This window comes from Nyctereutes procyonoides, unplaced genomic scaffold (genome assembly GCF_905146905.1).
Source record: "Nyctereutes procyonoides isolate TBG_1078 unplaced genomic scaffold, NYPRO_anot_genome, whole genome shotgun sequence".
NCBI lineage: Eukaryota > Metazoa > Chordata > Mammalia > Carnivora > Canidae > Nyctereutes > Nyctereutes procyonoides.
Window position 1 is genome coordinate 1,233,343 of NW_026575036.1, and position 135,442 is coordinate 1,368,784.

Sequence of the window (135,442 nt, forward strand, 5' to 3'; positions counted from 1 at the left end):
CCTGGGTGGTGCAGCGGTTTGGCGCCTGCCTTTGGCCCGGGGCGCGATCCTGGAGACCCGGGATCGAATCCCACGTCGGGCTCCCGGTGCATGGAGCCTGCTTCTCCCTCTGCCTGTGTCTCTGCCTCTCTCTCTCTCTGACTATCATAAATAAATAAAAAATTAAAAAAAAAGATCCTTGTATTTTTGTTTTTTGTTTTTTTTTGTTAAGCAGGGTCTCTAACCCTGCCATAATCTTTCCTCTCATTCTAGTTTCCTTTTAGATGGTGTAGAGAGCATTTCGTCTAAGCAGTTGGGGATGAGCCAGTGTTGATGACATTGTGAGTGCTGTTTGTAGAAGTTGCTAGCACCTTAGAGACAGAAAGACCAAGGTTCAAGTTCTGTCTGTGACATCTACTATTTCTGTAAATCTTGATAAATCACTTAACGTCTGAGAGCTGTAATTCCTCATTTACCAAATGGCCATGCCAAAATGTGCCTACCTCCCAGAGGGGTGGTGCTAATCAAATGTGATGATATGTGTGACAGCAACCTGTAAACTGTAAAGGGTGACATAGATGTAAGTTGTTATTATTCGTGGTTCCTTTCATTTCCCGGTTCTCTACAAGCAGACCTGCATTTTAGCAGCACCTGTGTGCTGTCATCACTTGGCTGTTGATTTTATTTGAGGGCTTTACTCATAAGCCTATACTGGTAATTGTACACTGGCTTCTCTTGCAGTGGAGGTGGTATATGCTCAGCACTGCACTGGTTCAGGAAACTAATTTTGAAGGTTTATGTCCATAAAACAAGGAATCCTGACAGTGTTTGGGAAGGATGATTCTCCCCTCAATTTGTGAATCACATGGTATTAATAGGAAACTTTTTGGAATCATGAGCTGTTTTTTGGTGATACTGTTACTCTGATGGTTGATAAAACAATTTCAGAAACCAAGAGAATTAGAGGTTGGCCAGGGTGAAATGAATGCTGTAAATCAAGATTACCTGAGGGGATACGAGAGATAAGGGATTAAGTTGAGTAAAGATATAACGAGGGGAAAATAATCCAAGGAGCTTGGAAAAATTTACTAAGTTGCAAGAGTAGATTTTGGAGTACTATTAAAAAAATCATTCTGATGGAAACATTTTCATGAGCAAATTCATGTACTAAGATTATGGTTTGCTTAATTTTGTATACAGGCTCAATGTAGTGACATTTGGCTGCATTGGCTTGAAGTGTTACAAGAAAAAAAGGAAGAGGCAAGAGATGTCACTGTCAGTTGTGGACAGAATCAGATGGGGTCAGATCTGTGCTCTGTGGGTCACAGAAAACATTTTCAAATACCTTGCCTTTCAGGTCTCAATCATGGACAAAAATAGAGCACAGAAGGCGCTTCTTCGGGAAGACTTCATTTTCCCAATCTTTCACAACTGAAAAAATGGAGCAAATGAGTGTGGGTACAGACCCTTGGCACCGAGTGACTGGGAGGAATTGGAACAGTGCAGGGACACAGAACTTTGCCCACCACTGAGCATATTACCCGAGAAATACAGTAGAGACCCAGCAGGCTTCTGCAAACAACACATCCCTTTAAGTTAATTGGTGTTATATAGAAGCTGAAATGCTCCGCTTATTTACAAAGCTACAGATTTATGTAAAGCAAAACCAATTACACTTAATGCCTAAACTATTCCAGGTGCTCAATGATAATGTTGCTAGGCTCTAGAGAAGAAACTGCAGTGTGAATGCATCCTGTTCCGAATGGAGGCATGTGTAGTTACTGCAATTTAGCTAATCACAAGTGTCAACCCCAATGTGAGAATTCTAAGCTCTTTTGGTGTTTGCTTTGGGTCAACTTTATAATTCTGTAGATCTCTTTTCATCTCTAAGGACGAGTGAAAGCATAATGAGCACTTTTTTCTATTCTGATGTAGAAATTAGGGAGATGAAGGCAAATTTAAAACACACACACACAACAACAAAATAAAACAGACCCTTTTTCTAGTGGTGAGAGAGACTGCCAGGGCTTCTCACTTGTACTAAGGTGAGGTGTTTAAAGGTTTCTTGATATTTTGGGTGTTTATTAAGCCCAAATTACAAACGTGGCATTTAACCTTTTGCAGCAAAGAAAACCTCCGAGACATATCCAGGGGTTGGCCTTGCTATTTTGTCAGAGAACAAATACAAAAAAGAGAAAGATTTGGAAAAGTTACAGGGTAAGAATTCATGTGTGCAAGAGCTAGTCTTTTGTCCTCAAAACAGATAAGAAAACAAAAAATCGTTTGAGTAAGAGAAACACCTGGTGCTTTACAGCTGCTCTTTTGCAATTAAAAATGCATATCATATCTAATCAAGAATAAATCTTTTATTCTATAGTTCTAAAATATTTTAGGCCTACACAGGGGAGGGGCTTAATTGCAGAACCATTTGCAATTGCTGATAAACCCACCTATCCTATCCACTGTGATTTGTCCTAGAAAGCAGTGGTGCTTATACTGTAGGGAGCACGGGAATGATTCAGGTGTATTTGTTAAAACCACTGTTCCTGGAAAAAGAGTTGGGTTAAAGTAATCTTTGATAGGGACCAGAAAGATTCTCCTAAAGTAGGTGACCCTCAACCAAACTTTAACAAGCACTACTACAAAGGCACGGGGCATTAATTTTATTTTACGTTAGTTTATTATTATTATTTATTTTATTTTATTCTTTTACAGTGGGAGGGACAGGGAGTTGGGGAGGGACTGAGGGAGAGAGAGAGAATCTTAAGCAGACTCTACACTCAATGCGGAGTCTGATGTGGGACTTGATCTTGTGACCTTGAGACCATGATCTGAGCCAAAACCAAGAGTCAGATGCCCTAGGTGCCCCAGTTCATTATTTTTTATATGAGTTTCCACATTGCTTTGTTTATACAGGAAGAATATCTTTTGGAAGATGATTTTGTAGATGTGTCTAAATTGGTAGCACTGGACACCAAAAGATGTCATTGGGGTTAGGGAATTGCTTTAAGCTTCTCTATTTGATTTATCACTTACCCTCTCAACACTCATTTTACCTTCTCCAATTTTCCTTTTTCCTTTAAATCATTCCATCATTTACCTTTATTTTATACTTCCTTCAGTATGTGAATATTCTTTCTTTGTTAAGGACCTCTATTTTAGTTAACATTGCTTTTCAATTCAGAGAAAATTTCCTTACTTCATATCTTGATAGTGTAACATCAAGATTAGATACATACATATGGATTTATATGAAATAACATATAGATTTATTATTTAGTCAGACATAGACAGTACATGATTACTTATTACACAAGTACATGTAATAAGTGCTCAATAGACATGAAGAAAGGAATAATGTTAACATATGATTATTTTGATTCTATTAGTATATTAAAGCTAACAAATATAATTTATATTGCTTTTAGTGGCTGAACCATTATTGTAAAAAGTTGCAAAATATTGTAATGTATACGGAATTGTCATTTTGTTGGAGTACTGACAGACTTTGAAATTACTTTATTGTAATGTATAATGTGTTAATGTAAAAGGCATAATAGTTCACTAAAGGAGTTATGATTGGTCTTTATAAATAAAGTACGCAGATCATATTCATAAAGTCACTCCCATACATATTAGTTCTTAAACTAAAATGCATAAGATGTTCAGCTGTAGAAAACAATGAATACTTTGCTCATAAGACAGGTTGAGTCAAATATAGTTTCATAGGGCTGTCTCCCAAAGATCAATACTCGAAGAAACTTCCTGTGTACTGCCATAAAATTTCAGAGACTTTTCATGGAGGAGAAGTGTTTCTTCAAGATTACATTCACTGATGTTCTGGGCATTAAAATGATTTAGATTACAATACCTAAAAAGAAAGAAAGAAAGCTTTTTTTTAGGACCAGATGTAGGTGACTTGATAAATCATTTGCTTTCTTCCTGTGCTTGTCTACTTTTTATTATGGCCCATAGATACTGGCACAACAGTGATGATTATTTAAGAGCCCTGCTCACCAAAACAGTCTTTATAAAGCGACAAGATAAAAGAGTTTTAGGTAATATTAAGGTTTCTCATAAGGGCCTTTAGATGGCGCTCTTTTACAATCTGCAATGGTCTAACAGCAAGAAACTTGGAAAGTCTGAAACCCTATCAACTCAACAATGTTCCTGGAGGCCAGGACTCATGAAAGCTTCATCAGATGCATGGGGGATTTGTAAATTCGGTCTTGAACCTATGTGAAAAGCACCACTGTCACAGAAGAAATCCATGAATACATTTCTAGAATGTGTACCCTTCACTCCTGACCCGAGGAATGCCTGGTTTTCCTCAGTGTCTTTGAAGTGCCAGCCACCATGCTAAGGCACTATACCCATTCGACCTTATTGAATTCTCATTATAAGCCCGGAAGGATGATATTACTATCCCCATTTCACAGATAGGGAAACTGAAGTTCTAAAAGTTTAAATAAGTTCCTTGGGGCTCATGTGAGCCTTGGTTTGGAATCAAGTTCTTATTCAGAATCTTGGCCTTTTGGTTCTATGGTATACTATGTCTAAAGACACATTATTTTCTTAAACACCTTTGAGTAAGCTTCAGGAGGACTTGACCTTCAGACTGCTTTATTCACTGCTATGTCCCCAGGACCTTGTACACAGCAGATGTTCACAAATACTGGTTGAACAAATGAGTATGGGCGATAAGTCCAATCTTATCAAATACATGTAGGCCTCTGAGGACAGACATCTACTTCTGATCTGTGAAGTTTTCCAAAGTTCATTAGGCCTTCTTTTCCCTCTCAATATATTGTTAAAAGAAACTGCAAGAGAAGAATGTACTTGAATAACTAGTCTTTTGTCTCTGATTTATGTCTCTTTCAATAATTGTTATGAGTCATGCACAAAAGATTACTGGTATCATTGGCAAAATTAGTGTGGTGGTATCAGCTCTAAGATGTATTTACAACATTGGGGGAACAGCGGTGATGTTATAAAAACAAATACCCTTCGCTCTCCCTCCCTAAAACATCTGTGGTATCTTTATTTTAGCAGTTAATATGGGATACATATTTATATTCAGCACTATAGTGATGTTTATGTCATGCTTTTCAGCTAGGGAGAGACACTTTATCTATCTACTTTTTTCATCCCCAACCTGGACACCCTCAGGTATGACATGTTACCTTTAGCCTATTTCAGATTTGATGGAGGAGGACTCTAATACAGACAGTGGCGGAGGGCTGTGTCATGTTTTAGGGTGGTTTTTTCATTTGTTTTTGTTTTGTACAAATGAAAAGTAAGTCTGGCCTAATATTCATAGATAATTCCTAACTGTACTGAGTTAGGTGATATCCCAATGACCCTGACAAGATTTATTTGTTTCTAGGACTTATGCAAGGATTGTATCACACTAACATAAAACTCCGTGATGGGGGCACCCTTGGGTGCCAACACAGGTCTAGGGCCAAGATGCTGTTTCATAATTAATATACTGTTCTCAAAATCTTAGGGACAAGAATGACTTGGGATCGTCCTGTTCTTGATAGATTTGCTGCCGTTATCTGGCTCTGAACATGGCTGGGTTTGGTAAAAATTGGATTGTGACTCCATGTTTATTGCAATCAAGTACTTTCTGATTCCTAAATATGTTTCAATAATACTTTCCCTAGAGTATCTATATTTTCTCCTGTTTCTTTACATACTTATTGTTTGTTAAGTGTTTGATAGTCAACAATCCTGATTGTTCAGGATAGAAATAAATCAGAATCATTCACTCCTCACCAGAGACATGATGTCCTACTACTGTAAGTTCCATATGATTTCTTGCCTGACTTCTGGCTTGGCCCGTCCCACCCCAATGGACAATAGACACCCAAAGTAATGTGTGCCTCTGCACTAATGTCATTAGTTTTAGATGCTTGATCTTTACTGGCACGTTTTCCAGACTCTTTTTTCTTCTGATATGTGACATCCATTCTTTCCCTATGCAGTGGCTGATCAACAGGTGATGGTGGTATGGTTACTTTAACTGAAGGGACTGGTTTCTTTCCTACCCACCAGAGTCAAAGGATTGCCACAGAGTAGATAGAGGTTTCTACTATGACACTTAGAAATAGCACACTATGGGAGAAAGTGTTTATAAACAAATGTACTTGGGTTTTAATCCTAGGTGTGTTAAACTAGTCAATTTACTTACACAGGTTTTCACTTTAGTTTTCTTATTTATAAAGTGGTAAGATTTAGGTAACAGGAGGGGCTGCAGAGTAAATGTTATTTGTCTCACATGCGGCACAAGATATAGGCGTGCGCAACACTTGGAAAATTAATTTCCTTCCTCCCTGAAAGGTTTTAACCTTTCTCTCTTTTTCCCCCCCTTTCCTCAAAAAGTATATAGAAAAAGGAGGAAAAAGATATAGGGAAATAGAGAAGATATGCTAAGAATCAGATTTATTTCTAAATAAATCTTCCGTTATCACTTAGTCCCTTCTTACCTTGGTTCCTCTAATATTTGGTGCTCTGTACAAGTTTAGCCTTGCCTGCCTCCTTCTCTGTACCTCACTCCACCATATTTCACTACTTTATACTAATTTACATGTCCTACAATCACAGAGAAAGAATCACAAATAATTTGGGATCCCTGGGTGGCGCAGCGGTTTGGCGCCTGCCTTTGGCCCAGGGCGCGATCCTGGAGACCCGGGATCGAATCCCACATCGGGCTCCCAGTGCATGGAGCCTGCTTCTCCCTCTGCCTGTGTCTCTGCCTCTCTCTCTGTCTCTCTCTCTCTCTGTGACTATCATTAAAAAAAATCACAAATAATTCAATTTGAGCACTAGATATTAGCTCCATGTAGACTGGTACTTTGCCTTCTTCAGTTCTGTTTTTTCTAGTGCCTGGAACAATGCTTAGTATATTTGTTGAATGAATGAATGAATGAATGAATGAATGAGTAAATCCCTGAGCTAATAGATTCTGGTTCCAGTGCTAGTTCTTCTATGAATTCAGCCCATAATTTTGGTCATCTTGGCCACACCTCTGCATGAGTCTAGAAGCAGAATTAAAAAGGAGGAAGCAGGGGGCATGAGACAAAGTCTGAGGGCATTGTTATTACTGTAGCTAACATTTTTGAACATTTTCTCACTCCCACAACTTTATGGCACAATTATTATTCTTATTATTTCATTTTACAAATGAAGAAATGGGCTTAGCAAGGTTAAATACCTTGCTGACGTTTGTACAGCTAAGTCGTGGAACTGGATTTACCTGGGCTAATTTGAAAGATCGCCTTTTAAACTGCTTTATGAAAAGACAAAGGTCAGATCTTACAGGGGGAGGAAAAGTAAAAGTTGAGAAACTGAAGGTTTATGAGCATTGGCATATGGGCACCACTTAGGTGTCAGGAAGGGAAAGCAGCTTTGCCTTCACCTTCAGTTTTCATTGATGACTTTATTTTGCTACAAAGCTGAGGACGTTTCTGTTGGATTCTTTTTTTTTTTTTAAAGATATTTATTTATTTATTTATTTATTTATTTATTTATTTATTTATTCATGAGAGACACAGAGAGAGAGAGAGAGAGAGAGGCAGAGACATAGGCAGAGAGAGAAGCAGGCTCCCCACAGGGAGCTTGATGCAGGACTCCACCCCAGGACCCCAGGATCATTACCTGAGCCAAAGACAGATGCTCAACCACTGAGCCACCCGGGTGCCCCTCTGTTGGATTCTTCTGTAAGACTCTCTGATATTCTAATTGTTTTTAATCCAAGACTGAGATAGGTATTTTAGAGAAACTATACATTGTGAAGGGTTAATTTAATAACATACATTTTGGAAGGTAAGAAATTTAAAGATTCAGGGAACCATTAGGACTTCTGATTTTTATCATAATTCTGCCTTGTATGGGATTTAAGTGCCTCTCTCCTATACTGGACCATAAGCTCTATGAGAATAGAAGCACAGGAGCACTAAACATCTATTGACTTACTAACTTTGTGTCCTTCTAATTTGCTTCAGTACCCACCACATAACTGGTGTTCCAACAGAGATTTATTTAATGAGTAAACGAATGATTTAGGCAAGGGATAAGGGACAATGATGGGATAAAATATGACTAAAAAGACAAGTGAATGGAGGGAAATGAGACTAATAAAGATCTCTGTAGTGTCGACAATGCGACAGACATTATGCTCGGTCCTCTACCAAAATTCATATCCCTAAAGCCCTAAAGCCAACAAGATGTTGGCATTCTTGATTTTATTTTAGAAGTATAAAAACAGAGGCTCAGAGAGGTTACACAATTTACTCAAAAGTACACAGCTATCCAAGAATATGTCAGTGAGAGAGAGAGAGGTGGTATGGCGATAGATGGATGGTAGATGATACATATTAAGCCACTGAATGGTCTCAGGTGACTGACTAAATGATTTTGCAGTTTGTTATTGACCTTGAAATGGTCACTGCTGATTTAAAGGCCTGAATGGAATCCAAATCTTAAGCATCATGAGATTTCTAGCTATTTGTTTAATGATATTTGCTTTTAATGATAATGACTCATTCATTCTTATTATCAATATGGTTATTTCTAATTCTAAAATGGTACTATACAGTGGAGAAAAAATATCTTCCTTCGGAACATGTTTTAGATTAGAGTAAAGCACAACTTTATTATAAGGATCAATGGAAAAAGTGAAGTGTAAATTGAAATTTCTTGCTCTGAGTAATCTGTTAAATTTCTCTAATATGCTAATTTGTCCAGTCATGGCATACAGGATTCCCGTTGGCTCAGTGATGGTTCCCAGATCAATATTTCATGGACTCAGAAATTGCTCATCTTACCACACACTTACCTTTGTGAAACACTCCAGAATCCCAGGACGTTCAACAACGTTAATGATGCCAAAAAGAAGAAGAAGCTTTCTAAATTGCCTTTGTTTAATGTGTTTGGAAACCAATTGCCTGTTTGGAACAAATGTAATTGTTATTCAACTGCAGAGTTATAAGTTTCTGTGAATGTTTTATCGTTCCACTATTCACAGAGATTTATTTGCTTCAATAATATCTACAAAGCAAAAAAGCTCATTTGAAACTCATTGTCAAAATTCATTTAATTCTGTAGTTAATGATAAAGTGACAAAACATCCCAAATATTTTGAAAGTCAAAACGGCTGATTTTGCATAACATAATATAGGTTCAGAAGAACTGGGCTATAAGAGTAACCCTGATTATGCTGATTTACCAGGACCATGTATATATCTCATTCATACCTTATATACCTAGTATCTAGAACAGTGCCTGTCATGTAGGAATTGTTCAGTAAATATGTATTGAATGAATGAAAACTATTTACCACAATAGAAAGTCTGTTGCATATTCTAATTGTAACGTTAATGTCATAATACACATAGATACCAGATGTTAATTATTTTGACAACTTAAATCCAGTGTCCGTCCCCTCATTATAATATCACAGACCCCAATTGTCAAATTACTGGCAATCTCTGGTTGACATGAAAATATTTTTTGACCTGATAAGTAATGCCTTCAAATTAATACTTCTAAATAACATACCCCCACTTCCATATCATGTCAAACTGCTATATACAAAACTATTACATGAGTAATAGTGAGTATACATGGAACTACTTAGGATTCCAGGTAATTGGCTTTATTTTGCTGCTAAATTTTAACTTTTGCTTTGAATCTTTGCTATGATTCTCTTTTTCCATATCCAAATCTGTATCTATGCATATCATCTATATTTCTACACACATTCAACTTTCCTACAGTGAGTTTGAGATATTATTATTTAATACATTATATGAAATAATGTATTATATATACAACACTCATTTTTATGCAGTAATCTTTATTAAAATATTTTATTTATTTATTCATGAGAGACACACACACACACACACAGAGAAAGAGAGAGAGAGAGAGAGAGAGAGAGAGAGGCAGAGACACAGGCAGAGGGAGAAGCAGGCTCCATGTAGGGAGCCTGACGTGGGACTTGATCCCGGGTCTCTAGGATCACACCCTGGGCCGAAGGCAGGCGCTAAACCACTGAGCCACACAGGATCCCCTTTGTGCAATAATCTTAGAACAGCAATGGGATCTTAGCATTAACAAATATATTATAGATACTGAGTATAACTGAATGTTAAAAAGATTGCTCAAAAGGCAAACTCTATCTTCACGGAGAAAACTTAAATTCAGTTGCAATTCTGAATGGGTAGAATATTGCCCCCAAAAATTATGCATTTTGAGAAAAAGAATTGATCTTATTTAAGCAGTCAGATGCCAAGGGTTTGGCATTTTCTTGCTTTGTTACAGGAGAAGCTCCTAGAGTGGTTGTGAAGGGGGGTGTGGTACCAGAGTAATCAGGCTATGTGCCCATTGACTTGATCTTCAGGGCTACCTTTGGTACATGGGTTGTGAGTTACTTCCTGAACTAGGCAATGGTTCTTGGCCTCTTCCTTGACAGTGCACACTTTTAAATGAGATTTGAATTAAATGCTCTGTTCAGGGTTAGTAGTCAGCAAGTACATAAGTATGACAGCTGTGATTCATTGTGCCACTTCTCGTCTAAAGCTGTTTCTCTTCTGTCACTTAACAACGACTATTATTATGGACCAACCATAAAGATTAGCTTGTGTCTTGGACCCATAATTAAAATCTAGTATTGAGTTTAAAGCTATGTGGTAGCTTCCCCCATTTTATTAATTTGTGTTCCATTACAATAGAAATGAATGGCGTGATTGCTGTATTGACATAATGCATTCATCTGATAGGAGTACTTTCACAGAACGTTTCCCTTTGTGTTTGTCTGTTGGGTCTAGGTAGCTCTGTGTGTGCGTGTGTGTGTATGGTAAGTGGGTGTGTGTATGTGTGTAGAAACTAAACATTTGATTGTATTTGAATGAAAGGAGTTGGGGTGGAAGTTAAGGCGAGATAACATCACACATATTTTCAGGAAGAGCTAACTCACCTTGCTAAGCTTATTCAAACAGTCTTATTTTTTTTTTTTTTATAAATTAATTTTTATTGGTGTTCAATTTACCAACATACAGAATAACACCCAGTGCTCATCCCGTCAAGTGTCCCCCTCAGTGCCCGTCACCCATTCACTCCCACCCCCCGCCCTCCTCCCCCTCCACCACCCCTAGTTCATTTCCCAGAGTTAGAAGTCTTTATGTTCTGTCTCCCTTTCTGATATTTCTCACACATTTCTTCTCCCTTCCCTTATATTCCCTTTCACTATTATTCATATTCCCCAAATGAATGAGAACATACACTGTCCTTCTCCGGTTACTGTGGCCAAGTTCAAAAAGGGTGTTGCCTGAGTTCTCCTCTGGGATTTTGATGGAACCTTGTCTCACATTTAGATCTTTCATCTATTTTGAGTTTATCTTTGTGTATGGTGCAAGAGAGTGGTCCAGTTTCATTCTTCTGCATGTGGATGTCCAATTTTCCCAGCACCATTTATTGAAGAGACTGTCTTTCTTCCAGTGGATCGTCTTTCCTCCTTTATCGTATATTAGTTGACCATAAAGTTCAGGGTCCACTTCTGGGTTCTCTATTCTGTTCCATTGATCTATGTGTCTGTTTCTGTGCCAGTACCACACTGTCTTGATGAACACAGCTTTGTAGTACAACCTGAAATCTGGCATTGTGATGCCCCCAGATACGGTTTTCTTTTTTAAAATTCCCCTGGCTGTTTGGGGTTTTTTCTGATTCCACACAAATCTTAAAATAATTTGTTCTAAGTCTCTGAAGAAAGTCCATGGTATTTTGATAGGGATTGCATTATACGTGTAAATTGCCCTGGGTAACATTGACATTTTCACAATATTAATTCTGCCAATCCATGAGCATGGAATATTTTTCCATCTCTTTGTGTCTTCCTCAATTTCTTTCAGAAGTGTTCTATAGTTTTTAGGGTATTTTTTGAGAACCATTTGAATGGTAAATGGTTCTCTAACCTTTTATTTTCAGGTTGTAGGTGTCCTTCTGTCTAAAATGAGTCTCTTGTAGACAGCAAATAGATGGGTCCTGCTTTTTTATCCAGTCTGAAACCCTGCGCCTTTTGATGGGGTCATTAAGCCCATTCACGTTCAGAGTTACTATTGACAGATATGAGTTTAGTGTCATCATGATATCTATTTAGTCCTTGTTTTTGTGGATTGTTCCACTGAACTTCTTCTTAAAGGGGAGTTTTAAGAGTCCCCCTTAAAATTTCTTGCAGAGCTGGTTTGGAGGTCACATATTCTTTCAGTTCCTGCCTGTCTTGGAAGCTCTTTATCTCTCCTTCCATTTTGAATGAGAGCCTTGCTGGATAAAGTATTCTTGGCTGCATGTTCTTCTCATTTAGGACCCTGAATATATCCTGCCAGCCCTTTCTGGCCTGCCAGGTCTCTGTGGAGAGGTCTGCTGTTACCCTAATATTCCTCCCCATGAAAGTCAGGGACTTCTTGTCTCTTGCTGCTTTAAGGATCTTCTCTTTATCTTTGGAATTTGCAAGCTTCACTATTAGATGTCGAGGTGTTGAACGGTTTTTATTGATTTTAGGGGGGGATCTCTCTATTTCCTGGATCTGAATGCCTGTTTCCCTTCCCAGATTGGGAAAGTTTTCAGCTAGGATTTGTTCAAATACATATTCTGGCCCTCTGTCCCTTTCGGCGCCCTCGGGAACCCCAATTAAACGTAGGTTTTTCCTCCTTAGAGTGTCATTTATTTGCCTTAATCTGTCTTCATGGTTCTTTAATTGTTTATCTCTTTTTTCCTCAGTTTCCCTCCTTGCCATCAACTTGTCTTCTATGTCACTCACTCGTTCTTCCACCTCGTTAACCCTTGTCGTTAGGACTTCTAGTTTGGATTGCATCTCATTCAGTTGATTTTTAATTTCTGCCTGATTGGATCTAAATTCTGCAGTCATGAAGTCTCGTGAGTCCTTAATGCTTTTTTCTAGAGCCACCAGTAGCTGTAGAATAGTGCTTCTGAATTGGCTTTCTGACATTGAAGTGTAATCCAGATTTTGTAACTCTGTGGGAGAGAGGGCTGTTTCTGATTCTTTCTTTTGAGGTGAGGTTTTCCTTCTAGTCATTTTGCTCAGTGCAGAGTGGCCAAAAACAAGTTGTATTGGAACACGGGGGAGTATCACTGGTCCGTCCAGCAGGTCTTCTGGGGGAGGGGCCTGCTGTGCTGATTCTCAGGTGTTAGCACTTGGGGGAGCTGCTCTGCCCCTGCCTGCTGCAGGGCTCAGCGGGGGTTGTTCACCCCGTGGGGCCCCGGGAGGATCAGCCGCAGTTGCTATGGCAACTCTGGAAGCCTGGATTCAGCCTCCGCAGGAACTACGGGGCTCGGGGCTCTCGGCTCTCCGTCCGCAGGGCCTGGAGGCTCCGGGGCGGGGCCGCTGATCTGCTCAGCTCCGGGCAGGAGCGTCCGTGCTGTCCTGGGCCCTCCCGGCCTCTGCCTGTCCCAGGGGGAGGCGGGATCCTGGGCTGTGTCCCGGCGCCCTGAGCTCCGGGGCCTGCGCTGTGGGATTCGCGCTCCCGCCCCGCAGCTCCCTCCCTGGAGCCGCTCCCGAGCCCCTCCGAGCTGCTCCGGTCGGTCCCGCCGTGCGCGCTGCAGCCCTTAGGGAGCTCGGCGCACTCACCTGCGCTCGCAGGTGTCTGTTAGTGTCCCCGGGAGCCCGAGGGCATCCCCGCCCTCCTGGGTCCTGCTCCAACTCCCTGCGAGCCCCTTTCCGCCCGCCCGGGAAGGTTGGTGCAGCTCCTGCTCCTCCGGGACGGGACGGGGCTCTCCTGTCCTGGGGACACTCGCCCCGGCCTCAGCCCGGCTCCTCGCGGGGCCCCTCCCCCTCGGAGGCCTTTTGTTTCTTTATTTCTTTTTCCCCGTCTTCCTACCTGGATAGAAGCGCGAACTCTTCTCACTGTAGCGTTCCAGCTGGTCTCTCTTTACATCTCAGGCCGAATTCGTAGATTTTCAGGATGATTTGAAGGTTATCTAGGTAATTTGGTGGGGACAGGTGATTTGGGGACCCTGCTCTTCCGCCATCTTGCCCCTCCCTCCCAAACAGTCTTATTACCTTATGTCTCTTGAATTAATATCCCAATCATATTTCTGTCCTTTTCATTTCACATCAGCACCTTGCATGTGATGCGATTAGACCATTTTATCACCGTGTTTCTCTGGCTGGAGTAAGAGGAGTTTGTACAGAGTACACGAAGCCTCAGAATTACCATGACATTAATTTTTCTCGGAGCATGAGTTTTGGTCCATAATAAGTAATTGAAAGGCTATCTTTATATTATAACAAAGTCAGATGAGCAAGAAGAATGTAAACTTTGTAAGATCTTTAAAGGTAAAACATAGTATTTCTAAAAACATTGTGCAATTACAGCAAATACCAGCCCATTGGGATATGGCACCAGCTCCCCCTGTGCAGGCTAGTGTTTTTGTATCTATTTGCCACTGGAGAACGTGTGAGGGGGCACAGGCGAAAAGTGCCATGACTTGGAATTATGGGCATGAGGGGTGACTGGAGGATGTTGTGCCAGGAAGGTTAGGGAAAGGCAGCTGGAATTTATGAGCAACACAAAACATATTGTGAGGGGTGTTATTTAAAAAATAAAATGAAAGATTGCCATACCACTTATCCAAACTCCTGAGAACATTTCTATAGTCCTGCCTGAATATCATTTTTAGTGTTCAGCTTCCTTCATAAGGCCAATCTTCATGCTAGTCCCATATTTTTGCTTTTGCTTAGCTACAATTTTACGTTCCCTATGTAGCTAATTTCCGTGGTAAGCTCCATGGTAAGAATGATCACCTGAATTGATAGCATGGAGTATACCCCAGCATTGAGTTGGACAGAGAGATACTTCATGAAACCTAAAATTTGTTTGATTTCTACAGAGATGATCAGTCTATGTAAAGAGATAGCTTTGAGTATGAAAAGACAGAGAAAGCATCAACTGTGGAGGCAGAGAGGCTTTTTTTTTAAAAGATTTATTTATTCATGATAGACAGAGAGAGAGAGAGAGAGAGAGAGAGAGAGGCAGAGACAGAAGGAGGGAGAAGCAGGCTCCATGCTGGGAGCCTGACGCGGGACTCGATCCTGGGACTCCAGGATCAAACCCCAAGCTGAAGGTGACACTAAACCACTGAGCCACCCAGGGATCCCCAGCAGAGAGACTTTTGAAGTCAAATATTGTCTCTATTAGTTACTAGTTTTGTTTAGGGGCATTTGCACAATTGGACCACTTTAGCCTTGATTTCTCCTCTCTAAAATGACACCACCTTTCTCACTGAGCTGTTATGAGAAGTAAAGGAGATAATAGACGTCAGGGTTGGATACAGAGGTGGCGCTCCATAAACTTTAGATTATCAATCTCCACACACACTTTAGAAGTAGCTCATACAAAATCATGTAGCTTGAGCTTGATCTTGGGCCCATTTCCTGCCAGATATTTCTTCATGTTCTTCATGTACCTTTTTTTTTTTTATCATTATCCCAGGACTGGTTGTAAAATGTTCCATTTAACATTGTCAGTTGACTCAGCTCTTAGGTACTATAACTTTATTTTAGTAGCTTATAAACTTTTATTGTCGTAATTCACATTTGTGCCATTTTTCATCTGACATTTCCAGTAGCTGATTGAAATCTGGGGTATCCTTGCAAAAGGAGACAAAGAGAAGACTTTAGGTCTAGAATGGGATGAACTAAACTTCTCCAGATCTTAGCTTGGGTAGGTAGGAAGGTTAGCAACAGGAGAAGAAGTGTACCACATAAACAGTCAGGGACAGTGAGTGCCATATGTTAATGCTCACAGTGGACCCTAGTTAAGTATTCTAATAGTATAACCAGTGTAGTTAGTAACGAGCCATAGAACATTCACAAAATATTTTGAAAGCCTCAGAAGTCCTCCAAATATTTCTTGTTCAGTTAGATTTATTTGTTCATTTGAAAACCATTAGTTAAGAAGTTTTCATGTACCAGCAAATGGGCATTCCAAGTTGCTTAAGAAAAAGAGCTCATAGATTAGTAGGGGAGACATGCAAACCGATAATTACTCTGGAATATTAGGCCTTATAAATACTAAGTAAAATGTTTCTGTTTATTTTAAATTATCATGGCCATTTTAGAGACAAAAGGACTATGGAATTACCTATACTAATTCTTGTATTTTACAGATTAAGAGCGAAAGCACAGAGAGGTAAATTGAGGCATTGCTCAGTAGAACCCTCATCTTCTTACAATTGCACTACTAAAGCCCCCATTGATGCTAATAGACTTATGTTACTATGAACAGCACAAAGTTGCTAATATGAAAGAGGAATAGGCTTTCTTCTTGTCCTATCTTATGCTTTGCATTGTAAGGCTCGAAATGTCATGTGCTGGCCTTATGTCTTGGAGTCTCACAGGGCCCCAAAAGACTAATCACATATTTCTCTGCTCTTTCAGATACACTCCTCACCCAGTGGGAAGTCCTCCCCACCTGGCTAGCTTCCCTATTAGTCAGACAAGCTGCCTGCTACTGGTCTTCACCCTAAAGCTTTTGCATACTTACTAGTCTTCAATATTATTCAAATAGGCAATCCCATCATCCTGCAGGACCCAACAGTTGCCTCACTGTGTTGTTACTACCAAACCTGCTTCCACAGACCCTTGTTTACTTCCAAGTGCAGACCCCATATAGCCTTGCATGTCACCTTCTCCTCCCCTGGGCCGTAAGTGTATGTGACTAATAACCTGCAGTCAGTCTATCATTCCAGTGCCAGGTGCCATATTTTCAACCATCATATCCTACTTAGGTTGAGGATCCCTCCCACACCAAACAGGTGAATAGGAGGTAGATCAGAACATGCCCCCACACAGAAGTCAAGGTCAGTTCTAAACAGAATACTGGTAGCTGCTGTTGCTGCAATGTATAATTACTGTTTTGAGGAGAAGTAGTAATTCTGTATTCCATTCTAGTCAGTAGCCAGCACCAAGTACCTCTGCTTCTAGACTATATTAGGGAGTATGACTCCTTAAACCTTAAGACAGGAAGTAGTGGGAGCATGACAGTCAAGGGGCACTGAAGTCAGATAGCATAGCTCCCAATGAGAAGAATATAGATGAATGTAATTTTTCGGGAGCACTCCATGTATGCTTGAGACCAGTTGACAATCACATCATTTGATCAGATTGTTGGACAATCAGAAAATGGTGTAAAATTCTCACTCTGGCCCAGCAGTCTGCCTCACAGTAACATGGGTTTTAATGGGTGCACTTTTGCAGAGCACTTTACTAAAAATTTGGAAAGTGACAGACGCTAAGGGAATCTACACACATTCTTAGTTGGCAAATACTGCCTCTCAGCAAATCTCTTATTTTGAGGATGACTAAATGCAAAAAAAGGCCAATATAAAAAAGAAAAAGCAACTATAATATACATCATAACTGTCGCTTACAAAAAACACTCCTAACACAAATTGACAAAAGTTAAAATAATAATAATAATTTAGGAAATTATAAGGCAGAGGAAAAGGAAAAATCATGACAAAGGGACACTAAGGATCTTTTTATATTTATAAAAGGCACAGTTCAAATTAAAGATATGTCAGTGTACATCCCTTAAGTAATAAAAACATAACAAGTCTGTTGGAAATAGGATAAAAACAGGTAGATCAACAATTCTTGTGAATGATTATATCACATTTTGGTCAATTTTTGATAGACTAGGCAAAAAAAGAAATAATATAAAGAATTAGAATAATGCCATTGATAAGAATTTAGTAAATATTACAATACTGTTTAGTAAAAAAAAAATTCCTCTCTTGTAGAAGTTTTAATAACACCAATAGCAAACCAAATCTCCTAGAAATTAAAGATACTGCTCTTAAAAAGATACTGCTCCTAAATAATTAGTTGGTCAAAATGAAAATGGAACCTGCAACCACAAAGTATTTGAAAATGAAGAAATCACATTTACAAATTTAAGGATAGAGATGTAAATTCTATTCAGAGGTACATTTAAAGGCACATGTGTTTTCGTTTAAGGAAAAAGTAAATGAACTAAACATTCAGCACAAAAAAGCGTTAAAAAACAAAACAAATATAAGGAAAGTTGAAAAAAAATAAAGTGTCAAAAATCTTACGGAATAAAGACAATGTGGTGTATACAAATATATATATATATATATATATATATATATATACATATGTATATATATAATGTAATGTTACTCAGCCATTAAAAAGAATGAAATGTTACCATCTGTAACAACATGGGTGCATCTAGGGGATCTAATGCTAAGTGAAATGTCAGTCCAAGAAATATAAATAGTATAATATTTCACTCATATGTGGAATTTAAGAAACAAAACAAATGAATAAGGAAAAAAGAGACAAACTAAAAAACAGACTCTTAACTATAAAGAACAAACTGTGATGAGCAGAGGGGAGTTGGGGGATTGGGTAAGATAGGTAAAGAGGATGAGTAATCTAGAGAATTGTTGAATCACTATATTGAACACCTGAAATAATATATTCGTTATAATATATGTTATGACACTGTATGTTAATTATACTTCAGTAGAAAAAAATAATACTTAAGAAATCTTATGGAAATGGGATGATTATCTAGGAAAACCCTAATTGTCCAAATCGAGCCAAAAAGAGAAAAAATCTTACTGGCAAGAAACAGTGGGGAAAAGTTACAATTATCTTCAAAAGAGACATTACATCCTGAATGCATCTTTTAATTTTCATGGAAGAAATGAATCTTTCCTCTGGATCTTTCCAGAGCATTAGCAAAAGGATCATCAACTACTGCTTCTGATAAGTATTGTTTATTTAATATTGAAAATCCATTGATTAAATGTACTATATTATCAGGAACAGTAAGAAAATCAAGAGGTGATCTCAAGAACTACTTAAGGAGAATTCAATAAAATCTAATCTGATTTGTTTAAATCTTAGAAAATGAGAAATAGAGATTTTCTTATGATAAATAATATCCTTTAATATTATCTTCATAAACCTAAAAATATGCTTAATAAAAAATAAGAGAGATCCATATTAAGATTATGAACAGGATAAAATGTGACTATCTTCTGGTATTAACATTGCTCTATAGGGCTGCATCCTGATAAAGATGCAAAACAGAGGAGTTAATATGGGAAAAAAGGATTTTTAGAAAAATTGTATTTAAGATTAGATAATTTTGCTATGAACTTAAAAAGATAAACTAGAATACTCTCATAAATTTACTAAGAAAGTTTAAGAAGTTGAATGCAAGACACAGACATAAATTTTAATAATCCCCCTATATAATAATAATTATCTCAGCGAGTTATAATGAGGGAAGATGCTTCAGTTCACAAAAACAAAAAAGAAAAAGAGCATAAAATGCCAACAATAAGTTCAACAAGAAATGTCCAGGATATTAATGAAGAAAAGAGTATCTTACTGAACTGAATTTTTTTACATTGAATAAATAAAAAAGTTATATACTTACATGGAACACTACGTATTATCAAAGCTTTATTTTTTTTAATTAACTAGCAAGTTTTACTTTTTTAATTAAAATAAAAATGAGATTTGGGGAAAACTGATAAGATGATTCTAAAATCCATCTGAAAATACACACCATAGGAAATAAGATTTTTACAAATGAAGAATAACCGTAAGGACAAGTATGATTAGCAATAGTTGATATGTAATATATATCATAAAGGTGTAATAATTAAAAAGAGGGTGACAGTAAGCTAAAACCAAGAGGTAGCTGAAAGGTAGCCCCCAAAGAGCCCGAGAATCTCCTAAGAACTAAGAATATAAGAAAGTATATATTATTAACTGATTAGTTCTGTTCCATTTATCCTATGGCTACGGAGTATTTATGGTTTAACTTTTCACAACAGATATCAAATTACACTGTGAAATTTGGTTATTTGAAGGAAATAAGTGTTTACTTAACACATAAATAAAGTCCACATGGATGAGAATCTTATATTCAAGATATGGAACTACTGAAATTTCCACAACCATAGATAAATGCAGTGATATTAGTCACAATGAAAAAGGTTGATAGATCTGATTACATGTATCAGCAAAACCTGTGCAAAATAAACTTATCTATGAAATTAAAATGTTAACTAGGAAAATATTAGCAATAAATTTGACTAAATGATAATATCCCTAAAGTCTAAAAAAAAAAAAACAGCTAAGTCAAAAAGAAAAAAAAAGACAAATAGACAAAAAGAAAAATGAGCAAAAAATATGATCAAGTTCATCACATTAAAAATTTCAATTTTCTGTTCTGAAAAATACAAATTAAAGTAATAACACAATATAATTTTTGTCAATCGTATTAACAAAGATCAAATATTATGTTCAGGGCTGCAATAACACATTAAGACAAGTTGTATTCTACTGCAATGGTGGCATAATTGATGCAGCCTTTTAGAAAACAATTTGCCTTTACTTCTTAATAGATTTTAAAATGTTTATCCTTATTGAATGAATAATCCCATTTCCAGGATTCTAGAAAAAAAAAAGTGAGTTTTTTTCTGAATTTCAAATGACATGGAAATCTGCTCCTGATACTTCTAAGAGGAAGAGAAGTAGGAACTTGATATAATTTTTAAATTGAGCATTCAGCAGGGTATATTCAGACCCTAATTTTGTTTAGAACCTCTCTCTATATATAAAATCTCATACCCACACACACATGCACACAAATAAAAAAATATTAGGAAAAGCTTTACCCAAATAATAATTGCCATCATCTTGTTGGTCTTTCCCCACCCCTCCTTTTAGAATTTGGATTTCATCATATATTACCTTTACAGCAAAAAATAATATTTTAAAACCACTTCATCAAGCATACATTTGGAAAACTCTTACTTCTAAAAATCATTTCTGGTTTATTACAAAACCATGGAAACGGTTGGTGTTCTGTTGTAACCTACTCTTCCTCAGCAGTTGAAGCATTGAATAGTGGCCTGGATGCTGTAACTTAAAAGTTATGTGCTATGTATAAAATTGTCTTAAGATATTATTTGGGAAATCATAACATCCCAAGTAACAATAACCAATCTATTCTGAAACCTAATTTTCATTCACTTCAGTGATATGTCCCTCTACTCCCTGCTGAAACCCTAGATTTACCAAATTTCTCAAATATACACAGCATTATTTTAAATGCTACAGCATAACGCTTTTGATTAGAAGCAGATTTCTGCTTTTTGGAGGGAGATTGAGTAGTTCCCCTTTTTGCTAACACTGTTTTATTTTGAATGTAATGGAACTCTGAAAATATTAAAATATGCCTTTTGGAATCTCTTCAAATGATAGTTGGGCACAGCGAACCATTACTTCCCCTCAGACTTTGTGAGATGTGTTTTTAAAGTTATTTTTTGTAATGCTAGTGAGCTAGTAAATGTCCAAAATTGTTGAGACAGAGCCGAAATGGGTTTTATACCTTACTTTATCTCTCGACTCACTACCTGCTGAAGAAGTAAGTAATTAAAAATGCGTAGCAGCCATTCTCCAGGACAGACGTGCGTCTGTGCCGTGGGAAATAAACCCTGGTGTAGCAAAAGGAATTTGGGAATCAGGAATCCATCGATGCTGTAAGATTTGGGCAACTTATATAGCTTTCTCAGATCATTTTCCTCTTACCTGTGATGGGGCTACAAACATTTACCCCCAAAGAATTGTTGTGAAGATTTAATGAAATAATAAATTTGTGAAGTACATACAGCAAAGTCTGCATATAATTGACACTTAATAAATGTTAATTTCTTTCCTTCCTTCTTTCAGTAACCTGATTTAAATGCTTCATTTGAGATTCATAGTTCTCCTACCTGAGTTAATTTTTAAAACACATTAATTTTCATGATATCTGAAGGAAATAATATCTAACAACTATCTGCTAACTTTGGCTTTTCTACCACTTTTTCATGTTTGTCTAAGTACTCGTATTATTACCCTCAATTTACAGACAAGGAAACAGAGGCACAGAGAAGCTGAACTGTTTACCTAAAGTCATGCAAAGGAGACAGAATAATTATTTGTTGATTCGATGGGTGAACTGAGGTTGGGCCCCAAATTCGCACCTGCTTGATACCTTGCTCTCATAACAATGTCTGCTTTGAGACTCTAATTTGCATTTTTACTTTGGGAATTGTGGATAAAATGAAGTTAGGTTGCTGTTTTCAGGAAGGGACACCGTGTCTTTCAAAACTGTAGAGAAATCACTATGCATTGTTCACCTGAACTGCAGAAAGAATGAGCATGGGTGATACTTGGGATAACAGGCTTTTTTATAAGGGTGAGTTCATTCTCTTGAAGAGCATTGGGAGGTAAAAACCCATCAAGATAGTGTGTTCTCATGATGATTTCAATGAATTATCATGGAAATGAGTTTTAGAAGAGAGGTAATGCTTTGTGATAATAGCCCGATAATGCCATTAGCTATGAACTGTAATTGTAATAGCATTAGTCAAATGAATATATCTGATATTAATTTGAGTGTCAAATATTTCTATAAGATTCTTCTTGTTAATTAAACATCAGCCCCGGTATTATTAATTCACTATCTGGCCAGTGCTTGCACATAGTAGGAACCCAATATGTATTTGTGAACTGAATTTATGTCAACCTTAAAGTGGAGCTATTTAAAATGGTAAAATACTGAGTTTAAATAATATCATGGATGTAACAGGAACTGATTTTGCCCAATATCTCCTTATTTGTACAGTCTGTTCTCTAATTTGTAACTTCAGTTAGCTAATGATGGAGATTTATTTCAGAATTTGAAAAGATATCCACCCTCCCTTGCATATTTGGAGGGAAATTGCATGTAAGATTTACTTCACATTACTTTCATTCAAGAGTAGAATTTGTGCCTTTTTCCCCATCTTGTGGTCTTTAGATTGTTTTCAAGTCTACCAGACAGCTTCATAACTGCATTGGACACCTGAATAGCACTGGACAAAATCACGCTTTAGGTCATTCGGTATCACTCTTCATGATTACCAGCATCAACTGGCCTTCAACACTGTTGGCAATCTTAATGCTTTTCTTCTAAACCATCTTTTCTTTCTCTTGCGATAATACGTTCTTAGCTCCCTGCCCTTCCTTTTCATCCAAACCCCCTTTTGCTCTCATGAATGGCTCACTGCATCCTTCATAAGAAAACTGAAAGTCTTGAAAAGTAGCTGCCAGCATCTTTCTAAAGCAGAACCACAGCTCTGTTTGACCCTGCACCCATACCTCCCATTCTTTCTTCTGTATGAATGCAAGTAAGAAGCATCTACCCTCCAGGGAGAAGTCAATCTCTTTTCTTTCTCTTGAATTTTTAGCTTCTCCATGTACACCAGATGTTTTCATCAGTTGAATATGTCCAAGTATCTCTTGAAATAAATACAAAAGTATCTTGAACTCACACCTAACCTCCTAGATAAAATACAGGACTCACAGTTACTTTTGAATTTCAGAACAACAACAAATTATTTTTTAGGATAATTATGTCTTAAACAGTGCACAAATAAGTTTTTGGTGTAAAGTATGTTCACAATATTGCATGGGACATGTTTGTACCAAGAAAAATAATCATTGTTAACCTGAAATTCAAATGTAACTGGGTGTTCTGTATTTTTATTTGCTAACTCTGGCAAATCTACCCACTTCCCCATCTAGCCACCACTTTATCTCTTAAGTCTTCTTCATTGACAAGTTCCTTTAAAAACTTGTTTGAATGTGATACTTCATTGCCTCACCACCTACATGTTCTTTACCCCTTCTCCAATCTGGTTTTCATTCCCTTCACCACTGAAATGACTCTTGATAAAGTTTTTGGTGATCATAATGTTGCTAAATCTACAGATATTTTCCATTCTTCATTTTACTTGACCTCACAGTAGGATTTTACCCAGTAGGATTTTATCCAGTTTACCATTTCCTATTTGAAACAATCTTCTCTTTTATCTTCACTAAATATAGTATGCATATACATACACTCACACTCACATATATACACATGTATGTTTGTGTGTGTGTGTGTAAGTATATTTTTCCCAACTTCTCTGGCTGCTACTTTTCTTTCTTTGGCAGGCCATTCTTCCACCATCTGAACTCTAACATCGGCCTTTTCAGGTTTAAGTTTAAGTACTGTGCTCCTTTTTTTTTTTTTTTTTTTGCCCTCATTCTCAATATTCACACTAGATAATTTAATTCACTTCTGTGGGTGCCAATGCTATTTTCATGCCAAGGATTCTCATAATTATATATCTAACCCAGATCTTTTTACTGAGCTCTAGATATTTCTATTTGGATGTCTCACAGGTATGTCAAAATTAATGTGTTAAAAAGTGAACAGGTGATACGTTTTCCAATCTGTTTGTCTTCTAGTGTTCTCCACTTAGTAATTTGGGTGGATTTTTGTCCACCCAGTTGCTCTTGGCAGAATCTGGATGCTTCCTTGATACCACTTCTCTTTCCTGCATCCTACCACCTCCTGACTCCACTAGGCACTCTTGATTCTACCTCTAAAATCACGCTTATTCATTTCTCTCCATCTGCCTACTTCCTCCCTAGTTCATCACTATCCTAGACTTGCCTGGGTTAGTTCAGTTGTAAACTTCTCCCAAAGCATTCTTTTTGCCTTCTAATTTATACTGCATCCATAGTAATTTTAAAACAAATAGATCGTGTTACTTTTTTGGTGCCTTTATGATTTCATATTGCATTCAAATTAAAAAAAAATTCCCATAAGCCAAAGGTCCTGCATGATTTTGCTTTTAATTCCTCAGCCTGACTTTATGCGATTTCCTCCCATTTGCTGATTATTTTCATGTTACTATTTTTTTTTCTTTTTTTTTTTTTTTCATGTTACCAGTTTTTGAGTTCTTCTGATGCACCTATTAATTCTTACTTCCAGGGCTTGGTATATATACTTGGTATATATACTCTCTGCCAGAAATATTTTACTCCTATATTCATTGAGCCAAATACCACTCATCCTTCTAGTGTTAAATTCAATGTCTAGTTTCAGTTTCCAGCATGAACATGAATGCATATCCAATTCCATGTAGACTTGTAAGTTTTCAGTGTGAAGGAAGTGCCACTAATGACATAGGTCCATGAGGCCAAGAAGAATCTTAGAGTACTACTTTATTTCATCTCATCCCAATCCAGACCTGGAATTGAAGCTGAGTAGGACACTTGATGTCCTCTTTATGGAACACATTCTTGTTTGAAGAATTATTAAAGCTATACCAAACCATCGTACCCATGATAATAATCCTGGCCTAATTGAAAAAAGTTGAGATCCCACTCAATTTATAATAACAACACCACTAATCATTATTTATGTTCACTTTTATTAACCTCATGTTTTATATCTATTTTCTCTGGTCTTTATAGAAATCTTAGAAGTTATTAGTGACATCATTTTTGAGAAGGAGAAACTAAGGCTCAGAAAAGTTAAGTACTGTGGTCAAGACTCACAGCTTGTTAAAGGCTGAATTGAATTTGAATTCCAGTTTGTCTGACTCAAAAATCAGCCCTTTCTACCTCTTGCAAGCCAACAGCAGTAGATAATTGCTTCCCATAGTCTAAGTGGTATTTTGAGCTCTATTTTGATACTGTTATGAATCCTGAGGCCTCTGAGCAGTCTCCCAAGTTTGAGGGTGTAGAATAAGTTATATCTGAGATTCAAAACCTCATTGTACAAGGAGAATTCTGACTCTACTTCTGATTGAAGACCATGAGCAGGATTTGCCTGTGAGAGTTGTCAGGGGCCTCATCAAAGAAGCCCCAGGAACAGTGGCATTAGACCAGCTGATGGGCAAGTAGAGTCTGGCCTGGCTAAAGGTAAATTATGAGCTGGCAGGTCACGTTCTCTACCTAGGTCTAAAATCTCATCTCTAAACACAGATGAAGTTGGACCTGGGGCGCTGAGATGAATCTGAAGAAACATATTTTTAAGAAAATAGGCATGGGTCCATGGAATCCATCTAAATAGCTTTTCAGGTGGATAAATATTTTCTTTCAAGTTTACTGTAACCGTAAATTCCTGTTTCAAGAGCAACTCAGGGATTCATGCTGACATGGCTGTCAGTGGTCTCAATAATCACAGATATTCAAATGAGAATTTTAAAAGATCATATTTTTAATTTAAAATGATCTTGTTGGGAATCAAACAGCTAAATTCTTGGCTCCTTTCCAGAATTCTAGGAGGCAGGACTAACAGGGACAAGAAGATATTTCCCTGACTTCTTGATTCTGCCCAATTATTCTTTTTCCCTTAGACAGTTTGCTTTGGATCTTTCAATCACCTGCACGTCCATAACTAAGATGTCACTTTCCACTGAATTCTATTTTGTTATTTTCGTCAAAAGGTAAGCTTGAACCCATGAGTGTGAGAAAACTGATCTGGTTGCTAATGGCATAGAGTGGAAATAAGCAGTTTGAGTGACTTCTTCACTCCCTTCTATTAGCATTGCTACTTTTAGAGAAACTATTCCTGAAATGATTAGTGTAGGAGGATGGGTTTAGTCTTGTATCTTCTCCTTTAAAGCACTCGGAGTTAGAGATCCCAGAAGGATCAGTTTTCTCACTTGTACTGAAAATGTCACTCTAACAGTTATCTGTCTGCACAGTCAAGTTTTGAGAAATCTTTTGAATTTACCGCATTCACACCATTCTCCATCATGGTGCTAAAAATGACTAATGCGGCTTGGAGCCCGGGAGACTGTGAGAGCCGATCGTCTCTCCCAATCGTACACCAACACTCACACACACTCACATACACACATGCTCAGCTGACATGAATCCTTAAAGGTTTAAAATATCTTATATGCTAAATGGAATGTGGAGGCGTGTGGGATGCTTAAGCACATAGTTATTGTGTTGGTGTCACTCTGGTTTATCAAGAAAATTGTTCTGGTTATTTGACTAAAAAACTGGTATGTTTTTAACCAAAGGGGCCACTATAATATATGACTTAATTTTCTATTTAAAAGAATCTCTGGTATGGAAATGATCAAATGCATTATTTAATTTTATCCTCTCGTCGTCTCTGAGAAAAGTGCAGTACAGCATTCCCTTTTTTAAATAAGAGGAAACAGTCTTAGAGAAGATGGTGACCTACTCAATGTCATGTATACAAAAGATCACTCTTTTTTAGGGATCCTAATTAGTCACATAAGCCAATTTAGGGTCACAAGAACCAAATCCTCTAAATAAACTTCATTTCCTTTCTTGATGAATGCTATTCTGATGGCTAAAGGAATTTTCACAAACACAGATATATCCTGCTTCCAGAAAAACATATGACAAAGTGTCCTGTGACGTCATTCAGGGAATGATGGAGAAGTGCATGGGCTGAATGATAGTAATTAGATGAAGTGGGAGCTGATTACATCCAAAAGGGGAAGATTAGTTGATAACTTGCAGTGAGATTTCTAGGAACTTTCCACAAGGCTCTATTTTTGGTCCTGTCCAATTCAACAATTTTGTCAATTACCTGGAAGAAGTCTAGGAACTTGCTTACTAAGTTTGCAGATGACACAGAGCTAGTAAAGAAGTTAAGATTAGTAATTCACTGGGTGACAGAATCAAGTTTTAAAAATGTCTATTATTTAAGATGATGAGTTGACATTTATCAAGGATAAAGATAAAGTCTTGCATTTAATTAGAAAAAAATTGTGAAAGATGAGTGAAACTGAACTGGGAGCAACTGTTAAAAACAAACAAACAAAAAGCCTCAGGTCTGAATTGGCCGTAAGCACAATCAACTACTGAAAAAGTCAACACAATCTTTGTTGGCATTCGGAGAAAGCGAGAGAGGGAGAGAGACACCAGTTTGATAAAAGTAACATCTTGAGGATTGTGTTTAATCCTGATGCCATACTACTAGAAACATAGCTATCTTTACTGAGTATTTACCGTGTGTATTAATCACTTAATCCTGATAACAACATGATGAACTATGTATTGTTGTTACTGGTAGAGAAACTGAGAACACATACTTAGACTGCCTGGATTTGAACATTGTCTCTGAATATTTATCAAATGTTGGAAGAGTTGATATGTGGATAGAAAATCAGATTTATTCCATGAAATACTGTCATCAAGAGAGCAGACACAGGTTACATCAATGCAGAGAATTTTTCTGGGCATTAGAGGATGCTGGTACATCTAGTTTTCAGTACAATGTTAGACTAGATGGCTTCTGATGTTAATGTCCAATTGTCAGATTCTGATTTATTGGGATTGGACTTAATGTAACACAATATTACTATGAACAACAACATAGCAAAAACCTTTAAAAGAAGAAGTAAATTGAATTAATTAGTGGTAATTTAAATGGTGTTCTCTTGAACACAAGTGTATGAGAGCACCCTACTCACATCCATGTGTCTAAGATGTCCTTGCCATTTGTCCTAGGTAAATTCTGCCAAAATTATATAAACTTTTGTTTATCGATCTTTTATTATATCTAGAATATTATCAGCAAGTAATATTCAACATGCAGACCCCCATCAGAGGAGGTTGTATTGCAGAAGTAACAAATGTCATTAAAAAGTCCTTATATTGGGTGACTCCTAATAGCTCTTTGGTGTATTAAAAGCAATGTTGATGTTGGTTTCAAAATGCTGAAAGGGTCAAATCTCTGTCAGATACTAGTTGTGATGACTGGACCACTTTGCTTTCTTTTTTTCTGTCTTAATTATTACATCTCAAAAATAAGGATAATATTGCCTTTATAAGATTGTTGCAGTAAATGCAATAATGTAACAGTTCTTACCATACTATTCAGATTTTTAAGAAAAATTTAGCTTTTCAATGAAATGGATTGCAAGAATAACTGTGTAATAGAGAATTTGCCGGGCCTTTGTCCTGGTTCCTCTTTAGTAAACACTAAACCTTTTGAGTTTTCTGAGTAATTGGAGTATCTTTGTTCATGATGGACCCCTGGAGGCTAATGAGATGGTTTATGCTAATGAGATGACACAGAAGGGGCCTGGCCAGCCAGGAAGACCAAGCACGGTGATTAGAGGGTTGAGGCTTTGACTCATGTGATAGCCCAACTTCTGGAGGGAAGAGGCTAGAGACTGTGTTCAATCACATGGCTAATAATTCAATCAATCCTGTGTGCATAATAAAACCTCAATGAAAATTCTGCACATGAAGTTCAAGTAAGCTTCCCCGGCTGGCCATATTCTGCATATTGTCACACATTGGTGTGCCAGTTGGCCCTTGCATCCCTGAGGATGAAAGAACTTTCATTTCTGAAGCCCTCTTAGGCCTTGTTCTGATTTTTTTTTTTGCTTTGTTTTTGCTATATAAAGCTGTAATCATAAGTACTGTGCTTTCCTGAATTCTGTGAGTCATTCTAGCAAATTGTCAAGCCGAAGGGGAGCTGTGGGGACTTCCACATTTGTAGCCAGCTTATCAGAAGCAATGGTAGTCCTGAGGAACCTATGAACTTGTGGCCAGTGACTAAACTGAGCACAGTCTTGTGAAGTTTGGCCTAACTGGGTACCTTCCTCAAACATATGTGTGAAAAATGTAGATTTATATACCAAGATAAACTGATGGCGCCTAGGTGGCTCCATAGGTTAAGTGTCTGCCTTGAGCTTAGGTCATGATTCCAGGGTCCTGGGATTGAGCCCCATATCAGGCTCCCTGCTCAGGGAGGAGCCTGCTTCTCCCTCCCTCTGCCTACCACTTCCCCTGATTGTGCTCTCTCTCTCTCTCTCTCTCTCTGTCAACTAAATAAAATCTTAAAAAAATATAAACTGATAGTAATATTGACTTCATGGTTCTTCTAGAATATATCAATTTGGTTTGATTATAGACATTTTTAAAAGCAAATTTTCAAAAACATTTTCATTGAGTAATGTTGAAGCATATGCCGAACACATAAGATGTTTAGGTAAAGACATAGGTAAGACTTTTTGAGGCTATCTTATAAAGGTCTAATACCGGTGCTTTGTTCCTTGTTTATACATAAAAGAATCTAACCACTAGAGCAGTCAACAACTTGCCTGCTGTTCCCACAGTTCTTTATGACTATTTGAATATTCGTCCTTTGAGAAAAGATTAATATCTCACAAATTCCGTGTAGCATAGAGCCTGGCACACAGTAAGTATTCAATACATACTTGTTTAATTTTCTTGTTAACTAATACAAGGGCAATACTTGATCTTATTGATATTCCATCAAGGATTGTACATTTGTTCCCTAGATCTCTACCTATCATCAAATTTATCATTTTTAATTTCACTGCTTCCCTACACTCTTGGAAATTTTGCAAGGATTTTACAGTGTTTATTTTCTTGTCATGGCATGCCAATGTGTCCAACATCGTGCCTAGAACAGAGTGCGTCATTCATATAAATATTTTTTGAATGAAGATAGTGTTAAAAAAGTTTCTTATTCATAGAAGTTAATTTTTCCATAGTTTGAAAGTAAGTAAATTAAATTTGTTATAGGAGAACACAAACCCACACTTTCTTTACATTATTTTAAGTGCACAATTGTAAGTACTTTTGAAAATAGAGAATAAGCTTGTAGTATTTTATAAAATAAGCAAGAGTAAATTTTAAAAAATGTTAAGGCATGTTATCATCTTAGAATAAATAAAGGAAAAAGTCTGTGGATTTAAAATACAACCAAAGGCATTTCACCATGACATCTAATCATTGTCATCCTGTCGCTTTTTCTGTCAGCACATATATAAGGAGCATTTTTTTGTTGCATTTTTCAGATGGGGTATTTTTTTTTTTTTTGATCAATTTCTATGGGAAAAATTTTTCCAAGACCATTTGCTTTTCAATTCACAGTTTCCTTTTGGCTGCATAGATATGATTTCTAGGAAATCACAAGAAAAAAGATGGTTTAGATACCCCATCCTCCTACATTTCTACAAGACTTACCTTTCCTGAGGAATACCTGTGCCAGCTATGAGGCATTATTGAATATGACCTCATTGAAAGATCTAATAAGAATATAATGACCGATTTGTTTTAAAACACACTAAAGAAAGACAGCAGACAGGGTCTCATGAGAAGTGACATTCTGTAATTACCTCCTCCTATCAAAAGAAAAACAATTCCCAGAAATTAATGAATACAGCAAGAGTCTATTTCCTATCTTAATTCTATCTTAATTGCAAAAGTGGATCAATTAAAAAAAAGACTACACTGGCAAGGTCCTTCTTTTAAGATTTTGTCTCCTGATTCTCTAGTCATCAAATCAATATATATATATATATAAACATATATATGTACATATATATATATATATGCATACCATGAACCTATTTTTACCTTCTGAGATGAGATATACCAACTCCACCAGCAATGCTCCCATGAAGCAACCAAATCCATTGAACAGTGTCAGAAAATTCATAGAGGTTCCTCTGATGGTACTCGGAACAAATCTGTATATTACAGAGACTGAAAGGAAAAGAGAAGGTCAAAATTCAGAACATTCTCTGTAAAATACTTCCATAGATATTATTCAAATTAGTATTGATCATACCTCAAAGAAAGTTTACTGATAAAGGCAAAATTTGGTTTGGACTTTGTTAAAGTTACCATAGTAAGACATATTATGATGTTATAGTTTACATATGTCTAAAAGGAGTAATATTTGGCAAACTATACTCTTGTATAGCTACAAGGAAAATTTAATTATTTTGTGGTTTAAGTGTCCCAATATATTCACCCAAATTTCACCCTGATTTGAATATTTCTTACTAATTTTGGATGGAGATGAGGCTTGTACTAGGTAATATGACAATCTAGTAATAAGACCCATGATCCTGTGATTCTATGTAAATTATTAGGTTTCAATAGAAAACTTGAATTTATCATATAAAATTAGCATGGAGGTTAAGAGGATGGGTTCTGGAGTTGGACAAGATTATGCTATAATCTCAGGTCAGCTATCTCTGTGATTTTAAATAAGTTAGTTAGACTTTCTGAGCCTCAGTGTTATTCTCTGTAAAATGGGAATATCATCACTCACTTGCAGAGGTACATGGCTCTTACTTGCTATAATGTACGTATAATACTATAATATGTATAAAATGTTGACTTGTAAGAACTGAATGAGGTTGGCTATTTTTAACAGTATTAATCTTACCAAGTCAAATGGCTCCTACTTGTGCAAAGTCCTTTACATGCATTTAAATTATCCTGTTCAAGGAGAGGTTATTTAAAGAGAGATGATCGCATAAGCTTTGGATCTTCAAAAAGGTTATCTTTTTTTTATCCCAAGTCATTACTAGGGTAATGGTGGCAAGAGGTTGAAAAAAATCATGGAATATTTTTTTTTAAAAATTTCATTTACAAATAATTTTTTTAATAGACTCAATTATAGAGAATAAACCGATGGTTACCAGAGGTGAGAGGATGGGGAGGATGGGTGAAATTGATGATGGGGATTAAGGAGTGCACTTGTGATGAGCATCAGATGATGTATGGAACTGCTAAATCACTATATTGTGCACCTGATACTAATATAACACTGTATATTAACTAACTGGAATTTAAATAAAAACTGAAAAAAAAATCAAAAATTTTCTGGTATCAGGCATAGATGAAAATGAGTATATCGGATTTTGTACATATGATATTAACTATACTAAAATATGCATGGCAACCTTAGGGGTACATGCTAAAATATTTACAACATTTATCATAATATGATATCTGGGATTTGCTTCAAAATTATACAATGAAGAAGAAGAGAGTGTGCAAGTGAGGGTAGAGATGAGACAAGTTTGGCTATGGCATGAAAATTATTGAAGCTGGAACATGAATACACAGGAGTTTATTACACTAATCTCTCTCATTTGTATATGTGTCACAAAAAATTGGAAGGAAATACATAAAATAACAGGAACAGTGTTAGCTTTGAGTGTTTGAATTATTTTTAATTTACCTTCTCCTTACTCTTCTATACTTTGCAAATTTTTCTACAGTGAGAGATCAAAAATAAACACTAGAGTTCATTTTAAAAAGTGGTGATAGGGTAGCCCCAGTGGCTCAGCGGTTTAGCACTGCCTTCAGCCCAGGGTGGGATCCTGGAGACCCGGAATCGAATCCCCTGTCAGTCTCCTTGCATGAAGCCTGCTTCTCCCTCTGCCTGTGTCTCTGCCTCTCTTTCTATGTCTCTCATGAATAAATAAATCAAATCTTTAAAAAAATAAAAAAGTGGTGATAGAAAACTGATATACTGGAGAGGCTAAAACTTTAGTTTCTTTTTTCTGTCTTTTCTTTTCTTTCTTTTTTCTTTTCTTTTTTTTAGAAAGAGGAGAGGCAGAAACAGAATGAGAATCTCAAGCAGGCTCCACACCCAGCACTGAGCCCAACTCCGGACTTGATTTCACGACTGCAGTCATGACCTGAGCCAAATCAAGAGTCAGAGACTGAACTGACTGAGCCACCCACACACCTCTTAGTTTCCTTTTCTATAAAAAGATCTTATTATCTCTTCCCTTCTGTCTTGGGAAAACTTTACCCTCTGGTTTACTTGCACTTTACCCCAGAAAAAGTCTGCATTTGTTCAGCCCTTTTAAAGAAACTTACTAATATATAATATACATGTATTTGTGTTTCTTCCTAGCATTCATATAACATTTCTGTTTTGGTTTCTGTTGTCCTCCACATGTTTTTATTGATCAGCGAAGAAACATTCAAAGGAGTCCCCATCTGTGCTCCAGGGAATGTGCAGCGTGTGGAAGCTGAGGCCAGCCCTCAGCTAGGGCACTGGTGCATCATTCCTAGATTATAAAGCCTGGGCAGGCAGGGAGCAGAGACATACAGGACACTAAAGGTAGTGCTAAGCAGGCACTTAATACCACAGATGTTTATTGGAGGTGAAGATAATGATGGTGATAAATAAAATACTGTGAAGAAGGGCTTCAAATCTTGGCAGCAAGGGGCCATGGGTCTCACAGCTCTCTTGTGTAGTGCAAATCACCAGCAAGAGCCCCAGGCCAAGCTCACAAGTGTTTTTCAGGAAGATCTGGACGACAGGGTGAGGGAAAAGCTGAAGAGGTTTTGGGAAGAAATGATTCACTGTTATAAAAAGGATTTGGCTTATGAACTTTCCTTTCTATAAATATGAAGAGACAAACAATGGGCAGAAAGACCGATTTCTTTCACTGAGAAAAAGCAGAATGTACAAGCCCATTATTACTCTGCTAGTTAATTATTAATCCTATGCTTTTCTCTTGCTAGAACTTCTGGTGCGGTATATAATTCATGAACACACTTTGCCAGCTCTCTGCCTGCTGGTTAATCTCTCTTTGGTGTCATTTTAGTCGTTTTGAAAGCCTCCGGTTCCCTTTTAGAAGACTTAGCTTTTCAAGTCTTCCGATCTTCATTTTCGGGCATCTCCTTGAACATTCTGATCTCTTTCTATGTTAGCGATCATCAACCTGATTTTTTAGGCTCTGTGGTACTTCTTTTAGCACATAATAGTATAGATAGTGCCCACAAGTCTGCCACTATTCCAAAGTTCTCATTTTACCAGGAAGACACAGTAAAAAATACTCAGTGTGTGTGAGAGCTCGTCTTGCCAATGAGAGCTGAAATGTGCCTCCAGGCGGAGGCTGCTTAGTGTTTGCAGAGATGCCCCATCACAGCATCTGTGGAAGCCATAAACCGTAGGGCTGTTACCACCTTCCTGAGGCACCTGGTACTGGGGACTCATTGCTGAAATTTCTTTTCCTCCAATTGTTCTTAAACTGTTAGATGGGCTTTATGTTGGGTGAGTATTTCGAACATATGTAAGAGAAGGACCTCTGTCTGGGGCTATGGAACTTTGTCCAGATCACCATTCCTCCCTCATCTCTCAAGAGCTTCAGTTCATTGTTTCTGATTAGATCAGTGTTAGTCAATCAGATCACCTTCTACTTCTCTTTTGTGTAGTCACCTGTCAATTTCTAGGCCGTCTTCCTCTGCTAGTCAACGTTATCAGCTCCTCTCTCCTTGTCACATTCTCCAGTTCTATTCCTGCCTTAGTTCCTGACAATTATCACGTATATAGATCATCCTTCTAAACTTGCATCCTGCCGGATCTTGGTTTCTCAGTCCCTTGACCTTCTTTCTAATGTCCTTGTCCTCAACACTACCTTAGCTGCTCATTACCATGCTCACACCCTGAACCTTGGTTGGCCCCCAGGCCAGCAGACCAGGACTTGGTGAACTACCATCAGGTAAGGTTCAGCCTGCCAGGTGTTTATAAAGAAAGTTTTATTGGAACACAGGCACACCCATTCATTATCTATGTGTCTATGACTTCTCGTACAACACAATGACAGAGTTGAGTGGTTGTAACAGAGACTGTCTGCCTGGTGTGAAAAATCTATTTACTATCTGACACTTTTCAGAAGACATTTGCTGACCCATGCCCTAGACCAGTAATTGTAAATGCTCCACAATCTCATCTTTGTGCATCCCCCACTAACTACAACTTTCTGTCTTCCCAGTTAACTGCTGCTCAACCACAAAGGTGTTTAGACTCCTTCAGGGCCTTCACTCCATCGCTCCTTTCCTTACGCTCACCTCTTTCATGCCTTTATGATCCTATTCCTCTTCTTAGCCAAGTTAAGTTCCACAGTCAATTGCTATGATGATACTCTTTCACATACCCTCTTTCCCTTGCCTTTCTCTTGCTTTCTGGAAATTGATTGGCCAAACAATTCACGCTCTGCCATCCCTGCTCCTAGATCCATGCTGCTCAATATTTCTGGAAGAACGCATAACCATGTTGACCAACTCATTTTAAATTCCTGACCACAATCAAATGGTCTCTTGTTGCTCCCTAGCAATGTTCCATATCTTCCTGGCTCATTCATTCTCTCATATTAGACAACAATTTCATACCTCTCCTTTCTCTTCAACACCCCCCCCCCCCCCCCGTACAGCCATATCTTCACTCAAAGCTCATGGCCTTACATCTTACTTCAATTAGCCATCGGGGAGTTTCCACATGAATCTCCACACCTATTTATGTACACAGAAGTTCCTGCATCTATATACTCTGTCCTCCAAACTGTTAGCATTAATGAACCATCCTTGCTACTACTTACAGCCACATTCTCAACTTGTAAATTAGATCTCAACCTCTCTCCCTGCAGTGATTTCCCCCATTCTAATACTATTAATTTTTCCTCTCTCTCTTATTTTAAATTTTCTCTTTCTTTTGAATCATTCCCACCAATGTGCTGTATGATGCCATTAACTTTCCTTCCTTATACAGATATAAAAAACTCATTCTTAACCCCATTACTTTGTCAGCTACTGTCCCATTCCTTTATTCTCTTTTGCAGCAAAATTCTTCACATGAATCATCTACAATACTTCTCCTCCCATTATCCTTTAAACTCATTCTAAGCAGGCTTTTGTGCATTCCCACATCCCACATAAGAAAGCTCCTTTCCAAACCACCAATAACTGCCATATTGCTCAGTCAGATAGTCAATTCTCAGTCCTCATTTTGTTGGATGTATTAGCAGCATTTAATGAACACTCCTTCCTCCTTGATACCACTTTTTCATATGACTTCTAAGATGGTTTTGCTTTTTTTTTTTTTTTTTTTTGCGTGTCACTTCAGTTCTCTCTTCTTTGAAAATTTCTCATCTTCTTCTAATGTCTTGATGATGTGCTTCAGGGTTGAGTTCCTGCATCCTCTTCTTTGTATAACACCAACTCCTAATGTCCCTGACTCCCTTGGTGATCTCAACTAGTCCCATTGCTTTAAATACCATCAATAAGCTTGTGTTTCTCAGATTTGCATATATCCCCTAACTTAGTATGAAATTATAGACTTGGAATCCAATTCCCTACTTGTCAACCTCTATCTGACATCTTATTCAGGTCCAAAACTAAACTTGGTGATCTTCTCCCCAAAGCTTCTTCCACCTGTAGCCTTTTGTCTCTCTGAAGATGGCAACTCCATCCTTCCAGAGGCTCATGCCATAAACCTTGATGTCATCATTAACTCTTCTCTTTTTCTCATACCCTATTGTTCCTTCCTCAAAATATAACTAAGCTTGGATTATTCTCACCACCCACACTGATACCATCCTGGTCTGAAGCACTCATTTTTCTTTTCTTAATTCACCTATCTTATATCATTTTCTTCACTGTAGTATATTCTTAATCTATCCTTTTCCTCAGGGTAGTATATTCTCCACAGCAGAGAGAAGGGTTCTTTAAAAGTGTAAGTAACTGGGCAGCCCAGGTGGCTCAGCAGTTTAGCACTGCCTTCAGCCTAGGGCGTGATCCTGGAGACCAGGGATTGAGTCCCACATCAGGCTCTCTGCATGGAGCCTGCTTCTCCCTCTGCCTGTGTCTCTGTGCCTCTCTCTCTCTCTGTCTCTCGTGAATAAATAAATAAAATCTTTAATAAAAAAGTGTAAGTAACTGAAAATAATCTGTAACATCCTTTTCAAAATAAGATTATACCAGTTCTCTTTGGAGAATTTTCTTCTGGCCTTTTGCTGTGTAAAGTGGGACTTGACTTCATTTGTGAAGCCTAGAAAAATATACCATGGGGTAAACAGAGCGCAGAAATTGCCTCCGGATCAAGGGAAGTAGTTATCAGGCATGGAAGTCATTGGAAAAGGAGAAAATACTGACTAAATATTTCAAATACTGGTTCAACAGTGAAAGGTAAGGAAGATCAACATGTGAGTGGGAAGAGATGAGGGGCAGAAAGGAGAAGACTGGAAATGTTTGAAATTCTTTAGAGTCTACATGTACACAATTACAACCTATAGTTTTATACAGTGATGCTTGCTGGAACTTTGTAAGGATAGTAACCAACTGCTACTTTTCTATGTATGTATGGAACATGAAATGAAGAAGGCAGATTAAATATCTTCAGAAATATTTTTTAAAAAGTGTAAGTAAGTAATAGCATGTCATTCCTTTTCCTGCTTCACTCGGAGCCCAAGTCAGAGTCTTTACAGTGGCTACTCTGACTCATCTCTTACTAGTTTCTCTCTTCTTCACTCTCCTCCAACTGCACAAGACCTCTTACACTACATTGTGAGGTATATTTCCATCTTTGCATTTAGTAACTCCCCTGCTAACAGTAATGTTCTTTCCAGATATCCATGTGGTTGATTCCCTCAACTTTTTTGAGGCTTTGCCTAAGTAGTATCTCTCATTGAGGTCTATCCTATCCATCCTTTAATGCTGCAACCCGCTGTCCCCTATGCTAGGCAATACTGAACCCCCTTGTCCTGCCCTATCTTTTCTTTTTCTAGAGTACTCATCACCCAACATGTTCTGTAATTTAATTATTTATTACATTTATCATTTACCTTTCTCCCTTTGGTAGAATGTAAGTTCTACAATGGCAGAATTTTCTTTAAATTGATGTGCCTTAAGGTTCTAGAGTAGTGCCAAGCATATTGTAGATACCAACACAGTATCTTTTGAATAAATAAAACAAACACAGGTTATGAGATAGCTGGGGTATACATTGCTATAACTAAGACATAATTTGAAAAGTTTTCCATTTTTTTCTTGTAGATCATCTCTAAGATATGATATGACTTAGTACAGTAAACAATGTCCCTGAAATTTGGGAGTAATCCACTGTACCCCCTTGCTCAGTGCCATCACTGTGGGTCATTGTCAGTAATTTGAATGATATATTTTTATTATACTCACATAGAAATAGCTATAAATTTTATTAATTCATTTGTTTATTCAGTATATTTATTAATAATTTTCTCTGTACATGCACTTTTAAGGGAGAAAGAACTTCATAACTTAAGGATGGACAATAAGGATAAGAATCTTGACTTAAAGATTGTACATTCACATGGTGAGAGGCAGGCAGTAAACATACACATATAAATAAGATAATTGTGGGTCCTGACAAGTGCTATTAGAAAAAATGGAACAGGGTAATGGAGCGAAAGTGATAGGATCACCTGGACAGCCTCTCTGAAGAGATAATCTTTGAGAAAATTTGATGCTGAGAAGAAGCCAGACACTTGAAAATAGAGGAAAGGAAATTGTAGGCAGAGAGAAGAATAAACACAAAGGCCTTGGGACAAAAGTAAGTTTGACACTTTAGAAACACAGAATGAAGATCATCAAATTTCTAGTGGAGTAGTCAGAAGGAAGAATGTTATAAAATGTAGTTGGAGCAGTACAAGAGGCCAAATCATGGGCAGTCTTATTCACCATTTAAGGTATTAATTTCAAAATTCTATTGAGAAATTTGAAGCAGGGGAATGATAGGACTTCTTTTGGAAAGAACTTTGTTTTGAAGAGAATGAACTCCTGGGGCAGAAGAAGAAGCAGAGAGACAAGTCAGGAGGCTCTGATTGAATTGATGAGATAATGGTGACCACGTAGACTAAGTGAATAGCAAAGAAGATAGTGAGACATGGCCAGATTTAGATTATATTTCAGAGTAAAGACTGAGTCTTTTTGGATTGGATGTGAGAAGTAAGGAGAAAAAAGGGATTTAGGATGACTCACGTGAGAAAGACACAATTTCACTCACACTACCAGTGTTCAGGTGGTGATAGGTGTGGTAGAAAGAGCTATGAGCAGGACATCTGGGCTTGAGTTCTGAGTCTTCCCCTATTAATTCATGTGAAAGATTAGAATAATAATAGCAGCACACATTATAGCTGATAATTATTCAGTGCTATCTATATACTAGGTACTCTACTTTTTCTTCTATATAAAGTACTTCACATAGTCGTGACAACAACCTTTCCCCATTTTATAGGTGATGAGAAAGGCTCAGAAATGCACAGTAATTTATGTAGAGTCACACACTTAGTCAAGGCACAACTGGGTTTAAACTCAGATTTGTCTGACTTTAAGACCATAGATATTAACCACTATGCTGTACTGCCTCCCAGAAGAGTAATTCTTTTTTTTGGGGGGGTGGGTGGGAGGTTCGAGTAATTGTTGAATTTACAGTTCAAAACACCCTTTCACAAGTTGTCATTTAATTTTCATGGAGTAGTCCCCATTCGCGTTGATTCTTACACTCATGCTGTGATATAGAGAATTTTAATTATTTCCATTTTAAAGATCAGAAAGATGAAGCTTAGATGTTACATGAATTCTTAAGGTCACAAATGTAGTAAGAGTCACAGCTGGAAATCAAAACAGTCTTCTGGTCCCTACCCCATGACCTATATAGCAAATAAGACAATTGACTTAGTTGGATGTCAATTTCCTGATGGGTAAATCAGGGAAGGGTAGACTAAGAGGTTTATATTACATGATATACCTTTTTAATTGTCTATGGTTGGAAGTACTTCTCTGACTTTAGTACGTTGAAACACTATTGTTAAGATTGCTGGGAATTTTCTGACTTTATTCACTAATCATCTGCATTCATTCCCATGCTTCATTTCTAACCTACAAAATTTTGGCTACCTCCAACAATTTTCTAGAAACGATGTCAGGGAAGTCACAAACATTTGTGTAGTGGTGTTCTTTTATAGTTCTCTTGTATTTTTTGTATTATCAAACAGTGACATCAACATCAAAGAATCTCATAAAACAATTTACCTATATAATATGTATTGAATGGAATGATTTAAAAATATAAAAAGAAGTCAAATACAGGATACCTGAGTGGCTCAGTCAGTTAAGCATCTGACTCTTGATTTCAGCTCAGGTCATGATCAAGCCTTAAGTCGGGTGCCACACTTAGCAGGGAGTCTGCTTGATATTCTATCTTCCTCTCCCTCTGCCCCCGACCCCATCCAAACTAAATAAATAAATCTTTTTAAAAAGAAGTCTAACACATATATGATTATAGTCCCATAAACTTTCTTTTTCTCTTTTTCTTTTCTTTCTTTTTTCTTTTCTTTCTTCTTGCTTTTTGAAAGTCAGACTGCCACATGCAGCACCTCATTTAGATGTGTCTCAAGCATTGGAAGCTAGACTACCCTACATTGTCCTATGAATGTATGCTGAGAGCTTGTTTGGAGGTGCTAGCATAGGCACGCAGCTACTCACATACCCTTGACTGAAGAATGTTCCTCCTCTGTGCGGAAAGTCATCTTTTTCCACTGAGTGTGCAGCTTTGGGAGAGACACACATGAAGCATTGAGGGAGGAAGAGGACACCTGTTTAGTCAGCCTGATCAGCCAAATCAACCCTGAGGATCAGTGGGGTGACAGATATCACATCCCACACAAACTCTATTAATTGATTTTATTTTTACCTTTTCAATGAATTGCTTTGGTATCATATATATATATGAATATATATGTATCTTTACTAAATATATATAGTTAAGGAATTTGGAAAAATAATAGAATAATTGAAGATTTTTAGACAAGTGAAATGATCAGAACTGTCATTTCGGATGATTGCTCTAAAGATCCTGTGCTGGTTGGTAGAATGAGAGATATAGTGGAGGTAGGAAGATAGGAACCAAAAAGCAATCTTGATGAAGTATAATAAGTTATAATCAGTTATAATCCTTCTTACTGCAGGGAAATATAACAAAGGTAAAAAATAAGATGCAATAGATTACTCTAATAAATACACACACACACACACACACACTCCGTTGTATAGCAAGAAGTCACTGAACTATCTTGATGAATTGTAAAGTGGCTAGTTTAATTAATATCAGCTATCTAGATAATCCAGAAAACCCTTGATATTTAATAAAGTTATTTTGAACCCATCTTTTAAAACACCAGTGATCACACTTAATTTAGTGTAACTTAATTTAAAGACATTGAGTTATCAGGAAAATTGGTTCAAATTTTCATTTCATTTGCATGTTTATACACTCTCAGAGTACATTATAAATGTCATTTTGGAAGGACTATATATATGTGAATTTATGTATGAGTGAGAGGGTGGAAGGTGGAAGAAGAAAGAGAGGAGAGTTTTTATCTGAGTATACTGGATTTCTCTTCTATGTTTTAGCAGTTTTTTCCTCCCCTTGTGTATTTGACCAAATAGTTACTGCCTTTAAGTTCGTAAATCTTTCCTTCCGTCTACATTCAGGTAGAATTAATAATTGTTCTGCATCTGGCAGAGGAATGAAGAGAAATTAAGCATTTTTTTTTAAAAAAATGAGAGTGATTAATAGGTTGTTCTGAAGGATTGTGGGAAATCTCCAGGGAGTGAATAGGTCGCCAACTGCTTGAGGTGATGTGTTCTGTTTAAAGACTTGGTGTGTTCTTACATGAGGTGGTGAAATCGTTACTCACAGGCTGGGTTGACCAGTGTTTCAGCCACTCCAAGTAAAATGTACTGAAGAACCAGGTGAAAACAGGGCATGGAAGAAACGGTGAGGACTTTGCCTGAAAGAGGCTGCTCCACTGGAGGGAAGTGTTTTCTGTGTATTTCAAAGAAGCCAGCAACCATCACAGACAATGCAGCAGAAAGATTTCCAGCGACTGAAGGAAAATAATGCAGACAAAGAAGAAAGAAAGAGAAAGAAAGAAAGAAAGAAAGAAAGAAAGAAAGAAAGAAAGAAAGTCCCAAATCAGTGTAATAGACCACAGCATTTCTTACACATTGATACTAGGGGACATTTTCTCAATATTTTTTTGCCTTGGAAATATCCAGATGCCAGCTAGCTGTGTTATATGACTTCCCTGTACTTCTACTCTAGTCTCTCAGAAACAGCTGCACCTACTCCTTATTTCCTGACTTACTGCTTAGAGGGCCTCTGGAACGTTAGTTAGCCTCATGATCACTTTCCTCAACTCTGTGGTGGGGTTAATGATGCTTACCTTGTAGGGTCACTATGAGATTTAAATAAGATACTGTACTGGTATTATTATAACAGGTCCTGGTAGCAATAGGGAGCAATTATTGAAAGTAAAGCAATAGTTTTGAATTTTGTCCTCAGATAAGATATATTATTTTTGATATTATATTAGTCAAAAATAATTTGAGAGAAATTTAAAATAAAGCCTCTTCATAAGATTTTAATCATTTAAAAATGGTTTGACATAATCTGTCTTCAGTTTTCTGACATTTCTCTAATCTTTGCAGAAGTAAAGCAGCCATTAGAGAATTAAAGACTAGAAACTTTTGTTTAGAAAAAAATAGTAAAGATGAATAGTAAAGATGAATTAACCAGATAAATAACCAGATATAAATGGAGGCAATTATTAAAAAACTGGTCTAGCTCTTCTTTTCCTTTTACTCTTTTTTGAATTTAATTTTTTAAAGATTTTATTTATTTATTCATGAGAGACACAGAGAGAAAGCAGAGACATAGGCAAAGGGAGAAGCAGGCTCCTTGCAGGGAGCCTGATGTGGGACTCGATCCTGGGGACCCTGGGATCACGCCCTGAGCCAAAGGCAGATATTCAACCGCTGAGCCACCCAGACATCCCCCCTTTCACTCTTGAGGAATTATCTAAAAATTTTGGTTGAAAATGAGTAGAGATTTTGTTATGATTTTTTATAGTTTATATCCACTGTAACCATTCCATTCCTCAATTTATCATTCATATATACTGGACTTAATCCCATCGTTTAAACAGAGGCAAACTTGAGGTTGATGGAATTTACTTGAAATTTAGAGATAGTCACATTTTGCTAACTTGCATAAAATTTCAGATAAGGCAAAGCTTCCAATTCAAAAAAATCAATCTAATGTTTAAATAGCTTAGTGTTTGTTTTGGTTGATAGAGAAACTGGTAGGTAAATTTTTTTATTATATCTCAGTAGTTAAATGCATCTGTAAGGTCTGCTCTTTACTGGGTCTCTAAGAAATAGATGTTATAAAAAAGGGGGAATAACAGAAATTTCTGAATAACAGAAAATTTGAGGAGTTTTTAATTATTTTAAATTAGTTTCCATAAAGGCCCATAGATAGTGGGGTAGAGATTTTGGTTCTTTAAACACCTTGTTTAAAAATTTGAGTTTCAATATTATCTACTTTTAAGATCACATTTATCACAAAATTGCATTTGTTTAGATTACTTGGCACATTATAGACTTACCAAAAAGAGCTAATATGTCATTTCAATTTACTATTTACTCTCTTCCTGCTGTACGCAAGGCAGTATGTTAGGCATAGTTGGAGATATAAGATTAAAAAATATCTGTTCTCAGTCATTGCCAACTCATACTCTATTGGGGATTCTAAGAAGAAGAACTTATTTCTATCTGGGGAGATGAGAAAAATAATTTTATGCTTTAAAAAAAGAAGAGTGTCCATATGGAGAGGTGAAGGTAGTATCATTGGCATGAGCAAAAACAGACTTGTGAAAGATTCAGACAGATTTTCAGAATAGTGAGAAACAAGTTATTTGGGAATCAGGGGATGAGATAGATTGAGGTCAGATCATAAGAGGCATTTAATATATTTTTAAGGAATTTGTAAATTGCTCTGAAGATAATGGAATCACTGAAGATATGAGACACAAGTGAAATGATTAGAACTGTCATTCAGGATGATTGCTCTTAAGGCTATGTGCTGGTTGATAGAATGGGAGAGGTAGTGGAGGTAGGAATATAAAAGTTAAAAATCTTGATATAGTATAATGGGGGCTTAAGTTACAGTCAGGGCTCCCACTTCCAGGAAACATAGAGAATATAAACATAAGATGCAACAGATTCCACCGATAAAACCACAGCAAGAGCAAGGAGGAAGCAGATGTTAATGTTGAGTGTAAGTCTAGCTGACTGGAAAGATGGTACTACCCATAATATCAGTAAGACCCATGATAGGGAGAAAATGAATTTGATTTTGAGTTGAGGTAGAGGCACAAAGAGATAATTCAAAGAGAAGTACTCAGAAAACACTTGAAAATGTGAATCATGGGTCAGAATACTGGTTGAGTCAAGAGATGAAGATTAATGAATCATCTACATGGAATGGAAATTTAAGGGCAGGTGAAATTAAAAAATGATGGGGAGTGAGTGAAGAGAACATTTAGAAATGTCTTTCAACGTATTTACATTTGGGGCAAGAAAAAGAGCTAAAACCGTGGAAAGAGGTCAGAAATACAGGTAATCTCTAAGGGAAGTTTTCAAAGAAGTGATTACACAAAACAGAACTTTTGATCTTTCCCCTACTTCTTCTTCACTCTTCCCCCATCTCCTCCAGTACCTTCACATGCTCAAGGCAGAAATCAGGGGTCCTCTGTCTTTCCTCCCATCTCCAAATATATTATTCAGTTTTCCAGGTTCTATTTCAAAATATATTGTTAATTAACCTGCTTCACTTTATAGCCACTGTCATCATTCTAGTCCAAGTCATTATTATTTTTAACCCAGACTATGTGTCTTCCATTTTTCATTCTTATCCACCTGTACCCTATTAAGCACTAAGACTCAGGGAGATCTTATATAAGTGCAAATTCAATGTTACTCTTCTGCTAAATTTCTTCTATGGATTTCCATATGATAAGATGAAATCCCAAATCTTTAACTTGGCCTTTATGATCTTGCCTGTGCTTATCATTTCACTCTAATTGCTTGCTACTTTCTCCTCTTGGACCATTTCTCAGACACATTTTTTTTTGTTTTTCTTGATGACCTTAAATTTTTTCCCATCTTAGAGTCTTTGCTTTGTTCTTCTGAAATATTTTCCCCTACTTTTTACTGGCCCACACTTGCTATTGATATCCAGCATACAATTGGAGGTCCTAACCAGAACAATTAGGAAAAAAGAAGAAATAAAAGGTGTCCAAAGCAGGAAAGAAGAAGTAAATAATTTGTTTGCAGATGACATGATCTGACACAGAAAATACTAAGGAATACATACAAAAAAATGTGAGAACTAATCAACAAATTCAGTAAAGTTTCATTATACAAAATCAACATTAAAAAATCACGTGTATTTCTATACACAAGAAGGAACTATTCAAAAAAGGAAATTAAGAGAATGATCCCATTTACAATAGCAACAAGAAGGATAAGATACTTTGGAATGAATTTAACCAAGATGACAAAAGACTTGTAAACTGAAAACTCTAAAACATGGATCAAAAAATTAAAGTAGGTATAAATAGACATCATATGTTCATGGATTAGAAGAATTAATATTGTTAAGATATCCATATTACTCAAAGTGATCTACAGGTTCAATTCAATCTCTATTAAAATCCCAGTGACATCTTTTTACAGATATTGAAGTCAACAATTCTAAAATTCATGTGGAAACACAAAAGATCCCAAATAGCAAAAGCAATTTTAAGCAAGAACAACACTGGAGGCATCAGACTTGTTGATCTTGAAATATATTACAAATGTACAATAACAAAAAAAGTATGGTAGTGGTGTAAAAACAGGCATATAGACCAATGGAACAGAATAGAGAGCCCAGAAATAAACCCATGCATATACGGTCAAATAATCTTCGACAAAGGTGCCAGAAATACACAATGGGGACAGGACAGTCTCAAATTGGGAAAACTGGATATTCACATGCAAAAAAATGAAATTGAATATGTACAAAAAATTAACTGAAAATGGATTGAAAACTTAAGCATACGACCTGTAACTGTAAAACTCCTAGAAGAAAACATGGGAAAGCAATGGTCTTGGTGATGATTTCTTGGATATGACATCAAAAGTACAAGGCAAAAAAAAAAAAGCAAAAATAGACAAGTGGGACTGCAACAAAATAAAAAGGTTTTGGATAGCAAACAAAATGAAAAGGAAAACTATAAAATAGTGAAAGTATTTGCAAACCATGTATCTGATACAGAGGTAATAGTCAAAATAGATAGAGAACTTCTAAAACTCAGTATCAAGAAAACCCCCAAATCTGGTAGAAAATGGGCAAAGGAACTGAATAGACACTTCTCCAAAGAATACATGGAAATAGTCAACAGGTATATGAAAAAGTACTCAACATCAGTAATCATCAGGCAAAAACAAATCAAAACCACAATGAGCTATCACCTTATACCAGTCAAGATGGTTATTATGAAAAACAAGAGATAACAAGTGTTGGTAGGGGTGTGGAGAAAGAACTCTAATACATACTGCTGATGGGGATGTATAAATTGGTGTAGCCACAATGGAAAACAGTACAGATATTTTAAAAAAATCGAATAAGGAGCTACCAGGTAATCTAGCAATCTCAAATCTGGGTATGCATCCAAAGGAATTGAAATCAGGATCTTGAGATATCTGTGTTTCCATATTCAATGCAGCATTATTCACAATAGTCAAGACATGGGTGCAAACTAAATGTCAATGAATGGACAAATGAATAAAGAGTGAATAAAGAAAAGGTGGTATATACATACAATGGAATATTATTCAGTCTTAAAAAAGAAAGAAATCCTGCCATTTGCGATAATATGAATGAAGCTGGAAAACATTATGGCAAGTAGAATAAACCAGACACAGAAGGACAAATACTACATGATAACACTTACATATGGAATATCAAGTAATCAAGCTCATAGAATCAGAGAATAGAATGGAGTTGCCAGGGACTAGGATGAGTAAGAAATGGGGAAGTGTTAGTCAAAGGGTATGAAGTTTCAGTTATACTAGATGACTAAGTCCTGGAGACCTACCATACAGCATAGTGACTATAGTTAATAATACTCTATTGTGTACTTGAAATTTACTAAGAGGATAGACCTTGTGTTCTTTCTTATCACACACAAAAAGTTATAAATTATTATATATTATATACTATATTTTAAATAAATATAATTATATTTTATAATCTGTAATAAATATTATACATAATAAATAATCTATTCTATAAATATAGTATGTGTGTATATATGTAAAACTTATCACTGATCTAAATAAAAATATTTTAGTAATCATATTACTTAGCAGTATTCACTTAGGCAAATAACACTTAAAATTTGAAAACAATTTCAGAATTTTTCAGAATTATTTGTTTGCTAATCTAACATGTTTCCTGAATCTAAGATGAATTCAACTATAAGAAGAAATACATTTTTAGGGATCCCTGGGTGGCGCAGCGGTTTGCGCCTGCCTTTGGCTCAGGGCACGATCCTGGAGACCCGGGATCGAATCCCATATCCGGCTCCCGGTGCATGGAGCCTGCTTCTCCCTCTGCCTATGTCTCTGCCTCTCTCTCTCTCTCTGTGACTATCATAAATAAATTAATTAAAAAAATTAAAAAAAAGAAGAAATACATTTTTATGTATCGCTGAGAAAGGAAAAAAATATCCTGCCAATCCATTATAATATATCACCCAATTTCAGAGATGGATTTATACATATATTTGGTGTTGCTATGGACTGAGTTATGTTCCTTTCAAAATACATATATTGAAGTTCTAACCCCCAACATCACTATTTGAAGACAAGGGTTTTAGAGAGGTAATTAAGGTTAAATGAAGCCATAAGGGTAGGGCTCTAATCCAATAGGACCAGTGTCTTTAGAAGAAGAGGAAAATACACCATGTCTGTGCATGCACAGAAGAAAGGCCATGTGAAGACATAGCGAGAAGATGGCCACCTGCAAGTCAAGAAGAAAAGCCTTAGGAAAAACCTAGTCTTCCTACACCTTGATCTTGGGCTTTATTGTCCAGAACGGTGACAAAAAATTTTCTGTTGTTTAAGCCACCTAGTCTGTGGTATTTAGTTATGGCAGCCTGAGAAAACTGATACAGGTGTGTTCAGGCATTATATAAAAATTAAGTTGTACTGGGGCACCTGGGTAGTTCAGTGGTTAAGCATCTCTCTTTGGCTCAGGGCATGATCCGGAGGGTCCTGGGATCAAGTCCCGCGTTGGGCTTCCTGCAGGGAACCTGCTTCTCCCTCTGCCTATGTCTCTGCCTCTCTCTGTGTCTTTCATGAATAAATAAAATCTTTAAAAAATTAAGTTGTACAAATTGCACAAACTATTTTGTCCATGATAATCATATGAACTATAAAGAAAGTGCTCAAATTGTCTCGTTTTAGAATTTGAAGTCTATGAGAATCTTCTATGATGCCCTTCATCCTAACAAATTTAGGGTAATCTAGATAAAAAGAACATCACCTCCACCCCTTCATCCCCCTTTTTTTGGTTATCACTTTGTACTATTTAAACAAGGTTATCTTTTATTCAGAAAAGTTTGTAGCATTAGAGGCAAAAGCTTAGACAAGATATTTGCTATTTTTTTCTGTTAAAGCCCAATAATAAACATTTTAGATTTTGTGGGACAAAGGGCAAAATTTTGAAGATATGAAGGTAATTTATGCAACAAGAGATAGAATGTTCCACAAATTTTTAATTGATGAAATTCAAAATAATGATTCTTTTGGGGAGGTGATGGAATTTCAGTTTATTGGTATTTTAAGTTATTGTTTCTTATCATCAGATCAAATGTTCATCTGTGAAAATAATTCTTAGTTTGCTGGCAGTGTAAAAACAAATGGTGGGCCAGATTTGGCCCTGGTTTAGCCATCAGCTTTTATTGCCTACTCCTGAATTTTAGCTCTGACCTGATGAGAAATTGTGGCAGTTTTTCTGGGCTCCTGCTGCCTGAACACAGGCACGAAACATGACAGAGCAGTGTCATGGCCTCTTTGTCCTGGATACTCAACTGTAGTCCCTATCCGGCTGCATAGGTATCACCTGGGAGCTTGCTAGCCCTGCAGAATCTCAAGCTCCACCCTAGAAGGAATGAATCAGATCTGCATTTAAACAATAAGCCTCAGAGATTCCTGTACACATTAAACTTTGAGAAGTACTACTCTCGAAGAAAGCACTACGAGACCTAATCTAGCAAAATCCAATGAAAGACGGTTCTCTAGACAATTTCAAGCGAAGCGCAAATATTTAACTCATTTACCCAGATATTTTAGGGCAAAGCATATTTTTACCTGAAGGATCTAGATAACTACATTTGCTTTTTATTTGCTACTGCACTCTGATGCTAGTGAAAAATGACTTTCTTAAAATTCAAAACAAAGTTTGATTCCAACCTAAATTTAATCCATTCCATTTTTATTCTTAACTTCTATGAGATCATAACTCGTCTAAAGCAGAGTGTAGTTTATCAGAATGTACACATTTTAAACTTCCAGCAGATCTGTATTTACAAGATAAAGCACATGGTTCCACAGGAGATATTATATTCAGATAAATAATGTATGTTTTAATATCAGCTGTGTAGTTGTAGACAAGTCCATAAGAGTCTTGAAGCTCTTATCGTTTATTCTATTACCCTGCCATGTAATAATTTTCCAAATTAGACCACAATGAAATAAAGAAAAGTCAGAATTTATTCAAATATTGCCATTTCATATTGAAACAAAATCTAATACTAAAAAATAGATATGTTAAGATTCTTCAGTTATTGGTTAAATTTACTGACTGATAAAACTATGGTATTTTTTAATGGGTATTCTGATATATGAGTTTCTGATATGTAACATAACTGTGAGTATGAAATTCTAGTGAGCCATGATCCATGATTTTGGCCAATTCCCAGAATAGAAAATTTGCTCATGTAAGAGTATATGGGTGTCCATAAACCACTCTCACAGAGACAGCTATGATTTTATTGTCATATGTATCTGCTACCTTGCAGAAGATATTACTTACCCACTACTAGAATGGCATATTTTTTTGCTTTTATTGTTCCTATTAGTAGTGTGTTCCTATATTTGAACTGAGGTATTCATATTCTATCTTTTGTATCTCTTTAGACCACTGGAACTCATTTCAGGATAGTCAGCTTTAGTTGGTGTTTTTAATTTTTAAATATGGAGCAGGTAACTCATTTACATAGAGATCAGATTCACAAATGTATCTATAGGACATCAATTATTGTTTCAGTTGGTGTTCTAGATAGCTACTTTACCTCAAGTTTAATCTATTGTTGATGTCCACCTTAAAAATAAGAACTTGAGAACATTAATATGCTTTAATGAAACAAATCAACAATTGAGTAAATTAATGATTCAGGAGAGATATTTACACATTACTTTTTTTTTAGTATTTATAGTTTCTTCATTGGGTATTTTCAATGGGCATGCACTGTGACTCTTTGGGGGGAAGAAGCATCAATTCTAAAACTGTAGTAATAAAAGAGTGGTTTTGCTAAAATAATCCTATATTCAATGAAGGTAATTGGACCCCTGACTCAATTTTTAGTTTATCAAGCACTTTGGCTCAAATCAAAAAACGAACCTTTTTAAAAAAGATTTATTTATTTATTCAGGAGAGAGAGAGGGCACTTGCACATGCACAAGTGGAGTAATCCACAGAGGGAAAGAATCTTCAAGTAGACTCCATGCTGAGGGTGGAGCCCCAGGCAGGGCTCAATCTCCTGTTCCATAAGCTCACGACCTGAGCCAAACCAAGAGTTGGCTGCTTAACCGACTGAGCCACCCAGGCTCTCTCAAAAAGGAACCTTTTATCACTGTCAATTTTTAGAACAAGTATAGTTACTGGTTTCGTAAAAAGTGACCAACACCTTGGCTGTCCCTTTATCATAAAGGACATGGGGTTAAAATTTGAATTTTCAAGTTTTTATTTTAAAGAGGAAGGTCTGTGAGATATTTGAAAGTACTTCATCCACATTTCAATTTAAATGTTATTTAAAAGCCAAGATAATTGCTACCTACTGTGTTATACACTTCTGCTTTATGTAAGACTTAATAACAATCTTAATTAGGCTAATTTTAGTCAGATTAATACTTGTGTATGTCAGCGCTAAACTACTAAATACCACATACTGCAGGATTTTAATTAACACTAAGGAAAGGAAATACTCATAATGTAAACATTTTTGAACTGAAAAAGGCTAAAATGAAGTATGCCCAATTATGACAGAGAATAAATCACAATATCACTGATTTTAGATTTTAGGTGAATTAAGGTTGACTTTTAAACAGATAAATCTGTTCACATGTAATGTTAGGAAAATAGTCTTTATAAAAGTCTGAGTATATCAAGCCTTGGCCTTCCACAGTTCTGGAGGGTTTGGAGATTTTTTAAAGTTGGTACTGTGATATACTTTTTGATTTCTTTAGGCGATAAATGCAAGACTGTCATATCTTGAATCAGAAACCCTTCTTTCGTTGCATTGTTTATGAGCTAGATAGAAGAAGTAAGTTTATTTTTCCTTTTGTTAAATTTGTAGTTTGACCAACCCTCACTTTTGGCCTGGGCTTTGATTATCCATGTCAAACACTAGGTATCTACACTGTCTGCATCATCTGCCTCCTGAAACATGACAGTTACTGGGAGGGAAATAGACGAATGTGGAAGAGAGTGTGTGTGTGTGTGTGTGGGGGGGTCCAAACGTAACTGTCCCTTGTGGTGATGAAAGGATTTTTTTTCCTTCATTTCATAGACTTAATTAGAAATAGCAAGGAGGTGCCTGGGTGTCTCAGTTATTAACCATCTGCCTTTGGCTCAGGTCATGATACCGGGGTCCTGGAACTGAGCCCAGCATTAGGCCTCACATTGAGCTCTCTGCTCAGGGAGGAGTCTGCTTCTCCTCCCTCAGTGCGTGCTCTCTCTCTGTCTCTCTCTCTGTCTCAAATAAATAAATAAAATCTTAAAAAAGAAGAAATAGTAAGGATTCCAATTAACAATTATAAATTATTTACCTGCTATAACTTAACAATTATTTATAACTGGTATGTAAAATAATAATAATAATAATAATAATAATAATAATAATAATGCAATGGTCTTAGAATGAGATGACTTGAATTCAAATGGCACTTAGTCTCTCTTGAGACCTTTGATCTATTAAATGATGGTTTATCATGAAGCTAAATAGGATAAGAAGGTGCCTACGTTCAAATTAGGAACTCATAAAAGGAAATTTTAATATTGGACTATTCACTTATGTAAATTACTACCAAAAAACTACCCTAGGTTTGTGCTTGTATGTCCTGATAAAACTTGTTAATCTTCCGTAATCATAAGCAGAATATGGAGAACTGAAGCAAACATCTAGTTTTAAAAGATGCATATCATCACACTTTTTTTTTTATATTCCCATAGCAAAATATTATGCAAATAAATGAACAAGTATGTAAATGAACAAATGAATGGAGTCTGGCTTAGAAACAACTGAATTCAGTATTCTGTACTCAGAGGAACATAGCTCTTTCTTTTTCTTAATGAGTCTAGTTTTTTCTTTTTCCTGTCCAACAAGTCTGTTACCAAACTTGAAGGGGAATATTTAGTTCATATATATGAGATATGTTAGGTAACTCTGCCTAACTTCCCTCCATCCATAAAAAACATACCCCTTTTAAAGAATAGAAATGATTTTAAATATGTAAGAGTGAAGAACTGTCCAAGAGAAAGTAACTCATATTTAAAATGAATTTAAGATATCGTATTCTCAGGAATGGCTTCTAATGTAGTTCTTTCAGTCATGTTGTATAGCATATTTTTCTAAAATGGCCCAATTAAAAAAATTAGTAATTAAGCATAATTTGGGAGCCCAGACTGGATTTCCAGTATACTGTACACGACTGCTGAAGTCTTTGGCATTTTGCAATATAAATTACCCCCCTTTTTTCCCACACTCACTCTGTTTTAATAGTGTACTTGCTGAGGGCTCCTGGGTGGCTCACTTGGGTAAGCCTTCACTCTTGGTTTCAACTCAAGTCATAATTTTAGAGTCATGAGATTGAACCCTGCATCAGGCTCCACACTCAGCATGGAGCCTGCATGAGATTCTCTCCCTCTCTCTCTGCCCCTTCCTGCGTGTGCTTGCTCTCTCTCTCAAATAAATAAATAAATAAATAAATAAATAAATAAATAAATAAATAAATAAAATCTCTTAAAAACTAGTGTACTTGCTGAGGGCATTTACAATGTCTTGCTTTTTGTTTATATCTTGAAATAGTGTTGGGCATTCACTAAATACTGGTTTTAGAATTTCTACAGTGGCAGACCAAAAAGTACTTTTTTAAGATTTAAGGATTGTCAAAGCTTAGTGAGATTTATGCTTTGCCTAAATCTATTACAATAAATAATGTTGAAGTTAGTGGCTTAAGAACTATATCAACAAAGTTTATTTGCTAAGGTCCTCTATACTTGGAGATGGCAATGTACACCGAGGTAAGTGTAGTCATTTTGAATTCTTTCCAAAAACAAACCTATCCTGTGATGTGATCTGAGGTGATCTGGTTGATGGCTTTGGTAAATAACAAGAAGCATGTTCCCTAAAAGTAACTTCTACAAACAGAGAAACAGCCAAAAAATATGTAATAACAGGTTACTAAAAGGCTACATGGTCTCCACAGATCTCTAAAAGGAAGGAATTAAGAATAAGAACGGGTTAACCAAGAGAAGAAACTTTTCTAGATGCCTGACCCTGACTATTTCAATGGAGTTACTTCTCAAGTAGACCATAAGACATTAAGTTACCATTACATGATATTTCTTAAGCGTTTCAAATTCCTTTTTGCTTTCTGTTTATGCCCACCAGCTAGACCTGTTCCCTACACATAATAGCTCAATACTAGTTAATTTTTTAAAGATTATTTATTTATTTATTCATGAGAGACACAGAGAGAGAGAGGCAGAGACACAGGCGGGGAGCCTGACTCAGGGCTCCATCCCAGGACCTCAGGATCATGACCTGAGCCAAAGGTAGACACTCAACCACTGAGTCACCCAGGTGTGCCTCAATAGTAGTTAACATTTATAGAGCTTTCACTATGTGTCCGGTCTATGCTCCAGGCACTGAAGTCATCTGGAGTGATTCTGAAAGTCTTTCAGAACAGAGGGACCACAAATGTATCTAAGATATGCCCCTCAGTAAATAAAATAAGTGAACTAGAAGACAAGAAAGGTTAGGTGACTTTTCCAGGTCACCCAGCAACAGCTCAGTGGCAGACAGAGGTTGAGGCCCAGATCTCTGATTCTTAGGTTGAACCTGGTTTTTGCTATACCAGCACTTGTCCTCTGTTCCCTGGTGGTGCCTGAGGGAGCTCGGCCAGGAAGAGGCGAGTGTGATCAGAATGGCCTTCAGCTCCTTCTCTCCCACCGAAATGGGAGAAATTTTATTTTACGGTCTACTGCTTGTGTTCTGAGTAAGTTGACCTAATGTTTTCCCCTTTCAAAAATGAGAGTAGAGCTTCCGTGTTCTCACCATAACAACAAGAAAGCAGCAGTTATGTGAGGTAGAGGAGGTGTTAACTAACCTTATTGTGGTAAACACTTTGCAATATATACAATGTATCAAATCATCACATCTTACCCCTTAAATTTACAAAATCTTATATGATAATTAAGCTGGAAGATGAATAAAATTGGGAAAAATGTTTGAAAATTTTTGCTATGTACCTTACTTTATGAATAAGTATTATGTAGAAACTCTGAATCATACTAATAATTTTTAGTATATTTTGCTACTGGCTCAGAAGTTAAAGCCTCCCAAGTACAGTCAGGCATTTTATGGGTTCGTTAACCTGTGTTAATTTTTAAGAACATATTCAGCATTGACTCAGGAGTAAGGACTGCCTCCCTTGAGGGAAGATAGGCCATTTGTTAGTACTGGAAGTTTCACTGGGTCTCTAAATTAGCTGTGTCCTCTGAGAAAGCATAAAAGGATGGGAAGAAAATGGGCTGCTGATGTCTGCATAGAGACTTGAGGAGCTGGCTGTTATTCTTCTTAAATTCACCCTCTTCTCAATTTGCCAAAATGGGTCTCTACTCCAGAACATATAGCTAGCTTAGATCTTAGCAGATTTTTTTTTAAGTTACAAACAATTCACTTGAGATGCTGAGTTGTACTTACTAATGCATGCCAACAAAAATGATCCATTTCTCTTCAAGGGAAAGAGGCAGGTGCTGAAATACTCCATACAAGGAGCCAGAATTAATACTGGTAGGATGCTGATGACATTCATTACTGCAACTGGCAGAAGAAATCCATCCAAATTCAGGTTGGAATTCATGGTCTGCACATAATATCCTGAAGGAATCTGTATTTGAGGGAGAAAGCAGCCAGGCATTAAGATAGTAGTTTAACTCTGGAGAAAGCATCCTGCTGCAGATGCCTTCTTGCCCTTTGTACGTTCTCTGTGACAGATGAGCAGGATGTTCCCCAGCTCTTCAATGTCCCAATTATGAGCTGACAAAGGGCAATATGAGCTCTGTTAGTCTATTGACAATATTACTGATCCTTTGATCCTTTATGGAGGAATCTTTTGTCACTCAGTCTAACTTCTTAATTTTCCTATGGAAAGTAAAGGTGGCCTGGCCCTAATTTTGTGCTTAGGATGACACATAAGACATCAAATAACTTACTAAAAAAAATGTAACATTGCTTATAATGAAACAGACTTTTCCCTCAAACAATAAAATAAAAGACAGTACAAAGTATTATGGATGTTTGTTTCTACCCTGATGAAAAAAAAATGGGGGCTAGAAAAAAATCCTTTGTAAAGCATCTAGTTTGGTGGCAAAATAGATAGGAATGATTGTTACAAAGAAGAGAGGCCCAGTCTAGAAACACAGCACTTGTCACAGGCTGTCTTTATTGCCTTCTTGGATTGGCTTCACTTCTAAAATGAGCCAAGTAACACAAAAAAACGAGAAACAAAACATACTTGTGTTTACACTCCTGTTTTAAACTAAGTGTGTGGCACTTGCGGACCACAAAGGAAGCTGCATGAAAAAGGCTTGCATAATAAACTAAGAGATAAGAAATGAAAAATAAACAGACAAAATCCCCCCAAAACCAAAAAACCAAAACAAAGAAAACCTGTACCCCATCCCAAACCCTCAGAGTAGTATCAGAATTTCTTCATTTTTAAAAAACCCTAGTCCTAAGTAAAAGCATAACCTTAACTTGGAGCCTTTCCAAGTATTCCAAACCTCTTGTTAAAAAGACAGTGTCACAGGAAGGAGGGCATCTCGTCACTTTTCTGGTTTGTGAACTTGGTTGCAATCACTCATCATTGTCACTCACAGTGCTTAGTATGTCCTTAATTCCCAGTGGAACACAAGGCTGCTAAGTGGCTTGGAGAGGAGGTCCCCCTGAGTCTTGTCCTTAAGGAATGGATTCTCCAACCATTTTTTCTTGCTGTGCATGCACTGCATTAGGATTGCTGCCTTCCCACCATATTGGGAGCACAGCCCACCTCAAATAGAGAACTTCCTGTTTGAAACTTTTCACCGACTCCTGTTATCAATTGTACAATTTGAGAGAGTATAAGAAGAGTTAGAGTCTCGAGTACAGCTGTTAACAAGCCCACCACTTATAAAATGAGCCCCCTACTATGTTAGCTATGTTAGCTATATTAACTACCTAAAACCAGAAATGGACCACATTTTCACAGACATTCTTTCTATCTATATAAAATCTGTCCTGGTGATAATTCACCTTCCAAGCTTTCATTTGCCCTTTAGAATTATAAACAAGGACTGCTTTGGTTGGGTGCAGACGGCAAGACTGAAGGGGACATTAACTAGTTCTGCCCTCCTTCAATAAAATTATTAAGCACGTATCCCTCAATCAGAGGAAAATGAATGATTTTTTTTTTAAGTGCTGGCAGCAGATCTGCTCTAAGACTGAAAGGCTCCCAGCATAATTTGGAAGTTTCTGTTACTGATTTCAAATGAGAATTATTGTTAATAGGAATAAAGTTATTATCGGCATGAATCACAGACACAGAAACCTGTTAACTTAATAATGTGGTGAATGTACTATTAATCTTTAGTGAAGCAATATTAATATATTGCCTAATCTAAGAAAAGGCTCCAGTGTCTTGAAAGCTTGAAATCATTTCTGCTTCTGCCTCAAGTTCTGAAATCATCCCCTTTTAAAATTTTAAATACTTTTATTTCATACAAGCCTCTGAGTATTCAGAAATAATTGCTGTCAATAGAGATTCATTTTCACCTTTGAGTGGCCAGTAATGTCAAATGGCAACATCATCAGCCTTAATATCAACATATTTTAAATGTATGCCTTGGAACTGAAGGTCAATAATAGCTACTAAATTTAAAATATGGAATTCAAGGATGTTTTATTCTTGATACTTTGATCGCTTTTATGCTGGTGATTATTTCATCTGAAGGGAAAAATCTAATTTCAGCTTGTCCCATTGGAAGTTTTCTCTGCCTCCCTTGAGAAGTACATTCTAAACAACTTCTTCTTCTCCTCCTCCTCCTCCTTCTTCTTCTCCTCCTCCTCCTCCTCCTTTTTCTCCTCCTCCTCCTCCTCCTCCTCCTCCTCCTCCTTCTTCTTCTTCTTCTTCTTCTTCTTCTTCTTCTTCTTCTTCTTCTTCTTCTTCTTTTGGATTTTCTGGCATAACATTACTGTGAATAGTTTGGAACCAGTAGGTGTTTCTCAGGAATTTTTAATGCAGCTGAAAGAGAGGCATTTTGGGTAATAGGAAAGTGTGGGTATTGATACCAGCACTGAGTCGGAATGCCATATGTTAGTGGAGTGACTGCAAGCAAGTTAGAAGTTATTTAATGTTTCTGAGCCTTGGCTTTAGGATCATAATATCAGCCTTTGTAAGCTTGCTATAGGGATTAAATTGGATACTGTAAAGTCATCTTTTCTGAGCTATGATACATATAGGTGATCAAAAAATAGTAGTTTTGTTCTTTGCAATAACTGGGCATCTAGATTTGGTGAGGGAGTTAAAAACTGGTTTATTGAAATTTATGGTAATTTATGTCAAATTAAAAAATTATGACAATTTGCAGAAGAAGCTCAAATTTAGTCAAAAGAAATAGCAAGTGTCACTGCATTATGAAGATAAAGAATCAGCTATTTGCACAGAAGGTTTGAGGCTGGCTATGGACCACTTAGTAATTTTGCACTTACTATTAATTTTGCTTTTTAATATTTTTTATGATATTAAAGATCATATATATGGGTTATATTTTTGTGTTTTTGTGCTGGCTCCTAATGTGGAGTCAGGAGGGAAGTTGAATTTGCTAAATTAACTTAGCTTTCATGCAGTGTTTATAGCAAAGTTTCTTGGCAAACTTTTTTGCAAAGTTCTAGATAAAAAATGTTTCCACATACTGATTCTATTGCAAATACTCAGTCCTATTGTTTTCATGCATTAGGAGACCTAGTATGACAAATAAACAAGAATGGCTATGCTCCAATAAAGCTTTATTTATTGTTCCTGAATTTTGAATTTGTTGTAATTTTCATGTCATAAAATATTTTTTCTTTTGATTTTCTCAAGCATAAAAAAAATATAAAAACCTTCTTATATTGCAGGGCATGAAGAAAAAAAAAACAGTGAGCTGGATTTGGCCTGCAGACAGTAATTTGCTGACCCCTGGTCTATTAGAGCAAGCTTTGTCCTCAGAGTCAGCAGGTGGATTTGTTTTTCCTTTCACTAATATTAACTATGTGACTTAGCTATCCCTTCCAGAATCACTTAATTTTTCCGAGTCTCAGTTTCCTCTTCAACAAATGAAGTAGTTGAGTAAGTTAATCTCTAAATTTCTTTTCAGCTCTACTGCTCTAAGATTTATGGATATAACTTACTCATTAGCCTTCTAAATTCAAAGTTGTGGCTTAGCAGCAAATATGGTCCTGAATTTCTTCAAAGACTTTATAATCACTTATATTTCTTCATAAGTTTGTCTTTGACAATTATCATATTAAAGTTGTTTTTTTTTGAAATCACATTTATTTATGAAAAGTACTTTGGACTTGCTATTTTCCCTCTAATTTCTCCGTAGCACAGGCACTGATTCACCAAGGAAGTAAAGGTGGGTGGGGAAAAAAATCACTTGCTCATTAGTACATATACTTAAGAATATAGTGGAGGTGGTACTTAAATCAGTCAAGTTAGTTACATGTTAGTACTAATTTTTAAAGGCTTAATGAAGGAGGAAGGCCAATCTTTGGCTGAAAAAAGGTTGGGTAATTGCCCATAGATCTTGTATTTTTGTGTATTGCTCTTATGTCTTGTGACTATGCACTCTGAAATATCGTCCACATCTTCTGAAAGACATTTCCAGTTTTACGAGAGAAACAACATACTGGGTGCTCCTCAGGTCTGCCTCTGCCTGACCTCACTTGTCTTTTGAAATTAAAGCCTATGGTGATGAGAAACATTTATAGGATGACTGCCTGACAAAGTTAGGCAGTGAGGAGAGTCTGATGGGCTGAAAATAAATATTTACTTGTAATGTTCACATACGATCATTTTATTATTCTTGGGTTAGTGCTAATTACCCTTCCTTACCTGCATAATGCATATTTTGTAGAGGAGCTGGAAAATGAAGAGAGGAAGAAGAGTGAAGAAATATTTTGTGTCTTCCACATGGAGCTCACTGTAGCAACCACCATTTTTTTTCTTGGCATGGTCTAACCAGCTTGTCACATCTCTAGCAAGACTGCAATAGTGCAGACAGCATATTTTCAGTGCATTAATAAACACCCCAAAGGTTGTCAGGAGAGAGCAACCTGCAAGTAATTCGAGATATTATGTATTAGTAAAGGAATTGTTCTTCCATTTTCCAAGATGTCAATCAGAAAGATGACAATTGCAAGGATGAAGGGCAGTAAAGTGACTGAGAAGGTTTTAGCACCCAAGGGGTTGAATTCAAAGGAACACTCTTCTGACAAGGGTTCTGGCATCCTGGTGACCAGCCCAAGGTGGTGCCTGACAGCTAATGTAAAAAATGAAAAAGATAAGATCAATGGGAACATACTAAAAAGGGAAGAAAGGTGACAAAATAAAACACCAAAGTAAGAAATTCCACAATCTCTTAGAAGTCTAACTCATTAATGAGTAAGACAACCAGAACTTTCTTTTACAGTTGTAACACAAAGAACTAGTACTATTTCTTAATATAAATTGTTATATAAATAATCTTCACTTGTCAGGTAGAGGGTGGTTTCTTATTTTGACATGGAGATGAAGCGAAATGTATTCTCTGCTTTGACTTTATCCTTGAATTTCAGACGTAAGGTTAAACTTTGAACTCTTCAAATGACTTTATACATGTTGATAGTGTCACTAAAAGTTCAGATTGGATTAGCTGGCTTTTGACTTTTCCAGTAGTTTCATCTGGGTTTATATGGCTGTCACTTCAGCATCCAAAGCATTTTATTGCTTCAGATGTTAGCAGTCACTTGCTGCTTGTGATTTGCAACCTCACTGTTGCTTCTTTTATGATCTTTCAGATTCCACCTTCTCTTTGACTCCATTAGGACTTCCTGATACAATGAGATAAGCCCCCCGCCCCCTTTTAGTTAGCAGTACAGCTGTGTCACCATAATTGTTACAATTTTTCATGGTACTCCCTTGACCAAATAAATCCTCCCACAAATTACTAGACACAAAATCATGGTTGCAGAATAAGTGGTATAATAAATGTAAAAATGTTTGGGTTTCCCCCAGAGAAGGCCACTATAGAAATTGAAGGTATAATCTGATTGTCATTTTGTTTATGTTCAAATTTCCCATAATAAAATTCTTCCTGAAATACATTCTAACCAAATTCATATAAGTGCCACTGAGTATTGGTTTTTATATTTAAATAAAGAATATTTATTAAAAATTTTTTATGGTTATAGAGTGATTATATTGATTTGATCTCTTTTAAGAGTTGTAATAGACCTATTATGTCAGCCTTTGATTAATTGAGGAAGCTGGGGGGCCTGGTAATTGAATATGGAACCTTTAACCTCTAAGTCACTGAATCAAATCCAGTCCAAATTGGTAGTGACCAAGAATGATTACAGCAGTGGCCCTTTGGTGGCCTCTGTGAAGTGTGTTGAGGTCAAGTGGAAGTATGTTGGAATAATTGCATCGCCTATAGGCTCATACCTGTGGTCACTATTGCCTCTTCTTAGTCACTATTGCCAGACACAGAGGAAAGCCCCAGGCGTGAGAATGCCAAGGGCCCAGAAACACCTGTAAGTGCTATGTCTATTAGGAAAGAATAGGGACATCTTTTTATTATTGCAGGAAGAACTGCTCTATTATGAGACTTTCTTAGCTATTTCAATTAGTTTACTTAAGACTTTAGTAAAATGAGAACTGAGAATGTCTTGATGAACAGTCTGGAGACTGAATTTGAACAGGTCTGGGCTAGGAGGCTTAACTTCCTGACATTTCCTTATGATGTTGTCTCTGTTGCTCATCAGCCTGCTCTCTGCTCAACTTCTGCAAAACAGGGATGTGTAGATGGTAAGGTTATTACTGGCATTAATCCAACTTACTCTATGCTTTCAAATAGGCTTTATGATGACATGATCGCTATTCACAGCATGGAAGACTAATTCCAAGGATATTCTCCCCAATTTCCCCACTATTTTTTTAAAACTTAGGCACTTATATTGAATACATGTTTTGAACTCATTTTTCCTTTTTTATTTAAGCAAATCATTATTTGTTTTAAGATGAATTAGCATCTGCTCTTAATGCATGGCAAATTGATATATGTAATCTTATTAAACAGTTGAATATCTTTATCATCTTATTTCTATTTTTTCTTTTTAAAGATTTTATTTATTTATTTATAGAGACACAGAGAGAGAATGAGAGGCAGAGACACAGGCAGAGGGAGAAGCAGGCTCCATGCAGAGAGCGGGACGTGGGACTCGATCCAGGGTCTCCAGGATCATGCCCTGGGCTACAGGCGGCGCTAAACCGCTGCGCCACTGGGTGTGCCTATCATCTTATTTCTAAAGAGAAATCTTTAGATTATAACTTCTTAAACTAGCTGTGCTAAAAAAACCTTTTTTTAAAAAAAGTTTCAACCATTATGGTCAATACATTTTAAAAATACTGTAAAATGTAATACCTAAAGAATAACCTCATTTGAGAATAAAATAAAATAAAATATAAAATATAAGTTCTGACATTTTTATTATTAGATTAAACAGACATAAAATCTAACTTTATGTAAATATTTCTACATGTTTCTTCTCAGTGTCTGTATTTATTTTGTTGCATACCAGTAACAAACAGTTCATTGATCAGCACTGTTCCATGGACAAGGCTTTGAATAGCACTAGCTTCAACTGAATACAACTTTGAAAAATAAATATATTTAAACCAATAAAATTATAACTGATAGGGTAATATGAAGCAACAAAAACAAAATGGTTAAGAACAAGAAATGATTGAGCATGAAGGAGGTCTAAAGTTTTAGCTAGGACAAGGAGGGCACATAACTGATTCCAAACAAATGTGAATGCAATCATTCATTCGTTCAACATATTAAGTACCTACTATGTGCCAAGGGCTTTTTGGGTCCTGAGAATATAATAGTGAACAAGATTTACAAATCCCTGAGTTTTCTTTATGGTGGGGGAGACACTAAATAAGCAGAAAAATATTAGGCATGTTCAATGATGAAAACAAAATGGACCGATAAGATAGACATTCATTATGGGATAGAGTATGAAGACTACAGAAAGAGTTGAAAATTGAACTGAGGATTGAATGGACCAGAAGTAGGCAAAAGATATGGAAGCAGCATATGTGAGACATGTCATAGGGTAGAAATAAGCTGAGGGGCACCTGGGTGGCTCAGTCAGTTAAGCATCTGACTTTGGCTCAGGTCATGATCTCAGGGTCCTGGGATCAAGCTCAGGGTCAGGCTCCCTGCTAAGTGGGGAATCTGCTTATCTCTCTCCCTCTGCCCCCACCCTCTGCTTATGCTCTTTCTATTTGTCTCTCTCAAATAAAATAAAATAAAAATCTCTTAAAAAGTAAGAAGAAATGAAAAAAAAAAGAAAGGAAGGAAGAAAAAGAAGAAAGAAAGAGAGAGAGAGAGAAAGAAGAAAGAAAGAAAGAAAGAAAGAAAGAAAGAAAGAAAGAAAGAAAGAAAAAGAAAGAAAGAAAGAAAGAAAGAAAGAAAGAAAGAAAGAAAGAAAGAAAGAAAGAAGCTGAAAGAGGTTCAGGATCCATAAAGGCCAATGAGGCAGTAGCTCAGTTAGTAAGAATATTGAAGGGAGGTCCAAGAGTTGGTCAGGGATCAATCAGACTTTACAGGCTAAAGTAAGAAGCTTGGGGTCTGACTTGCATGTTATGGGAAAGTATTAAGATATTTTATGCAGAGGGGGGATATTGTACATTTAAGAAGTTACTCTGGAAGTCTGGTAGTGGTGTGGATCATAGGTTTTAGAAAACAAGAAGGGAAGCTGCTAGAGGGCAAGAGGTAGTGGTAACTTGGACATAGTGATAGCAATGAAGAGAAGTGGACAGCAGGGGATATGTGTTTGAACAACCAGCAATATTTTATGATGTGGGGGGAGTTTGAAGAAATGAGACAATTTGAGGATGACTACTTATTCTTCCCTTAAAAAACTGGATGTTGGTGATTTACACTGAGATGGAGAAAACAAGAAAGGGGCTGGGTTACAGCTTGGTGAATCAGGGGATGAGTTTTGGTCAGGTTAAGTTTGAGAGGACTATTAGATAAGCAGGGCAAAATGTCGATGCCCATCTTCAAGAAATGTATGAGCTCTTGTCTTCTAATAACCTATTTTCTTTTCACTTTTTGAGGGCTTATACCTTTTCATCCTTGCATTTTTATTTTAATGACGTTTTGAGAAGTAGCATTAAACACATGTGACTAATCCACAATTTGATTAGAATTCTTCTCTCTGAATTTCAAAATGTATATATATGATAGGAGAGGGGAGGTAAACTGTGTAGAAATGTATCAAATTGAAAAAATAAAAGTTTTGTATGGTAAAAGAAATGTTAACTAGAAGTTGGATATACGAGTTTCAAGGTGAGGTCAATATGAACTTGGGCATTTGGTGCATAGCTGGCATTGAAAGTGGGATAAGAGATTACTTAAGAAAAAAGGATATGAAGAGATGGGGTCCCTGGAACGAATCCTAGGGTTTCGCATCAGTTAGAAGATGATCAGAGGAGAAAAGAAAAAGACTACCAAGGACATTGAGAAGGAGTGGACAATGTGCTATACGGGTTTTAAGTCAGAGGGGAAAAGAAAGCAGGGGAAATAGTAAGCCTAAATTGATCAGCTGGCCTGGGAGGGAATCATAAGCTAGTTGGAAAGGGCAAGAAAAGGAATCGTACAGTAATCTGACTGCCTGAGGAGAGCAACAGTTGCCCCATCAAACCAGGGAGTGAGCTCTGAATGTCAGGAGAGATAATCCTGTTGAAAACATCGACATCTAAACATCACACCACCTCCTTGGATTAATCCATTAGACTTAATAGAAAATTCATGCCCTCTGTACAAATAATTTGGGGTGTCATGTAGACTCCGTTTAAAAAAATCCATTGTCATTATAATTTTCAAATTGCTTTTCTGCACCAGGAGCAGAAATGGGAAGTTGGAAAAAAAAAAAAAAAAGGAATGAAAATGCAACCGAGACTTCAAGCTCTAGTTTAAATGTGCATGGCAAACACACCAGGCGTGCACATTTTAAAATAAAACAGATGAGCTATTTTAAATGTTTTATTGCAAAACTTAAAGATTGTAGCTATTACTATTAAAAAAAACTTTAGAAAGCAATTTTTCTATTCTTTGTACCTTTAAGTCCTTGGCTCTGATGTTCTGCTCCTCTGACCTTGATCTAATCATGAATATCTATGCTACTTAATTATAATAAAAAAAGCCTACATTGCACTCTAGATGGTAGATGCACATTTTTTCTTCTTTGGTCACCTGCCAGTTCTCAAAATTATAGCAGTGGGAAGAAATGCAAATGAAGGCCGTGCTTGACAGCTAAACATAATGGAATGCATGGTCCACATTTGAAAAGTTACCTTAAAATAAAAGGTAGCATATAAAAAATCATTTCTTTAAGGTCACCTATGGCTTTGAATTACAGCTTTGAGGAATTTCCAATTTAGTCATCAGAGAGGAAGAAGCCAAAATAAGGATTATATAGTTTGCTAGAGGGAAGACAGAGTTTCACTTCATCATAGTTGGGTGATCTTATAACTTGGAAATAGAAAACAAAACAAAACTCAAAACTGCAAAGTATTCATTTTATGGAGTGTTGTATAAAGTAAACAACTCATGAAGATTTTCTGTCATATATTTAATTGCAACTAATAATTTTTTCTTGTAATTTTCCAAAGACAGTTTACTTCATCATATGTTAAAATATGTAATATGAAGAATTATACTTCTGTATTGAGATAAATATGTTCTCAAACAGGAAATCAGGAAGCAAATGGATGGATGCCATAATAGTTTTTAGAAAATTTAATTCTCGAAATTATATATATGTATGTATGTGCGTGTAATAAATACATATATTCACAAAACTCCAGGATTATGTGCTAATTATACACTCCAGAAATAGCTGAAGTTGTCTTTCCATAAAATTTAGTACTTTACATTTTTCTCTTTTTCTGCCATGTGGGGCTGACAAAGACCATCCCTCAAATACCTTTCTGCATATTGAACCCATTCCACAGTCTGCTAGGAGGATATGCACTGCTTAGCTGTGATCCACAGGCTACAGGATCCTGAGAAATGGGGTCAGAAGCTCCTGTGGATGAAATTTTCTACACTCTTGATTGCGCTGTGATAAAAGGAGCTGTATGCTGGGTGTCGTATATAAGTGATGAAGCACTGAATTCTACTCCTAAAACCAATGTTGTACTGTATGTTAACTCAAATTTAAATAAAAATTTTAAAACATAAAAATAAGTAAATAAAATGAGACCTAGCCTGAGAAAAATAAGGCCTGCTTTCTGGTTCCACATCAGCCATTTTCTGTGAGGTCCTTGGTAAGTCATTTAGTTTAATTATGCCTCAGTTTCTGCACTCAGTTTACCAATAACAAACACTGAGCATTTACCATATAAGACACAGGAATACCTAACTGTATTCATAAGTAGATCATTTCAACATAATATGGTGGATCAGATGGCAAAGATGTGCTGAAGTTGCCACAGGAGCAGAGTAAAACATATGGAATCTGAGCTATAAAAGGATACACAGTACCCTTCCCACCTACTTCACGGGTTGGGGGTGAGAATAAAGTAATGTTGGTGAAGGTACTCAATTTGTGAAAATACACCTCATTTCATCACTCTTAGTGATCGTAGTTGTAGTAAAGACATTGATAGTAGTAAAAGGAAAATTATAAGAAATTAAGGTTAGAGTTAGACAAGATAGGTAAAAATAGACTGACCACAGGAACAGAGCAAAAACTCCAGAAATACAAGTTGCTCTATACAGTGAAGCTGGCATCTCAAAATAGTGGGGAAACTACAGACTTTTAAATAAGTGAGTTGGGATAATTTGATAGTTATATGGAAAAAATAAAACAGTACACTCTTAAAACCTATTTTATTTTTTAAAAAGATTTTACTTGTTTGTTTATTTGAGAGAGAGAGAGAGAGAGAGAGAGAGAGTGCAAGCAGGGGGAGGAGCAGAGGGAGACAGAAAATCTTAAGCAGACTGTGCTGACCATGGAGTCCATTTCAGGGCTCGATCCCATGACCCTGAGATCATGATCTGAGCCAAAATCAAGAGTTGGAGGCTTAGTCAACTGATCCACCCAGGCACCCTCAAACTTATTTTAATATAACTTCCAAATGGTCAGAAATGCAAAGGTAAAAAAAGAAAAAGAAAAAAGAATATGAATACTGATAGAAAAGTTATGAGTGAATATCTTTATAATCTGGGAGTAAATAAAACTTTTCTAACGTAATTCAAAATCTAAAGCAATTAAGGAAAAGACTGATAAATTTTATTTTAAACCTACCCCCCCCCAAAAAAAAGACGAAATAAACTAAAAAATCTTGCATGTAGAAAATAACACAGGAATCAAACTCAAGATATATGACAAATGAGGAATGATGTTTGCAAATTTGGGGCACCTGGGTGGCTCAGTGGTTAAGTGTCTACCTTCAGCTCAGGTCATGATCCCAGGGTCCTGGGATCCAGTCCCACATCGGGCTCCCCACAGGAAGCCTGCTTCTCCCTCTGCCTATGTCAGAAAAAAATATTTGCAACTTTTATCATTAGACAAAGTTTTAACATCTCCAATACAGAAAAATCTTCCAAAAACTGAAAGAAAAAGTCCACAATCCTATAGAAAAAAATGAACTAGATGTATGAACAGATAGTTCACTGAAAGAAATACAAATTGTTCTAGACAACGAAAAGATGTTCAACTTTTCTCATAAGAGAAATGTCAATTAAAACTTCAGTGAGATGCCACTGTCCACCCTCAAACTGTCAAAAATCCAAAAGTTTCACAACATTACTCTTGGAAAGACTATGGCAAGATAGGCATTCTCATACATTTTTGGTGGAAACACAACATGGTATACTATGGAAGGGAATTTGCCAAAATATAGCAAAATTGTGGGTAACTTACTTGATTAAATAATCTTTTAAGAATCTATCCTTAAGGTGAAGGAAAAAATGCAAAGAGAAGATTACATCAGGCTGTTCATTAGAATCTACTTAACATAGCAAAAGCAAAAAATAACAACCCAAATGCCCAACAATATGAGACTGGTGAAATAACCAATGGTTCATTACACAATGGAGTACGAAGCAGTTGTAAAAAGGAATGGGGCATATTTTGTATATACAATCATGAAGCAATCCCTACGTTATATTAAATGAGAAAAACAGGTGAGAAGAGTGAATAATAGCTATTGCTTATATAAAGAGGGAAGAAAATACATACATGGAGACATATACATATCCATATAAAACTTTAGTATTTTCCCTTATTCAAAAATGGAATCCTTCCATTTAATTTTTAATTATTTAAAAATATATAAGTGTAGACCTAAGGGAATAGGAGAGGATAGAGGAATACAAATAGACTTTGTTTCGTCCATGAATTTTAGTACATGAAATGTTCACATGTCTTAAAAAATTAAATTTTATTTTTTTAAATTAAATTTTAAAAATATGTCTAAGTATAAAGAAAAATGGAACAAATACACTTAATTGTATATAAAGTTAGTGACATAACCAGACAAAGAAAAACTATAAGTGACTTTAAAACACAGTAAGTTTGGTGTGCATTCCTAGGGATTATAACATAAAGAAAAAAAAAAAACCCTGCAAGAATCTTGAAAGTGTTTTCAACAACCATACTGGGGGTGTTACTGTCAAAGATACAGCAAATGTGCAAATGTATTGCTGTCCTTAAGAACCAGGATTGTCGACCTGGGAAGAAATAGAAAAGGATCCGAGTTTGATAAGTAAAAATCCTTCAGCACTGGTTTTGATTAGAGTATTAGTATATTACAAAATGTATGTTATTTTAGAAAGAAAAAAATTACATTTTGTAGTTCTGTGCACAGAAAAGCCTAGAAACTGTGATAGACTAAATAGCATTGAGTGTCCCCAGAGCCAAAATTATAGTCTCTAAATACCAATGTACATGAAAAGGAAACAGTGTTTTGGGGAAAAAAGATGATTCCAAGTTCAGGGAAGGAAATGATAACCACAGAGTTTGTTGTCATATCAGAAAGCAAGAAAGCAACTAAAGATAATGGAAGGACTTATCTGAAGGACTCAGCCACCAACATGAAAAGGACCTCACTGCCCAAATATGGAATAATTTGAACATTAATAACTGCAGTGGATTGAAACTTATTGAAGGTTTTAAGTCCATTAATTAATAATAATAGTTTAAAAAAACAACTAACAGGTTGCCAATGGACGATATTGAAGTTCAACTCATTAATTTGAAGGCCTAAAAATAGCGGAAAATAATTAAACATTTGTTTTCTTCTTCTTATATAAACTGTACCTCTGTATAACTGAATAGTTAATGAGATATTTATTTTTATAGAATTATTTCAGGTAATAAAGGAGGAATAACTATAGACTACCACCATCTTGCAAACCAAAGTGGAGTATGGAATTAGACAGAAATCATCAGCTGATACTGTAAAAACAGATAAGCAGACATCACACCTCTTCGTTGAAGTACATAACACTATCTATGAAGGAATTTTGCCAAAAAAAAAAAATTAATCTGATCAAGCATTTAAGTCTTTCAGAAAATTAACAGGAATTAAGGAGAAACACCTGTTGAGTGACAATACGTGATTGCAATCAGCAAAATCCAGACTATGAGAAATGCTCTGTGGAATGTACAGATTTCTTTAAAAATTTTTGAAAAGAGACAGAAATGAAAGGGGACTATAGAGGATGTAAGGGGCATATCTGCCATTTGGAATGTAGGGACCTTATTTGGATTTGATTAGAACTAAACAAAACACACAAATTTAAAAAATGGAAACAGAGATCTTAACAGTGAGCAGATATTCAATTGTGTTGAGAAATTCTCTTTCATTGTGTGTGTGCGTGCGTGTGTGTCTGTAATAATGACATTGCGAATATGTTTTTTTAAAAAGTGTATCATTGACATACATGCACACAGATGAAATGTTATAATATTTTTTAAAGTTTTAAATTTTAGTTAACATACAGTGCAATATTGATTTCAGGAGTAGAATTCAGTGACTCATCACTTACATACAGCACCCCAGTGCTCAACCCAACAAGTGCACTTCTTAATTCCCATCACCCATCTAGCCCATCGCCCACCCACCTCCCTCTATCCACCCTCAGTTTGTTTTTTATTTTTAAGAATCTCTTATGGTGGGTCGCCTGGGTGGCTCAGCAGTTGAGTGTCTGCCTTTGGCCCAGGGAGTGATCCTCAAGTCTCAGGATCGAGTCCCACATTGGGCTCTCTGCATGGAGCTTGCTTCTCCCTCTTCCTATGTCTCTGCCTCTCTCTCTGTGTGTCTCTCATGAATAGTTAAATAAAGTCTTAAAAAAAAAAGAATCTCTTATGGTTTATTTCCTTCTCTGTATTTTCTTTTCCTCCTTGTCATATGCTTATCTGTTTTTTTTTCTTAAATTCCACATCTGAGTGAGATCATAGGGTATTTGTCCTTCTCTTACTGACTTCTTTCACTTAGAAATATTATAATATTTAATTATTGCTTCAAAATTACCAGGCAGGATGGGGAAAGACTGAGTGGAGTTGAAGAGAGTTGAAGCTGAGAGTGATTTTTTTTCCTACTTTTGTTTATGTTTAAAACACCCAAGTATTAAACTATTTTCAACGAGGAAAAACCAAAACAAGTTAGAGATTGTTGATATTCTTGCAGACCCTGTTGCTTTCAAGTATAATACCTAGGAGAATCTACAAATTCTGTGAGTTGAAAGAGAAGTTACAGTGGATCAAAGATGGAGAGGATTGAGTAGATCAAGAAAACCATAAAAATCAATAAATTAATGTAAGTTGTGATTTACTTACATTTTTCTGGCTGATAAATCAGGTTACAGTGCATCATATGAAGAGTTATCAGAGCCATAAGTGTAGACATAAAAGGAATGAGTAAAACTAGGACCCAGGCCCCTGAGTGCTGAATGTAAGATATTCCCAGAAAGACAACAGTTGCTTTCAGGTTCATGATCCAACAAAACCTGTGATACACAGACAGTTACTTCAGATACCATTCAGTTACTTCAGAGAACGATTGCTAATTTTAATGCTTTGATCTAAATGTAAGCTATGAAGTGTTGGTCTGTTAGCTGAACTAGAATGTGCAAATATTGTTTATTAGATTTCTTACTAAGTGTATACATATCAGCTATGGAGTCTTATCATATTCTTATACATATCTTATTCTGTTATCTTGGTTTCATTCCTTTTTAGAACAGAGGTAGAAAGAACGTGTTTTCTTATCTAAAGTAGAAGTTGACAAACTTTTTGGAAAGGGCCTCAGTGAATATTTTAGCTTTTGCGCAGGTCATACCATCTCTATAGCAACCACTCAACTACGTGTTGTGGCACTAGAGAAGCAGTAGATAATACTTATTAAAACATGCTTAATGAGGGCACCTGGGTGGCTCAGTTGGTTAAGTGTCTGCCTTCTGCTCAGGTCACCATCTTAGGGTCCTGGGATAAAGTCCCATATCCAGCTGCTTGTTCAGCAAGGAGTTTGCTTCTCCCTCTTTCTTTACCACCTGCCACCCTCTGGTTCACGCTCTCTCTCAAATAAATAACACCTTTAAAAACATGTGCCTAATGAATCTGGAAAAGATTGCATGAGTAAAGAGTTGATCCTTCCTATTTATTCTACTTTTTCAAAGTAAGGGTAAACTCAGGAATACCTTGGTTATACTAGATCATTCATTAAACCAGAAAAATGAGTGTCATTTGAATAACACTTTCAGTACCTCTTCCTAACAAATAATATTATAAGGAAGTACCTATAGCAGTAGCCTGGTTTGTAATTTTGGGGAAATAATCTGTATCACTCAACTTTTCATCGGGTCTAAATCCCCACTATTGGAATCCCATTGCAGAGGAGTTGTCTTAAAATTAATTAAAAAATTGATGTAAAATTAAATAAATTAAATAGCTGCTCAATATAGAGTTTTATGAATTCTGATAAATGTTTCATTTGGGCAAACAATAAGAGATCTAAGTTTTAGAACACTTAACATTACCATTAAGGTTTAAAGGCCCTACCTAGTTAGATAAGGCCCACCCAGGATTCCAGGGTAATCTCTTCTTTGACGAATTTAAAATCAAATGATTAGAGACTTTAAAAAAAAAAGATTTTATTTATTTTAGAGACAGAGAAGGGGAGAGAGTGTGTGTGCAAAGGGGGGAAGAAGCAGAGGGAGAGGGAGAGAGAGCCTCAAGCATACTCCCTGCTGAACAAGGAGCCCAATGAGGGTTCGATCTCATGATCCTGACATCATGACCTGAGCTGAAACCAATTCAGATGCTTAACTGATTGAACCACCCAGGTGCCCCTAGCACCTTTAATTACACTGCAAAATACCTGCACTTTTGCCATATAGCAACATAATCAGGGGTTAATATCTGTCATCTCTGCCATATTCTATTGGATGGAATCAGGTAACAGGTTGTCCCCAGATTCTGCGGGATGGGTCTGTCAAGGATAGGGCTCATCCTATGGCATTTCCTCTACATGTTCTAATTGATCCTTCCTTCCTTCCTTCCTTCCTTCCTTCCTTCCTTCCTTCCTTCCTTCCTTCTTTCCTTCCCTCCCTCCCTCTCTCCCTCCCTATTCCTTTCCTTCCTTCCTTCATCCCTCCCTCTCTCCTACTCCCCTTCCTTTCCCTTCTCTTCCCTGTACCTTTCTTTCTTTCTTTTTCTAAGTGAAAGAAGAAACAGAGTCAACAGGTAAGAATGGCTACAGGGATACTGAAGGTTTGAGGAGAAAAGAAAAGGTTAGAAGTCATCTAAAAGAGGAGGAAGGGAATGATTGAATACTGGTTGCTTGCTAGGTAATACTAAGGGGCTGCTTGAAGTTGATGATAGTGACTGGTTGGCTTAGTTGGTAGAGCCTCTGATTCTTGATCTCAGGGTGGTGAGCTCAAGCGCCGTGTTGGGTATGGAGCATACAAAAAAAAAAAGTACTCTTTTTATCTGGCTTCTTTCATTTAGCATAATTATTTTGAGACTGACCCATGCTGGTTTTTTTTTCTTTTATCAGTTCATTCCTTTATATTGCTAAATAGTATTCCATTACATAAATATACCACAATTTATCTATTTATCTGTTGATGGACAGTTTTTCCAACTTATGGCTACTACAAATAATTTTCTGAACATTCACATCCAAGTCTTTTTATAGATATAGACTCAATTTTGGGTATGGAGGAAGCCTAGGAGTGGAATGGCTGGATGATACAGTAGATGAATATTTAACATTTTAAGAAATTTCCAAATGGTTTTCAAGTAATTATAACATTTTGCATTACCCACAAACTGTGTATGATAGTTCTGAAACCTCCACATCTTGGCCAACACATAGTATGATCAGTCTTTAATTTTACCCATTTTAATAGATGTGTGTTCATATCCCATTATGGTCTTATTTTACATTTTCCTAATGACTAGCGATATTGAGCAACTCTTCATGTGCTTTTATCCTTCTTTGTGAAATTGCTGTTCAAAATATTTGCCCATTTAAAACAAAACTAGGTTGTCTATTTTCTTATTGAATCTTAAGTGTTCTTTATATACTCTGGATGCAAGTCTTTTCATCAAATATATAATAAATATTTTCTCTCAGGCTGAGACTTGCCTTTTCATTTCTTAAGAGTGTCTCTTGAAGAACATAAATTCTTAATTTTGTTGAAGCCCAATTATTATTATTTTTCCCTCTTAAGGATCATGCATTTAGTGTTGTATCTAGGAGATCTTTCCCTTACCCTAGATCACAAAAATTTTCCATCCCTGTTTCAGAGAAGGAATTTTGACATTGGAGACCTGAACTGATTCAAGTAAATTCTCATGGCTGTGTTGTTGCAAAGCCATGAGTAGGAGCCATCTGTGCTGGCTAACTTTAGGTGTCTTTTTATACTTTTTCCCAGGTCTTTCTAGTTATCAAGTTGATGACACCACCATTTCCTCATTAGTATAAGCTTTAACATTTGAAATTACTTTTCACTCATGCCTCTCATCACATTTTATATATTATTAATTATAAATATTGTTTTTTCCTCTCTAGAATGGTACTCAAAAGACGTGAATTTGGGATGTCTGGAGGCTCAGTTGGTTAAGTCTCTGCCTTTGGCTCAGGTCATGATCCCAGGGTCCTGGGATTGAGCCCCATAACCAGCTCCCTACTCAGCAGGCAGCCTGCTTCTCCCTCTTCTTCTGCTTCTCCTCCCTGCTTATGCTCTCTCTCTCTCCCTCTCTTTCAAATAAATAAATAAATTAATTAATTAAAAAAAAGACATGAATTTGAGTGATTACTGTGAGAATCACATAACTGTGTCTTAGGCACTCTGGAAGTCTGGGTCTTTGTTTTTAAAATAGGGATCATACCCTCTAGACAGGGTTTTTGTAAAACCTGAATGAAGAACATTGACTGTAGCTGCACTGCGCTAAGCTAACATCGTCATGTTCTTCACTTTTCATCCATCTTGATTTCAGAAACAAAACAAGCTGTGAAGTTGGAGCATGGTGAGCAAGGAATAGAGTGTTTGAAGAGACGATCAGTGAGTACAGGTGATCCAGATTATGCAGGGACTTGAAGTCCATAGTAAGGAGTTTGGTTTTTATTCTTAGTACATTAGGGAGTCATTTGAAGGTGACTGATTAGGGGGCTGAAATGATCTGCTTTCAAATGGGAAAAAGGATTACTGTGTCAGCTCTATGCATGTAGATAGGGCCTGGTAAGGAGACCAATCACAGGTACTGTAGTTGGAAGAGAGCTAGGAGTGAACTTCTGTGGGGGTAGCAAAGTCAAGGAAGAGAGGGAGGTAAGTGTGTGATGTATATTTGGAAAGGAGACATGCGCCCAGCTAGCCTTGTCCTTTCACTCTCCTCTAAACAGGCTTGCTCATTTTCATCCCTATAACTTTTTTTTTAAGATTTTGTTTATTTAATTGAGAGAGAAAGAAGAGTGTGTGCATGAGCACACACGTGCGGGGTGGTGGAGGGGGGCATGAGGAAGAGGGAGAAGCAGGCTCCCCGCTGAGCCCCACGTGGGACCCTGGGATCATAACCTGAGTGGAAGACAGATGCGTAACCAACTGAGCCACTAGACATCCCAATCCCTACTTAACTAAAGTCCCATGTCAAATTTCTTTTCCTTCATTCAATATTGTCTTAAATAGAAGTTCTCTGAACTTCTAAAACAATCTGTTCTGGAATGATTTCACTTTTGTCAGTTCTGTCTTCTCACTTATAGATTGTCAAGCTCTCTGACAGCAATAGCTTATTCTTTGTCTCCACAGGACATAACATGGTTCTGGGTCCACAGTAAAGGGATAGGAAATAAATGATTGATGAATAACATGGCATCTCATTAAAAAAATCAAGTGATCAAACAACAACATTTAAAGACAAACTTTCAATAATTGAACTAGGAAAGTGATAAAACATCAAACATGGCCATGCAGAGGAACCTGGTTTACTATAATTCACGACTAGAAACTTGTCACACTGCAGGTGAGACACAAAGTTAGAGTTTTATAGGACAACTGGATAGAGTCCCTAGGCTCTGTCTCTGGTCATCCATGCTGCTTAAGCTGCACACTTGAGTTGTGGCTGTAGCAACTGGGAGAAGCTGGGGCTGCAAGCAGTGTATATTTCTTTCAATCTTTAGGAAACCATTTTTTTAAATGTTCAATATTGCTTAGAAAATCCAAGAGGACATTGTGTGGCTCTTCAGAACATGGTGATATAAGCTAAAATGCTCTAAAGAGGGTCAAGGAGAATTATAACTATTCTAAGACTTAAATCTCGTGAAAAGTGGTTAGAAACAAAAGAATTATAGTATTGAATATCTATGTATAGGAAGAGATTTCACACCAAGTACTAAATGTATTTTAACAAATGCCATCCAACCTATTTGATTGTGTAATTTTCTGGAAGAATTGCCTAGTACAAGCATGTTTTATATATGTCTTTATTGATCCATGGACAGGATAAGCCATAGATAATTAAGGGTGAAATTGTATATGTATCAACTGTAAAAAAATAAAAGAAATAAAAATCCACAGTGTTCAAACTCACCATTAAGACTCCTTTCATCTCATAGCTCACTAGCAAATTGAGTATATAAAGCACCTCTCACACAGAAAGTCAGAGAGCAAAGCACTAAAGCAAAATAAATACCAGTGATTAAGGAAAATTGAAAGCAGCAGTAAAAATATGTTTCCTTAGCCTACTTTTAAATACAGACTGGGAACTGCAAATAACTGGGAGTAGGTATAAGTCTAATTTTTTTTTTTTGTCTGCGTGATCCTATGGTATTGAATACAAATAAGGTGGGAAAAAACTTGTCGCTGCAAATCTCAACAGTCCCTTTGAAATTATTTCTTTTAAACATTTCCCTAACTTATTTAGTAATCATGAATAAAGTTGCTCAAATTCTTTGTCATTTCTTTGACCCGTTTTGACATACTTCAGAGTTATTATTAGTGATTTTAGGGAAAATGGTTTGCATTGCTTTTTTGTTTTTGTTTTTGTTTTAGTCTAAGAGGGAAGGCAAGTTCTTGGGTCTTCCTGGTAGCAGTGGACAATTTACAGAGTTCAGGGAGAATATTTTATTTTGCATTGAACAATATTGAGATACTTCACTAGGGGATTGTGGCTCTTAGGTGGGATAAAATGGAACTGTTTAGGAAAGTCAAGGAAACACTTGGTTGCTAATTTCTTGGTGGAAGGTAGTTGTCAATGGTTGCTCCTTTTACCGTAACCATTGACCCATTGAAGGACTTCAAGGAATACTCTGGAAGCCATCAATTTAAGAACGAAGCAGCAAATGGAAATTTTACAATTCTAGGTACTTTTATCTGTAATTTTTTTCAACATTGCAGTTAAAGAAAAGACATTTAAAAGGAAGATTTTTGATTTTTGGTGAGTAGGCAGCACAGTTTAAGTAAAAGGAATATTTTTATTTTTATTTTTTTTTAATTTTTTTTAATTTTTATTTATTTATGATAGTCACAGAGAGAGAAAGAGAGAGAGGCAGAGACATAGGCAGAGGGAGAAGCAGGCTCCATGCACTGGGAGCCCAACGTGGGATTCGATCCCGGGTCTCCAGGATCGTGCCCTCGGCCAAAGGCAGGCGCCAAACCGCTGCGCCACCCAGGGATCCCAAAAGGAATATTTTTAATTAAGAAATTTAGGAGAATGTCTCACTCTTTATCTCTTACTCTCCTTGCCTCTCCTTCTTTTAACTTACTCTATTCTTTTTCTCTCTTGAATCCCCCTCCTTTTTTCCTTCAACAACCATAACAGTTGTTCCTATATATCACTTTCTTATTTCCTTAATTTAAGATTTTTAGAACACTGCATGTTTGTTGATGAAAATAAGCCCCTAGTCATGTACCTACCAAGTTGAATACCAACCAAGCAGGGCTTAAGAAAAAGAAAGAGCAGTAAGCCACATAAAAAATGTGTCTTTCTTTCTTTCTTTCTTTCTTTCTTTCTTTCTTTCTTTCTTTCTTTCTTTCTTGTTTCTCTTTCCTTAATATTCTTTGGTTTCCCCAGTTATATGTTGGAGAGGAATTCTGAGTGTATTTCCTGAAAGCTTACAATTTTGGCAAAGGTTAAGGAAGGAGGTGACTGTTGTTATTAGAGTGGGTGGGTAGCATTTGTTCAACTTGGCTAGAGCCCATGCAAATAGAATTTTGGAAGGTTTAGTGATTTTTTTTAAAGCTATTTACAGGCTATCCCTCAGTATGCACCTCAGATGATATTCTGAGTATTAATACAATTATTCTATGAACTGCTTTGAATTTGTTGGCTGAAATATACCTTATAAATTATGATTTTACTAGTGCAGAATTAAGTAGATTTCTATTTCTTTTCTCTTCTCAAGGATTAGGTAGGATCTCTGAACCAGATATATTTCTAAGTGTGGTGAAAAATTGCTGGGAATTGTCAAAACTTTCCAAAGCCACGCAGCATCCAATATGTGCACTCAAAAAATGTCCCGTTCCATTTCTTCTCAAAATTATCTCTAGACCACATTAGTATCCCGTTTCCTTATACCTCTGGAATTGTTTTCAAAATTCTGAAGCACTTGATAAAAATCGTTTGCACTAACAGCTATGCTTCCAGAAAATTCTGATTTTGGATGTTGCAGGTGGGCCTGGGAAACATTTTTAAATAAAGCACTTAAGTGATTCTCAAAATTAGATGACTACTTGAGAGCAGTAGTTCTTAAACCTGACTACTTAGGCAACTTAAGAAAGCAAAAAATCCTGGTCTTTGGAACTCATCACAGACCAATATATTTTGGGCTTTTGATATTGAGGCCCAGGAATCAGTATTTTTGAGTCTTCAGGGGGTATGTCCATCTAGGATTGAGAATTGCTGCTTTCAAATAACAAGTGAATAGTAAAACAGCTTCTGAAAAGAAATTCTCTGGGATAATAAATTCTTACCTCTAATGTCTCCCTAATATAAAAGTTATTAAATTCAAGTATTAACATCAGAATATTTTAGTGTGAGACAAATGTTATGTAGAATCAATCTGTGTACCAGATATTTAAAATTTCTGGAATAGAATAAGTCAGTCTCTAGATTTTTTTCAAACTCTACCAATATTCTATTTGGACTTTTAAATCATGTATAATTCACTCTGGTAACTGGTTAGGAACAGACTATGATATGCAGATCAGATGCAAATTACCAGGTGAAGTAAGTAGAGAAATGTGGAAGCAAGATTTGAAGTTAATTGCAGTAGAATTTAAAATTATGGTTATAGACAGACTTAATTATCCACCTTTCTTTTTGCTTCCAGAAAAGATTCTGCACAGGTGTATTTACCTAGATGATCTCCAATGTGGTGACTCTTAATTGCACACCTCAGATTTTGGAAAATGCTGGAAGATTCAGGTTCTAATCTAGATAACAGCACAAGGATGTTGGAAGATTATTATGCCTCTTGATTTCAGGGAGTTTAGCTTTATTCTTTCAATAAGGTACATACTTGAGGAAGATCCAGTACCAGATGGTAATGTTGGCTGGGAGTGGTTTTCTCACCTACACTTGGCAGCTCTATTCGGAAGTGGTGCTTTCAATGCTCGAGACTTCCAGTCTATACTATTTAACATAATCACTGGGAAGCTTTAGGTGGTATAGATGCAATGACACATCTCATTAAAGGTCCTGTGACTAGGAACATCTGACATCTGTGCTGAAAATAGAACTGGATGCAACTTTCAAGCGGTTACAGATTCAAGTGGTATGCTGTTTTTTAAAGACACTACTGAAATGCATTATATTAACCAAGCTTGTGATTTCTAGAAGCATTTTTTACTTGGAGAATAGATTTTAAATTAAGGCACTGCCCATTTAAAGATGGCCTCCTCCTAAATGGGTTCCCTCTTACACAGAATTTATTTTTATTTTTTTTTTTATAAATTAATTTTTATTGGTGTTCAATTTACCAACATACAGAATAACACCCAGTGCTCATCCCGTCAAGTGTCCCCCTCCGTTACACAGAATTTAGACAATGATTTTAGCTGATTTGTCATTTAATAATAATAGCTATCAGAATTTGAGTATCTATGATGTGCTAGGATACTTTATTTATAAGCTATACAAATGCCCTCCAGAGTATTCTCGTTTTGTGGATGAGATACTGGTGCTCTGAGAAGTAAAGGGACTTGCCGAAAAGCATAAAACTCCTGTGACAGAGCTGGGATCCTGTCCCTTCTGTCTTCTGTAAGTGTCTCTGTCCATCTTGCTACCCACCCCTGCAGTATGTATACCAATAGAGTTAGCATTCTTTTCTATAAATTACAAAAAGCAGTTGCCCAGAGAAATTTCCCTGTAGGTTGGTATTATGATTTTAAAAACCCTCCAAAACAAACTACCAAAAAACCTGTAACAAGCAGATTCAGCCTTCAAGAAGCTTACCATCCAGAGAATCCTTTACCACATTAAAAAGTAACACCTTGATTCCCCATGCACATTTCTAGGTGCTTTAACTTTAGGTTTTAAAAACTCTGCATGATTATTTTTATTATCTATTTAATTTTAGGGAGAGAGAGAAAAAGAGAGAAAGCACTTGAGCATGGTGGGAAGGGGGAGGTGGCGGGGAAAGAGAGGACCTCTAACAGACTCCCCACTGAGCATGGAGCTGATGCAATGTGGGCTAGATGTCTTGACCCTGAGATCATGACCTGAGTCAAAAACTTAAGAGTCAGATGCTCAACCAGCAGAGTCACCCAGGCACCCCTGCATGATACCTTTTATTAGAGATTTTAGTGAAATTAGGAAAGAATAAGAAACCACATTGAAATGCGTTCATTCTAAATTTGGCCTGGCTCCTCACTGCTGCAGAAATTCATTTTCACCCTACTCCCCATCCCCCTTTAAAGGCCTAAAGTACAAACTCATTGGGAGTCCCCCCTTTCCCAAAGGAAATATTTCATTCATATAATGTCTCCTTTGTAATCAACACTGAGAAATGTCACTTTGATTAAACACAACTCTGAATGATTAAGACCACAGTACAATAAATTCTCCAGAGCTATCTTTCAGAACAACTGATTGCTCTCCAGTCTTAATCCTCTAGAGTCTTATTTAATCAAAATGATGTTGCTAATTAAGGATTAAAACCTCCGAATAGAATAAAAAAGAAGGATTTTTCTTTCTCCTTTGGGCCGGTCAAGGAGGCATAATTTGCTATAAGGAAGTAGAGAGTCCCTTCCACCTTTGGTAAAACTGCATTATTTTCTGACGTTTGGACTGAATCCAAAATAGGCCTGAGTGCTTTGTAATATTAATATAATTGGGGGGGGTGGAGAGAAAGAGAAAGAGAAAGAGAAAAAGAGAAAGAAAAAAAGAGAAAGAAAGAAGAAAGAAAGAAAGAGAAAGAAAGAAAGAAAGGGAGAGAGAAAGAAAGAAGGAAAGAAAGAAACTGCCTTGGATAGTTATATATACCTAGATTATTTATTCTAAATTCTTTCATTTAATGCTGCTTTAAATATGAATTTTCTTTAAATGTTTTGTCTGATTCTGTCTGTGCATTGATTTTTTTTTTCCATTGCTAACACTGGGAGAAAGACAGAATAGTTAGAAAAATGTTGACAACTCACTTCACAGAAAAGAGGGAACAAAAGAATGTATCTCAGATCTACTTGACATCCACTGACAAATAATAATAACAACAAAATTCCGTACTAAACACTGAAGTACTCTATGTAAAGATCAAAATTATTTTTTTGAATTTGTATTTGATAATAAAAAATCGATTACTTAAAACCACAGAAAACTGTCTAAGAACTTGGAGAGAAAAAGATTCACAGAACAGCAGTTTGATTTTTGTGGAATACAAACTCTTTTAGATGTTAAGGGCAAAGTGGATACAAAACAGAGTTGCTGGTTGATGTTTCCACAAATTATAAAATACTTTTCTCTATCCTCTTTATCTTCTCTGCACTATCCTGTGAATTTATAATCTCTGCCAAATATTAGTCTCTTCCAGTGTAGGCAGAACTAGTAATAGCTACCACTTATTTTCACCTACTATGTGCCAATTTCTCTGGCTGCAAGACACATCTTATTGCCTCTAATAAAACCCAAGAAGAGGTATTATAACCTTTTACAAATGATTAAGCTGAAACTTTTTGAGAATAAATGACTTGACCAAGGTCAGATAGCTTGTGTTAAGTAGAGTAAAGGCTTATTTGGCTCCAAAGCCACCTTCTATTTAGTATGACAAGCCACCTCACATTTGTTTATAATTTATCTATGTGTTTTAGGAAGGCGCTGGTAAGCTGTGTTGGTCTGTACCTGACTCATAGACTCTCACAGTTACTGGCTGAATCATTGTCATAGGCACTGTCACGTCATCACTTTACCAAGGCCAGTCAATGACAAACAGTGAATTACTACCATCAAAATGGGAGCAGAGAGCAAACAATGAGAAATCTCAGAAGAGGAGAAATGTCATAAGGCTCATTTCTTTCCTGGCCAGTGATGCTTACCAGTTAAAAAAAGACACCTGTTTCTGGGATCCATACTCCTGAAGGCTGTAAGCACTCAGTGGGCAGACGATGGCTCTCATTCCTCCTGTGCCAAGGCAGATGGCTAATAGCGCTATGTAAAACAGCCTGCTCTGCTCTTTTTTTGGTATATTGTTAATCATATGGTAAGTGCCTATATAGAAATCTTCCAAGGGAAAAGCAACCACAGATAACAAAGCAGAGCCTGTAGGTAGAGAAAAAAGGAGAATAAATATGGCATAGACCAACTGAATCACCAAATGGCATTATAAATAAGGTTTTTCTCTGAAAGTAGCATCCTTATGTGATTTTTTTCATTGAGATATTTGTTAGTCACTGCAGTTCTGGAGATAGCATGATTTCCTAAATGTGAAAAATTTCAATAGGTGTTTTAATTCATCCAGAGGCCTAATAATTCCCCCCCTTAACTTGACTATCTCCTCTCTCAGAATGTATAAGCAAACCATGTCCATTCTAACAAAATTTGGAAATATATAAGAAATGAGAGATGCCTGTAATCTCACCCCCAGAGAAAACCACTGTTAGTAAGGGTTATTTGTTCTCAATCACTAGAGAGATAGAAAATTTGAAGATCTCAGACTTATAAGGAGCCTGTTAAAGAAAATGTTTTACAGAGAACATTATCATAGTGGTAAGAAGAATATAGATCTCTTTTCTTTTTCTACTTCTCTTTCTCCTTTTCCTGCCCTTTGATTTCTCTCACTTCTTATGCCACTGAGCAGAGCCATCTTGGCACACACAAAGGTGAGAAGGTGAGGTGGGTGATTCAGTACAGGGCGGGAGAAGAGGAGGACAGGAAAGGACAAGGAGTGGGTGGTGAGCCTCTTCTCAACTCCATCTCTCAGGGATGGAGTTTAATAGAAATTATAATTTCTTGTTATACAACACTTCCTTGTTTAATAGAAATTATAATTCAATTCCATACTTCTGCTAAGATCTTTAAATTCTGTAAAACATTTGCATGTATTATGTTGTTTCATCTTGGAAAACCTTTGTGATGTCAGAAGATAGATTTTCTTATTCCAATTAAAAAAAAAAAACACAACTCAGGTTTGGTGAGATTAAGTGGCTTTCCCAATGTTACAGAGTAACCCAGATATAATCTGCCACTTTTTGTAATTCTCGTCAACTGGTCAAATCATCTTTTTTTTTTTTTTTTGTCAATTTGATTAGTGAAAAATGGCTTCTCCCTATTACTTTTGTCCTCCATTTTATTGATTTAGCATTCATATTTTTGGTATGATTTTTTTATTTTTAATTTTTAAAAAAGATTTTATTTATTTATTTGCGAGATAGAGATAGTGAGAGAGCATGAGCAAGGAGGAGATGGAGAAGCAGGCTCCCTGCTGAGCAGGGAGTCCTATTCCGGACTCAAATCCAGGACCCTGGGATCATGATTTAAGCCAAAGGCAGACACTCAACCAATTGAGCCACCTAGGTGCTGGTATGATTTTTTTTAAAAGATTTATTTTTATTTGTTTATGATATATATATAGAGAGAGAGAGAGAGGCAGAGACACAGGAGGAAGGAGAAGCAGGCTCCATGCAGGGAGCCCCACGCGGGACTCGATCCTGGGACTCCAGGATCGCGCCCTGGGCCAAAGGCAGGTGCCAAACCACTGAGCCACCCAGGGATCCCCTGATTTTATTTTATTTTATTTATTTATTTTTTATATTTTATTATTATTATTATTTATTTATTTTTAAATGGTGGCTGTATGTGCTTAGTTTTCTCATTTGGACTATAAGTTTCTTAAAGGGAGAAATTAGGTCTAATGTTTTCTCTCCCTTATAGTGGACTTTACAATCTGAAGAATATGTATACTCAGGATGTGGAAACAAAATGATTTATCATGAGAGTAGGCCCTGTAAGTTCGTGAGTTTGAAATGTTTCTTATTAAGTTTGGCCAAATATGATCCCAACTGCTTTCTCTCTGCCCCTCAATCCTCCTTGTCTCTGGAAGTGTGATGTGAAGCCTGCTTAGGCTAAGGGTTAGCCAAAGGAGATGGGCAGAGGAGTTACTTCTCACAGCAGCCATATATTTAAAGACAAAGCATTTTAGTGTTACCTTTGTGTAAATTAAGAAGGCACTCTACTTCCATCTCTTGAGAAAATGTCATAATATACTGATTGCATTAGATCAAAACTTTATTTTTATCTGTTATAAAACTGAAGTAATAAAAATACAAGTCTATGACATGTATGATAGAGTCTCTTCGATGTGTGCTATTGTGCACTACAAAATCAGCACATATCCTTAGTAGCTCTGTATAAAACACCAGGAGTGTCATATCTTCTGCTAGGTGGTGGGGGACAGCTGACTTTCCACTCCAGGAGCTAACAAGTCCATCGTAGAAGACAGACATGCAGATGGAAATTATAATGTGGTAAGTGAAATTGTAGAGGTATGATTAGAATGTGGTTGAACACCTTGGGTCTTAAAGGGAGGACAGGATTTTTCTTGTCTTGGCTATGGGGTCGACAGATAAAGGAAGGTTGATAAATTCAGGCATAGAAAAAAGTATAAGTAACAGCAGAGAAGTAGGGGATTAGAGGCAAGTAAGAACTTCAGCATGGTTGAGGTCATGTATGAGACAAAAGTCTGGTAAGGTAAATTTGGGACAGATTGTAAAGATTCTTATGAACTAAATTAGGTACTGTTTTTTAGGCAAGAGAGCCAATATATAGATGTATTCTTTGAGCAAGTCAATGTTGTGAGTAGGAAGGTATATGGATTGGAGTCACACTGATTATCTGATAGCCCAGTAAGCAGGCCATTGTAATGGCCTTGAAAAAGAAAGCTGGATTTTGAGCTAAGGGGTTAGCATTTGAAACAAAAGACACATTTTTTTTTATAGAAACTCTGATACTCAGTGATTGGTTAGAATTTGATGGCAGCCATGAGTAAGGAGCACAAGGAAATAGCTTTTAGTAAGAAAATGAATGGCTATGGATCTGACTTAGGTCTTTTGTTTGTCAAACTCCAAAATTTGGACTCAATTCTAGTCTGATGCTTACACAGGAATTTAGGCTGATAGGAATTGCCATGTTAAATAAGAAGTTGCCAAGTACCGTGGATATGGCCTGTTCCCAATTTGAGAAAAGTAAATCATTCAGACACTAACTTAAATGACTCCTCATCAGAAAACATTCCCTGATACAGAACAGCAACCATGTCACTGTCTAGTCTGTTCTGTCCCGTACCCACCTATATTTTTCATCATAATACTCCTGAACACCTTACATAATATCTTTTGCTTATTTGTTTTCTCTTTTCCACACTGGAAAGTCAACTTTGGTAAAAAGAGATTGCTTTCTTTTCTGTTGCATTCTCAGATCCTGGGACAATGCCTGGCACTGAGTGGCCACTGAAGAATATTTGCTGAATGTTGAATGAATATTTGCCATGCAGTGACTTCATTTTTACTTAACAAAACTGATGAGTTATGTTTGGATCACAATCTAATTGATGAATGGTGAATGGCAATTTATTGGGGGGTTTGTTGAATACTCGATATTCATCCCTCACTCATTTATCTCTTCCCTTGTCTCCCCACACTTGCATTTCTGCTACATTTCTCAGTATCGGTGAACCACATACTCACTTCCTAAGTTCCTCAGCTCAGAAACTTGGAGTTAATTTTTGTTCCTCATAATATTTGTGCTCTTGTTTAGTTGCCATGTTTTTAGTTTTTCATATGCTTTCTCCTGGATTGACACTTCTCCTAGTCCATGCTCCTGAGGTATTCTGATCTCCCTCTATTTAACCTCTCACTTTGGTTGCCTATCTTGTTTATTGAAGAAAAAACATTTCCCAGATATTTTCATCATATCTTCAGTAACTCCTTGTTATCCAGAAGAACAACTGAACTTTTTAGTCCAAAATTCTAGACTGTTCATCAACTCACTCTCTATACCTTATCAAACAATCTTGACATTTCTCCAACATTTCTCACAATCACTTCACTCCCAAAGTTTTGTAGGTATATTTATTTTTCTCTATGCAAAGAAGCCTACTGTAGTGTTTGAATTTATTAATGTATTTAGCATGTAACCATAGTTCATAATATAGAAATCATACCTTCATATGCAACCTTAATTACTATATGACTAATTAAAAACCACCTTTTGATGAGAACATTCTTCAATTATTTTACATGAACTTCAAAAATCTTTTTAGCACACTTCATCTTAGTTGTGAAGCAAATGAACCTCATGTTTCATTTAGAATTTGTCACAAATTTGGGCTTGGAGTAGCAAGGGGGAAAAGAAGTGTGTTTGAGGAGTACAGAAGATAGATATGTAAAGAGATAATTATTATAAAATACAATCAGTACAACAATATAGGTATCAAAGCATCCACATATCCACACACACACACACGCACATACATTTACTAACATCCCCCAAATAATACAGAGAATAAAGCAAATTGAAACAACATTCTTACTTCATTTATCACATTTTACACTAAGAACAAGATAAAGATAACAGAGAGTAAAAATTCTAACAAAAATCTATTCAACTAAGTTGCAAAACGATCCAGCCAGAAGGACACTCACCCAGAAAATGTAGACATAAGCAAACATATACCAGTTTGTTTCTTCCTAGACAGACATCAGCAAGCCATCCTGCAAACACTGGGCTAAGTACTGAAGTTCCAATAAAACACAAGTTCAAAATGGCTGCTTGGTAATTGGGATAGCCAAGCTTGACAGTGCAAAAGGGGATCATATTGCAGACAACTTCAAAGAAAGTGAACCTCTCACACATCTCCACCAGAAGCAAGCAGATTCCAACCCAAATTTTTTTCACAGTATATCCCGAAGAGAAATAACCAGGTTGCCTTATAGTTTTCTCCTTCTCAGTGCTGTGATGTAAGGATACTTTCTCATCCGTTATTTTCAAATCTGTAACAGACATGACTCCCCTTCTCGAATACAACTTATGTCAGTGTTTTGAACTGGGTGATTTTCTTACTCCCACCCTCCAAATGAAAAAATAAATAAGATCTCTGCTTTGAATTTCACAGCTCCATGCTAAAGTTTCGCAAGGTTCTTTTTGCACATTAATGTTGGGGAGCACAGGAGAGGAGACACAAGGATTTAAACGTTCATGGTAGCCCAGAGTAGCCAAATCTGATTTGTTTGTCTAATTATTTGGAGGCTAATTAGGCTCTTCCTCCAAACGTATATTGTATTACATGAATCTTGTTGCATATGTGTGGAAACTCATCTGTCTCACACTGATAAAGGTTTAAATACTGAGGCAAAAGAAGCAGTTTTTCGGGAGAATTTGAGCACTAGATCAAGAAATAATTTGAGCCTAATAATTTCTGATACTTTAATTAAACAAGCCAGAACAGCACCAAGAGATAAAGCGCGGAAGGAAATCTGTTTTGAAGGGGCAGAATACCTTATCATTATTACATTTCTTGTTATTTTTGGTTGGAATTCTGATAAGAAAGCTAATTAGGTAACGAAAAGTGCTAGTACATTTAGGTAACAAGCAGAGTTTGTAAGAAAGTAATTTAAGTGCGTTAATGAAAGGAGAAAATATTAAACAAAAACCCTTTTTCCTTTAAGTTGACCCCATGCTTGTAGAACAGCCTCTCGGAGGAAATCAAAATCAAAAGGTGCTTTTTGACTCCTTATTATTAGTCAGCAGCAGGGATGCAGCAACCATCCCACACATGCTTTGGGGAATATTGGATCCGGTATCACCCCGACCCTCCTCCAGCTGGGTGAGTGGATGTTAGCATTCTATTTTGGAAAGCAGGAGGGCACCAATTAAGCTAAAAAAGCAGCAGCAAAAGAGGAACACTTGAACATTTCTGGATTTAGCTGCAAGGACATAGGAAGATGAGGAGATGGAACTATTGGCTTAAAGTCATAATTCAACAGTTACTCAAGTAAAGGAATGTTAATTTTATGTTGGAGTCAGAAGCAAAAGCCTGATAAGGGCTTTTGACTCTGATTCTTATCTTTTGACCTGAGAGATTGGGAGCAAATGCTTTGCTTCAGCTCCTACTAATAGTTTCATTCTATTTTCATCTGCTCAGCATCCACTTCCCCCTCTTTGGTAACAACGCCCTATTTTTCCTTTGTGGAGAGTGATCATGCTAATATGTTATCTAAACTTGGACATTTTCGTGAGTGAACATAAAGCTATTTATAGTTCTTCCTGAAAAGTCGATAGAAACTGGCACCACCTAGGGCAAGCCCCAAGATAGTCTTACTGTTGGGGAATAACTGCCATCTATTCCATGGGATCCTGGTGGGGTTTTCTTCTGGCCAAAGGAATCAGCGCATGGTCCCAGGCAATCCTCTTCTATTTCCTCCCTGAGAATTTTCATCATGGGTGGAATGATTCCAGTTTGGATGTGCAAGTGGAGTCATTCAGGTGGTAGCTCTCAGAAAAGGGATTGCTCATGAGGTACTGATGGAAAATTCAGTGCCATCCTGGTTGGTATTCTTCAGGAGACATGATTAGTTGTTCTTCTGTAAAGGACTCACTTTTCAATCAATTTTAGTTTTGACTAAGTTAGACATGCTTGATTTCTGTGGTTTAGAGAACCCTAAGTGATACTTTGTTGTTGTTTGTCCCAAGTTCAGGGAACAGTTTCTTCCCCAGCCACTGGGTATATATTTAATTAGCACCTGACACAGGGGTGTATCAGAAGTAGGATAGCGCTAACCCTTTCTAGGGCCTGATGATTAGCATGTTTGAATTCTTCAGCTACAGTGCATTTCCTTGTCCCCAAACAGGCCACAGGTAATGCAAACATGTGGTTTGGAGGTGGTTGAGTCCAGGAGTGCAACAGCAATTACTGAGTTGAGTTAAAGCAATAGGAAAACACCTCTTATTTTTTTTTTACTATTTCTCAATATCAACCTCAGAGAGAGCTTGAGGGACCAAGCGTCAATTCCACTTGACAGTAACACTTTGCAGGGATCAGTGAATACCATCACCTTTATCAACAAATTTGAGCCTGTAAATGAGGCTTATGCTAACTTCCTGCAAACTTTCGCCAACCGCCGCCCCCCGCCCCCAAACATCAGGCTTGTTTTCCTTCTCATTCCAGCTCCCTTAATAAAATCATATTTTCCCTCCATTTTGAAAGCAATGCATGTACCCTAGATCCAACCTGGAAAATATCTGGAAATAGAAAAAGAGTGAGAGTTTTTGCAGAATTTATTTTGCTGTTTTCCCCCGTAACTCTTTTTTTATCAATAGACTTTAAATATTTAAATTATATAATTATATGCACCTAATGTATAATGCATTTTCTGTCCCTTTTGTAGGTAATTTAACATTCCATTATGAAGTCTTTGTGAACATAAATTTCTATGGTTGCATTAATAGATACATCATTCACTTAACTATTCCTCCATTTTTGGTTGGTTACATTTGCCTCAGATCAGTTATAACCCAGATGTTCTTTAACTTTTGAATATAAATTTACATCTAAAAGAAAAAACACCTTTATAAACAATGCTAGAATGAGTATTTAGTCATAAAGCTTCCCCTATTTCCACATTATATTCTTTTAAAAAATTTAAATATTTGTTTCAGGTGTACAATTAGTGATTCAACACTTATATACAATACCCGGTGCTTATCACAAGTGTACTCCTTAACCCCATCACCTGTTTAACAGGTCCCCCCCACCACCCATCTGGTAATGCTCAGTTTGTTCTCTATAGTTAAGAGACTGTTTCTTGGTCTTCTTCTCTCTTCTTTCCCCCTATGATCATTTGTCTTGTCAACAATAGCCAAATTTTGTAAAGAGCCCAGCTGTCCATTGACTGTTGAATGGATAAGAAGAGGTGGTATGTATACACACACACACACACACACACACACACACACACACACACACGGAATATTACTCAGCCATCAAAAAGAATGAAATCTTGCCCTTTGCAATGACAAGGATGGAGCTAGAGAGTATTATGCTAAATAAAATAAGTTAGAGAAAGACAAATATATGAAGTCTTTGGAATTTAAGAACCCACTTTATACTCATAGACTAGTATTTAACCATATTACTGAGTTAAAATGTGGGAAAGCTTTCAGGCATGTTGACATAAATCAAATTGCAATATAAACTTCAGGTGTTTTTTTTTTTTTAATTGAAAAGCCTTTGTTGTTTTTTGGAATGCAAAGACTATACTTAACAGTAGCATTCTTCATTGGCAAAACAAAAGTCATAAGTCAATGTGTAGGGTGGTGTTGACCATACTTATAGGTATTGGAAAATGTATCTTATTTAATATGGAAAATTAGTCACAAGCTCATTTGATGAAGTAATGATCCTCCATGGTTTTTACTAAGAAGCCAGAGTGTGACTGCATCAGATCCCATGAGGGCTGCGATAATGTACCAGAAATGGAACCCTTGATTTTAAGGAGGCTATTTTTAGCAATGTAGGATTATAAAGTATTTTTATAATCTCCAAGTTGATTATAACTTTTGAGAAAGCTGTGGTATTTTACAATGTGTTACTGTAACGCTTTCAAATTTTATGTACATTTGTGGAATGACTTTTCATAGGTCTTCTAAACACTTAATAAGCATTTTTTAAGGGAAGAGCTTTCCTAGCTCAATAATTCTCTGTATATGATAAGCACAAAGGTCATTTGAAAATATTTATTCTTTTAGGCCTATCAATTCCACTTTATTCCACTGACTATAAAGTTTGGTAAAAACCTGGCTTGAATGTTGTCAAGAACCTGACCAAGGACTGGCCTTAACTATAATTTAATTATTAAAAATTGTGCACAAAGACTTGTTGGGATGAAATTTTTGCTGCATTGTTCAGGCTGAAAGTGGAAATGCAAAGGTACATATTGGGCTGTAGTTTTGTTTTAGGAAAGACATTCTGTGTTAATCCTTACTCTTCTATTATACAGAGGTTCTGGCAATTGTATATATTTCTACTCTGATCCTTTTATCTAGTGAGAAAGAGAATTACTTCAGACCCCAGCAGATAATAGCTCATGCAGTCCCAAGTACACAGAAAATGTTCCATTCTTCTTTTTCTGGGGATAACTAATAATGAAGGCCATTGTCTTCCAGGGGGGATTTTCTTCCATACCAACTAATGACTATTATAAATTTTGCTATTGCACTGAACTTTACATAGAAGATATATGTGTATAAAGTCAGTAAGATGAGAAGGATTTATCACATGTACACTGTAATACTTTCATGTGTCACCTTGGCTAGGCCACAATGCCCAGATAATTTGGCCAAACAACATTCTGGATGTTTCTATGAAGGCATTTTGGATGAGATTTACGTTTCAATCACTGACTTTAAGCAAAACAGATTGCTTAATCCAATCAATTGAAGGCCAAAATAGAACAAAAGGCTCACTCCCTGAGCAGAAGGTGATCCTTAAGGAAATTGCCTTTGGACTTCCCTACAGTATAGGCTCTTCCTGTTTTTCCAGCAGACTGCCTTTGGTCCAGAACTGTAACTTTCTCCTGGTTTTCAAGCCTCTCAGAGTCCTCAATCAGATATTGGACTCATAAAACCTCCACAATCATGTAAATCAATTCCTCACAATAATCAATTCCTACATAGAAGATAAATGTGTATCCTTTTGGTTCTGTTTCTCTGGAAAATGTTGACTGATCGAAACCATCCATACCATCCCTATTTTTCTGTCTTTTCTTTCTGTTCTGATCATGAAGGAAAAACAAAGATGTACTTAAGAATATGGAATTTGATTAGCTACCAAACCTATATGTGTAACCAGGACATTTGTCCTGAGTTTCTGGTAAACTGATGGACATCACCATCTAGATTTCTACTCAAAAATTCAGATTCAACACATCCTACGCTCATTATCTTCTTTCCAGGTCCTATTCCTCTTGCTCTACTTTCTTTAACAGCACCACCTACCCAAATATTCAAACTTGGAAACTGTGAGATTTCTTAGACTTTTTCTTTATTGTTTACTCACCTCTTTTATCTATCTTTTCGTAGAAAATATTTGTTGGGTTCTTTCCACGGGCCAGGCACCATCCTAGACTTTGAGAGCGTGAAAGTAGTGTCAATTCAACCTTCTAAATGTTTCACAAATCCATCTTTTTCTTCTTCACCTTTTCTACCCTGATCTAAATGTGAATTTTTAACCTTTCTCTCTTTCTCACTGCCTCCAATTTGGCTTCCTTTGATCTCAACCATTATTTTCACCTATTTGCCATACCTGTGTATTCTCTTGTCCCTCTGACTGTCCTGATTTTTTTTTCATATGTTATATTATTTCCTTAGCAGTATTGTTTAGAATGATTTGCTCTTTAAAATCAAGTAAGTCTATTTAACAGGAAAATTTAAATAATTACTATAAATGGTATCACTCACCCTAATAGAAGATAAAGATAATAATACTAATTAAAAATAATAGCTAACATTTATTAAGTGCTTTTCAGTCAGGCTCTGTTCTAAGAATTAATTCACTTATTTTTGAAACTACTTGATGGCATAAATGTCATTTTTATGAACTCCATTTCACAGTTATGGAAACTGAGGCACAGAATCCAAATAACTTATTCAAGATAATCAATTATAGAGCAGAAACTTCAACCTAGGTGTTCTGACTCCAGAGCCTACACCTAACAGATGCTTTTTCTTTTTTATAATAAGAATATGGAAAGATTTGTAAAAAAAAATTTTTTTTTCACAGAATTCTACATTATTTAATGTCCAAACTACATATCACCTAAAGTCATTTCCAATTCCAAGATATTGGGAAACATTCTTCCATTTAATTCTCCCTAAACTCTCCAGAGACTTTTTAAAAAATTTTGAATTTGGGCAGCCCTGGTGGCTTAGAGGTTTAGCGCTGCCCTCAGCCCAGGGTGTGATCCTGGAGACCCGGGATTGAGTCCCACGTCGAGTTCCCTGCATGGAGCTGCTTCTCCCTCTGTCTCTGTCTCTGTCTCTGTCTCTGTCTCTCTCTCTCTCTCTCTCTGTCTCTAATAAAAAAAAATCTAAAAAAAATCTTAAAATTTTGAATTTGATCAATTTTCTTCCATGCTTAAAGTCATTGAACAACTCCTTTAGACTAAGAGATTAAATTAAAAATTCTTTGCTGGCACCTAAGGCCTCTGAAGATCAAGTTGCTGCCTTGTGACAAGAATCTTCCCTTGCCAGTCTGCCATGGAGCTGGATAACAAACTCACAGTTTCATGACTAGGCTATGCTCTTTTATCTTTTCATGCTTTTCACATGCTACTGCTTCTGCCTGGAACACTTCTCCACTCAGGGAGCCTCTTTTCATTCCTTAAAACTCAGCATAAGTATCACATCCTCAGGAAAGGCTCCTCTGATTCTCAGATTATCTTTTCTGTGCTCTGAAAACACTATACCTCTTTTTCTCTTTCCCTTCTCTTTCTTTTTCTCTTCCTCTTTTTTTTCTCTTTCTCTCTCTCTCTCTTTTAATACATAATGTTATGTTCTATTAATTAGTCTGCATGACTATTTTCTGCACTGATTATGAGATCTTGGAGAACAGGAGCAGTTTACTACTTGTCTTTATAGCCCCCCTGCCTAGCACATTGCCTGGAATGTACTAGTTGCTTTAGTATGTGTCTAGTGGCTGACGGTGGCTATACCATTTGCCGAATTCAGATACAAATAACCTTTATTCAGAGCTCTCAAAGGAGTGCTATTCCTTTGGTTTTCCCAGTCTGCTACCAGGATCTTGACTCTAGTAACTGAGTAAAATCCACTTGATGCCTATGTATTAAAACATTTTGAATGGATGAATGTGTTGTTGACTTCCTGAATGAATAAATGAAAGAATGTTTTAGGATTAGATATTTGGGGGACATTATGAAGAAAACAACAGCATCCCTGTGTACCAGTGGACTTTATCTAACTATGACCCAATATTTATTAAGTGCCCAGTAGAAGCCAGGCCCTGAGGATCCCGTAATGACCAAAATACCAGCCTTGACTTTCTGGGGCTTACCATGTAGAAGGGAATATCAACAATCAAGCAAGAACTACAGTCCAGTGAGCTATGTGTCATGATGGAGGATAAAGAAAGTGCCACAGAAAATACAGTTGTGCTTTTATCCCGACATCAGCAAATTCACAAAAAGGTTTCCAGTGAAGCAATATCTATGCTTGGGTTCTTTTGAGGGATAGAATTCAGTTTGGGGAAAATATGTAAGGCGAAGGGTTTCCTAACAGAGAGTGTGTTGTCTGTAATATAGAGCATTTACTCTGAAGGACCTGAGGATTTGTTTTTAATGGCTCAAGGCAGGAGCAGATTCAGAAGATCTGGTTCAGAGAGCACACTGGCATGACTCAATAATTTCTAGCTACTTCTTTTTCCCACCATTACCACCTAGAGTATGAATATAGCAATCTAGGTAAAAGTAAATAGGGGGAAAAAAGCATTAGGATTTGATAGAAATTCAGACACAGAAGTTTTAGGGCTCCTTAGATGTGTGGCATGAGGAAGGAAGGACATTAAAGATGATGGCCCAGGTGGCTCAGGGTTTAGCGCCACCTTCAGCCCAGGGCCTGATCCTGGAGTCGTGGGATGGAGTCCCACGTCAGGCTCCCTGCATGGAGCCTGCTTCTCCCTCTGCCTGTGTTTCTGTCTCTCTCTCTCTCTCTCTCTCTCTCTCTCTCTCTCTCTCTCTCTGTCTCTCATTAATAAATAAATAAAATCTTTAAAAAAAATAAAGATGATGTGTAGGTTTCTAGTATAGACATCTCTGTGGATAGTGGTGTTATGCAGCACAAAGGAACAGATCTGGGGTAAAAGAAGATGACCTATGTGACAGATGGAGTTTGAGGACCCAATAGCATATTCAATAGGCCATGAAAGAGGGGAATCAGATTCACTTTTTTTTTTATGCGTGTGGAAAGAGTTTCTTCTTGCTTTGAGCCCAAGTAAACCTACCTTCCAATGAAACATTGTGTAACAATAGTACACATTCCCAAAGCAAAGAAAGCTTAGAACATTGCTAAGTAGTTAATCACCTCTGTTGGATACCATTCAAATTTCATGAGAATTTATGGGGCTCTTATGCCATTCCTATGGAAGGGATTTAGAGACAGCTGTAGGAGACCGCAGCCAATGCTAAACATAAACTGTAGAACAAAAATAATCTTTTTTTGAGAAAAAATTCAAGTTTTTATTAAAATAGGAAAACAGATATGCTTTAGTTGTTTTAAAATTAATTACAAAATACAAATCTAATTTAATTTTAATTTTTTAAAAGATTTTATTTCTTTATTTGAAAGAGTGCATGAACGGGGAAGAGGCAGAAGGAAAGGGAAGAGCAGATACCCCACTGAGCAGGGAGCCCTTTGTGGGGCTCAGATCCCAGGAACCTGGGATCATGACCTGAGCTGAAGGCAGCTACTTAACCAACAGAGCCACCCAGGCACCATTTAATTGCAATTTCTTTTGAGTCACTTCCTCTTATTACTTAGAGTAAATTAAACAATGTGGCTGTTATTTTAACACTAGATTATATTTTCATTAAAACAAAAATGAAAGTGGTTGGACCACATTCTATGTTAATCAACAAGAAGGTAAAACTAATTCTCTGTCATTCATCTCAGATTTGGGTTTTGCCTGCACCACTTTTGGGGAAAATATGTAGGAGGAAGTAATTAACTTCTATAGCATTGGTCTTGAAAACTTAAAGTAATGATGAATGTTAACACCCCACCAACCCCCCACCACCCACTCTCCCGCAAAACAATCATTTGCTTAGACTATGAGCTTGGCCATAAGTTAACAGACATGCTTTAAAGGAATGATGCCTCCCCTAAGGAAGATGTCTTACCATTGGTGGGGGAGGTTGGAGATTGGGTATACACAGATAGGACTGGTCATATCTCATTTTAGAAACTCATAATTTTAGACCAGCTAGCCTCTAATTTCAAAATTGTATAATTTTAGATCTGGGAGAGGGCATTTTGGCCAAGCTCCTTGTTTCACATTGTTTTACAACTGAAGGTCTGAGAGGTGAAATGACTGTTCTAAGCTATTTTAACTAATTAATAGCCTGTCCTGCCATAAATTCATGTCCTTTTGCTGCTAGTCTAATTTTATTTTTATAACACTGCAGTTGGGTAAAAATATGTCTTAGAGCTTTGTTTGAGTTCTTTGAAAATTAGAAACTGATCTGGAACAATAGAGCTTATGCTTAATCGAAGCTATAAATAGGAATGCGTTTAGATCCAGTTTTTCCATTGTCTACACAAATGTGTACAATAAAATTTTTAGGACCTCCGTTTTCTTAAACGTGACTAAAGGCCTTGGATTAGATGAGATTTAAGGTCCTTTCTGGCTCTCTGATTCTAATTTCCCTTGCTAAAGACCTTGGAAATTTATAAGAAATATATCCCTTTCACAATAGTAATGGAATTGTCTTCCTATAAATTTTTCCTTTCATATATGTAAACTATGCAGAGGGTATAAGTAAGATTTAACTATTTTAAAAGATACAATTACCTTGGTTATGGCTATTTCTATCTTTGTAGTACTGTCCCTGTGGATCCAATTTGAGAGGTGGGGAAGGTGGAAAGCACAGAAGAGCTACTACATCACTCTCTTTTTCTGGACCCCAGAGTTAAAAATTATACCTGGCCTTTCAAAATTTATATAAGAGGAAAAAACCCAGAAAATTAAAAAATATATAGCTATAAATAGCATTCTGGTTCTGATTTTATTGGTTTTTTCAAACTGCAAATTTTATTCTGGGGACTTTATTTGAACACATGTAATTACCTAAGCTAAGCAGTTTTTCATACTTTCAAAGCTCTTGCATTATTGCACCTGTACGACGGCTTTATAATTCAGTAGTAATTGAACAGCAATTATTTTTCATGATGCATGTACATTTTTATATCAGATTGTTGGCAGATATTCTTTATGATGATGTCGTTTTCACTAATGAGGAAATTAGAGAGAGTTATCTCATAGAGTGAGATGTCTTTTTCTGACTCATTTCCTAGCTCTTGATAGGGATTTTAGAAAAGTTTTTGTATTGTAAAACAGCATACACAAATGGGAACAAGGTTACCTCTGAATCCATAGAGGGCAAGGGGTGTGTAGAACTATTTTACAGGAATAGTAAGGCCTTTCTGTCTTGTCCGTGTGATGGACTCTGGTATTAAACATATATTCAACTATGTAAAAATTCCAAGAGAACAAAGACCAAATCTTTTAAGGTTTTCACAGTGTTTGCTTAATATAGGTCTTCAAATGACAGACTGACAGACTAAATTACTCCATAGTTTGACATAGGACAATAGAGCAGAGGGCTGGCATGGCTTTCCAGGGAACTCGGGCACCAAATCAACTCAATCTGGAGTATTTAGGGCCAATAAAAATTTAACATTTATTGAATACTTGTTGTATGTCAGCCATCCTGCATGATGCTAGGGATTCAAGGGTAAATAAGACCTGATCATTATCTCTCAATTTCCTCCATAAGTATATACTTTAGATATTCCATATGTACATATGACTGTGACAAGATGACTTTATTCATCCAAGAGATATTTATTTAATTTTGCTTATCCTAGAAAACTATAATAAGTAGAGAGGACTCAGAGAAAGAGACATAGATCTGGCCTTCAAGGAATTTATAGTCTGATGGTAGAGATTGAAATAAAAATAAAATTAGAAAATAGTGACATTGGGGCACCTGGGTGGCTCAGTGGTTGAGCATCTGCCTTTGGCTCAGGTTATGATCCTGGGGTCCTGGGATTGAGTACTGCATGGGGCTCCCTGTGAGAAGCCTGCTTCTCCCTCTGCCTATGTCTCTGCCTCTCTCTGTGTGTCTCTCATGAATAAATACAATCTTAAAAAAAAGAAAATAGTGACAATTGTTTTCATAGAAGTATGCACTATGGGATAACACAACACAAGGCACTATGGGATAATAGATGAAATACACTTTAAGGCAACTGTATACAAAAAGCATTCTGGAGGTGGTAGGGTTGAGTGAAATATCAATGGAGAACAATGGGTTATCCAGGCCAAAGGAAGTGCATTCTGGGAAGGGGGAGGAGTGAGCCACAGGCAATGATATGTGAAACCAAAGAAAGAGTTTGAGAACTGCAAATATTTTGATAGGACATGAGCACAGTGAAAAGAAGGGGGTAGTGAAAGATGAATTAGATGAGGTGAAATTGTGGAGAATCTTTTGTAAAGATAAAGGGTATAGATTTTATTCTGAATTTAGTAGAATGCCATCAAAAGTTTCCATATATGGGTTGATGCAGTCAGAACTATATTCTAGGGAGCAACGAGGAACATTTTTTTAGCAGCAATGGGAAGTATGAACAGGAGGCCATAGAAACCGGTTAGTATAGAAGCAATCTGGGTAATAAGTAATGAGACTCTATTTAAGGGTATTTTTTAACCTCTATTTATACCAAGATGCTTTTTATTTCAGCGTAGTAGTTTTCTTCGTTTGATATTAAATATTTATTAGTTTAGTAGTCGTGCGTGAGTGGGGGGTTGCACATCTACGTCCAGTAAACCCAGAGCATCCTGCACTGCCCTTGTCGGTCGGCAGGCGAGGGGGGCGCATGTCCACTGAAACACTGAAATTCTGAGTGCTCTGTGCTGCGCCCAAAAGCCAACAGAGGGCAGGCAAACTCACCATTAGTGAGCCATGTGGAGCACATGCACATTCTTTAGGAGCATTGCAGGGTATACTCAGTGAGGAAAAGAGCTTCATTTCCTCCAGACCTACTGCCAGATACCGCAGAGGCTACTGGATAATGGAAGAGGCATTCAATGTGGAAAATTCTCCCTATCTCTATTCCAGCCAATGAAGTGGCTGTGTTTTGGGATTTCCAGGACTTTTTTTTTTTTAATTAAGTATAATGACCATACAGTGTTATATCAGTTTTAGGTGTACAATATAATGATTCCACATTTCATACATTACTCAGCACTTATCACTAGTGTACCCTTAATCTCCTTCATCTTTTTCACCCATCCCCTACCTACCTCCCCTTTGGTAACCACCAATTTGTTCTCTGCATTTAAGAGTCAGCTTTCTCTCTCTCTCTCTCTCTCTCTCGTTAGTTTTTTAAAAGCATGTGAATGAAATCGCCTGGTATTTGTCTTTCTCTACCTGATTTCTTTCATTTAGTAGTATACCCATCAGGTCCAACCATGTTGTTACAAATGGCAAGATCTCATTCTTCTTTTATGGTTGAGTAACATTATTACATTATAACACTATATATGATGAAGTATATATATATATATATATACTACTTCTTAGTTCGCTCATCCATGGATGGACAGTTGGGTTACCATATTTTGGCTATTGCAAATACTGCTCCAGTAAACATAGGGGTGCACATATCTTTTTAAATTAGCGTTTTTGTTTTCTTTGGGTACTCAGTATCGGAATTACTGGATCATATAGTAATTCTGTTTTCTATTTTTAATTTTTAAAGAAATCTTCATATTGTTTTCTACATTGGCTGCATGAATTTGCATTTCCACCAACAGTGCACAAGGGTTTCTTTTTCTCCACATCCTTGACAAGTCTTGTTATTTCTTGTCTTTTTTATTCTAGCCATTCTGACAGGTGTAAGGTGATATCTCATTGTAGTTTTGATTTGCAATTCCCTGATGATTGGTAATGGTGAACATCTTTTCAGGTGTCTGTTTAAGGTATTTTGATGGGGATAGAAAACAGGGTACACATTAGTGAGTCATTAAAGCGGCTAATTTAAAATATTTCTGGCTGATTTAAATATCTGTGCTAGGGGAGAATAAATCAATGTTGACTCCCAGGCTGGAGAAGTTTTACAATGATGTTTCCTGAGACACAGATTGGTGGAGGGACTTTGTAGTCGGAAACCTGATGAAATTGAGGAAAGTAATGAACTAAGTTTCTTATGAGGCTTTTGAGAAGCCTATGGATCATACAGAAAGAGATACCTAGTATATTCATATCTGAAGTTGCAGAGGCAAACATGGACCACAGATACTGGTTGAGTCAGCTATTTACTGATGCTAAATGGAAACATAAAAGTGGTTGAAGCCAGTCAAGAAGGGTGGGGAGAGAAAAACAAAGGCAATACAAAACATCTTAGAGAATTTTAATATTTAAGACAGAGAAAAGAGTTGTGTGAGTGGAAACATAGGAATAAAACAGGAGTGGCTGAGGTGGGATTGCCCAGTAGATTTAAAAAGAACTAAATGTCAAATGTCAAGTTAGATAAGAATAAAATGTATCCTTAATATCTTTGATGAGGAACCAATTTCATTGATACATTAAGTGCTATACTGAAGGTGTTTTCAAAGTGCTGTGAGCATGTTGCTTGATGCTTATATAAGATGCCTGTGTAAGAAGTGAGGTGAGGAGACAATCTGTTTGTATTTGAGGTGGGTTTGAAGACAGTGGAAACTTGCTTTGTGGAAAAGGTGAAAAAGGATTCTATCCAGAGTTTGAGAAAAACCTTGAAGTCTGATACATATGGAATAGTTGGGTCTCTATGTGGCTAGAATAACTTGATCCTCTTCCTTCTCCCAGCCTCCAATTTTCCACATGTGCCACTCACCCTGATCAAACTGAAGCAGGAATCAGTTGGTAAGGGAGCTTCAGAAACAAAGTTTTCAGAGGGACCCCAGTGATATAGAGCTAAGTAAGAGAAAAGCTGGGAATGAACAAGTGATAATAGAGATAGACAAAAAGAGAAACTCAGAAAGACACGTCTTAGGTATTGATGCATAAATATGCTGACTGGCTGGAATGAGCCAGAGATATTGGTACCAGAAGGATGCATAAAATGTGACTTCATTACCCTTTTCCTGGGTCCCCACACACATTTGGGTGAAAGATGTTTAACCGGGATGGAAAATATAGAAGAAAGAGCAGGTCGGGGCCAGATATTTAGTGTGAATATAGGCATATGGTTAAAGTTACTGAGAAATATTCAGATCTCAGTAGAAGAAATATGGGTTGGGGGCATAAGAATATGAGCCATAGTGATGTTTACTTAGGAATCATCAATGTATATATTATCATTAGAGCAAACAGAATATATGAGGTCATCCAATAAAGGTGGGTATAGGAAAAAAAGACCACCAAAGACACTTCTGTGTTAGGGACTTGACAATTCTGGATTAGATATTTATAATATCTGTTTTCATCAACAACCGTTCTAGATACTGATGTCATTGTTGCCAAGGGTATCCATGGTAAGTAGGTTAGTGAAGTGAAAAACTGAGGTTATTCTAATATTGCTAAGTATTCAAATATTTCTTTTAAAAAAAGAACTTCTAGTACTGAGATAAAATAAAGATTAGATTGTTTAATTCTTTATTTGCTTGTATTTTTATCATTCTTAACAAAATAACCATATAGATGATTTCGGGTTGACTCATTTCACTTTATCATCTAATTTCCAAATACCTCCCTTTTTTGGCTTGTGTACTTATAGTCATACCCAGTTAATCTGCTTTAAAGAATCTACTTTGGGCCTTCCTTTGGCCACCTCTACCGAGAGAAATCAATGACTATTTCCTGAATCTCTTTGTGCTATGCTGACAGTCTCCATTTAACACCCAGAGAGCACAGAACATTTAGTTGTTGCATTCCCTTACATTTGCAATTCATTTTCTGTGTCAATTCATGTGGCTGATATTATAAAAATCATTTTAAACCTAGTTTAACTTTTCTTTTTTAACGTTTGGCTTATTCATAATTTTATGAGCTATAAATTTTATTGCATTGTGAATTGCCTTTCCCATCTGCAGATAACTCTGAGGAAGTCCTTGGAGGAATTGCTTAGGATGTGGTAAAATATGAAAAGAAAGAGACTTCTGTTGTGATTTGGTTCATGTCAGGCCAAAATGTATCCTTGAGTAGAAAATGACCAAGAAGGAAAGATTTGGACTCTGTAAATCTAGTTTTATTTGAAGTATTCACTCTAGCTGAACAGGTAAATGCTGTCCACAACATGGAAAATGAATATGAAATTTAATACAATTGCATGGTTTACTGAAAACAATAGTTCTAACTAATTCGTATAAAGTCCTTCTCAGTGAAAGATTTTCTTCAGTATGAATTATACAGCTAAGCTGTCAATAAGAACTAAAATGATGAGAAAATCCAAGTTTTTAAGGGTGTGTGTGTGTGTGTGTGTGTGTGTGTGTGAGAAACACTTAGTCTTGGTACAGCTTAAGGTTGGGGTTATTATTATCATACCAAATATTTATTGAAGGTTTTGGGATTTCCACACCCATATTTTATTATTAAGACAAAGGCAGAAATATGTAGAAGAGAAATTATACTGATTGGTCTCATGTTGGGTTTATTTATATTGACAGAATCTAAATGACTCAAAGAGTACTTATTATAAAACAGCTACAATGAATTTTGGGTTCAAGTTCATTTGGTTTGGTAATTTAGCACAAATATAATTTTATCTGATCACTAACTATTTAAACTTAGTATTTTTATATTGCCAAAAATGTGTAATTATTCCTCTAGAGAGTTTGTAGAGGTCCAATATCAGGCTATTAAGAAGTAGAAGATCCTAGATTTGAATATTGCTCTTCTGGCTCAAAGCTCACTCATTTAATTTTGCTGCCTTGTAGACATTGTCCATCTATGATACATACTTTCACAATGTTCACAAACACCCAATATGTCACTATTGTAGGGCCTTTTCCTTAGCTTTTTCCTCTGTCTTGAATACTTTTCCCCTAAATATCTACATATCTAACTTCCTCACTTCCAACAAGACTTTGCTCAGATACCATCTTCTCAATTAGGCATACACTGAACTTCCTCTTTAAAATTGTTTTCTGTCCCCCCGCCCCCACATTAGAGTGGCCAACTTGTCCTGGTTTGCCTGGGATTTTTCTGGTTTTAACACTGCAAGTCTCACATCCTAAGAAGCCCTTTTAGTCCAGTATACCTTACCCTGCCTAATTTTTAACCAATGTATCCATCCATCTATCCATCCATTTATCTATCCATCCACACAGATACCACACACACACACACACACACACACACACACACACACACACACTTAATTGAATATTTCCCTATTGTAGATTAAGTTCCATAATAGCAGGATGCTTTGCTGTCCATCCCTACCCCCTCACAATGGAAACATCCAATGGCCTCAAAGTAGTTCTCAAAAAATACTCACTAAATGAATGAAAAAATTTATATGTCAGGGCAGATTAGTAAAAATTAGAATAGAAAGGCCATGTTGATATTCCATCTGTCCAAATAGCTACCAGAATTAAGTTCTGATTTTTATCATTTTCTTAGCTTGTACTTACAGGTAAACTCTGAATGATTCAGAGTTTCCAAATGTAATGCCTTAAATACTGGTAGTTTGAACTGAAAATTGAGATTTATATAATGAAAATGCTGATTCATATCAGAATTGTGCTACAGGATAATCAGATTGGATAGAAATTTTCAGTGTGTCTCAGTCTGTTGGAGACACTGATAGAAAAATAAAGAAAAGAGAAGGAAATAATAGGCCTAAAAGAGCATTATAGAACTAGTTTGGCATCTGACTTTAAAGAAGGCATGGAACAGTAAGTACTAGCAGATTTAGATTCAAATTCAATCAACCAAAATGTACTGAGGCACTTTTATATGTAACATACAGATATATGTTATCTAGTAAAACAAAACAAAACAAAACACCAGAACACAAATATAATAAACCTGGGTATGTTATTAGATAGTGTTGGGGAGGAAAATTTTTCATTTATCCTTCAAAGATTCTTCCAGCTTGTCTAAGAATAAAGTTGACATGAGACAGACTAACAGAAAAAAAAAAAAACACTAAATTTAATTTCATGTGTATGGGAATCCCATATGTATTAGGGGTTCAAAAACAGAAAGGCAAAATGAGATATATATGCCATCCTGTGCTAAGGAATAGGATGGGGGACTGGGGCTTCAAAGGGGAGGAGGGCAATTCACAGGGCAATAAGAAGAGCAGATGTTTGATAATTAGATGTTCACTCTGCCATGCTGAAGGGTCACTCAGATAAAATTTACCTCTAGTAATTACTCTAATTCTGGAAAAGACCTCCAGTTTTTATTCTTCTAGGTAGTAAAGGAAGGGGCAAAAATTTCTTGTGAGACCACAAGATCACCATATTTGAGCTTTCAGCTCAAAATAATCCACATGTTGGGGATTCTTGCTCAAATCCCTTCAATGTCATCAGTGCAAGTACCACAGGTGAAAATGAAGACATTAGCTCAAGGAAATGGCATGATTTACCAGGATTACTCAGAGTCTCTTTCTACACGTCTTTATTATGTTTTCTTTTTAGCTTATGTCCTGGCCCTGGGGGTAAGGATTGTTACCTTTCATTGTTTCCCTTCCCCTTTCTCATTTAAACATCTGCCGTTTGAGGTATTTCTCTTCTTTCACTGTCTTCCACATCCAATCAATCATTAGGCTGTATGCATTTTACCTTCAGATACTTTTCAGATTGTCTCCCCTTTTTTATCCTAAGTGTTTCTTATTCCGGTCTTATTATCACTTGCCTTAATTATTGTAAGAGATTTCCTACTAATCACTTTGTCTGTACTTTGGTGACATTACAATCCCTTCTCTAGTTTCCATAGTCCTTTCCATATCCTGTCACTCCCCGGGATGAAGTGTTTGCTCCTTAAGAAGACTCACATTGCTCCTTAAGAAGACTCACATTGCTCACCATAATCTGGCTTCTCTCCCTCTCCCTTCAGGGTTCTCTCTGCTCCAACATTGAACTAATAGTTCCCAATGTAGCACTGGCCTTACTTTCTTTCCTTTGGCCATGGAGTTTTCTATTTTGTGAATACTATCCTCTCCAGTTGGCTAAGTTTTCTTCGCATTTCCAGATTTATTTCAGCTTTTCTGTCCTCTAGGAAGATGTCCTTATGCTTTCAGTCCATGGCAGGTGACATGTTCTTTCTCTGTGCTTCTATGTAGCTGTAGTTCAAGATGTTATATTATTACACTCTATTTATATCACCTTTCCCCCACTTTGTCCTTCTCTCTTGAAGACATGGATGGAGTCTTATTCCTCTTCAAATTGACAGCATCTGCCAAAGTACTTGGTGATAAGACAACTGTCTATCAAATGATTGAATAAATGAATGAATGTTTATATGGCTTCACTGTTATCAGTGTTACATCTGTGGGCACGCTGAAGTCATTCATTGATCAGCAAAGGATTTCCTTTTAACTTTCTTTTCAAAGGACTCTCTTTTGTTTCTCTTATAGAGAATCTTCTTTTACTTCGACACCTGACAAATGAGTCACACCTCAGCTGTAATGAAATTTTCCTTCTACTGCCAATTCTCTGTTCCTCATGGAAGGATCCATGTTAAAACTTTTTACTTTATTCCCTTCAGACTATTGTAATAGTTTTTTGGCTGGTATCCCAGCACACATAATTAACAGACTTCAGTTGGTATGAAATGTTGCTGCTAAAATCCAATCCAACACTGGATCAAATAAGCACATAACTCTGGTTTTTGTGTCATCAAAATTAGAGATGGAAAATTATTATTAGTTCCGCATAGACCCATTCCTCTGGGGAATTAAGGCAAAATTATTCCCCTCTGGTGTTTTGTCCACTGAGTTTAAGTGAATCAAGCAACAGGTCCTCTACTATTTCCCTTGGGAGATTCTTTCACTGTCAAATAGAAGTGATTAAAAAGGAGAAGGAAAAGAAGGGGAAAAAAAAAACCTTTCAACTTATATTAGGTTTTCTTAACTTTTTTCTTTCTAGCCTCTGCTCGGTTGAATTCTGAAGCATCTGTACATGATGGAGTGTATCTTTTGGCCAAAAGATTTATTTCCTTTTGCGATGCTCATTGAAGGCATTGCCTTTATAATGACCCATTTAATCCCAGTCACTTGGAAATGAGTTAAATACTGCCTCCTTCACACAATCTAAATTGGCTTAACATCTTTCAATGCAAGTTATTTATGTAATTCCCTGCACATGCTAATGTGTACACCTCAATCTGACTACATAGACATCAGGTCCAAACAAATGATTTCAGGGGCCCAGGAGTGAATTACTGTATTGATCTATTAAATAGACCTAAAATGCCTGTTTGGATTTGGAAGTCACTTGCAATCAACTGCATTTTAGTGAAAAGTCTAGTCTGGGAATGACTTAGTAGTAGGATGCAAAGCCATTGCCTAACTACTATAGGGATCAGTATTCTAAGAAGTTTCCCTAAAGGTTTTCACTACTAGCAGGCTTTGCTATGAGACTTGATGTTAGTTTTCTCCATTAAAATAATTCTTGAAATTAGATTATGGTCATGGGGGAGAATTTCTACATGAAGATCTCTTCACAGTTATATACTACATTCATTAGGGAGGATTTTAACGTAGGGGAAAGGAAGTTAGCTGGAATTTGAAGCCAGATGGACTTCCATTCAAATACCAATTCTTCCACCTTCTAGTGAAACATTAAAAACATTATTTGCCTCTCTAAATCTCTGATTTCTCATTTAAAAATTGGAAATGGTAATGTAATACTCATATGATTGTTGTGGGGATTAAATGAAATAACATATTTAGTCTATCGTGGCACATGGTAGATACTCAATAAAATTTTTATTTCTTTCTCCCCTTCCATAGTCTTGCTAAGACTATTCTACTACACAGACCAATGAGAATGTGTTGGAAAATGTAGATGAGCATCTGGAAGAAATTTAAGATGTATTTCATAGAGATAGGAAATCAAGGTACAGTTTATGTTTAATTATTAACAAATTACCACAAATATTATTAAATAAAAAGTTCCATATAAGTTCAAGATACTGCTACTGCTAATATCCATTTAGTGATTCATCACATCCCTTAATAGCTTCCTCTTCACCAATAAAACCTTTTAAACTCTTTTCCCAATTTATCTTTCAATATCCTCAAATATTTGGGACACCTCAATCTTACCTATTTGCATCAACAGTATGTAAATGTATCATACTAAGAAGTTATCTCCTATGTTCTGGAGGCACTTTCCCCCCTTCTTATTTACAATCAATTGGTCAATAATATTAATTAAGTTCTTGGAGCAAGCAAAGTATCTGTACGTGTGTGTGTGTGTGTGTGTGTGTGTGTGTGTTGTTTTGGGGGTACACAGGAATGTTGAGCAAAAAGTGAAAGAAAGAAGCATTATGCTATTTAATTGGATCCTGTCTTCAAAGCTTCCATCATCCTCCAGGCTGGTTTTTTAGGTCCTTGATGCTTTATTATTTGTTTTGTGTTACTGTATGTATATCTTACTTTGTTGCTTAAGTAAAACACAGTAGATTTTATGGACTTAGGATGTGGGTGTGGTATGGGTGTCCAGCAAGAGTGACCCAACCCTCATACTACCAGATGGATTTCTTGCTAGTCTGGGCCAAGACTATAGAAAGCCAGTTTGATTGAGGTCCTATAGGAAACTCAGGAGAGGATGGACTGCTGTGTGGATTGTGGTCTTTAGTACATGATCCATAAAAAAGCTGGTAGTGTCAAGGATTTCTAGAGGGTGTTTCAAGCTAAGTTATGATTCAGGAAAGAGAATCCATCCTTTTTTTGCTTTCTGATTTGTTTTCCCACCCAAAAAAGTTTCTTTGCTGCCTTAGCATTTAAGTCGCATGTTGTATTTAAAGAGGTTTTCTAACTTTCTTTTTCCTTAAATAACTCTGTGAGACAGATCAAAATCAATCTTGGTTGAAGAAAAATAGTTCCTAGAGGCAGATGTTTACTTTAACTTGTTTCTATCTAGAAATAGGCTCTGATCCCATTAAAAGAAGTGTCACAGCAGTATTAATTTGGTTATTTTTACATAAATCTGCATTAATATCCAAGACCCTACTCCAAGTATGCAAAATAAAGTGGCATTAATTAATCAGTGCTACCTCTGTCAACTATATTCAGCCCAAGATTCAAAGCGTGAAAGTGGCTGAAACACACAACAGGTATATAAACCAATTAGTGCTAATTCATGCTTAGAGGACACACATAAAGCAAGTTTCCATACATGCACATGCAAAGGAGGATGTCAAGAATAGATACCTCCATATTTGTAACTGGAAACATGACCACTCCCTTTCCATTCCTCCCTGCCCTACTTACCCCAAAGAGTCGTGTCACAAATAACAACACACACACGCAGGCTGGAGGGACAGAGAACTTTTGTCAAGAGCTTAATAAAAGCTTCATGTACAGTTTTTCAAATTTTATTATCATTTTAACTTTTAGATATGCCCTACTCTCAAAACTTAGTGCAGAATTAAATGAGGTGGGGATAGGGAGCTGAACTGCTCTGCATTGGTATATTGAGAGCATGTGGGGGGTGGTTTAAGAGGGAGGCAGAGGGAAGGGAAGGGCTGGGAGGAAAAGAGGGAGTAGCCAGGAGGTCTATGCAGTAAGGAAGAGAGGAATCCTGCAAAGGCTGACTATATACTTTGATTCACCAGAGCAGACAATATTATATAGGGAGAGATTAAAGAACAAGAAGAGGACAAAACTTGGGAGGAAACTAATTTATGAAAACTAATTTATGAAAAAGAGGAAGAAAAGTGCCTGTGAAGGAGATTAAAAGCAAGTTTTCCTTTTCCTGAGTATGCTCCACCTTCTTAATTTTCATAGTACCGACACAGCACATAGCTCAGAGTGTGGTTATCTCCATCCTGGACCATTGCTAACACCTTTTCTCTAAGCTCTGGACTTTGGAGAAAAATTTAAAGCAACCTAATTTTCAACAACAGGAGAATTAATAGAGAGCTTGTATGACATTCACGTGTGAACATTATACTGCAGGTAAATTGAGTGAAGTAGAGCTACATGTATTAGAAAGGGGAAAAAGTCCTCAAAAACGTAAGGATGAATGGGAAAGAACGTGCAAAATGATATATCTAGTATGACACCATGCATATAAAGTTTAAAAACTAAAAAAAAAAAAAATCTGTATCCAGTGTCATGGACACACAGATATGAATGGGAATGGTAAACAGGAATTTCATGATAAAAGTTATAATCGGAGAGAGGGTAGAGGGAATGGGATTGCGTACAGTTGATTGGGCTACGTCTCTATCTGCAATATCATATTACTTCCTTTCTTTTCTATAGGAATAGAACTTTCACCTGAGCTTAAAAAGGGCACTTGTCTGCCTAGCTAAAGGTTATGTTTTGCAGTCACTTTTGCAGCCATTGTATGCTCATATGACTAAATTCTTGGTAGTGTGATTAGAATTGATGTTTGTGACTTCCTGGCCACTTCCTTAGAGAAAATTGCTGTCTCTGCATCTTCTTCCCCTTTCCTGAGCGCTGGAATATGGGTATAATGCTGGTACTTTTTTTAACCCTGAGGACATGGATAGTACTCTACAGCAGGGGTCCTTAGGCCAATGACCTCATCTGATGCATTATAATAGTAATTCATTAACGTTCATTCCTAAATCTTATTTTATTGTGTGAACACACCATGGTTTATCCTGTTGATGGACATTTAGGTCATTTCCTGTTTGGGGCTATTAAGGGTATCCTTATATAAGTCTCCTTCCTCAAAGATTAAAGTTTCTCTGTGGTAATTTTCTGTCTTAGTCTGTTTGGGCTACTATAACAAAAGTACTATATTCTGAGTGGCTAATTAACAAACATGTATTTCTCACAGTTCTGGAGGTTGGGAAGTCCAAGATCAAGGCGATAGCAGAGTCAACATCTGATGAGAACGGAGCTTCTATTTTTTTTCTTTTGTATATTTTTTTTATTGGAGTTTGATTTGCCAACATATGGTATAACACCCAGTGCTCATCCCATCAAGTGCCCTCCTCAGTGCCTGTCACCCAGTCACCCCATCCTCCCCACCTACCTCCCCTTCCACTTCCCCTTGTTCATTTCTCAGAGTTAGGAGTCTCTCATGTTTTGTCACCCTCTCTGATTTTTCCCACTCATGTTCCCTCCTTTCCCCTATAATCCCTTTCATTATTTTTTATATTGCCCTAATGAATGAAACCATATAATGATCGTCCTTCTCTGATTGACTTACTTCACTCAACATAATACCCTCCAGTTCCATCCATGTCAAAGCAAATGGTGGGTATTCATTGTTTCAAATGGCTGAATAATATTCCATTGTATACATAGACCACATCTTCTTTATCCATTCTTCTTTCGATGGATACCAAGGCTCCTTCCACAGTTTGGCTATTATGGACATTGCTGCTAGAAACATTGGGGGGCAGGTGTCTTGGCTTTTCACTGCATCTATGTCTTTGGGGTAAATCCCCAGCAGTGCAATTGCTGGGTTGTAGGGTAGCTCTATTTTTAACTCTTTGAGGAACCTCCACACAGTTTTCCAGAGTGGCTGCACCAGTTCACATTCCCACCAATAGTGCAAGAGGGTTCCCCTTTCTCCACATCCTCTCCAACATTGTTGTTTCCTGTCTTGTTAATTTTCACCATTCTCACTGGTGTGAGGTGATATCTCATTGTGGTTTTTTAATTTTTTTTTATTTTATTTTATTTTTATTTATGATAGTCACACAGAGAGAGAGAGAGGCAGAGACACAGGCAGAGGGAGAAGCAGGCTACGTGCTGGGAGCCCGACGTGGGATTCGATCCCGGGTCTCCAGGATCGCGCCCTGGGCCAAAGGCAGGCGCCAAACCACTGCGCCACCCAAGGATCCCTCTCATTGTGGTTTTGATTTGTATTTCCCTGATGGCAAGTAATGTGGAGCATTTTCTCATGTGCTTATTGGCCATATGTATGTCTTCTTTGGTGAAATTTCTGTTCATGCCTTTTGCCCATTTCATGATTGGATTGTTTGTTTCTTGGGTGTTGAGTTTAATAAGTTCTTTATAGGAGGAGGGCGGGGGGGGGGGAATGGGTGACGGGCACGGAGGGGGACACTTGACGGGATGAGCACTGGGTGTTATTGTGTACGTTGGTAAATTGAACACCAATAAAAATTAATTTATTAAAAAAAATAAGTTCTTTATAAATCTTGGATACTAGCCCTTTATCTGATACGTCATTTGCAAATATCTTCTCCCATTCTGTAGGTTGTCTTTTAGTTTTGTTGACTGTTTCTTTTGCTGTGCAGAAGCTTTTTATCTTGATTAAGTCCCAGTAATTCATTTTTGCTCTTGTTTCCCTTGCCTTCATGGATGTATCTTGCAAGAAGTTGCTGTGGCCAAGTTCAAAAAGGGTGTTTCCTGTGTTCTTCTCTAGGATTTTGATGGATTCTTGTCTCACATTTAGATCTTTCATCCATTTTGAGTTTATCTTTGTGTATGGTGTAAGAGAATGGTCCAGTTTCATTCTTCTGCCTGTGGCTTTACTATTTTCCCAGCATCATTTTTTTATTTATTTTTTCCCAGCATCATTTATTGAAGAGACTGTCCTTTATCCAGTGGACAGTCTTTTCTGCTTTGTTGAATATTAGTTAACCATAGAGTTGAGGGCCCATTTCTGGGTTCTCCATTCTGTTCCATTGATCTATGTGTCCGTTTTTGTGCCAGTACCATATTGTCTTGATGATCACAGCTTTGTAGTACAACTTGAAATCTGGCATTGTGATGCCCCTGGCTCTGGTTTTCTTTTTTAATATTCCCCTGGCTATTTGGGGTCTTTTCTGATTCCAAGCAAAACTACAGAACACTTCTGAAAGAAATTGAGGAAGACACAAAGAGATGGAAATATAGTCCATGCTCATGGGTTGGAATAATTAATATTGTGAAAATGTCTATGCTACCCAGGACAATTTACAGGTTCAATGCAATCCCTATTAAAATACCATGGATTTTCTTCAGAGAGTAGGATGGAGCTTCTGGATGGCCACCTTTCCTCTGTGTCCTCACAGGGCATAAGGGGTAAGGGAGCTTTTTCTAGTTGTTTTTATAAGGGTATTAATCACTGAGGGCTCTAAACTCATGACCTCCTAAAGGCCCTACCTCCTAATATTATCACCTTGGGAATTAGGTTTCAACATATCAATTTGGGGAGATACAATATTCAGACCATAGCATATATATTTAGGAATGGAACTGATGGATCAGGATATATCTATGTTCAATTTTCCCTTGTACTATCAGAATAAACTTTTTTCGAAGTGGCTGCAACAATTTAAATCATCACCAGCAGTGTGTTAGAGACTCTCACCTTGTTTTTGATTGAATTTTAATTGTTTAATTTATCGTTTTAATTTTCACAAAATTAATTACTTTTTTACTTTGATTTTAATTTACATTTTTTCTGATTATCAATGAGGATAGGGATTTTTTTTAAAGACTTTATTTACTTAAGAGAGAGCACGTGAGCACAAGCTGGGAGAGGGGCAGAGACAGAGGGGGGAAGCAGACTCCCTACTGAGCAGGGAGACTGACAGGTGGCTCAATCTTCTTACCCTGAGATCATGACTTGAGCACAAGGCAGACACTTAACTGCTTAACTAACTGAGCTACCCAGGTGACTTGAGGATAGGAAGATAAGCATCTTAGTATGTGCTTAGGGCTATTTGCCTTTGCTGTGAAATGCTCATTTATATTTCTGCCAATTTTGCTATTGTGTTGTCTTTTGCTTATTGGCTCTACATATAAATCCTTTGTTAAAAATATGTGTAGTGAAAGTCTTCTGCTCTATGGTTTGTCTTTTTTTTTTAAGATTGTATTTATTTATTTATGAGAGAGAGAGAGAGAACATAAGGAGAAGAGGCTGAGGGAGAGGAAGAGAGAAAGAATCCCCAGCATACTCCATGCTGAGCACTAAGCCCAAGTAGGAACTGATCTCAGGACCCTGAGTGAGATTAAGACCCCAGCAGAAACCAAGAGTTAGCTGATTAACCAACTGAACTACCCAGGTGCCTCTTTGTGATTTTTCTTTTTAACCCCTTATGTTGTTGGATGAATTTAAGTTTTTAGATTCAATGTAGCAACATACCTATCTTTTACTATATGATGTGCCAGTTTTATTATTAGGAAGTCTCTGCACTAAAAGATATCCTGTATTTTATTCTATAATTTCTAGTTTTACCTTTCATATTTGCCTTAAATCTACACGGAGTAATTCATTTTTGGATATGGTATGGGTTAAGAATACAATTTAATTAATTTCCACGTAGATAACAAATTGTCCTAGACTCACTGACTTAATAACGATTATTCCCCCATTGATCTCTAATTCCCGCACCATGTTATTTGTGTGGGATTATTTTAGGATGCTATCTTTTCTATTATTCCACTTATCTAACCCCATGCAAATGCCACATGTTCTTATTATAACTTCAAGAGAAGTGTTGGTGTCAGGGGCACCTGGGTGGCTCAGTGACTGAGCGTCTGCCTTTGGCTCAGGTCCTGATCCTGGGGTCCTGGGATCCAGTCCCACATCAGACTCCCTGCTCAGCGGGAAGCTTGCTTCTCCCCATGCCTGTGTCTCTGCCTCTCTCTCTCTGTATCTCATGAATAAATAAATAAAATCTTTAAAAAAATTGTTGGTGTTATATAGGACAAATCTCCTTCTCCTCCTCTTCCAATGGAAACTTATCTTGAAAAGTCTTGTTTCTTTGCTATTCTATCTTACCTTCAGAACCGGATTCTCATCTTGTTCCTTTGTATTGTAGATTCTATTGCTCTTATAGATTAATCTGGGGGATAATTTTGGCTCCTGTTTTTCATTTGTCTTTAAGTTTACTTAAACACACTTCTTTTGTAAACTCTATCATAAGACTGACTTTTATACTCTTTTGTTTTATATAGGTTATAATCTTAATTCAAAATTAAACAGAAAAGTAAATAGGTAATCCGTAAAGAATAGTTTAAAAAGAAGAAGAAAAGAGTTTTGGTTGTTGCTTAAAGAAGAAATTTATACATTCAGGAAAAAAAAAAAAAAAAAAACAAAACAACAACCTTAGAGGGAAACAATGAAAGTGCAAGCCATAAAGGACAAACATGAGGAGCAAAGCTTGTGCTTGATCCTGAAGAGCGAGGTAAGGAAGTAGAGGCCGTGCTGGCTACCAGCTGGCTGACATTGGTGTAGGATGGCTCCGCTGCATTCTGGAGCACTCCCTGAGGGAGAGAGTAGAGGATCCTGAGGTAAATACTGAGGGTGGGAAAGAACGAGTTCATTATGTAAATAATAGTTGCAAGCCAGATGTTCATAGCTTGGGTATACCTTACTTGCCTAAGGCAGTTGTACAATGCATTTTGAGCAAGTTTTCATATCCTCAGGGGCCTTGCTATCAAATTCCAAAATTACTCCCTTTCCTCAGACAGCTTTCCTCACAACTGCTGAAAAAAGAAACTGTTAGGAGGGCTTCACATTGAGGAAATGCTGGTAAAGTGTGTTGCATGCAAACAGGAACATAGTGGGAATTGAGCAATTCAGATAATTATTGTCATGAATGTTGGACTGTGCGGAAAAAAAGAGATCTTACTTTTCGGTATTTATATACTGAAGTACATAAGATGAAAAAAGAATGCCATGAACCTAATTTTTAAAAAAACTAAGTAGGCTTTTGGCTGCTCAGATCCCATAAAAATCAAAAGGACAAATGTGACTTAAACTTGCTTTACTGAAGCAAATTTTCTCAACCTGGCATTTAAATTGAGCTTTGGGGCACTCAAATAATCCCACAGGCTTGTAAAATCTGATACTGTATCTGCATGTAAGTATTCTGCTCTGGGATTTGGAATCCCAATTGGCAACCTGGGAAAACCATATTACTTACACTTGCTCAAATAGTCTCTAATTAGTTCTTCTGACCCTCTTGTATACTAATAAATGGCCCATTACGGAACATTAAAACTGAATTCTTTCCATTAAAAATGATTTCCTTGCTAGTGAACATGATCTAGGTTTAATGTACAATGTTGGTTAACATTAGATTCTTCTAATGTACAGTGAATGCTTTCCAGTATGAAGTGATTGTAGCACTAATTGGGCTTTCTGGTTCAGTCAATTAGCTGAGAGGGGGGGATGACTCTTCCTACAGTGGTCTAAATATTGCTTATATTCTTAGTTTGTTTTTGGTCTATTACTTTTTGATCTAAAGAGCTGAAAACTCTAATGTGAAATTGTATAATGAGCCTTGGAAAATTATGAGCCTAAAGAGACTTTTAGATCACCTCATCAGGTCAATTTTCAAGTTTTATTTGGTTAAGCCTGGTACAAACAGGCTGATGCAATAAAAACTTCTTTTGCAATTCTGGCACACTCCTTTGACCATCCAACACCTCCTTGGCACCTCAGTACAGTGTCACACGTAGTAAGTGTCCAATGACTACACGTTAGATTAATATAATAAAATGATTCTGAGAGACTGGTCATTAATAATTCTGAAATGCTATCTAATTAATCAATATAAAAATATTTATTGGGCATCTATATATGCCCAGAACTGTGTATGACAAGCCCTAAGGAAAATTTAAAAGATGCATTAATAAGGCTCTGTGAAACAATATCACAGAGATTATATTTTATTATTTTGAATAATTATAATTATCTTAGATTAGGAGTATCCCCCCAAAACTGGGCCACAGGCTTACAAACCACATGTTAGTCAGAATGTTGACTAGAAGTTCAGGGAAGATTTTAAAACAGCAAGCACATTTTATATTTCTGAGTTGATATGGTGGGACTTGGACTCACTGAATTAATATTTATTGAGCCCCTGGCATGTGCCCAGTGCCCTGCTAGGTTCTAGACACACAGATAAAGAGTTATGACTGCTTTTCAGAAGAGCATGGTCAAATGGAAAAGAAGGAGACATGCAAACAAATAAGCATCATGATAGCTGTGATTACAGTTTTAGACTGACTGACCCTGCTGAACTGGGCTCTGCTTATCCAGATGGAGAGGCAAAACGCCTATGACTGGACAGGGATAGCATGTGAAGTCAAAGGAGTTGGTCAAGGATGTTGAATAAATAGGAGAGTACAAGGAATAGGAAGTAGATACAGGAAAGGGGATACTTGTTAACTGGCATAAGGTCTGGTGGAGCTTTGGGGACCTAGTTAGCACTTTAGTTGAGTTCGACTCTTTATTGTCTCATTGTCTCTGTGTCTTTTTCAAAAATTCTGCTCATTGCTAATAGCCCTTGACTAACACTGTTCCTCTATGATGCTCTTCCTTTTTTTTTTAATTTTTTTTATTTATTTATGATACAGAGAGAGAGAGAGAGAGAGAGAGAGAGAGAGGCAGAGACATAGGCAGAGGGAGAAGCAGGCTCCATGCACCGGGAGCCCGATGTGGGATTCGATCCTGGGTCTCCAGGATCACACCCTGGGCCAAAGGCAGGCGCCAAACTGCTGCGCCACCCAGGGATCCCCTCTATGATGCTCTTCCTAATCCTCCTTTACTCCAGTCCACAGGGAGATTCTTCCTCACTTGAACACACACTGTAACTTATTTCTCTCTATGGTGTCTTCTGTTTTATATTATAGTTATTTATGTATATGTATGTTTTCAACCTGTTTGATGACAAGAGAATCTTATTGTACTCAACTTCTAGTCTTTTTTTCTCACTTTGCTTATGAAGCCAATGTCCATCTTCTCACTTCAGATGAAAGAATGAACACTAGAGATTGTATCACCCCAGGCACAGATGGATCAACCAAGGAACCTATAGGGATGCAATCCCACTAGCCTACAAGTTGTTAATCAGCACTACTCTAAAGATATAGTCACCAGATGTACTTAAAGAAATCTCTAATGTAAAGAATAAATATATTTTTCAGATTCCAAGTCTCCTGAGATGGAAAAGACCTCCCAGGGGACTGAATGAAATGGCACCAGAGCATCTGCTAATATGATCTTATGGACCTCTAATCAATGGGTTCCACCTTCTCAGAAGATCCCTGCCCCAAATTTTGCCCTGAAAAGCTCTCACTTTGAAATCAGAGTTCAGGACTTCTGAGCATTAGCTCCCCATTCTCTTGCATGGTGCCATACCATAAATAGCCTATCTTTTCTTCACCTCAAAAGCTCAGGGTCAGTTTTTATTGGTTTGCTGAGCATCAGATAGAGGAATTATCATTGGGATCTGTTTCTCTTCCAGCAATCTGCCTAATGTAAGACCGTAAATACCAGTTACAAAAGATAAAATTGAATGCTGGATGGAGTTGATAGCAACAGACTTGAAAATCCCAGACAGAAGATAGGAGAGATGGGAGAGATGTAGAGTTGTGATCTGCCTGAAGACTGTTGGAAGAATCCCTCTTGCTCTCACTCTCTTGCTCCCATTCTCTCTGTCATGTGTGCATATGTGTACACGTGTTTGAGGGTCTTCTAAATATTTAAATTAAGATTAGGAAGTCTCTGCTAAAAGCATTAATAGTTGCAACTATGCAAAACCATTATAACCTCCTTATTTATTGTGTAATGAGATTGACAGCCTCATTTAAACGTTGTGAATAATGCAAAATGCCTTTGTTGGGGATTCTAAGGTACAATTTTCCAACAGCTTCAATTAATGAATACAAATTATTTTCAATGCCAGTGATTTCTGAGAATGATTTGACCCTGAAGATTTTTTTGTTCTCCCCTTGCATAATAAAAATTTCATAAAGAAATATTTTACGCACATATATATCTTAGGAAAATTATTTAAAAGTGCAGCAGAATATTTGTGGACACAAACAGAAAATCTGAATTCAGTACTTGTATGATGGAAGATATGTATGAAAAAAGTAAAAGGAAACATGGGGATGAAATAGAACAGCACATACATTCAAATAAACAGTGCTAATCTGTATCTGCTAACATATTTCCAGAGATAGCTAGCTTACAACTCCTGGTGCTCTTTTCATACTTGTAGGAGATAAGCATTTTTTCAGATGTAGAAACAGGCCTAGGAAGATCATGTAATATGTTCTAATTTTCTTTCATGAATGCTCTAGCTTTTGCTCTCTCTTTCCTCACCATTTAAAGAAAAATTCATTATGAATGAAGGACTGACTACTCTATACTCTTGCTGTATCCTGTTTGCTGGCCAACCTTTTAATCCCAGATTTTACTCTAAAAGCATGAATTGTTGAGAGGCAGACATTGTTACTTAAATTAGGGAAAATTCTTTCATTTTAATCCCTTCTCTTTCTCTGTTATTCCACCTACCAGCTTTAAAATATAGTTACTGATTTTATTGAATCCAGGCTTTATATTTGTATTATTATTATTACTGTTTTTCTGATAAGTAGAATGAAGCCTAAAAAATTTATGAGACTTCTCCAAAGTCACTGGGATTCTAGGATTACAGGTTGAATTGTATCTCTCTACCCCTTGCCTCTATACTCCTGACTCTATTCACATGCTGCAGTACTGACTCTTACTTCAGAATGTGACTTTATTTGGAAATAGAATTGTTGCAGGTGTAATTAGAAAAATTGAGATGAGATCATACAGGAGTAGGATGGGCCCCTAATCTAATATAACTGGTGTCCTTATAAAAGAGGGAAAATTAGAAACAGACACACATACAGGGAAATTGCTATGTGAAGATGAAGACAGTTTGGGGTGATGCTTCTATTAGCCAAGGAATTCTAAAGATTGACAGCAAACCACTAAAATCAAGGTGAGAGACATCGCACAAATTCTTCCTCATAGTTCTCAGAAGGAACTAACCCTGCCAATACCTTGATTTTGGACTTTAAGTCTCTGGAGCTATGAGACAATGTGTTTCTGTTGTTCAGGCTGCCCAGTTGGTGATACTTTGTTATGGTAGCCCTGGCAAATGAATATAGATTACAATCCAGACCACTCAGGTCCTATGCCCTTTCTACTACATCACAGCTGCATTTTCTGAATAGATGTCTCTGACTTGGGCCTTAAGGTCTAGGTTAAATTATGGGGAAACAGAGAAGGGGAAGTGATTTCTTTTGTCTGGGTGTCCTAGAAGGATTTACTGAAAAACTATCATTTGTTAGGGGCTTTGATCATAGAGTTGCAGACCATCAGATGTAGGCAGATTAGGGTGAAATTCTAGAGCAGGAACAACAGCTCTTGCATTCAAAGATAGGAAAAGGGAAGCGGAGTAGATTAGAAAACAGATTAGGGAAGATAGATAGATTAGGAAAATATCCTAAGTAGGCTTCTAGGAATATAGAGTTTTCATATTTAAGGAAAACTTGTTGGGGATTGACATGTTTCAATAAAACCAGTTCTAATCACAAGGATGGACTTGAAGGGAGGCCATAGGAGGCTGCTGTCATGGTTATTGTAATAGATTATGTGTCAGCTCAGATCTACCTAGCTCCACCTGTCCCCAAACCCAGCTTATTGTCTGCCTCTCTCCCTGGCCTGAGCAGCCCCAACAATGTCACTAAGCAGGCTCTTGAGCCTCTATGATGGCCACAATCATTTCATCTCCTAATATCACAAATTGGCTCAACCTCCTCTGGAACAAGGTCATCCTCTGACACAACCTTCATAGCTACATGAGATACAAATCTCTGTTAAGGCTGTCTGTGGCCTTAACAGTGTGTTTTAACTTGGTAAGGAAGTGCCTAAGCCTATCATTTTCTTCCATTAAGACCTCCAAATCACTATCCTATGCAACAATCCTCATCATTATCAATGCCCCAATTATAACAGACACTTCCTTTCCTGATAATACCTTGCTTTTGCACACACACACACACACACACACACACACACATATATATATATATTTTTTTTTCCCCAGTTAACCATAGGAGTTAGCTTTAAGAACTGGGATGCCACTGCATCTAGGGATCCTTACATGTATACTTCAGACCAGTGGGTAATTCAACGTCAAAATTCCATTCTGAGTCTGCTGCCTAATATTACCCATCGTATAGCTGTGCTAGCCTATCTCAGAAACAGGCAAAATATGCATGCTGGTGTTTTATTTTGTGGGGAGGAGGGAGATGAAGCTTGATAGCCTGGGAATGTAGCAGTGAAGGAAAAGGAAAGTGAAGCAAGAAATGAAACAGAGCAAACGTAAAGTGCTGGTTATAATATCTAACAGAGAACCAAACCCCATACCTGACTGGCAAGACTGAATAGCACTTCTATTCAGAACATGTCAAAAACAGAAAGCAGTTTATCTGCCAGTTCTTCCCTGTCTTCTGTCTTCAACTGGCCAAAATCCTATGAGTGTTGATGCCCATTTTCTTTTGTGTTGTGTTACCTGGCCCCTCTGGGCAGCTGCTGGCAAAGCCAAAGTTTCCATGAACAGTTGATTCCCACTGTAATAGCAAAGAGTGTAAATACAAGGTAAATTAGTTGTGCTGTTCTGTGACTTTCATCCAGCATTGTCCTTGATACTCCAGGATTTCTCTAATGGGCCTATAAATAGAGTGACCATGGTGGCAGCAGTGGAGTCAAAAGATAAGTTCAACAACAGGGTCTTCCACTTACTAAGGCAATCTAGCAGCCAGCACTGTGCCATGTACAATTCACCAGCAGCTATGACTAACACCTCTCATAAGCCACCATGTTTTTGGAGCCAGCCACATGATCACAGGTCATTTACACTGAAGGCCTTCCATCTTGAAGAAGGCAGTAACTCATCTTTACCAGAACTGATAATAGATTGAAGCATATGAATCTGCCAATATATGACCATTTTTGTGCTACATAAATGACAGTTTTATCTGGTTCAACAAAATGCATTATTCTGGAAGTGGATGTGGCAGACAGAATGATGTTGCCCCCTCCTCAAATATGCCTATGTTCTAATTACTGAAACCTATGAATATGTTAGCTCATGTGGCATATGGGGATTAGAGTTGCAGATGGAATTAAAGTTCTTCATTAGCTGACCTTAGATAGAGAGATTATCCTGGATTTTCTAGATAAGCCCAATGTTAATTATTAGGGCCCTTGGATGTGGATAAAAGAATCAGAAAGATGGCAGTGTGAGAAGGACTCAGCTCCACATTGATGGCTTAGAAATTGAGGAAGGGGACCATGAGCTAAGGAATGTGGACAGTCTCTAGAAAGTGGAAAAGTCAAGGAAGCACATTCCTCCCTAGAACCTACAGAAAAGAATACACTTTGCTAACACCTTGATCTTAGACCAGTGAAATCCATGTTGGACTTCTGATCTTCAGAACTGTAAGATAATTAATTTGTGTTGTTGCAAGCCACTAATTGTGGTGATTCATTATAGTAGCAATAGGAGATTAAAAAAGTGGGATTGTTTTTCTTTCCTGCAGTACCCATATCAGCATTACATTCCAGTCCTTACAGAAAGGCTAATCCATTGACACAGTATCCCACACAATATTGCCTTGGGCTAAGAGATCCATTTGTTTGGCAAGGGAGGTACAACATTTGGCTCACTCCCAAGATATTCATATGTGTTTCTCGTAATTCACAAGTAGAAAGTTTGATAAAATATGGAATAGCCTGTTGAAGGCTGATTTCGGACAATTTTTAAGGGAGTAAGCCAGTATATTTTTTGTACCTGCAACAAGTAGTTGGAGCCATATCCCTAATAGCAAAAATATTTAGGATAAGGAATGAAAAGATAGGAATAGGATCTATTTTTATGACACTTTCATTCTCCCACTTACCCTATAAAATTTAGGCTTTGCGAAGTTAGAATTGAAAGCTATAATTACTGCTTGGCCCCTATACGGTTTTTGTGCAGTAGACCATCAGGCAAAAAAAAAAAGAGTTACTCTATAGGCCACGGTGATTGACTCTGACTACTCTTAGGATCCAGGGCTTCTACTACACATGGGAGCAGTAAGGAACATGTGTGGAACTTGGGAGATTTATTGGGCTTTCCCTTGGCGCCTGTGTGCATTAAAATAATTGTGAATGGGCAATTGTAGCAATCACAACCTGCCTAGGACAAGGAAATTACAGCTCAGACCCTTCCAGAAGGAAGGCCTAAGGTTATCCATGAGGTAAGAAATACAGACCAACTAGAGTTCTGGCCAAGAATGAAAACAATCGAAGTGGATAGAAGAGAGATATAATATATATTGATATGGCTATAGGATTGGCCAAAGCAGCTGGGAATGTAGCTTGTGTTGTTAACCTCTTCAAGTTGTTTTAGGAGATGGCAACTGGCACAATCTTGGATAACTGGTTTTATACATTCCCTCCAGAGAACAAATGGGGCCATCTTGTTTACATATAAGATCATATATTATTAGAGGGTGAAAATAGAACTGAATTGCCCTGAGTGAGCTTTATCAGACTCAAGTCAGTTGTGTCCTCACATCAGCTTGCCTTTTCACCGCAACCTCAGTGAATTGCCTTATTTTCTGTCCAGGTGGGTACCAGCAACAGCTCACACCATGCCATGCTGCAGTCTTAGTCACCTATTTCCTAATACCACCAGTCACTTACACTTTCCCCAGGAGTTGAGGATTGGGCTTCAGCACAAATGTCGTGCCACCCATTGCGATGGGGGAGCCACAGTAGCTATGATGTTAGGTCCTACTTGAGTGGATATGTAGAGGCTCCAATGTCTCGAGTGGCTGTCCAGAGGGATCCAGTAACAAGATGGAAGTATGGGAAAGTTAAAGCCCAAGAGGAAGACTCTGAGCAGTGAGAGATAGAGATAATCTGCTCATCTTTCCTTTCCTTTCCCATAGATCCTTCTAGCAGTGCTTTATTCTGCCTTATAGAACTGAAAAATTCTCTGAATTTCTTTGAGAAGCTGTACCAGCTCCATAACAGATCATCTTGTATTTGCTCATCCTTTTTCCCTGGCCTCATCTTCTCATTGCTCCTTATCCTTCCCCTCAATAAAATGTTAGTGTTTATGCTCTGCCTTAAACTCTGATTTTTAGAAAACCTGGGTTAAGATATTGCACTAAGACATGTTGAAGACTAGGGCTACATGAGTCACATGCAGATGGCAAAAAAGGGTTGATGGGTGAGATAATTAGGAAGAACACATTCCTGCATTCGCTATTGCATTGAACTGGACTTGGAAAGCTGAGTAAGGATGAGGGAGGCGATTATGAAAACTTTGAAGTTTATAGTATTGGCAACAGCTGAAAGGATGCATTAACAGATCTCAAATATTAAATGTTTGGAGAAGGTAATGAGTGGAATTTTGAATCCATTCTGCTTGAGAAAGCAGTGGCACAGACAAGTGTTGAAGTGTAGGAGGAAGTTGGAAATGTGTTCTGGGAGCTAAGGCAGTGGCTTTGGTAAATGAGAGGTTGAGGTCAGCTCACTACAGTGTAAATTTTTTATACACATAGATTTTTTATGGCCACATTTCTGGCAGACACGTAGGTGTGTTTCAGCAGTGAATATAACACCTTTTGGAAAATAAATCATCCAATAGCATTTATTTGAATGTCCCATGCCCTAAAACATTTTAACACTCCTGTCATTTATTCCTTCCAAATCATCTATCATTTATCCTTTCCTGGCTAAGGCCACATTTATCCACAGGGCTGGCTATGATGTGCTATCAGAGGAACCAGTAAGGCTGCTGTGTCTCAGGAAGCATCTCTCTACTGTCTTGCTCACGCCTGATATTCACAATTAGTGGTTCTAGTATTGAAATGAAAGACGTAATTCATCAAAACTCTGTAGGTCATTAGTGGGTTTGGAGAGACTAGGAGTGACAGATTCTTCCTGAGGGAAGATTTTTATTTTAAAGAGAGGTGTGTGTGTGTGTGTGTGTGTGTGTGTGTGTGTGTTGGAGTGGGGGGGCAGGGGTGGGGGAGAAAGAACAAGAAAGAGAGAAAGAGCATTAGGCATGTCACGAAAAGTGTAAAATAGTGGTTCTATTTAGTGGTTAGGAGTTCAGGCTGCCTGGGTTCAGTTCTAGCTGTGTTGCCCCTGGTTCCATCATATTGGAAAAATCATTTTACTGAGATTCAATTTTTCCACATCTATTAAATTAAGTGTAATCAGAGTAAATGCCTACAGGGCTCCTGTGTGAATTAAGTGAGAAAATGGATGAAAGGCACTTAGTGGGATGCCTGGGTGACTCAGTGGTTAAGCATCTGACTTTGGTTTGAGTGTGATCCTGGAGTCCTAGGATCAAGTCCTGCATCAGCTCCTTGCAGGGAGCCTGCTTCTCCCTCTGCCTATATCTGCCTCTCTCCCTGTGTCTCTCATGAATAAATAAATAAAAACAAAAAAAGGAAAAAATGAAAGGCATTCAGTTTATATAAGGTCTCAAAAATTATTAATAACGTTTTTGAAGTATGGATTGTGAAGCCAAGGACAAACATTACCTACTTTATAATCCTGTCTGGAAAAGGCCTTTTTGATCATGTATCATCACTTGTTAGTAGATTTAGGTTTGAGATCCATTTTTTTTCTCTTAATTCATTTACAGCATAATTTAAATAAATAAATAGATTTCAAGCACCCCTTACTCCCACCCCAGTTGAAGTCTCATCTACCTGTCTCACTTCTTGGTTCACTGAGAAAGCAACCTCTCCTGTTATGGTGCTTATCCATCTACTTGGAAGATGTACTGTCTGCTTTACCTCCAAGATACAGCTTAAAATTTTCACCTCTCATCATCTACACACTCTTGACAATGGCAGTGACCTCCTGATGGACTCTGATTTTTGGTTTTTGCCCATCCTGTTTGCTTCTCAATACAGAGACGGTATTGAGAACAATTCAATTGGTTCCTGTTTTGATTAGAATAAAATCCAAATTCCTAAACATGGCCTCCAAGCTCTAATGTTAGTAGATTCCTGCCACATCTCACACCTCATAATGCATCACAAATGTCACAAGCGAAGCCCCTCCTGTGATTGTTACCACAACATTCTCTTCATTTTTTCTAAATTAATTTTTATTGGTGTTCAATTTACCAACATACAGAATAACACCCAATGCTCATCCCGTCAAGTGTCCCCCTCAGTGCCCGTCACCCATTCACCCCCACCCCCGCTCTCCTCCCCTCCCACCACCCCTAGTTCGTTTCCCAGAGTTAGGAGTCTTTATGTTCTGTGTCCCTTTCTGATATTTCCACCCATTTCTTCTCCCTTCCCTTCTGTTCCCTTTCACTATTATTCATATTCCCCAAATGAATGAGAACATACACTGTTTGTCCTTCTCCGATTGACTTACTTCACTCAGCATAATACCCTCCAGTTCCATCCACGTTGAAGCAAATGGTGGGTATTTGTCATTTCTAATGGCTGAGTAATATTCCATTGTATACATAAACCACATCTTCTTTATCCATTCGTCTTTCGATGGACACCGAGGCTCCTTCCACAGTTTGGCTGTTGTGGACATGGCTGCTAGAAACATTGGGGTGCAGGTGTCCCGGCGTTTCATTGCATCTGAATCTTTGGGGTAAATCCCTAACAGTGCAACTGCTGGGTCGTAGGGCAGGTCTATTTTTAACTCTTTGAGGAACCTCCACACAGTTTTCCAGAGTGGCTGCACCAGTTCACATTCCCACCAACAGTGTAAGAGTGTTCCCTTTTCTCCGCATCCTCTCCAACATTTGTTGTTTCCATTCTCTTCATTTTCTTCATAGTTCTTGTATCACAATTTTTGGTGATTATCTTGTTTATTATTTCATTTGTATAAACCTCTCTCTTCCTCTAAGGGCTTCATCAGGCTAGATGCTTTGTATCTATCTTATTTGTCTTTGAATATCTAATGTTAAAAGGGATGGCACAGAGAAGTTACACAACAAAATTTTGTTTAGTAAATGAATGAGTGAATAAACACAAGCACAAATATTGCCCATCCACATCTCCATGACTGAAAGTATCAGAAAATGAAGTGACAAAGAAGACCATCCACATGATAATAAACACAAAGTGTCTCTGTGCTTATAGGTAGTCACAAAGAAGTAAATGTGAAGGTCTTAACAGTTGAGAAAACAGAGCATGATAGCAAACATATTGTTTTTGTTTGTTTATTTACCAGGGATGATTCCAAGAAATTTAATCATATGAACTCAGTTAGCTGTCACTATAACCTCACAGGCTAGAAGCTGTTATTAACATCCTTACTTTATAGATGAGGAACAGTCACAAAGGAGTTGAGCAAACTGATGCTCAAGATCACACAGTTAGCAAGTGTCAGGGCAGGGTGTGAATCCAAGCACTCACTGTTCTAGACCCGTGCACATGCACGCCCAACTCTCTGACTCTCTGAAGTCATCTAACAGGCTCACCAATGTGATGCTGATGTGATATGAAGAAAACAAGGAGGGCAGCCCGGGTACCTCAGCGGTTTAGCGCCACCTTCAGCCCATGGCCTGATCTTGGAGACTCAGGATCGAGTCCCATGTCGGGCTTCCTGCATGGAGCCTGCTTTCTCCCTCTGCCTATGTCTCTGCCAATCTCTCTCTCTCATTAATAAATAAATGAAATATAAAAAGAAACAACCAAGGACCAAATCTCATAAATGTTTATATACACTCCAGCACTTAATCCACTGCCTTGCCTGTGATGGCTGTGTATCAAATCGAATCAGATATTAAAGTCCCTAAAACTGTCAGCAGGGCAGGTAAGGAAAGAAAGGCCTTAAGCTAGACCTTAAAAATTAGCAAGTTAATTGGGAAAATGTTCTGGAGATGGAAAAAGGGGGAAAAAAGGATGATTAAATAAAAATGGGAAGCATGGTGATAATAAATACAAATAATAGAATTTTTATGGAATCCAGAAAAAAAAGCAGGGTGAAAATAAATGTATTTCCAGGGAAAGAATGACATTCAAAAGAAAGAGCGTAAGTTTCCTAGAGAACACAAATATGTGATTAAATTGGCAAACACAACCCTTCAGTGGAGAGGAATGACTCACTAGGCTGCATAGTTTGATGAAACTATCATCTCTTGAGGCCATGCGATTTCCATTTCTCTGATTCCATATTTACCAAGCAACCTTTGAATTTAAACTCAATTTCTCAATGTTTCCTAGCATAAATAAGAAACAAAAACCTAAAAACACAAATAACCTGTCTGCTTTAAAGCAAAAATTTTCATGGGAATTTCTTAGATTTTCTCTGGATTGATTCCAGCTATGCTGCTTGAGTACCTTAGAAGGAACTCTTCCAGCTGTGGGTGTGAAGATGATTGGATCACTCTTCCTGCTCTCAGCTTCTCTACCAGGTTGTGAAGCTGCTTGCTTTTGGTATAAATGTGGGCCTAATTGTCATCTGGGTGAGGTGACCACTACATTTCTCGATCTGTAGCAGTGAAGGATCAATCCTGGATGCACACTGCCTTCTAGTAATATATCTCCACCTTAAATGCCCATTTTCTAGGAAGGAATTTCCCTTTCAGACAGTGTGCTTGTTTGGCCCTGTTCGACCTTGATCCTCCTCCTTTTCTAGCCTGTGGACTAGTAGTACTGATCTGGCCAGCAACAGCCATTTCCCCAACTGAAGGCTAAGGTAAAGCTTGACCTTCCCTGATAGTAGCACCCTGTAATATTGGTGTTGTAATCTCCTTTTTAGTTGTGGCCTTGGGAAAACTTAAGAGATAAACATTATGTGATCTTGGCAATAACTCGGAAGATTTTTATTATTTAACTTGCCTCAAAAAGCCACAGAAGAATAAAGCATTTAAGCCTGTTTTAAGAGCAGTTGTTTTCAATAAAGAACTACATAGCATGATCTTTCTAACACACCCACACCACACACACACACACACACACTGCCTCCTCCCAACATGTCATTATATAACCACACTTATCTTGTGGGGTGACGACTGGGGAAAGGAACATGGAGATAACATTACCTTGAAAGACTTAAATAAACATGTTTACCACTGTGACCTTCACCCTTTGTCTGACTTCTCAGGTCCTAACGTCTAATGATTTTCAGCATCACCCCGTAATCTTTGGTATGGGGGGACCCTCCCAGGGCTAATGTTAATAAGCAGACATAAAGATACAGTTACATAGATCTTAAATATGAACACATCCTAAGACAAAGGGAATGGAGTTTATCCCAGAATGAGTGATAGATAGGAAATACAGGCTGCATGGCTAGAACACTGCCTTGCACTCTCGCATCTGTGACCTTCACCCCATGCTTAAATGGCAAATCCTCACCTCCTCCTCCAGCCTTGACTGAAATCATCTAAACTATGAGGCTTTTTTTCTTCCTGTCCCTTTTCTCCTCCGTTCCATTACTTTTTCATAGTTAATGTCTATGTGGAACTAGCTCACTGCACTGTTTTTCAATTCGTACTCCCTAAAGCCTCCTCTGGAGTCATAAAACCATGAATAAGAGGAATTAGCAAACAGAAAGCCAATGATTTTAGAGTATCTGGGGTAAATGGGAATATAATTAGGCTGGTGCTGGTTTACAATTAGGAGAGGGATTATATCTGTCTTTACTCACTATCTCTGAAGGTAACCTGGAGAAATATGACTAATTTGGGGGAGAATTATCACGTTTGCCCATAGCTCTAGGTCAAGCTCTCTCTCCCCGAGCTGGGGAACCCTACAGGCTCCTTCTTCCAGAGAAAGCACTAGCTAGCCCCCCTGCTGCTTTATCAATGTTCTCTCCAACCTGAAGGGATTGTGCTCACAGCAGAGTGCAATTTTCATTTAGAAATGGGCTTCCAATTGTGTTGACACACCTCATTAGCTAAGCCCTGCCTCTTAAGTCAGGGACTTTTGAACAGGTGTTAAGTAGTGGAAGAAGAAAAAATAACAAGGAAAGGTAGAAAAGCATCATTCTTCACCTAAATAAATAAGGGAGGACTGCATTCTTTATTCCAAGTCCCTTGTAACATGTAATTCTAAACTGTATTATTGTTGTTGCTATTGTTTTATTCTATTTCACTTTCTTCACCCTCAGGCAAGAAGTCACATTAGCTGTAGACGATGAAGGTGAGGTTAGATCTGGGTTTAGCTTTTGAGAATTATAGAAAAATGGCTCAATATTGCTTTTCTCTTGATGGCTTCCACCACTGTGCATTCCCTTCATTGTCAGGTGTGCCATTTGGAAGTATTCAGCTAAATTTATTTAAATGTTTTATTTTATCAGCCTCTGCTGAGGGCATATTTGGCGCTTTATTTTACTTATTGGCTTATTCGATGAGTTGTTTCTCAGTTGTCTAAGGGAATATGTGTCCTGATAACTACAGCAGGTGTTTAAACGCTTGGCAGGGCTTGTCACTTGGAAGAAGACCAACCCAGCTCGGGCCACATCCTGGGGTAGTAAATTTCAGCTCTGCTGTAGGTTTCTCTTGCTCATCGATGATTTACATGTCAGGAAGAGCATCTAGGAGGTTCTATTGAGTTAGATGACTCTGCCATCCTCAGAAATATTTAATGAATCAATTCTTATTACAAGACCAGGATAGAGACAATTGCTCATTCGTTTTGCTCCTTTTCTTGTTTCTTTCTAGCACTTTCCTGAGGAAGAGAATTGCATCATAAACCTGTGGTGTGCAATTAATATTGATACTTGCCTTTTTGTGATTAGCTTTTGCTAACTGCAGAAATAGGAGACAGAAGCTACTGAAAAGGCTTTATGTAACAAACCATATTGTCAGACATTACCAGAAAAAACACAGCTGCAGAATGGTGGCAATGTGCAGGGAGGCAAAGCACCAATGGCCACCACAGATAACAACGTACATTTAATTTCTTTAAGTTCTTTATTTACAGGTTATGGTTCTACAAAGCATATTTTGGAATGCTTTCTGGGTAAATTGATAGTTCTTAGAGTCAGAACATTCTTCATAGTAAACTCAGTGCTCCGTTTCCAGGTTTCATGGAATTCTTTTTGTTTTAGCTCTCATTCTATGTCCTTTTCATTTGGCCTATTTTTAAACTATAATCTTGCTTCATTCTAATTATTGGCTGTCTCTAATGATGTTTCCAGAGATGTCAAAGAATGATTCTAGTTTTGAATCACACCACTCCACCTAAAACAATCAGCAAATAGCCCATTGCCTGAAACACAAGTCCTATTCTGTTCAAAAACATTTCCTACAGTCCAGAATTTGTGTTGAAATCTTTACTGGCTCATTTAAGACATGGAGGTATCACAAGAATTTTAGTCAGTCTCAAATTGCGCTCTAGAAAAGTTGCTCTAGGGCAGTGTTTCCAAAGCTTAAATAACCATAAAAATTGGCTTCTTGAAAATACAGATTCTTGCCTGGAATTAATTAGACTGTTTTGGATCAGAATTTCTAGGGGGTATGGAGTTGAACCACTTCAAAGATGGTCAGAACCAAGAGTCCATAGACATGGCAGGGCTTCTAGAATAGGACTGTAACCAGATTATTGCTCTGGACTCGGGAGGACAAGGACATGAGTATAAAAAGAGAATTTGAAATGGGGAGATGGTTCCAAGGAGAAAGAAGAGCTGGCATATGAAGCAGGGTTAGACTGAATCTCAAGTGTCTTGCAAAGCAGAGATGGAGTTATTACGGGGTAATATTATGGGGTAACATAGTTATTATGGGGCCTGTCTCTATAGAGACATCTGGCAGAGATCCAAAGAAACAGATACTCAGACATTCAGCAGCAGATGTCAAGAACCCACATACAGGGATGGGGCACAAATGAGGTGAAAGACCAGGTGCTAAAGATGGCTCAGGGACAGGAATCCAGCCCTGCAGAAACTTGGTTGCCCTAATCACAATGTCATGAAAGCAATCAACCTGATTTAACATGGAGACAAAGCATCTTAAATATGAACCCTTAAATTCCTTCTGCCTAAGACTGGAATGATGGTACTGTATGGGGTAAGTTTTAACCTATAGATGAAGGCTGAATGTGCATTTTCCCAAGTGATACTCGGCTTTATGTGGCGAGAGCCAAGCACATCACTGAAAACTCCAGGGAGGTACTGAGGAAGGAGAGGGTGAAGGACTGGGGCACTGATTTGCAGAAAGACAGGCTTGGGAAACAGGAGAAGTCAGAAGGCATGGACACTGTCTTGGTGATCCATCTGTCTTTTTCTTCCTACACTCATCAGCTCTCTGGGCCTCTCACCCATTCTTCTTCCATCTATTGCCATTTGCTCCCCAAATAATGTCATTGTGTGGAAGCATATCTCCATTGCCCTGGGGAAGGATTATATACATTTATTAAATGGAAACAGAGCTATATGTAATAAACCTATTTTTTTAAAAATTGAAAATACTACTCCTAAGGTAGTGACAGCCATGTAGCCTGCAACCCTGTCGTTGAACTACTGTTGGAGGGAAGAATCCAGCAGCTGGCACCTCTGCGAGGCTGGGAGAACCACTGGAGCCAAAACTAAGAAAACTTCATGTTTTGTAACCCACAGCAGTATTGATTATTCTCTGCTGCCTTCTGTGGGAACCAGAAATAATTGCAGCAAGAAGGCTGGCCAGGGGCAAGTGGAAAAAGAAGTTTCCATGTAGTTGAAGAAGCACCAGGGAGGGGAGTATCTATCGACTGGTGCCAGGCTGCCTATTGCAAACTGCCTCTTCCTCCATTTACCTCTGGCCAGTGTTGATGCAGAGTAATAGGGAAGATTTCTTCATTCCATTATTAGCAAACTCTGAAGGGAAGTCTTACCAGACTGCCTCCTGGTTGCTCTCATTTCTAAATTTTGAGCTGGCGACCAGTTATTATGAGGTGGGTTCCGGGTACCCAATGACTGAAATAATGCATATTTATTTATATCTTTGAGTAAGTTTTTTAAGGCACTTATTGTTCTCAGAAATGTCACAGTTAAGCTGGGGGTGGTGAGTTTGGGCTGGAAAGACAGATTCTGTTTTCTGAGTTTAAATTAAATCCTTGGCATTAGAAAACATTACGGATACATTACCATTGCCGATTGTGTACTGTTCGTACGCTTTTGCTATTGCATTATTCAGAATTAAGTTAAAAATTCTTTTTATTGTGTCTTAATGTTTCTAGGATGTGGACAGATCAATATTTCTAGTCTGTGCACACACTCTACCTAAGGGCTGTGAGTCATATTTGCTTTGAAAGAAATAGCACTTAAGGACTGTCAGTCAAGTCAGTTGTAAGAAACATAGAACTCTTTAAGAATTACTGTGCCTCCTCCTCACATCTAAATATAGCTAACCAGTTGGAGTGTCTAAAAAAGATAGCTAAGCTGTATTTTAAAAAATGGTGCAACTGCAATTATTAATGCAAATAAAAAACTCCAGGTCTTTTTACCTATATGTCTCAAATATAGAATCTTTATTAAATTAACATTTATAGGGCACCTGAGTGGCTCGGTGGTTAGCTTCTGCCTTTGGCTCAGATCATGATCCTAGGGTTCTGGAATCGAGTCCCACATCAGGCTCCTCACGAGGAACCTACTTCTCCCTCTGTCTATGTCTCTGCCTCTCTCTCTGGGTCTCTCATAAATAAATAAATAAAATCTTTAAAAAATTAACATTCATATAACACTGCGAGTAATATTTATTTGTAAAGAAATGACCCAGTTTATTAAAGTCATTTGTATGTCAATATTATAGTATTTTGTTTTAATAGGTCCCAATGCCCTGGCTGGCAAAGCACTGGACAGCGGGTTCACACACTAGGATGGAATTAGTAGACTCCATTTGGCCATCACCTAACCGCATGATTTTTAAAAGCTACTGCTTTCCTTTCTTCCTTCCCAAGGTCTGCATCTCCTTTCAGACTGCAAGTTGAGAACTACTATTGAGAATTAACTGTGTATATTTTCAGATTTACTTGCCGTATCCCCATGAGCAGTTGGCATTAATATCGTACAGCTTGATATACAAGAAATCCTCCTTTAGCACTGGCTTGCCTAATTCAGGTCTGTTTACTGTTCCTGAAAGTAAATAAAAGCAAAATTGTCCCTTTCGTAGCTAATAGACAAATAAGGCAACAATTATTTATCCAATGGCTACTTACCTTAGGGTCGTCACTATGTTACGTGTACACGCGTATATTTAATCTTCTCCCTGAGTGAGCTTCCATTTACCTACCACATAATCTATATTTGCAAAGTGATATTTGGATTCTTCTGGCATATTACTGCCACGGGTGCCAATAAAGGAACCATACTGTGCCCTAATATCTCTGATTATATTTGTATCAGTGTCTGTAGAGGTTGTATCAGTAGATGGAACAATGGACTGTACCATTAAATTAGCACAATTTTGCAGCATTGCCTGGCAGACGCTCACACTTAATCCAAGAGGTTATTCAACCCTATCCAATATGATTACTCTATAAATATTTGCCCAAGCTCAGCACCAGCCGTTATATCACTAATCACACACAGGTTTGTTATAGCAAAGACCCCCAGTGTCAGCAATTTGAAAAACAAAGCTAATTAGTTTTGATTTAAGGATGGGAAGACTTATTAAGTTGAAAGTGAAGAGTTCACATAGGATAGTGGCTATTTGGAACACATATGAATACGAAAGAGATTTACTATTGTTTGCATAGGATTTTGAGAAAGAGTGGAAAGACTGCTGGGTTAAGGATCCTGGAATATGTGACAACAACCAGAGATGATTGCAGTGAGGGTGGGGCAATAGAATAGTCCCCTCCAAATAAATATACATTAAATAAACAGTGCACTTTCTATGCAGCCACCTTTAGGACAAGTCCTTGACTTCCCCTTCCAAAGAGATCACTACTTCTAAACTCCTCCACTAGAGAAATCTGATACCAACAACAATGTTGACTCAGATGGTTTGATTTGTGGGGAAGATAGCAAAGGAAACTCTTACCCCTATATCCTCAGCTATAGTCTATTGTGGTGCTGGGGTGGTGATGATGATGATGATGATGATGATGATGATGATGTTTGCCTCCTTTAAAAATACTTTGAAATGCAAAAATTTTCCTTAGTAATATATATCTTTATTAGCACCAAATAACACAGCACTATTTATTCCAGTTTTTGAGAGGCACTATAGGTCAATGAAAAGACCTCTATTCTGAAACATGAAAGGAAGAGAATTAATGTTAATTGAGCCCTTTCATTGGGTCAACCACTGTGCTACCTTCTTTAATACACTTTCATTTAATTCAATAATCTTAACATTTTTATTTGGTAGGGCTTATAATTTCCCCTTTAAAGATGAAGAAACTGAGACCCTATGGTTTAAATGACTTAGCTATCGTCATCTCACACTGTCTCCCATTGAGAATCAGGTTCTTCTACTCACTGTTGAGATCTTGGGTAAGTTGTTTCTTTCTTTGGGGTCACTTGCCTCCTCTGTGAAGAAGAGGACCAAGTGAGATCACTGGTCTCTCAGCTTTTTTGATTACATTATCCTATCAGTTAAAAAAAATTGAGCATTTACCCTCTAACATATAGTATTATAAGATATATATTTATAATATACACACAAATATGTTATTATGAATCCATTCATTAAATAACAAACTCATTTCTTTTTTAAATTTTACATTTAAAATACATAAAATATAAATCCTAAAGTATTTCTCCCTCAACTAAATGAATAAAAACTCCTGTGTACTCTACTTTGGAAACCAATGGACTAGATGATCTCCACAAGTTCTAAAAATTATGATTCTAGGTTGTCTGTTCAGTTTTATAAATTAAAGAAAGTATGCATTGATAAAAATCTTATTGGCATGGGTAAATTACGATGGAAGGGTCAGAAAGAACCTGAAAAAAACTAGGTCTGGAAAGTTCAATTGGGAGCAGTGAACAATGTAATGTGGAGAAACTAGGAACTCAATAAATAGGGAAGAAGTAGAGATCAAAGGAAGTTATGATTAATAATAATAATAACAATAATAATAATAACAATAGCACAGTCATATATTTTCTATGTTCAGGACCTGTTTGTTTTTTTGTTTATGTATTTAATTATCACATTCCTATAAGGTAGATATGAACTATTATATTATTATTATTATTATTTATTATTATTATTATCTCTAAGTGAGAAACAGAGGAGAAAACATGGAACAGAGAGGTCAAATAACCTACCAAAGGTCATATATTTAATAAGTGGCCGAACTGAATTTCAAACCTAGCCAGCTACTTGGTCTAAAGAATGAGCTACATAAGGAAGCAGAGAGAACAGAAGGTCATAAAAAATTGTGAAAACTTAGTGGATCTTTGTTCATTGTCTAGTTAGAAGCCAAGCCTTGCTATGTCCTCCCTAAGACCATTCCTAGTTTCTGTCTCAACATCTGGATGAAGCTCTCTCTCAAGTAGGATGGGTATATAGAAGATCAAATAGGA

At 37.1% G+C, this 135,442-nt stretch overlaps 1 protein-coding gene across 1 annotated transcript; it reads right to left on the reverse strand.

The window, feature by feature from the left end:
• Positions 1-3,702: 3,702 nt before the first annotated feature.
• Positions 3,703-87,285, reverse strand: SLC15A5 (solute carrier family 15 member 5). Its single transcript, XM_055318948.1, has 9 exons — positions 86,925-87,285; positions 82,323-82,545; positions 71,131-71,300; positions 60,119-60,339; positions 55,687-55,873; positions 42,223-42,411; positions 31,310-31,438; positions 8,822-8,930; positions 3,703-3,850 (listed from the first exon to the last, which is right to left on the reverse strand). Exons 1-9 carry the CDS (start codon positions 87,283-87,285, stop codon positions 3,703-3,705), a joined length of 1,737 nt encoding a protein of 578 aa, XP_055174923.1.
• Between the last annotated feature and the right edge of the window lie 48,157 nt (positions 87,286-135,442).

Coding starts and splice junctions, on each gene's coding strand:
- SLC15A5 (XM_055318948.1), bottom strand. CDS start 87,285: ATGTCTGTTACAGATTTGAAAATAACGGATGAGAAAGTATCCTTACAT. Junction 42,412..55,686: donor ATTTTTGTTGGCATGCATTA/GTAAGTACAACT, acceptor ATTTTCCTTCAG/TCGCTGGAAATCTTTCTGCT. Junction 3,851..8,821: donor TTCTGGAGTGTTTCACAAAG/GTAAGTGTGTGG, acceptor CTTTCTTTTTAG/GTATTGTAATCTAAATCATT.